This window comes from Rattus norvegicus, chromosome 6, assembly GCF_036323735.1.
Source record: "Rattus norvegicus strain BN/NHsdMcwi chromosome 6, GRCr8, whole genome shotgun sequence".
NCBI lineage: Eukaryota > Metazoa > Chordata > Mammalia > Rodentia > Muridae > Rattus > Rattus norvegicus.
This window is the reverse complement of record NC_086024.1, coordinates 55,328,007-55,472,185: the sequence shown is the minus strand read 5'-3', so window position 1 is coordinate 55,472,185 and position 144,179 is coordinate 55,328,007. Positions and strand designations below refer to the sequence as shown.

At 46.8% G+C, this 144,179-nt stretch overlaps 2 protein-coding genes, 1 long non-coding RNA gene and 1 pseudogene across 55 annotated transcripts in view; all 4 read left to right on the top strand.

The window, feature by feature from the left end:
* LOC102547703 (uncharacterized) overlaps positions 1-15,292 on the top strand; it is a 30,378-nt gene extending 15,086 nt beyond the window's left edge. For 45 of the 50 annotated variants that reach the window (XR_010052619.1, XR_010052599.1, XR_010052625.1 and 42 more), the window contains one exon: positions 1-436. This exon is cut by the window's left edge. The gene's annotated coding sequence lies outside the window, so the exon portion shown is untranslated. Of the gene's footprint in view, positions 437-9,313 lie in introns of those variants that run through there. The other 5 variants (XR_010052624.1, XR_010052629.1, XR_010052635.1 and 2 more) reach the window with 2 other exon arrangements.
* A 14,380-nt stretch (positions 15,293-29,672) lies between these two features.
* On the top strand, positions 29,673-33,002 carry LOC134479364 (uncharacterized). Of its 2 annotated transcripts, none has more exons than XR_010052596.1 (2): positions 29,673-30,036; positions 32,886-33,002. It is a non-coding gene; the product is annotated as an uncharacterized LOC134479364 (long non-coding RNA). The 2 variants fall into 2 exon arrangements; XR_010052595.1 differs by having other exon boundaries at positions 29,673-30,040.
* A 9,729-nt stretch (positions 33,003-42,731) lies between these two features.
* Positions 42,732-102,971, top strand: Cdhr3 (cadherin-related family member 3). Of its 3 annotated transcripts, XM_063262750.1 has the most exons (20): positions 42,732-42,888; positions 48,135-48,334; positions 51,822-51,987; positions 54,145-54,242; positions 67,295-67,389; positions 68,188-68,292; positions 73,599-73,747; positions 76,601-76,790; positions 83,736-83,907; positions 85,076-85,178; positions 86,157-86,255; positions 88,158-88,384; positions 90,779-90,950; positions 92,372-92,616; positions 94,543-94,724; positions 97,971-97,983; positions 98,112-98,144; positions 100,638-100,686; positions 102,184-102,335; positions 102,581-102,971. In XM_063262750.1, the coding sequence occupies exons 1-19, from the start codon at positions 42,843-42,845 to the stop codon at positions 102,330-102,332; spliced, it is 2,493 nt and encodes an 830-aa protein (XP_063118820.1). In that variant the 5' UTR covers positions 42,732-42,842; the 3' UTR covers positions 102,333-102,335; positions 102,581-102,971. The 3 variants fall into 3 exon arrangements, 2 of the variants coding, with proteins under 2 accessions (XP_063118820.1, XP_038969088.1); XR_010052594.1 differs by lacking the exon at positions 92,372-92,616 and having other exon boundaries at positions 94,543-98,144; XM_039113160.2 differs by lacking the exons at positions 88,158-88,384; positions 92,372-92,616; positions 94,543-94,724; ... (3 more) ...; positions 102,184-102,335; positions 102,581-102,971 and having other exon boundaries at positions 90,779-90,944.
* Positions 102,972-139,437: 36,466 nt separating this feature from the next.
* Positions 139,438-139,556, top strand: LOC120093480 (U6atac minor spliceosomal RNA; annotated as a pseudogene).
* Positions 139,557-144,179: the final 4,623 nt, after the last annotated feature.

The following is a 144,179-nucleotide window of genomic DNA, read 5'->3' as shown; positions in this document are numbered from 1 at the left end:
AACTGTGGAAAACAGTCTTTTCCTACCATCTTTCCTCAGCTCGTGGGTATGAAGTTAGCATGTCTTGGACTGCTTTACCTTAGAAAGTTTGACTTTCAGAACTGTTGTTTGAGTTTCGTAGAAATCATTCAATGAATCATGGTGTGGGATTAGTACAGAATCTGTAATAATTCTGAGGTGGCCCCAGTCATCCTCCCAACATTTTGTACTATGCGTTTGTGAGAGGCAGCATTGTTGGTATTGACAGTCATAGGAATCACAATATTGACCAACTCTGGAAGACATTGGAAGTGTTGTAGATCCTACAATATCAAGTATTCAGCCAAGATTTGGTCCAACAAGCATGGTGTCCAATTAATGTGCAAATTTACTTTAATCATTAATAAATATATGGCATAGAATTGCTTTAAAATAAATTCCTTTATGATTTATTATCCGCAAATGTTTCGTTTGTATACAGATTTCATAGACCTATATACTCTGAGTCATACACAAATTTCCTGGGCAAACAGGGACTGTGAAAGTGGAAACTTGAAAAAAACTTGGCTCTAATTGATGCTGGGACGCAGAACTCCAGTGGGGGTGGCCAGGGCATCCCAGGCAAGGCAGAGAGTGTGTGCAAAGGCCCTGTGGGAAAGACAGCCTACACTGCTGCAGGACTGAGTGAGAGGACAGCAAGACAGGGGTGGGAGTGAGGAGGACTATGCTCCCCAGGGTCTTTGGAGTTTTATCCCTTGGAAAGGGGAAGCATGGTGCAGGTTATACACAATCTGACCTAGCAGGCTGGCCTTTAACAAACCCTCTTGGGGCAAGGAAGAAGGGAGGGTGGATTCAGAAGCATCTCAGGCAGTGAACTTGGAGGGTCTGAGAGAGAGAGATGGGGATAGATAGACCAGAGTGAGACCTGCCGTGAGAGAAGGGGAAAGAGTTATTTAGGCTTCCTGCCCATATGCTTGAGTGAGCTTGGCAAGAAGTGAGGAGATGGCAGAAAGTGCAAAGACAAGAGCTACCACCGGCTGGAGAAGCTGGGGAGCCACTGACCGAAGGCAGATCTCCGGGAGGGGCCCTGCTTTAAGGTCAGTACTCAGCCCTTGTGCTTACAGCCCCCATCCAAAGGGCTCTGGCCTTGCTGCAGCTGCTCACACAGAACAGCACCTGAGCCTTGATGTGGGGTGTGTGATCTGGAAGTCTGCTTGTGGAAGGGACAGTGCCTCACACAACTGTTCTGTGGGGTTGGAAGGAGAGCTCTAGAGGGTGACATTTGGAGCTGGGGATCTTAGCTGTTGCTTCAGTGGGAAGCAGGAAACAAACTTAAGAGAAAGCCAAAGATTCAGGAAGAAGGAAGAGGTAGAGAGGCTTCCCGGGGTGCTCTGATTGGCCTGAGAGCACTGGGAAAAGCAGTCCTGAGTGCAGCAGAGTAGGAAGAGCTCAGCTCTGAGTATGGGTGTGTTCCCTAAGTCCGATGCTCCTTAGAGGGGACCTGGCCTCTCTGATGCCATATTGGTAACATTTACTTCTTAGAATCATTGTGAGAATCAAGGAGTTGCAAGAAAATGGAAGAAAATATCTGCGATACAAAATCATTTTAGAGAACATGTGTCTAGAATGAAAACCAAGAGGAGCAGGAAGTAAAAGACCAAATGCAAAAGGATGGAGAAGAAAACCTGATTTCTGATGGGAGAGGCACAGACACAGCAGTGTGTGTGTGTGTGTGTGTGTGTGTGTGTGTGTGTGTGTGTGTGTGTGTTGGGCATGTGCGTGTGTGTCTGTGTTGTGTGGGTGTGGGTGTGTGCATGTGTGTCTATGTTGTGTTTTTATGAATGTGTGCATGTCTGTGCTGTGTGTGTGCATGTGCATGTGTGTCTGTCTCTGGGGGGGTGGGCAGCCTCATCAATGAAGGAAAATACAGAGCAATTCACCTGTGTAACACCCAGCAAAAGAGGCAAAAGAGAGATGAATGCATGAAATGTAACTCATTGATATTAATAACAATAACATATTGATCAATAACTTACTAATAACTGGCAAGGGTTTTTAAAAATTAGTTTAATCACCATTGAAGCTATAGCAAAATAGGATCCGTGTTCGTCAGGTTTATAAAATCTGATGATCCCAATTGGAAGGCGGGTAATGGGGAAGTCGGTGCTGCTGATGGAGGGAGATCTATGAAAACACTGGGCAAGGCATCTGGCCATCATCTGATAACACCAACAAGTGCACATTCCGTGTTCTTAGCGCTGGGTGTCTGTGAGGAACTTCTCACGCATGACAGGATAAGCAGAACGTCTATCCCTTTACTGCTGCTGGTGGCCTCAAGCTGGAAACAAGGCAAATAGCCATTGACTATAGAAGGAATAAATGAGCACTGATATAGTACACACCCCATGGAGTACTACACAGCACTGAACTATGAGAAGGAAACTGTGCAGTTCAGTGAGGAGTGCTTGCCTGGAATGTTCTAAGGCTCTGGGTGCAATCTCCAGCAACCCCCACGAAGACATAGCATCTGAAAACAAAACTAAGCTACAAACAGCTTGCATTTTCTATCACATGTTGAGAAAAGTCCAAAGGCAAGAAGGGATTGGCGTGAAACCACAGCAGGGCCTCTCAGAGAGGGGAGGGTAGGAGGCCACAGGGCCATTCTCCAGTGCTGGGGATGTTCTATCTTGACCCTGGAGGTAATTACACACGTTTGCCTTGTGATTGTTCCTCATACCATACATTTGTTTTGAACACTTTAATCCAGGAGTATTTTATTCCACAATTTAAGCAGGTTTGAAAAGGAGATAGCTAACACTTGTAAAATGCTTGGCACAGTGCCTGGCCCATATTAAGAACTCAACAGATGGCAATTTTATTTACTGTTCTAACTCGGTTGTTAGAGCCGCCTTGTCTCCTAAGCAACCTTCCAGCATCTCCCGGGTGAGTGTTGTCTCCATAAAGCCTGGCTTCAAGGCTTAGAATCCGGACTCTTGTTTCCCAGGGCGACCCCCTATGAGACCTGCTACTGAAGGCAGGGCTTTCCCAGTGGAAGGCGTGGTATATTTAACTGCCTCACACACTCCTCATGTGTGCTGCCAGGGTTTGGCAACGTGCAAAACTAAAATTAAAGAAAAAATAAAAAATTAAAGAAAAGAGAAGGTTTTCTGTTGTTATGCAATTCCTGAAAACTAGACTGCTAAAACGGACACTGTGCATTCTGGGGACTGAGCCAGAGTTCTGCCTGCTGGAGTCTGGAGGTCAGGATTGAACTCAGTGGCAAGGTAAATGGCAAGGGCTAAAGGAAAGGGAGCACAATTGGCTGGGCAGGGCGGCACCCACTTGTAATCCCAGCCCTCTGGAAGTAGAGGCAGGAGGATCACAAATTTAAGGTCGTCCTCATCCACCCTCAACTGGCTACATGAGACCCTGTCTGAAACAAAACAGAACAACAACAAAACAAAAAACAAACAACAACAAAATAAATAAATAAACAAACAAACAAAAAACAAGCAACAAACCCAAAAGAAGAAACAATGGGGGTTTAAACAATGGAGCATGGGGAGAGGGGGAAGGAGAGAAGGGTACCTGTGAGTCCAAAAGACACCTTTGAAAAGCAAGTGAGGCATGAGTCAGAGGAGCCCTGGGGTAGCTGTTATTCTTGCTGTATATGGAACCCTAAGTCTTCCGTTCCACAGATAGGCTAACAACCATTATCTTAAGGGTATCTAGAAATGTCTGTCTTCCTTCCAGGCCTAACACATCAATCCCACTCCACAACCACTAAAGAGCTGGGTATCATATTATCTGATTAGTGTTGTTCACCACAAGCAGGGTGGATGCTGATGCTCGTAGAGAGCTGCAGCCTTCTTTTGCAGGACGGCAGCCAGAAGAGACACAGGTATGCAGGAATATGCTGAAGGTCACACAGCCCGCAAGCACCAGACCAAGAAGGATCTTCCTTGGTATTGGTTCAGGGAGGTGAGTGTGTCAGCAGGGGTGGCCTAGGGGCTTGGAGTTAGATGGATGTCTGGTTTGCTAACAATTCAGAAACTACCTAAGCTGACCTAGGGTAGATATGGTACTGTGGGTGTGGTCAAGGAGACAGAAGCACTCCTGGCATTTGAATGGCTAGAGAGAGCTTCCTGCCCACAGAGTGAGTTGGAAGAAATGGCTTTCAAAATCCTGAAGGAAGCCATCATGGCAAGTCCGGATCTCTGCAGAACTTCCGATGAGGGCTTGCTTTTAGCTTTTGTTTTAAAACTCAAAATCTTAAGGCATGACGCCATGCTTATGCTGTGAAATCACGGCTCTGCCCAGTAATCATGGTGCCCAGCAATCACGGGGCCTCTAGAGCAGGGCACGCTCGCTGTGGGGCTGCTTGCAGGTAGATGACAGTTGCACAGAGCCTCTGGTTGGCAATTTAAACAAACAAACAAACACCCTCTGACACACACACACACACACACACACACACACTCACACACACAGAATTTTCAAACCCCCCTCACACTTCTTTAACCCCACACCAGCGACACCGATCTTTCTGCTGCAACCTTCCTGCCACCGGAGGGTGAACAGCTTGTGTGCGTGCCGTGTGCAGTGTGTGCAGCCTGGCATTGGCAGTTGGCTGTGTTTGGACACTTTACAATCTGTACTCTGTGCTTTTGTTTCCAGGGTCCCGTAAGCCACTTCAGTGTATCCGTGACTCTCTGGAGGAAACATCTTGCCTCCTTGGTTCAGAGTCCCTGTATGTCAGGAATGATGGACGTGCTAGCCTGGAACAGGCTCCCAATAAACCTTTGCCATGATTTGGCAAAACTGCCTTGGCTGTGGCTGGTCGTCTGTGACCCAGGAATGGAAACAGACCCTGGCATCTCTCTGTGGCAAGAATAATACAGCCGGGTTGTATGTTGTGGTTCTTACAGTCTCTTATACTATTTTAGCTAAATGTATGGAGGCTTACAAATTGCCCCATGTTCAGTTTAATTTGGTATCGTATATACATGTAGCAAGTTAAACAAAACATGTTAACTGGATTATTTATTAATCTTTTTTAGGCAAAATATCTCTGTCTCTCTGGCTAGCTTGGACTCACTTATTTAGACCAGGCTGGCCTTGAACTCATGGAGATTTGCCTGCCTCAGTGTCCTAAGTGCTGTGATTAAAGATTCCTGCTATTATTCCTGGTTCACACATGCTATTTTAATGGACTTTTTTTTTTTTTTTAGCAGTTTTTGGTTCACGGCAAAACTGAGCAGTAAGTACAGTTTTCAACACATGTCACTTCCTCCTCTATGAACATTTCCAAGCCAAGTGACACAAGTGTCACAAATGAGTGTCTGACATTGACATCACCGTCACCCCATCTATCCACCACTGTAGTACTTTCCCTGCCCTAAGAAAATCTATGCCTGACTTATTTATCTCCATTCTCTGCTAACCCCAAAGCCCCCCTAAAGCCACAGCTTTGTCTTACCCATCCTGGTGCGTGTTCTTTTCTGATCTGCTCTTTTTCTTGCACCTAAGATTCTTCCATGTCGTTCCTCTGCTTGGCAGCTCACTTCTTTTCAGTGCTGAGTAGTACTCCACTTGTCTGGATATACCACAGTGCTTCTTTTCTTCCGTGCTCCCACTGAAGGACATCTTGGCTGCTTCTTAGTTTTAGCAAGTCTGAGTAAAGCTGCGATAAACATCCACGCACAGGTTTTGTGTGGACATAACTTTTCAATCTTTTGGGTAAATCCCCAAGGAGCACGATTACCGGATCATATGGTAAGAATATATTTAGTTTTGTGACTCTGCCAAGCTGTCTTCCAACCTGGCAGTTCCACCAGGCGCATAGGAAAGTCCCTGCCTCTCGTCTTGGCAGCGTTTGGTGCTGCCAGCGTTTTTTAGATGTTAGCCACGCTAATGATCGTACATGTCATCTTCCTGTTGCTCTCATTTCCGTCCCCCTCCCCAGTGCTGGATGCTTCTCCCATCTCTACATCTTCTTTGATGAGGCATCTGTTCAGATATTTTGCCCACTTTAAAGTTATGCTGCTCATATCCCTGTAGGGTTTGAAGAGGGCCTTGTGGAGTTTGGATAACGGTCCTTCGTCTGCTATGTCTTTTGCCAGTACAGTCTCCCAGCCTTGGCTTGCCCCGTTTTCCTGAACACACACAGTGTGCTGTTGGATGTGGTAGGGTTATAAATGCATTTAGGAGAAGTCCTTCCATCAGGTTGCGTATTCTCATTGGGGAGAAGCCTACGTCCTGGGTGCAGAAGTCCTCCAGTGCTTTCATGTTGGCTCTGCATGAAGCTGTTAAGAGATCGTGGATGTTCCAAACGGTCCAGAGACCAGTGCTACCGCAAAGTTGTCTTACTCAGAAAGGGTTTAAGTCAAATTGTCCTGGCCTGTGTATTCAGACCCTGCCCTGGAAGACAGGATGTCCCTGGTGGTCTAAGACTGATAATTACACAGTCTTTCAGAATCCACACTCACTGGCGTCACCTCCATGGCTTAGTGAAGTAGTGAAGGACTTAACAAATGAGGTGGGCTGTGGCAAGAATCATATATATATCATTTGCCCAGAATGAGCATTTCTAAGTAGCATGAAGCCCTAGGCAGCATGGTTCATGGAACTTCCTGTGAAGTAAGCATTCACTCATGCTGAGTATCACATGGGTGAGTGAACGGGACACTCTGATATCGCCATCCCCCAAGTGATGTGGGCAGGGCTCTTTCAATGTGTAGATGGAAAACAGTGTGCTAGAACCCAGCCCGAGCTCAGAGACCTGCAGTTGCACACGCCCAATCCACTGAACCAGCAGGCGGGGTGCCACTGCAGAGTGTGATTCCGGGCCTCAGGTCTGAGCTGAACAGCAGAGAAGCAACCACTTCTTAAGACAGTATCAGCTTTAGCTGACAAGAGCTGGCTCTGATATCCAGGCTGTGCTCTCAACATCATTCTCCGCTTCATAAGTCATCAAGGTCCCCAGAGATGCCTTTTCCCTAACAGTCAGGACACTCTGAGAGACAGAGAGGGGGATGAGTGTGGCCAAGGGACACAGTTCTGCCTTTAACCAGGAAGAATTGCTTGGCTACCTGACTACAAACACTCTTCTAAATGAGACTGTCACACATGGTCTCCAGAAGCATCTCCCAGTCTTGGTTTCTACATTGGTGACGCAGGAGTAACAATTTCTGTCGGCTCAGCACTGTTACAAGAGGAGTCACAAACCACACTGTCTGGCACACAGTAGGGACTCAACGAATACTAGGAAAGGAAAGCCAAACTTTCATCCTTATCCAGTCTCGCCACAACCAGGAGAGCCTGGGTGTGCTTGAAAGACATGCCTGCCTACATGGCTTCTGCTGGGAGTGGCATTCTGTCTTTCATAAGCAAAATTGCCAATGGAAGCCAGCTTTAAAAACAACAGTGAATGAATCAGTTCATGTCACTGGAAAGTTTTGCCGGTGCCAGCTTTAGCTTGACTTAGAAGCCCTAGAATATGGTAAAAGACCTGGCTCCTCTCCTCCCCTGCTTCTGCCCCCTCTCTTCCTTCCCCTTCTCTTTACCTCATCCACTCGTCTCCCCCCACACACCCCCACACACTCCTTCCTCATTTTCCTCTTCCTCCTCTTTCTCCAGGGTCTGGTTATATCACTCAGGCTAGTTCTGAACTCCTGAAGTTCCTTACTTCAGCCTCTGGGGAAGTGAGACCACAGACAGCATTATGCCATTATGCACCCACCTGGTTTCAACTCTGCTTCTAAGGTGTGAGTTCCTTCCCAAGTCTGGACTCCCTTATCTATACAAGATGTTTGTGAACAGAAGTCTGGGTCCATCTGTTACATTGTTTTAGCCCGTGATGGGAAACTCCTTGTGATAACAGCCACCACAAGACAGAAGTCTGTTTCTTCCTCATAAAATGAGAAGCAGAGAGAGAGAGAGAGAGAGAGAGAGAGAGAGAGAGAGAGAGAGAGAGAGAGAGTGTGTGTCTGGGGCTGGTTCTGTGATGCCACTATTCACGTCTAGCTTGATACTCTACATCCTGGAATCCTGGAGCATGGTCCTTTTTTAAGGGCACTTCAAGGTCCAAATGGAGCTCCAGTCATTATATCCAACACCTGTATTTTAGGGTGAAGGACAGAGCAGAGGAAGTTTTGTTCCTTCATCTTTAGGGGCAGTCATGTAATAGAACATTTTTTTTAGCTACATCTCATTGGCAGGTATGTAGTCACATAGGATATTTACAAGAAAGCCTTGTTGGACTTCAGTGCATATATTTAGGAATTCAGTTATTCTTACTCCTAAGGAGACAAGAAGAACTAATAATTTGCTGCCAGTCAGAACTACATGCTTGGGTTTTTGGGACCAGAGGACAGTGGCTGTCTTCTGAGGAGCGTCACAGAAAGAAAGAAATGTTGCTCCAGGAAAAAAAAATATCTTCCACCTTAGGGTTTTACTGCTGTGAACAGATCCCATGACCAAGTCAACTCTTACAAAGACAACATTTAACTGTGGCTGGCTTACAGGTTCGGAGGTTCAGTCCATTATCATCAAGGCAGGAGCATGGCAGCATCCAAGTAGGAATGGCATAGGAGGAGCTGAGGGTTCTACATCTTTATCTAAAGACACCCAGGAGAAGACTCTCTCTAGCCAGACTTGGGCATACATATGACCTCATATCGCCCTGCCCCTGCAATGACACACTTCTTCCTACATGGCTATATCTCCTCCAATAAGGCAACTAACACCTCTAATAGTACCTCCTCCCATGGGCATAGCATGGTCAAACCACCACACAGGGTTTTGTACTGCACTGCTGGACCCATCATAGTAGGGGGTGTCAGGGATGCTGAAGCTGATTGGATAAGCATACTAGAGACTGCACCTATTTAGACAGAGAAATTGACTCCACTAGCTGTTGCCTAGAAATATTCAGAGAGCTGAGAAGATAATAAAGGGGGACGGCAGTTGTCAACAAAGAGTCCCTCTTTCACTCCAGGACTCTTCAATAAGCTGAACAATCCTAGGTTGTTAAAGTTTTCATGAGAGTCCATGCTAGGTGGTAAGTCATAAGCCAGCACAAGCTCCAGATGCCACCTAGCTTTAGTTTCAGGCTTATTGAAGGTATCTGTTCCTGTGCAAAGATTAAGACAAAGCAGCATGTGCCTGGTGCCGAGCGCTTGAGTAGGGGTGAGTTATTGTCCACACAGCACTTCCCCATCTTTGACTCCTGCCTCTGGTCTTCTTTTACTGTTATGTTTACTTCTTTCCCTGAGCCTTAGAATTGACTTCTTGCTCTGTCAGCTTCAATTTCTGCCTTTTCTTCTCTTTTCAGAAGTTCTGTTTAGTAAATGCCTCCGAGTCAACTTCTGACTTGCTTCTCTCATCTGCCAAGGTAATATTCAGTGCCTGGAGGCATGAGAATAAGAGAAAAAGATTGGGGGAGAGCGAGTAATGGAAGAGGAAATCAAGGGGAATATGGAGGAGGGCAAGGGCATCCTCTCTCATGGTTGGAGCCTCCAGCCTCCCAGTGTCCACGTGAGTTTTTCCGCTGCTCACGTGAACGGACAAGAGAAAGTCTGCCTTCTTCTGTGTGAAGCTTAGAGTTGAGGCCAAACACATTCCGCTGAGAAACTCAAGGTTGTGGCTCTCAGCCATGAAGAGTGAGATGCCTCCCAAGCTGAGCTGGGTCGAGGAAGGCCTGAGTTCACTGTCTGCCTCCTTCCCACATACCCTGCATCAGCAAGATTGAAGAAGCTGTCAGGGTCTGCACTCAGTCTCTCATGCAAAGAGCTACTCATGAGATCCCTTCTGGAAACCCAGGTTCCTCAGGGTGCCCACTCGTCCTGGTAATGGGGTGGGGATAACAGGTCACTTCAATTGCCAGTCACTGTAAGTACCTTGCATGTGTAATGACAGTAACATATCACCCAATGCAGTGAGGACTCTGTTTGAGGCACAGTCAAAATTAGTTGAAACTTAGAAATGTATTTTAATCTCTGATACGCCTCTGAGTATCCACTGTCATTAATAACTACCGTGGTTCACCCTGATTTTGAGATGGAAGTCTAGGCTGGACCTGTTTCACTGACTCATGGCAGCAAGAGCCTGGCTTCAAGTCAGCTTGTGTGATCTTCATTTGGAAAATATGTGTGTGTGTGTGTGTGTGTGTGTGTGTGTGTGTGTGTGTGTGTGTGTGTGTATGATATTATGCATGTGCCTGCCTGTGTGCCTATGTTTTGTTTCCTGTTGCCGTGATAAAATTCCCTGACAAAACAACCTAGGAAGGGTCTGTTTTAGCCCACAGTTCTAGTGGCAGTCCATCATAGTGGGGAAGTCACAGGAGCAATCAGAGGCAGCAAACGGACACACTCTCCTCTTCAGCATGAACAGGTCCTAGCCCTGAAATGGTGCCACCCACATTCAGTGTAGGCCTTCCCACCTTAATTAACCCACTCCAAAAAAAACAAAACAAAACAAAACAAACAAAAAAAACCAAAAAAACCAAAAACAAAACAAAAAAACAAAACGTTCTTTTCCAGGCTTGCCCACAGGTCAAGCCAATCTAGACAGTTTTTCATGGAGACTCTTCCTAGGCGATTCCATATTGTAATAAATGGACAATTGTGACAAACCATCCAAGTCTTCAAGTCTAAGTCTGGCTCTGAGTCACCCAGAACTTGTTCAAATCAGGGTACTCGATGGATCATCCTCCTCCAATTTCTGATTTAGTAGGTCGCAGGACAGGCCTGAAGGTATGACTAACAAGTCTTTGGTTGTGTGGTCAAGGATGCTCCAGACTATATATGGAGTACAGCCTATCTACCCTAGGGTCCCATTCTTGACTCAGACCTCTCCTTCTTAAGTTCTTTCTGGAAAGAGTGAACAGAAATTAAGCGCTCGTGCGCGCGCGCGCACACACACACACACACACACACACACACACACACACACACACCCTATGAATAACAGGCCTAAGTTACCTGTGGGATGGAGAAGAAACACGTGTGACTGCACCTGCAGTGTGGACATGCGTTGCAAACTGCTAAAGCACGCAGCCACGCGGGGCCCACTTTATATGGATCTAATTCCATGTCTCAAGCAGGCCAATTCACAGAGGCAGGAAGCAGATGAATGGCTGTTCAGGACTGGGAGCAAGGAGGAATGGGGAGTACTGCTTACCGGGTTTCCCTTTGGGATGATAAAAATGTCCTAGAGCTAGATATTTGTGATAGCTGCACCACCATTGTAAATGTATTTTATACTGCTAAATCAAATGCCTTCAGGTGACCAAAAAGGTAAGTTTTACGATGCGAGTATTTTACCACGATAAAATATTAAACGTGTGAATGAAGTCCTGATTCAACTCAATTTAGGTGGCCAGTTGAAATGTTTACAGGATTACGGCCGAGAATGCAAAGGACCTACAGGACTCACATAAAAGAGTCACCAGGGGTGTCATACCATAAGTCTACCTTAGGCACCGTCTGGAGTGCGGAGTCTAGAGGTGAAGCACCTATGGGTTTAAAGCACACCTCCAAAGACTCCCCTGTGCAGCCAGGACAGGGGCTCGTGGCCACTGGCACCAACCCTTGTTTGGGAACACGGTGAGGAGTTCTTGGGATCAGCCCAGCTCTCAGGCCTTGGAGATCAGCTTTGCTACCTCAGACAAATCCTGAAGAGAACAGCATTTCACAGAGTTTGTGAGATATACACGGAGGGACGGGACCATGTCTGATCTCTGCCACTGCCTGGAAGGGAAGCACAGTGCCCTGGGCACGTGGAAGTCCCACACTGCAGCGGCTTCACCCTCAGTCCAGCTTGCTCCCTTCCATAGGGAGAGAGCGTGGTGAGGTAGAGTTAGTATCAAGAGGCTAAGGCCCATAGAAATTCATTCTGTCCCAAATTCAAATCTTCTTTTGTCTGTCAAAACCCAAATAAAGATAAAATTCACTCATAATTTCTAATAAAAGTATTGTTTGAACTTTTCCAAGGGTTAGTTCAGTTTATACACATAGGTGATATTGGGAATATATATGTATATGTATATGTGTATGTATGTATGTATGTATTCAACCATGTTGTGGTACAGATACAGTAATATACTCTGTATTCTTTCTCTTGGCTCTGTGTCTTCAGCACTGTTTGGTTTCAGTAGTTTGTTCCTGACATTTTGTTCTTGTTTCTGAGACAGGAACTCACTATTTCGTTCCTGGAACTCACTATGTAAGCCAGGTTATTCTTGAATGCACAGAGATCCAGCGGCCTCTGCTTCCCGAGTGCTGGAATTAAAGGTGTGTGCCACGATGCCTGGCCATTACTGACATTTTAACAGTGACATCGTATTTCATGGTGGTTTTACCACAGCTTCCTTTGATAATCTGTCATTAAGCCTTAGCCTGCTTCCGAGTTTCCAGTGTTTGGAACCATGCCAGGTAGAAGCATTCCGTGGTGGCTTTTCACTTTCTTTGACTTTTTTTGTTTCCTTAGGATAAATGTCCCCTAAGTCCCTGGGTCAAGGATGTGAACTCTGTAGGTTTGACCGCACTGTTCAACAGCCTCACTTGCGCTCGGATTATCGCCTGCCAGTACAGCCGCCATTTTCAACAATACTGAATGCTAATACTGAATTCCAGAGTTTGAGAAAGCTCTGCAAACTGCACAGATTCTAACTGGACATAGACCATGACTCTTTCCCCTTCAGGACACAAACACCACCCCTTTCCTCATCTCTCTTTTGGTGCAAGCCCCTGATATTTGTAAGCCGCTTGAGGGAACATCAAGAAATCAATAATTACGGTTTTTTTTCTTTGAAACAATGAGTTATCCAAGCAATCCTACTTCCCAATATGTTTTGTGTTTTTCTAATAGCAGAAGGTTTTGTTTTGCTTGTTTGTTTCCAAAGTAAACCAAATAATACTTTGTTTCAGGTTTGCTGGCTGCCTCAGGGGTTGTTGTGTACAGGGGAGATGTATGAAGTTTTTTTCACTGAGCGAAAAGACATTTCCCCACATTTGCTCAGTCATCACTGTTCTCCTCCAGTGTCTCTCTGCACCCCCATTTTGTTTCCTGTCTATGCCAAGATCTCGGGAAAAGCTATTTGTAGAGTGCATTTGAAGACAAAAAGCTCTTGTAATTGAAACCAAAAACTAGTGGAGAGCTGAAGAGACAGCTCAGCAGGTAAAAACACTGCTTTTCCAGAGGACCAAAGTTTGGGTCCTACAATGGGTGGGTAGGTCACAAGCTCCTGTGACTTCAGGGAATCTTCTTCTTCTGGTCTCTACAGCAGAAAGGCACACACACACACACACACACACACACACACACACACACACACACACACACAAGCTAGACATATGCATTGGTAACCACTGACGGGGACAGGAGGAGAGTTGGATGTGCCCATGTGATAGACATGCACACTGGTACCCACTGACCTGGCAGTGTGTGATAGCAAAAAAGATGCTGTGAATCCAGTAATGTTTTTAAAACAACTCTGCATCTCATTAATTTTAATAGGACCTAGGTAAATTTCAAAAACATTAGTAAAAAAAAATAATAAACATAAGATGAAGGCATCTGGCTACCCCTATCTGGCGTATGCTTGTGCTCTCAGATTCCTTGTTTTCTTTTTTACAGAGCAAGGGAAATGCTGCTCTCAGAACAAGCCAGTGTCTTATGACCGACAGGGACTTAGCCAATGAACGAGACTAGGGGAGCACTGTAACCACTGCTTCACTAGTAATTTTTAAATTACTTTTTAAAGTGTGTGTCTGTCTGTCTGTCTCTGTCTGTCTGTCTGTGGAGACCAGAAGATTATTCCCTGAAGTCACAGAAAGGTTGTGACCCACCCATTGTAGGAACCAAACTTTGGTCCTCTGGAAAAACCGTGTTCTTACCTGCTGAGCTGTCTCTCCAGAGCTCCCCTAGTTTTGTTTGTTTAGGTTTGGTTTGGACTTTATTAATTACAAAATCTCAGCACTCGGGTGGGGAAGGTGGGCAGGACGTCCCAAGCTTAGCTGAGGAGCTACTGGCCTTTGATACCTGCTGTGTTTGCTGAGGGGTAAAGTGCAGTCCCGAGCAAATGTGTATTCCTGACACAGGCTTGACCATGGCAAGGACCGCAGTGCCTCAGCTGCCGCCTGGCAGTGGCAAAGGTGGGGCTCGGCAGGATGGCAAAGCCTTCCTTGGGCAGAATGGAAACTCTAACAGTGGGCGTGGAAAATGTCCACCACAGCTGTCTTCCTCAGAATATTTACCATCTGCAGACTGCTCCCCTACAGAGACTGTTCCTACTGAGATTAGCTAAGCCTGCCTTCCTAATCCACTGCATACCATAAGCCCTGCTTCCTTGTTTTATCTGCATGCAGTAACCCTGCCTCTCTCTTCAACAGTGCCCAATAAACACTGCTTCTGAGGTACCGCACCTTCTCTGTGGGTCAGAGTTTTGCCTCCCAGCTGGGCTAATACTGCTTGGGGAGGAGAGACACAGGGACGCTAGGCTATGTTCCTTCCTTGCCACCATGGGGAGGTAAAATATAGCCTAAGATAGGGGTCCCAGCCCATGTTTCTTCGGGTGATAAGCCATTAGGACTGGGGCAGAACCTGTTGTTCTCTAACTCCGGGGCACTCAGATGCCTGGAAACCTTGAAGAGGAGAAAGACTTCTTCTCCCCACAGCAGCCCTTGAGGACGAAGACAGTCCTTGCTTGTCCAAACTGTGTACTAATGGTAGATGAGAACACACGTGACTTACTCAAGAGGACCAGAAATTAAATGCCCAAGAAGGGAGCTTATCAGCTAAACCCTCAGGTCCCATTTAGTTACCTCATTAGCATGGAGAACTCTAGGCTCTATGCTGTGAGATCCATTATCATGGTCCTCTTATTGGGGGTGTCATGATCGTGTACTCCGGAATAGGAATCTGGTTGGGACCAGATTAAGATGTCTATCATTCTCAATTATGAGAACTGCGGGGTTCCTTAATCTGCTTAACCTTACCAGTTTCTCTGTCTGGTGACACAGTTCCCCTTGTTCCACACTTCTCCGTCAAAGAGACCTGGTTATCCATCCCAGCATTTCTCTGCTCATGTGTCTGCCATTTCTTTGTTCCCTCATTGTCCCTAATCAGAGGTTTGGATCCCCAACCATGCAAGGACAAAACAGTTGTGGTCTCTGGTAGATTGACGGTGTGGGGCTCACACCCAAGACTACTTGGGCGACACAAATTGGACTCAAAGTATTTGTAAGATAGAGACAGCACACAGAATTGGACGGATCTGGGGGGAGTTGGGAGGTAAATATGATCACAATACATTTTATGAAATGTTCAAAGAATTAATAAAATATCATTAAACTTTTAACTTATGTTTGTTCATTTGTATATGTATGGGTGGGTGGGTGGCTTACGAGTGTCACAGTGCGTGTGGAGGGCAGAGTATGACCTGAGGGCGTTGGTTCATTGGTTGCATCCTTTGGGTCCTAGGGATAGAATTCAGGTCATCTGGCTGTTGGTGACCGCCTTTTCCACTGAGCCACCTCACAGGCCTGCGAGGACCTAGTACTGAACGCTATCCTGCCTCTTATTCTCGGCCCTTGGGACTCATCTTTAATTTTCAACACTGGCTGATTTCAAGCAGGCTTCCTGCATGTTCACCTCTTATCACTGACAGCAACAAACAATTAATGGCATTACTTAAATGTCTCACTGCCTGAAATAACGACCTCTTCCAATTACAAAGTAGCAAAAGCCGAGCAGAGCCTCTGTTCCTTTCACTGGCTGCAACATCTTGACATCTGCCTCCCTCTTTTGCTTTGCCTGAGACAGAGTTTATCTCAAATGCAGTAGGTCATCCGTTTCTATTAGGGACGTATTATTTGTGACTTCAAGGACACTTTAGACTGGTGCTTTGCAGACGCTGGCATTCTCAAAACTACCATTCTTCAGGATCCCCAGAGTCTACACAGTCTTTGGACTCTGGTCATGTGGACATAGCTCTAGGATGTTATCATCCAAATATTTCCGTACACTCTTACCACATCTTCCCTACAAAATTACTCTAGCTCAGTACCCCATCTTTGCTTCTTATTTGGTTTTGGTTTGGGTTTTGGTTTGGGTTTTGAGGCAGGGTTGCTCTGTATAGCCCCGACTGTCCTGGAACTCACTCTGTAGACCAGGCTGGCCTTGAACTCAGATATCTGCCTGCCTCTGTCTTCCAAGTGCTGGGACTAAAGGTATGTACCACCTCTGCTTGGACCAACCTTTTCTTTTTTAAACTCCAATTAGCATATGTTCATAGGTGCTTAAACTAAGGGAGCAGAGAGGTCACAGGGTATCTTCCAAGCCTCCCTTGCAGCAGAATATCTTTGAGAATTTTACAAAGTCGGTATTTTTTTTTTAATTAAAGTTCAGAAGGATGGTTTGTGACCATGAAATGTACATTGTGTGTTCCTATGCACATATATGTGAGCCTACATGCATGATTTTTAAAAAAGCAAACAACAAAAAAATTCAACCAAGATCTTATTAATTAGCCACACCCTTCCTCAGAGTTGCTATTCATTGGCCTCTGCCGCTGGGTTCTGGGATTGGAAGTATGAACTACATACCTGACATGAAGCTGGACTCTACAGCACTTTTCTGGTTTCAGAGGATCAGCCCGGTTTCTGAAACATTTGCAAGCCAGGCTCCTTGATGCCATCTTTGAGAGGCCATTGTGAGACCTCCCTCCGGTGGCATCTACCATGACAGTGTCCACTGACTGCTCTCAATTGTGTGTTTTAGAGCCAAGCTCTCTTCTCTCCATGACTTCTGAAACACTCAAAGACACTTAGTACTTAGTGTTCTTTCCTGGGATGTTTCTTCAGTTACAAGATCCTTCATCAGATCGTCTTTCTCCGAACATGTGTAGATTGGATTTTCATTTTCACAATGTCTTTTTAAAAAAGATTTATTTATTTGTTTATATTTATTTATTTATTTAATGAATGTATGTGAGTACACTGCTGCTGTCTTCAGACGCACCAGAAAAGGGCACCGGATCTCATTACAGAGGGTTGTGAGCCACCATGTGGTTGCTGGGATTTGAACTCAGGACCTGTGGAAGAGCAGTCAGTGCCATCTCTCCAGCCCCCTCACAATGTCTTTTGATGTACAAAGCTTTTAAATGATCATACAAGTGTTTATTCATAGTTTTCTTTCCCCAGTGCCATATGCTAGGTTCACAATCCCAGCACTCAGAGGCAGAGATGGGAGCGGGGGCTGTTGTTTGGGACCAGCCTGGGCTGTACATCTGGGCCCTGCCTAGGGACTGGGGCTGTTCATGCTTACTATGTATGAGGGCCTGGGCTCAATGTCCAGCACTACACACACGTACATGGCAAGACTGAGAGTTCCTCCATAATTCCCACCACATGCATGACCTCTCCTGCTGCTGAAATCCCACGCCAAACCAGTGCATTTGCTACATAGGCTAAGCCTAGTTTAACACATAGGCAGCCAGAGCCCAGTTTACTCTGGGATTCCATCTTGATTTCTATGAGTCCCATGGGGTCTAACATCATCCACCGCTCTAGTCCCACACATACAGCTTCACTGCTATACATGGCTGTGTTCTGCCTACGCATCCCCTTTCACCTTCTTATCATCCATTGAGCTTCCTCTTTCAGGATATCTTCTGCTTGGAACCCACTTCTGCTAGTGTGGCTGGCTTTTGTAGTAGTGTTCAAGCTTTCTCCGTGTGTCTTATGGCTTGGCAGCTCCCTCTCTTTAGCCTCGACTAATAATCCACTGTTGGGGGTGTACCACACATAATCACCCTCTCATCGCTTACTTACCTGTCAGTGCAGTGCTTTTGAAACTGGGGTTTTGGGTCTCCGAGCTGAGCACGAATTCCTGAAGGCTCAGGAGTTTAGAATTTTGCCTGGAGGGACAGCTTGGTGAGTAAGTGTCTGTTCTGCAAGAATGAGGACTGGCCTTTAAGTCCCTGGAAGCATGTGAGAGCCATCCTAATACAGGCCTCAAATCCCAGTGCTGAAGAAGTGGGGATAGTTAGGCCCACCAAGCTCACTGACTTCAGCTGAGTTAGTGGACCCCAGGTTCCAGGGAGAGGCCTGGTCTCAAAATAATGAGGTTCATTGGCCAACAAAATGGCTTACCAGTCAAGGTGCTCGCTGTCAAACCTGATAACCTGAGTTTAATCCCCAGAACCCATATACTAGGAAGAGAGAACAGACTCCCTCTGCTCGTCTTCTGACCTCTACACAGGTTCCGTGGCACATACTCATGTGCAAATACATACACATATGGTCATACCATATACGTACACACAAAGAGACACTTAGTAAATAAAGGTTCAAAAAGTACATTGGTGAAGTGACTCGGGAAAACATTCAACCTTGATCTCTGACCTCTGCATGCACATACACACTTGCACAATCACACATACAGAGTTAAAGTCTTTTAAAGGGATTTTTAGAATAAAGAGCATCCTAGCAGATAATAGGTGCTCAATAAATGTGTCAATTAGTGACAAAATTATGCTAATGAAAGAGAAGCTAATAATCCAGTAAAGTCAGCTGGGCGAGACCTGTCCCTGTTGGATTATCATAGACAGGACCATCTTGTCAACTGGGTCTGCTAGCCAAGCTGCCTTCAGCATGTAGGACAGATCCATGCTTCCTAGGTAGCTACCTGGGCTGTGCCCTGGGCCAGGGGCTGCCCACTGCTGTGCCCTGACAATCTCTCACAGCCCTGCTTCAAGCGTGGACCGGTTTGTCATTCCCCAGAACCACTCCCTTGCTCTGGAAGGTTGCAAAGATTTACATGGTCCCCCAGGTGCCTCTGTGAGGTTCTTCTTCCCTGGGCTGTAATTCATGGGGCCTAGAAACACATTTAGAGTCGCATGGGGCACCCTAGCTACTACCACATCTGCCATCAGCTTCAGTTCCTTCTCAGCATGTGTTCTGCTGTCAGTGTTCAACAGGTTTCTGCCAGATGGCCAGGGCAGGGGGAAATCTCACCCAGCCAGGCAGCACCATCACCCACCCCCAACCTCTGCCTTTACTGGGTCATCGTCTCTTGTTCCAAGCAGGACTTCCCAGGTCTGTGTGTGTGCAATGTTAGCTCTGCTCAGGCTGGTCCCCAGCTGCCCTTCTCTTGCCTATGAGTAAAAGTGTTCTCTGTGGACAGAAGTGGGTTCCGGGTACTTTTTTTGTGTTCATCAAGATTGTGCCTTTTTTTGTAATTTCAGACATTCATATTCTTGGGCCCTCTAGTTTTGGAGTCTAATTTCCTGAAATGTGTGTGTGTGTGTGTGTGTGTGTGTGTGTGTGTGTGTGTGTTTCCAGTCTTGCCTATATATTAGGATGATTAAGGTAGCCACATTGGTGGGGAAGGGTTCCACAAATAGCAATAGAAAGAAAGAAAGAAAGAAAGAAAGAAAGAAAGAAAGAAAGAAAGAAAGAAAGAAAGGATGAAAGGAAGGAAGGAGGGAGAGAGGGAGGGGGAGGAGAGAGAGAGAGAGAAAGAGAGAGAGAGAGAGAGGACATCATAAAAATCAAAAGCTTCTCCTTCCCTCCCCTCTCCTCTTCCCCCTCTCCCTCCTCCTTCACTCCTCCTATCCCTGTATACCTCCTGTTCTTGGTCCTCCTGCTTAATGGTGGTGGTGGGGTCAAAGCCAGGTCACATGCACGGTTAAGTCTGTGCTCTACACTGGAGCCACTTGCAGCTAAAGTTACAGACTTCTGCTCATCAAAGGCCACTCACAGAAAGGTATTTGCTCCGTCCCTCTCTGAGAGGGGACTCACAGCATCTTAGCAACCCACAGGGCTCAGTAATAAAGTGACAGTTAGCCTCGCTAACAAATTGACCACGAAACTTGGCTAAGCACTGAGCAAGGGAAATACTGGCCGATGAATACACGAAAAGTGGTTTTTTGGTTTTGTCTTTGTTTGTTTGTTTTCTCTCAGCCCTGGCTGTCCTGGAACTCTCTCTGTAGACCAGGCTAGCCTCGAACTCACAGAGACTCACCTGCTGCTGCGTCCAGAGTGCTGGGGTTAAAGGTATGCTCCACACTGCCCCTGTGTGAGAAGGTGCTTTAATAATCGTACTTAAAAAGGAAACTGAAATGGAAACCAAAGTGAGGTCCCTGCCAAGTGGCCCAAGACAAGATGGCCAGCACTGACAGTGACAGTGACAGAGACTCGGGCTCCAGACAGCAGCAGGGAATGGCACTGACTGCTTTAGAAACTGGCCTGAGAACGTTCCAGAACCATGGATCTTTCCCCTCTTTGTTGTGGTGTGGATTACAAACTATACGTGCTCATCAAGGATAGTTTTTTAAAGTGGGTCAGTAAAGACTGCACATTTAAACTCCATGCATTCAATGTATATGAGTTCTAAAGGAACAAGGAAGACCGAATTTGAAAAAGTTCTGCAGCTGGTGTTGCTGAACAGGAAGGGTTGTCTTTACCTTGAAGTTTGAAACACCCTGACCCTACCCACCACCACCTCACCGGCCCTGTCTGTCAGCATTCTGCCATTTGATCACTGAGTAGGAGAATTCCAGTTACCTGAGATGTCTCTCATTCCCAGCACAGCTAACAAACCTCTGTACTTCACGACAAAGCAGAAAAACACTGTATCTTCTCTCCCAGCAAGGAGGGCCCTCTGCTCTTCCTGTGGGAGAGGAGGCCCAAGCACCATGGGGAAGCCTCAGCCTCTGTCCGGATCTGTCTGTTGGGCTGATGTTTCTGAGGGAAACACCTTCCGTGCACTTCGTCATTTGTCTCTGCACGTCCTGGTTTTGATGCAGTCAAGTATGCTTTATTTTAAAATGAAATTCTTTTCATTAGACACACCGAGATCACAGGCATTGGATTCACCTAATAGTCCCCCTCAGGTCATATGATATAGACCTGCTGCGTTCTAGTGTTTATAGTATGATTTGAGTATCCATTTTCTAACTGGGGGACATTGGGATTTTTTAAAATTAAGACCTGATTTTAAAAGTAGCCATTTAGGTGGATGGGACTGCTCACACCTGTGATCTCAGCCTTTGGGAGGCTGAGGCAGGAGAATCACTGAGAAGTCAAGGCCAAGGTCAAGGGACAGGTTGAGTCCCAATATAGTCTGGGCCACTAAGACAAAAACAGACTAAAACAAATTCCCCACAGAAACAAGTGGTTAAATAAGAGAATAAATGCACAAGTAAATTAATAAATAAACACTATTTTTCCACTCTAAACTCTCTCCTGCTAAGACTCAGAGGTATCTAGTAGAATGTTTAGCTATGAGGTGTTTGTGTTTTCAGACAGCATAGTGCCCACTTATTTTACAGTCTATGGGAGATGCTAAGGTCCAATTTGCCACCTGCTGCCCAGTGTTCGTTATGGTGCAGACTTGTCGAAATCTGAAGTTCAACATTGAGGCATCAAGGTCATTCTGAGGTCAGGACAGAAATCAAGACAAAAGGGGCCTTTTACCTGTGAAGACTCCTGACCCCAGGCTCGAGGTCCTGTCCAGATTCAACCCTCCAGTCAGAATGTCAGAGAAAAGAGAGGCAGAGGCTGGGCCCACACGAATTCTGCACATGTACGGATGTGATTCTATAAGACCTTGGCTCTCTCTGATGAGAATTTATGTTCCTTCTTTTCTATTGGTTCAACTCTTCTCCCATTTCCCCCTCCCTCCCTACTTTGCTTCTTCTTCCTTTTCTCTTTAAAATGTCCACTATTAAACTATATGAACTTGTAATAAGCTGAGACAAAAAAACTTCAGAGAATTACAAAGATTACCATCCAAGGATAGGAGAAATATACATGTTAATTAGAGTAAGTTTCATCATAATCAAAACATAATTTTATTACGGACAATTTTAAACACAGATCTATCTGACCAGTATGAAGAACCTTCGTCCTAAACTTATACAGGTGTTCACACGTGCCCAGCCCTCTCCCTTTCCCTGCAAACAATGCCAACAGTGGCATTCTTTCCTTCATAAACAACCCAAGAGCAATAGCGCTCTCTCTCTCTCTCTCTCTCTCTCTCTCTTTCTCTCTCTCTCTCTCCTTATTTCCCTTTAAAATTACACTGGTGTCAAACCTATGGGTTTGTGGAGATTAAGCAAGCACTCGGTTTACTGAGCTGCTCTCCCACCCCTTCTAAGTAGTACCTTTAGGAAAAATTGTCCTTCCTTCCTTCCTTCCTTCCTTCCTTCCTTCCTTCCTCCCTCCCTCCTTTAGTATATTAAGATAACTCCTAGCCAGTTGTGGTGGCAAACACCTGTAATCTCTGCATTTAAGAGGCTGAGGCAGGAGGATCTGGAATTCAAGGCTAAACTTGGCTATTTAGCAAGTTCAAGGATAGCCTCAAGACCTTATTTCAAAAAACACAACAAACAACAAAGACATGGAAAAAAGAAGAGGAGAGAGGGGTGGAGGAGAGCCCAGAAAATCACCCTCTCTCCTCTCTTTCTACTTTCTCTGGTCTGTTTTGTGGCAAGTGACAGATGGGACTCAGTCCCACGTGCACACACTCTAGCCTGGAGCCACAGCACTAGACCAAGGTCTGTCTTTTTCTCTTTAGACACGATCGATAGATCTTCGTCATATATAACAAACACTCATTTGTTAACAATACATCTTGCAGTCTGTGCTCCGATTTCCTGTTTATCTCACAATTTCTTTGTTCCGTTGGTTTCTCCAAACAAAGATCCAAGTGACATCTGTGCACTGCCCTTGCTGGAAACGACTCTTACTTGCTCTCTGTCATCTCTAGGGTTCCCAGCTTTTATTTTTCCTTGCCATTTATCTGCTGAAGAAGCTGGGCTCTTTGAATCACACGCACTAATCACTGGAGTGTGCCTCTTTCTTACCTGTAGTTCTGCTTGATTGTCGTGAGAACACTTGTTCCCAAACCGACAGCTTCCGCATCTGACATCTGATTACACCGAGGAAGACCTGGCCCTAAACACTTCTGAGGCAACAGTACCACAGAAAGATTAACCCTCGTGCTGTGCTGTCTAGTCCAGTCAGGTCACTTAAAACAAGCGGAACAGAAAACTGCCTGTCACCCTTAGCCTCACAGTGACCATGAATTAGAATATGCATCCCCGCCCCCTCTGTGTTTATGTTCAAGTAGGGCCAATAGGAGAGAACACAACCTAGGAGCCAGATGCTCTGATTTGGATTCCAAGCCTGAGTCTGGTAGGTACACACTTTTTCTCAGAATCTGTGTCTGATTCCTTACAGAAGAGGATAATGTCTCTTCTGACAGGCTGCTGAGATGCACCTGCCAAGCACGGTGAATTCAATAACTGTTTCTTTCTTTTCTGGCTTAGGTTAAAAATGGGGATTTAAAAAAAAATCCTCTCAGAACCACAGCTTGTTTAGATCCAAACACAAATGTGACATTTACCAGCTTCATAAACAAACAATGGCAAAGGTTTTCAAACACGCTCAAGAAAGGAGAAGGAATGTGGGAACAGGAAATACCAGGCTCTTTCTGGCCTTGTAATTAGGAAGTTCAAAAAAATTCTTCCCAAAGCTAGCATCTTCTATTTCAGTTCGAAAACATGCTATGCTCTGGATTCCGTGACTTGAGAACACATTTCTCCTAGCAGAACACAAGTTTGCTGTAAAATGCCTCAGAAACATATGGATGAAATTTCCCTGAAGCCACTCTAGGGATTAGGAATTAGGAAAAGAGTGCTTGGCAGAACACATTTGGGGTTTCGCCAGGCCAAAACCGACTGAGAAAGTTAGGACACAAGGCAGATCTTCAACGCTGCCAAGTTTACTCACAAGGATTTATAATTAGAGTTCCTTTGAAAAGCACTGCCTCACAAGTGGCAGAAGACAAAAAAAAAGCCTTTGTTCTCAACATTTCAACGAGGTCGCTAGTCCCCAGATGGACCGTTATACCCTCTCAGCCGTCAGTGTTCCCAGAGCCACGGCATTGACCATCTATGGTGAGTGCCTGGTGTCCTCTGGGGTCTCTTGTTTCCGGTGAGGAGTCCCTCTGAATTCCCGGATGAAGGGAACAAATCTCATTGGGTATTATTGAGTTACAGTGGAGAACAGCTGTGGGACAACAAGCAACTTCCCTCTCCGATGTCAACTTCCTCCTCCCCATTTATCTTTATCTCCCACAACACTACCGTCTACGCATTTTTTTTCTCTGTTACAATCAGCCCAGGAGAAGGTGGCTATGTGTGAGAATGTTGAGAATGGAGTGCTTTAAAATGTAGAAGGTTGCCAACACAAGATTTCAAGGGGACTGAGCTTTAGGGTTGGGCAGTTTCAAAACCCCAGGAGTCTGGATGAAGGAAGTCTCCTAGCACCTGAGATGTCTATTGACGTACTGTCTTCTTGTCCATTCCCTAAACCAAGTTTTCCCAAAGCCGTGCACCAGTTTTTCTCTGATAATCATCAGAGGGTACCTGGTGCCAGGGCCTCTGCTCAGCTCCTGGGATACAGCAGTGGACAGAATAGATGTAGACCTTGCCTTGCCCAATGGAGTCGGGAAGATTGGCATGAAACCCATGGACGTGTAAATCCAAATTGTGATCCAAGCACCATGAAAAACAGGATTAGGCTGAAGGTCGGCCAAGCTGACTTGGAGACACTGCAATGGTTTCTGGTCCAGAACATCTCCCCTCCAGTCTGGCTAGCCCCGTGTCCTCTAAGGAACACAGCCATTAGAGACCTGCTTTAACAATGCCCCCTTTGCTGGCAGGGCATCAGAAACCTGGAATACCAGTTACCCATTGTGTTTATCTAGCTGTTTCCCCAGAAAGCACGGGATGGCTGGAGAGAGGCTGGCTACACAGACCAGTGTGAGGAGTTTTACAGTTCAGTGTGCTGAGGAGTAACTTCAGGAAGGACACCTGGCCCGGCGCAAAAGGTCCCAGAGAACAAGAAAAGGCCAGGCCAGTGTCTCTCCACTTCCTTCACTTTCATATTGTTAGTGACTTTTAATTCCCTTTCTCTGCCTTGCCCAGTTTACGATTCAGTCACATAGTAAATGTTACTAAATAGCAGAGGAAATAGTAACTCGTGGCTAAATCTTCATCCTGGGTCTTTCCCTTTCTATCTGTTTCAAAGTGAGAAAAAAACTGAAACCAAAACAACCCATGGGGATGTTTCGCTGGTTGCTGTGTGGAAGTGATGCTGGCCTAGGAAGGGTATGCTGGCTTCTGACCTGGGAGAGAGGGAGGAGGGAGGTAGTGGGAGGCTGGCTGCCTGGTCTGCTTAGAGAGTTAAGACTCCTGTGGGGCACTAGATGGCAACATTTCCCTAAATGTAAACACAGCAGAGGCAAGGCCCTGTGAGCAGGTCAACCCTACCCAGCTCCTAGTCCCAGCACACACATAGTATGACACCCAAGGCTGTGGACCGAAGACTGAAGCTAAAGCAGATGGAAAGAAGAGCCTAGGAGCTCATCACTGGAGTCCTGTTAATTGTCAGCAGCTAGCACTATGACACCAGTACACTATCACACCATCACAACGATCAGCATCATCCCCGACACCATCACTGTTACCACCATCGGCATCACCATCAATCACCACTATCGTTATCACTGTTGCCGTGATCACCACTACCACATCAGTACCATGGCCAACCCATCATCACCGCCACCATCACTTATTATTTCCACTACCATCCTACTACTGTTCCAGTCAGCATCACAGACATCACCGTTATCACCACCACTACCAACACCGCCACTATATCCACCACCAACCACAATTACCATCATTGACATTTTTATCACACCACCATAACACTCTTACTACCAAGTCTCTCATGCTCTGTTCATTTTTGTTTGTTTGTTTGTTTGTTTATACTTAAAGGGGGGACCTCAGTGTCTAAGAACACATGCCACTCTTGCAGAAGAGCCAAATTCAATCCCAGAGCCCCCACACATCAGGCAGCTGACAGATGCCTGTAACTTCAGTTACAGGTAATCTGATGCCCCTCTGGCCTCCTTCTTTTCCTCCAGCACACACGCACATAAAATAAGTAACAATTAAAACAAAAATTGAAATTGTTTTTAAAAAAAATAAAGGGAACTTTGTTCGGAGAGAACTAATTAGAAATAAACACGTCCTTAGATTTTTGGTTTTAACCGCTATAACTACGATTATATTGAAATGCTTCTGTCTGGTATACAAACTTTGGGGAATTGTTTTAATGAATCGATAACAATGGTTTCTCTTTGCAATGTTTGTTAGGTATTCAGTTGCATTTGTCTTTGTTAGGGTTTCTATTGCCGTGATGAAACACTATGACCAAAAGCCAATAAAGGGGAAAAGGGTTCACTTGGCTTACACTTCTACATTTTAGTCCACCATTGAAGGAAGCCAGTACAGGAACTCAAACAGGATTGGAACCTGGAGGCAGGAGTTGATACATAGGCCATGAAGGGGTGCTGCTTCCTAGCTTTCTCCTCATGACTTGTTCAGCCAGTTTTCTTACAGAACCCAGGACCACCAGCTCAGGAATGGGCCCTCCCATATCAATCACTAATTAGTCACAGGATTGCCTACAGCCAGAGCTTATGGAAGCATTTTCTCAGTTGAGGTTCTTCCATATCAGATAATGATGGTAGTTTGTGTCAAGTTGACATAAAACTAGCCAGTATAACAATATTTGAAAGCAGTATTCTGTGTGGACTGAAACACCTCCCTGCAATTGTGTTTGTAATAGCAATGTATTCAGCACAATGTCTGCTTAGCAACCATGTCTACTTCCTAATTCCTATACCTTCCGCTAGTTACCTGAGGAGGTAGACCAGCTGACCCATGGAGAGGAGTGTGCAAGCATAGCATTGGACACAGACAAATATTCGCTAAACTTCCACTTTAATTGGATTGATCAGGTAAAGTGTTTCTTGTGGACCAGAACTTAAGCGAAAGAATAGCAATGAGGGTGGTGGTGACAATGCCAAGGGAGAATTACTGGCAGAAGTTGACTGATGGCTGCCTATCTTAGACTGCCTTTTTCTCCTCTTAAAGCTATATGCTCCACAGCTGCCACTTGACAGAAGTAGATTTTTCAACCACACTTCTACTCATGCATCCAAACCAACAAGCAGATTTCCAGCGTTTCTCAATGCATTCTCAGTCTCTAGGGAGACGGTAGTAAGCATCTGTCCTAACGATACTTACACACTGGCGAAGAAGAAAAGTGGATGAAGAATTACTAAGTATAATCCAGGTTTGATACATGCCAGCACAAAAGTGAAGCAGGATTCAGACCCAGTGAGAGGTAAGACTGAGCATGTGTTTGGTGTGTATGTGTTTATGTATGTGTGTGTATGTGTGTGTGTGTGCATGTGTATCCTTTCATTAGATTATTCAGATTCACCAACAGAGGCTACTTGAAAAGATTTGAACACAGAGAGCTTACTAAAAAGAGGTGGCAAGTCACATGAGTGTCCTCAAACTAAGATACATACATCACCACTATGGACTGACCAGTCTGGTGAGAGCAGAACCCAGGCTTCCTGCAGCTGAGCACCTATGTACGAGTGAGCTACATGCCTGCTTTGCTTGTTTTCTTTCTGATTGGCCCTAGTTACACAGAGAAGGTTTGAGGTGACAAAGTGCTAGGTTTGAATGGATGTGCCCTTCCAAAGTCCAAATGGGAAACTGAACCTCCAGGTGGCAGTGCTTAAGTTAGAGGGATCATCATGATCAGAATTAATGCCCTGATAAAGGAGACTTCTGAAAGCTGTCTGTGCCTTCCTTCTGTCCCTTCAGCCTTGCGAGGCTACAGAAATGTCACACTCTCAAAAGCAGGATGACCCTCACTAGATACTGAGTCTCCCAGGGCCTTGGTCTCGCTTGGCGTGCACAGCCAGTTCTCTGAGGGCAGGTACTGAGGCAGAATTTCCAGGTTTTCTTTTTAAGTTTATCAAACCCTGTGATTGGAAGGGGAAAGAAACATTATCAGAAACGAACGCAAATGGCACGAAAGCAGTTAATATGCATGGCCAGCTGGCTCCACTAAAAACTTGCTAAAAATAATTGCTACTCCATAGAGATGATCAGCAGACCTCTCTCGTGCTCACTGTATGCTTTTTTTTCCTTGCTAGGGTACCCAGAGCATCGTACAGCTTGTAGCTCATTTTCTTATTAACGGAGCTTTAAAATCTATAAACTGAAGGTTATTCTTAATGGTAAATAATTGATACATTTGAATCTGCTCTTGCTGGAAGTATTTAAGTTCAATGAAATTTAAGGCAAACTTGAGAGGAAGGGAAGGCGTTGATAATGGGCAGAGGAAAGAGTGAATTATTACACACAACTGACAAAGGCCTCAGTCAAGGCAATGCTGAGGGGAACTTTGCCCTTTAGGTGAGATTGCATGGGGTAAACATGGATGGCTCTTTATCCTTCACCTGTTTCAGTCTCTGGATAAAGGCTATAGCCAAGTGACTCCTTTCAGAAGATACAATGGATGTGGCCCTGTCCATGCACAGGGCCCACTGGGTTAGAGAACACAAAGTAACCGCGGTGAGGGGTGTGATATGAGTAAATGAGGCTGTGGCTTGGGAGACCAAGTCCCTTAGAAGCTATAGATGGGCAAGGTCTGAATGGAATCACATCCTGGCTTCTTTACTGACAGCACAGCATTTTTGAGAAAACTCGTCTAAGTCTGTGTATGTGTTTGTATGCATGCATATGTGTACATGTACATACGGGTACAAAGATGCATGCCACACATTAAGTATTAAGACAATCCCAGAGCTATTGATAAAGCTACACGATTAGAAGTGATGGTCGAATGATTTATACAATGTTCCTAAATAAATAAAACCAGGGTATCAACTTCACCAATCTGGGCACCACCTGGCAGCTAGGAGACCCAGCATACTGTGGAAGGGGCCCAGTTAGCTCGAGACTGGACATACTGTACAGTGACCCCTCCAACGCTACTCTCTGCCCCAGCTCACAGCCAGGCTGCAGTATAAAGCCATCAGGATCCGAGTTGTGACAGCAAGGCTGTCCTCCAGCTCAAGGACACAGAGGGCTCAATCTGTTCTCAGCGCTTCCTTTCACACTTGCTTGCTTCGCTTAGGATTTCCCAGGGACATGAGTCTGTCAACAGATCTCTCGGCAGCACATTCTTAAGAAGACATGACAAAGAAATCAATAGCCCTGCTGGAGCTGCCAACCACTGCCCAGGGCAGAGGCAGGACAGCTTTGCCCAGGCCTGGTGAGGGGCTCTGAGTTTCCAGAGTCTTTTCCTCTGCCTGTCTTTCCCAGGGCAGAGCCTTGGTCTTCAGTCAGAAGGAAATGCAGTGAACACACCACAGGCAGGGGATGTGACCAGATGGACAACCTCAGAAATGCATACAGAAAGAAGACCACGGCTCATCGTCAAGGCCCCATGTAAGGGGTGGGAAAGGGTAGGAAGATCCGAGTAATAAGCTAGGCTTCCCTGACTCCCCTCATTCCTCCCCTGTCAAGTTCATGTGCTTAGAGGACTCATGGCATCAGTGAATAATAACATGTGAGCTTGCATACCCTCCCAAGAGCCTACCGGGGAAGCGTCTAGAACTGAAGCCCAGAATACAAATGTCCTTGTTTCAGTTTCCCTCCCTCTCACCACCTGGCAAGAATTCTTCAGGCCAACGGTCCCTCCCTGGCCTTGTGCTGGCCTGAACCCTGAGTGTGAACACCAACAGTGCTTCCAAGGCCACCTTGCTCAGCTCCCACTTTTGTTTACCTCACAGACCTCTGATTGCCCCAGGGACAGCCAGTCATTTGTCATTTTCAGCCACCTCACAGAGGCACTGGGCTCTTAGCTATGCCCCCTCCCTTCCACCCCACACTCTCCTGTCCTGCCTGGCTCCTTTTACTCATCACCCAACCTGAGGCTCCACCAGTGGACCCTCACTCCTGAGCACCCGAGGGAAATGCAGATTTACCTGTAGGAGTTCTGAAGCAAGGGAAAGCAAGCTGGAGTGGGAACCCCATACTTGGGCCCAGTAACAAAGAGAAATTGATTTCGACTTACCTGAGCTACTGGATCCAAGCTCCTTTAGGTCGGTGAGTCAGGAAAATGACCCCTGGCTGTGTTTGTTTTTCACAGGAGATACAAAGCTAGCCCAGAGGAGACCTTGTGTGTTGATGGCTTCTGGAGGCAAGAGAGCCAGAAAATGGCCAGCATACCAAGGCTGAGTATCTCACAGATACTAAGGGTCCTAGAATTGGCTTGCGCCAATTCCTCCTAGGCTGAGGGCCATCCACACTCCTGCTGCTCCTTAGCCTGACTTCTTTCAAGGATTCTGGGATGCTACAGAGCCAAGGAAGAGGGAAGGAGTCTCGTAGAGGATAAGTCTAGGGGCTTCCAGGTACCAACCTCACCAGTGAGCTCCCCACATATGAGAGGGCACCAGGCTCTAACCAGCCATCTCTCTCTGGAGTCACCTAGGAAGGGTTGGGTCAGCACCTACTTTTACCATCCTCTCCTTTCCTGAGGGCTCACTGGGCACCAGGGCTCTTTTCTCTCCCTAAACATTTTTCCCTTCTGTCCCATTTTGCATCATGTTGGGTGGTTCACCAGCAATCACTGAGTGGCCTGTTGTGGGAACTGTCCTTGAACTCAAAACACCATCGAGGCCAGGCCCCTTATTCTGAGATTCAGGAGTACCTGGACCCCAGAGACAACCCTCAACTCCTTCCTGAGGACAATGTCCCCCTTTCTACCCAAGCTGTGACCGACACCCCAACAAAGCGAAATATCAACAAAACCTAACACAAGTCTGGTCAAGTGGATCCTTTAGGCTACAGATCTTTTCACTTCAGCCCACACTGCTGGGGACTGAGCAGGGGTTGGAGCCTCAGAGAGCACAGAGTCTCTGGCACAGCCAGACTGAGAAGCCAGACTGCTTGTATCTAAAGCCCTGGCACTGCCAGTTCCCACACTAGTCATGTTAGACAAGTTATTCCACGACTCTGTGCGTCAGTTTCCCCATCTGTAAAATGGACGCTAACAGATAAAATTACTGCAATGATCTCATACTGCCATTATGGGGATTAAACAGTCAGTCCTAGTAAGCATGCACAGTGACTTGGGTGTGGAAAGCATCAAGTGGACACCTGCTTTTATTCGCCATGCCTGAGGCACTGTTGCTATCAGTGTGTGCCTGGTTTTATAGCATGGGAGACTATGTAAGGCATGAGTATAATTTATAGTTTATGTATAACGAATCCTCAGGTACTTCCAAGGGAGATTTAAAATGAATGAATGAAGACAGAACCAGGAAAATCATCAGTTAGCCTTCTTTGTAGTTCTTTTGAAATGATCATGAATTTTAATGCTAAGGGAAAGCTGCCTTTTTCCTGTGTTTATTTCCACTTACAGTCAAAAGGCCTAAGCTTTAAACAGGGAGATCTTGACTGTTCTGGTCTTGGCAACTCTATGTAGCCTGCAATCGCTGTTTGGAACATCTGTCACACAGAGAACTTACACAAAGGATTCTTTGGTACCCCCCATCAGTTCTTCAATGGAAACACACTGTTTCCCCATTTTGTTCAGATGGGGAACAGTTAAGCAATCTGCTTTGAGTCACAAAGCAAGTGCTGGGAGGAGAAAGGTCAAGGACAGACCCAACTACAAAGCATATGCTTCCTGCTCTCCCTGCACAAACCTTGGGACCTTCTCCACTTCTTCAGAGAACAAGGAGATCAACTGGAATCTTCCGGCTTTTCGAATCTGGGCAGGAAGTCAGGCTCTTTGCTGGGTTACTAAGACTCTAACCCACTTATCATGCTGTTTAAGCTGTGGGCTTTGTATCAATTTTTAACAAGCCACAGACACTGTAAACAATGAAGCTGAGCTTAATTCAAACCCTAAGCGATGATGTTTGACAAAGGAATGTAAATACCGGGCTGATGCATGGCTCCTGATTGGTGGCTCATTTGTTAATGTCTCCACTGCCTTGGGCTCCATCTGGGCCCAGCTGGGTGGCTACACAGCTCTGGGGGCTAGCATTCCTCCACCAAGTGTTTCATTCACTTAGCAAGGTAACACTGCTGACACACAGGGCTCCACAAGACATACGTGAGTGAACCCATGAACCTGGCCTTCACTGTGTTCAGTGGGGGGACTGAAAACAAGGTGCTCCACAAAGCAAGCTGTGTGGCAAGAGTCTAGAGTGGAGAGTGGAGGGAAGAAGGATACTGTACCTGAGAGTGTTCAGGAGTGGGAAGGAAGGCTAGTCTGAAGAAGGGGAAGATAAAGAGGAGTCACAAGGACCTGTGTGTGTGTGTGTGTGTGTGTGTGTGTGTGTGTGTGTGTGTGTGTGTGTGTGTGTTAAGGGCAGAGTGAAGGAGAGAAAGAATGAAGATGGCCCAGACCATGGGACAGTGATTCAAAGGAACTAGGAAGATCTTAGAATTTTTGAAGAGATTACAGGTCGTAGGGGCAGGAGGAGGGTGTTTGGAGTAGATGCAAAATGTAGACTATGAGAAAATAATCAGTGTAACAAAATATAATACTTGACAGGTGATAAACAGAGAGAGAAGCTGCCATGGGAATTGAGAAGTCATCCCGAGTGTGTGGAGGAATAGGAGCCCTCATGCATTGTGATAGCAATGTAAAATGGTGCTGCTTGGCCCTGTCAGCATTACGAGACAAATGTGCTCTGCTAACAGGCATGGATTCTCCAGACATACCAAGTCCCCCCACATCATCCATGTGTGCCCTAAGTCATTGAAATGTCTCCTACCTGCGTGTTTGATGGCCGAATCTCCAACTATTAGCACTGTTTTTAGAGGCTCTGAGTATTTGGGACCTGGGGCATAGCTAGCAGACTAGGGTGAGGAGGTGAAAATTGAGGTTTATGAAGCCAACTCTGCTTCCTGCCTGAACTCTCTCCTTTCCTGTCAGCTGCTGAGATGTAAGGAAATCATGCTGCCACGTCCTGTTGCTCTAGACCAAGACAGCTCCAGCCATCATGCCTTCCCATCAGTGAACCATGAGCCAAGTAAAATTTCCCTCCTTTAAGATGTCCTTGTCAGGGTGATTTTTATAAAAGTACTCAATGTGGCTTCTCTGGTGGGCTAGGCTGTATCTCCTAAAAAGAGACATTAAAATCCTAACCCACCTTAAAATATGACTATAATAGTTGGGGCCTTCAGATAAATAGAACAAACAGAAGATTAAGTTCCAGATAGACAGATACATAGCTATCCAGGTATAAAAGAAGAGATATAAAGATAGATGGAAGGGTAGATAGAGGTTGATAGATGACAGACAGATAGATATAAAGGATATATAGAGATGGATACACAGAAATGATATATAAGTAGGCAGCTTGATACATGAAAGGAAAGAAGATAGATATCTAGATGGATGGATGATGGATGGTTAAGTAGGTAGATGATAGATAGATAGATAGATAGATAGATAGATAGATAGATAGATAGATAGATAGATAGTTTTAAGAAACCATTGGCAGATAGACAGACAGACAGATGATAGACAATTTTAAGAAACTAGCCAGTGGCTTTGAAGTTTGTGGGGTGGCTAGTGGTCTGGAGACCAGTGGAGAGCCGCTGTTTTAGCTCACATTTAAAGGCATCCATCCTCTGGTACAATTCTTTCTTGTTTGAGAAAGAATTATAGTTGAGACTTTAAATGCAGGATTTAGAGGAAACACATAAACAGAGGGCTGTTGAGACTCTGATACTTGAGTCAAAACTTAATTTTTAAAGTGGCCACTAACCATAGAAACATATACAAAGAATCTCATATTAAATGATATTATGCTTCTGAAAAGATTGTCGCTCATACTTTTTATGAGCTGTGATGGTTTGTATATGCTTGACCCAGGGAGTGGTACTGTTGGGAGGTGTGGCCTTGTTAGACTAAGTGTGGCCTTGTGGGTGTGGGCCTTAAGACCCTCACACTAACTGCCTAGAAGTCAGTCTTCCACTAGCAGCCTTCAGATGAAGAAGTAGAACTCTCAGCTCCTCCTGCACCATGCCTGCCTGCCTGGATGCTCCCACCTTGATGATAATGGACTGAACCTCTGAACCTGTAAGGCAGCCCCAATTAAATGTTGCCCTTATAAGAGTTGCCTTGGTCATGGTGTCTGTTCACATCAGTAAAACCCTAATGAAGACATGGGCTCGAGTTATTTTAATCAGACAAAGGAAGGACTCCAGTTACTTTTTTTTTATTGTTAGTGCTTTGACAATTTTCTATATGTATCTATCTAATTCATTCTAATTGCTTTCTACTTCTACCCTTCCTTATCTTCCTCCCACCCCTATCAATATTCTTCCCTTCCTACCTAATCCTTTCAAAGATTTATGACCTTTGGTTTAATTTTGTGACCTTTTCAGTTCAATAAGCATGACCTCTGGATTGAGACTTGTTTATTGGTTTGGTGGGGTCACCAATGGCTACAGCATAGAATTGAAGGCAATGAATGTAGGCTTTGATTTTTCAAAACCTACCTTTAGTAAGGATTCTTAAATGCCCTAACCTTCCTTCTAGTCCACCACCCACTAGAAGTAATGCAAAGGAATGGTTATTAGGATATGGGGGAGGTGAACCTGTTTAGAAATGCTTCTTTGGAGCAAATCTAGTCTGCGTTATCAGGATATTAGCAGTTCCGTTCACACTCAGCAGCAACAGATCAATCTACTCACAAACGCCATTCATGAATGAGCAATAGTGAGTTGATCCAGAAGCCGGAGGCTCTGCTGTGCACTGTTTAGAAGTTTGGGGCAATTTCGATCTCCAACCATCAGGATACCAGCAGTCCAGTTCTGGTAGTGTCACAATGCCAAACAATCAGCAACTATGGCACAAACCAGAAAAAACATCCAGGCTTCCACTGAATCAGCACAAGTTGGTGGGAGTGACCAGAACCAGCAGGGACATCAGGAAAAGTTCTCTTCTGTCTGTCTGTCTGTCTGTCTGTCTGTCTGTCTGACTGCCTGTCTGTCTGTGTGTTAAAGATCAAATCCAGGGTCTCCTATATATTAGAAAGCAGTTTCATTTTTCCAAGGAAATGCAAATGGTAATGAGATATTTCTTTACCTAAAATATTTGATAATTGTAACAGTCTAGAGTAAGGTCTAGGGGTGCTTTCCAAGTTAATTCATGCCTTTAATAGGAACCCTTTGATAGTATGTGTGATGGTTTGAATATGGTTGGCCCAGGGAGTGACATTATTAGGAGGTATGGCTTTGTTGGAGGAGGTGTGTCATTGTGGATATGGGATTTAAAACTCTTATCCTAGCTCCCTGGAAGTCAGACTTCTATCAGCCTTCAGATGAAGATGTAGAACTCTCAGCTCCTCCTGCACCATGCCTGCCTGGATGCTGCCATGCTTTGCCTTGTTGGCAATGGACTGAACCTCTGAATCCCAATTAAATGTTGTCTGTATAAGAGTTGCCTTGGTCATGGCACCTTGGTTCATAGCAGTAAAACCTTAACTAAGCATGCATCAAAAAAGTTAAAGGCACATTTTCTTCTATTCAGAAAATTCATATTTAGAAATTTCATCTGCATACATATTCTCAAATGTTCATTATCTCGCATTACATATATTCAAGGATAGTTATTGCTGTATCATTTGTAACATAAAGGCTGGAAACAGTAAACACCATAGGGACCTGTATACATGATATGGGACACTGCTATACAGTTTCCATCCTGTATTTTGAAAGATACAAAGTTCTGTTCTAGCTTTTTAAAAAACAAGTATCTCTAATGCATTGAGTATTAAAACATCTGTCAAAATCAGGGTTTCTCTTGCAATGATGAAACACCATGACCAGAAGCCTTGACAAAGAAAGGGTTCGTTTGACTTCCATGTCTCTGTCATGATCACAGTCCATCATGAAGGAAGTCAGGGTAGGAACTCAAGCAGGGCAGGAACCTTAATGTAGGAACTGAAGCAGAGTCTGTGGAAGAATGCTGCTTACTGGCTTGCTCAGCCTGCTTTCTTAAATAACCCTGGGCCATTTGCATAGGGATGGTACCGCCCACAGTGGGCTAGACCCTCCCATATCAACTATTAGTAAAGAAAGTGCCCCACAGACTTGTCTCCAGGCAATCTGAGGAAGTCACTTTTTCAGTTGAGGTTGCCTCTTCCCAGATGTCCCAAGCTTGTATCAAGTTCTAAGCTTCCATAAATGTAATGGCTGTGTAAATGAGCGTGTGTTGGGTTCGTTCTAGGAGGACCACAAGTCCATAACAATGGCTGCCTCCACAAGTCAGTAACAATGGCTGCCTCCAAGGGAACAGGTGAAGACTTTCTTCCCGTTTATTCTTTTGAATACTTGGAATTTTATATTGTGTGCATATATTAGCTAGGGGAAAATAATTTATTTCTTAAAGAGTATCGCCCCTAGAGGTAAGTTGATTGGCAGAGAATCACAAAACTCTCCAGGTCTCTCTGCTGTCTTTTCCCTACCTTCAGTGGCCTTTACTTTGCATTTCTCCTGCTTGCGTGGGCATCTGGAAGCTCTCTCTCTCTCTCTCTCTCTCTCTCTCTCTCTCTCTCTCTCTCTCTCAGGCTTAGTTTCCATCTTAGTTTGATGTTTTGGTACCATTTAGTCATGTTGTCATAGCCTCTTGAACACTCACTGTGATTGAGGGCTTAGGATGGCTTCGTTTCCAGACTAGGTTTAAGGACCTTGGTGGGGCACTTGTGTCACAATAGGGTTAGGTCTAAATGTCCTCTATTAGCTGACGTTGTGACACTTAGTCTCCAGCTAGTTGTGCTGTTCTGCAGGCTGCAGAGTCTTTAGGAGGTGGGGCCTGGCAGAAGGAGCTAGGTTCCTGGGCCCAGGCTTTGAGACCCACCCCTGCTGCTGCTTCTGACCACTTTTCTTGTTTCCTGGTCTGCGCCATTGAGCAAGTTTCCCTTGCATGCTCCCACAGAAGCTGAGATCCCCCTCCACGTCTTCACTGTTTTAAAAGACTGAAAGCACTCTGAAGAGGAACTGAAATAAACCATCTTTTTAAAGCATGTTTTTTCAGGTTTTTGTTTGCTTGTTTGTTTTGTTTTGTTTTTGCTACAGTGATTTGAAAGTAACTAATAACAGCCCTAGTACCCAGCTCAGTTGATTATATGCAGTGCGTTCTATGGCATGCTGATTGGATGGCTGGATGGGTGCATGGATACATGGATGCATGGATGGATGCATGGAGGAATAGATGGATGCATGAATGCATGGATGCATGGATGAATAGATGGATGCATGATTGCATGGATGCATGGATGCATGGATGGATAGATGGATGAATAGATGGATGCATGAATGCATGGATGCATGGATGGATGCATGGATGGATGAATGGATGCATGGATGGATGAATGGAGGGATGGATAGATGCATGGATGGATGGATGGATGGATAGATGGATGCACGGATGCATGAATGCATGGATGGATGCATGGATGAATAGATGGATGCATGAATGCATGGATGCATGAATGGATGCATGGATGAATAGATGGATGCATGAATGCATGGATGCATGGATGGATGCATGGATGGATGAATGGATGAATGGATGCATGGATGGATGAATGGATGAATGGAGGGATGGATGGATGGATGGAGGCATGGATGCATGGATGCATGGATGCATGGATGGATGATAGATGGATGCATGGATGCATGGATGCATGGATGGATGGATTGGAAGAGGAGTGCTTCCAGAGTGTTGTTGATTGGACTGGCCAAGGAATTTTTATCTTTTTCACTTTTATCTTATCATGTACAAAGCATGCACTGTAGATAATCAACTTTTATGGAATGAACAACTGAATGTCACAAAGAGGACAAGATAAGAAGTGATTAGCTGCTATAAAGATATTTGAAAAGGATGACAGAGGGGTTATGTATGTGGAGGCCCACAGCTCAGAACAGGGGATGCTATGCTAGCAAAGCACAGTAGAGGCAGAGCTGCTCCAAAGCAAGTTAGATATCTGTGCTCAAGATTGCTCCCTAGGCTGCTGTGTGACCTGACACTCATGCTCCTGTTTCCCCAACAGAAACGCAAGCACATTTCCCTGTAAAACCTGTGTGTGAGTGCTTATGGCCGTTTTCAAGAAGCAGAAATAAGCCAAGTGCCTTTCTGTGGATGGGTGAGCAATCTCAAAGTGGCTGAACAGACTAAATGTAGCTCATCCACATAGCAGAATAATATCATTTGGCGGGAAAAAAAAGTTAAGTACCGGGCAGGCTGCAAGCCGGGTAGCTCCAGAAGATATTATGCTAAGTGCGAGAAGCCAATCACAGAACCTTACATGCCATATGATCCCGTGTGAAATGTACAGAATCAGGAAGTCCATAGAAACCAGAATAGATAGATGGTTGCAGGTTTGGGGGATGGAAGAACCTGGAAGACAATGAGTATCTGCTAAGGGGGGTGGTGGTGGTGGTGGTGGTGGTGGTGGTGGTGGTGGTGGTGGTGGTGGTGGTGGTGGCGGTGGTGGAAGGTTTGTTTCTAAGGCAATGGAATATTTTAAGGTCGGTTGTGATGATGGCTGCACACAATAAATATAATAAAAACCAGAGTGTTTTACAGTTGAACTGGGTGCATTTAATTGTTTGTGAAATGTATCTTCATCAAACTGTTCTTAAAAAAACAAATGCAAATGACGTGGGCTTCCTGGACCTAAGAGGCACAGCATTCTAGAAGCCCCTAGGTTCCCTGTGGTCAGTGGTACTGAGGCTCTGGAAAGCCAGTCTCCCCACTCTCCACACTGAGCCAGGCGGGGACCCTGCCAGGGTCTGTCCAGGGCATTGACTTCATCCCCACTCTCCACACTGAGCCGGGCAGGGACCCTGCCAGGGTCTGTCCAGGGCATTGATTTCATAGAAACCCCAGCTGCAGTCCTCCAGGCTGGTATGGAGGGGAGCTGTTCTTGGGTTTGGAAGGGAGAAATACTTCTAACTCCACAAGACCTCACAGAATGCCCCTGTACCTATGCATGGGGTGGGCAGAAGGAGAGAAAGATACAAAGCAGGAAACTACAAAGTGAATGATTAATTCCACAGTTGTCTGAAAACTAACTATGCATCTGGTATGATGTTAAATGGGAAAAAAATGTGGGGTGCAAAGAAACGCCAAGTTCCATGTGGGTTCTGGGAGTTGAACACGGATCTTCTGGAAGAGGAACCCTTGATCTTAACTGCTGAGTCATATCTCCAGTTCCAGGGTTTCTGACACCCTCTCACAGACACACATGTAGGCAAAACACCAGTGAACAGAAAATAAAAATAAATTACGTGTATAAAAATAAAGTAGATTAAAATTTCTAAAAAAAAGAAAAGAAAAATGTCAGGCTCCTCTTGCCTGGAAATTTAGGGAGCCTGACTGGAGGCTGGTGTGTAAGTGCTGTTAGCTATGTGCCATGTGTAGGCTGGCCCCATTTGGGTGTGGCCTTGGGAGGACAGGGGATGCTAGAACAGCAAATCCCACATGTCCTGTCCTAGGGACTACATTACTGGAAGCCAGAGTTCTAGGCTAGGATAGGCACACGGACTTTCACTTCCTGCCCTGACCTCATGTCCTCAAAACTGTTAAAGGGGCAGAAGAATTGAGCGTTCACTGCACAACTTCAGTGTCTCGTCTGTCTATTTCTTTCGATTATATAGAGATTACAAGAGAAAAATGTGTTCCAAGTTCGAAGCCAGCAAACATCAGAAGGCAAGGTCACTAACACACCAGACACTGGAGCTGCTCCCAAGGAAGTCTCTTGAAGTACTTCAAGGCCTGACCAGGCTGCTGGGCTAGCCTGGTCTTTGCAGAAGGCTCCCTCACCTCCAAAGTTCTGGCCCAAGACTATGAGGTCCCTCACTCATCTTCCTGTGGAGATAGATGCTAGTAAGTGGAACAGCTTAGCATCCTGGAATCCAAACAAGAGGTCAAAGTCCTCGGTCCCTTTGTAGCCTCTGTGGCTTGTGAGAGGGTGGGCTGCTCCATCCAAACCTTGTGCTTTTAGAAGGAGCAGCACGCACTGGCGAGAGCATCGGCTCTGGGGCTGGAAACAGAAACTGTTTACAAGAGAAAACAAGCGCACATGCAACCCCTTCCAAATGTGGCCCCTAAGCACAAGGGAAGCTGGGTGGGGGACGATGAAGTGAGGTCGACCCAAGCCCAGCGCAAACAGGACAACATTGAAACACTGTGTAGTCAGGCTGAAAATTAAACAGATGTGAGTTTCTTTAATTCAAAGCCTTAATTATTCTGACGTTTTCCATAACTTAATCCGAGTCATCTCTTCTCCTTTATTATGCATAATGAAATGGATTATTTACAGTAACTAATATGACAGGGAAAACCGAGCAGTGAGAATTGGTAACTTGGCAACTGTTGTGTATTCCTCCTTTCATCCAGCCAGGGAATACTGCGCACCTACTGTGTGTCCCTTGCCTGCCTTGCAGATGTCTCTCTGGGGTGAACAGTATGTTAGAAGATACACGTGAGTTGTTTGCTTCACTTCCTGGTCTCATTCGCAATAATGCAATAATACTGGACAGCAGCTCTTACTTCCCCTGGCTGATGGGTAGCCGTAAAGATTCAGATCTGAAAGGTTAGGTGACTTACTTAAGGTCACACAGCAAAGCCTATTTTTTTCAACCCCTTTAGCTGCTTCAAACAGAAGCCTCTAGACTAGTATTCCAAATCTTTCTGCTTTATTCAGGAAAAGCTAGCTAAAGGGCAAAATGCTTTGTTACTTTAGCTGCAAAGTAAAGGCTCAGAATCATGTTTTGGTGATGTGAGCCTGAAGGTTTCCTGTAGGATGCACACTGGCTGTGAGGAGAAGCTCTCAGAAGCAATGGTCTCAGGCTGGAGTGGAAAAGCAAGCATCTTGGAGGAGACTGGTCAGACGAGCCAGCCTTGCTGTCCTGGGTTTCTGAAGAGAGCACTGACTGTCAATGTCACCCATCTCTGAATCCGGGTTTTCCCCAGCTTAGGAGGAACTGGGAGCGTGAACTCTGAAATGCTTTGCTCGGCTCTCCTGGCTGTTTTCAACAAATTTGTTACATTGTTCTTCTTTCCTCTTTCCCTCCAGGTCCTCCTCTTTCTCTTCTGGTTTTGGGGCTGTATCTTCCTCTGTCACTCATGCTAGCCCCACATTCAGTCTGTAGTCCATGCTGGCAATCTTCCTGTCTTTGCCTCCTGAGTGTGGGGATGGCAAATGTGAGGCTTGAATCTCCCCATCTTGTCCCTTAAAGCACCCTACTTTCTGGTCACCTGCAGTCAGTCATACCGGGCACCATTCAAGCTCCTACAAACAGAATCTAAGCCTCCTCTCCTTCCTCTCTTCCACTTCCAGACTCCGGTAGCTGGCATGGGGACTCTGAGCATTTCACATGGCTTCGACCACCTCCTCTCTGCCAGACAGGTTTTGAGGAAAGGCTGGGCAGAGAGAGAGGACACAGGGTCAGACCACCTCTCTAATCTTTCTGCACAACCTTTCCCAAAACCTGGATAGCAAAGAAAGGATCAGAGTCTTCAATTATTCATAGCGTGTGTCATTCAAGCTCCTACAAATACCAATCTGAGTCTCATCTCCTGGCTGACCCAGTGTGCATGCAGGGTGCAATTACCTGGGATTCCCCCAGCCATTTCCATCCTGACCCAACGGGTTCCACATCCGGGGCTGCTGGGGCATCCATTGCCGGGGAGTGGGTGGAGAAGATGGCTGTTTCCACCCACCCAATTACTCTTCTCCCTGCTCCTCAGCCATCTTCCCTAAGTCTGCCATTACCCATTTTTCTGAGTGAAGGTGGAGCCAAACTGTGATCATTCACTCATCTCTCTGTGCACCCTGGCACAGTGCTGCCACACCGTCTTAGACATGTTGTAAATGGCCACACCACTCCCTAGTGGACAGAAGCCTGACTCCAATATTCTCCAGCCATGGAGGGGCCATGGCAGCGGATGGCATCTGACATGGTTAATATCGTCGTCAGTATTGCGCATGACCAAGAGCCCCCACCTCCAGGCATGTTTGCGAGGTAGTTTCTGAACTGGTTGATTGAGGTGGGGCGATCTACCTTAAATATGGGTGGCACCATTACACAGGCTGGGGCGGCAGACTAAATGTATGGGAGCGAGCCAGCTTAAACCAGCACGCATCCTCCGCTGCCTGACGGCAGATGCAGACAGACCAACAGCTGCCTCCTGCTGTTCCAGCCATGGTGACTACTTAAAACATGACCTAAAACCAGCATCTTGTTCCTCTCCTTCCTTCTTTTTCATTGCCTTTGTCAGGTGTTTTATTACAGCAACAAACAGAGTAACTAATTTACAGAGTCAAAGGGCCACATCAACTGTGTGTCTGCTTTACAGAGCCATTTGGTCCCAGCTCTGAAACATTGTCTTGAGAACAAGTTCCAGTGAGTTCCCATCTGAGCCTTCACTTCAGTTCAGGTCAGTAGGGACCCCTCCCTTGCAGCCCCTGCCTGGACAAATGACAACAGGCTTGGTTACAGGGCGGTGATGACCACCATGTTCATGACAAGGACGTGCAGCTTTGACCAATTTCCTGTCACATTTTGCCCTCTTCACTTCTCATGAGTTCTCTGTGGAAACTTGTGGATAAGGGTTTGGGGGACAGACCTGGGGCTGACTAGGATGGGCTAGCTGGCCCATCGAGTAGCAGGGTATCACACGCGTAAGTCATCAAGGAACAAACAGACAGCAGTGTTTAGAGTCTCCCTTAGTTACCATCAGAGCCTCTGTTTGGTTTCCTGCCTAGCAACAAAGTCAGGAGGGAAGGAATTGTGGCATCTAGAATGCATATGGGCTAGAGCACTGGAGAAGATCCTCAGTGGCCATCTACACAAGGAGCCGTCCAGCATGCAGGGGGCATTCATTGTCCTTGTGCTTCTAGGGATCACCTCAGGTAGGCACCCTGTGCACTGTGAAGCCATGCCTGGCCTGATTGCTTTGCAGAACACCATTTTGTAAGAATTTCCCCAGAGAAGACATGGCCGCTGTAAGGCTGCACTGATGTGAGGGCTTCTCTACAATGGTGACTGAGAGGTGGCTACCCTGGGGAGGCTGCACCCTGGGGTCAGAGGTCCTGGAGCAAACTTGCCTAAAGGACTATATCGTAGAGCCTAGGGTTGTACAGACCACACTCTGCTACGACTGACCTGTGCAAGGAGTCCCTCTGAGAACTAAGGCTGGGAAAGTGCTTCTTAGAGTCTAGCTGCATGCGGATGCCTAGTCAGGCTTTGTGGCAATTAGTCCATCTTGGAGGCATTGAACTTGGCAAGTCATCCTTCACAGAAATAGATATAAGGGAGCAAATGCCAGTCCTTCTGATAAAAGACCCAAGATTCTACCTGACACCCCAGTCAAGAGCTTCAGGAATGTTCCATGGTTTCCAAGAATGCCTTTGGATTGTTGAAATTAAGCTTTTTAAATGAAATGCTATATTTTGACTAGGTGACATATGCATAATATATTCAGTCTTGTTACTCTGCAGGTTAAATTAGGAATAACTTACCTCCTTGAGGAGTTATATAGTAAACTACTTGGAGGCACGCCTAGGAACATTGTGAAGGCAGAAATGGGGATTTATACTGTCCATTCCCCATAGTTCTAGATATTTGCTCAAATCTTCCTCTCTTTCTCCCAACGGTCGTTCAGTTTCCTTCATGTGGGTATTTATATTCAGATCTCATTGTTTGGATGTATTTTCCTTTCTTTACTTTTATAAGTAAAATCTTTTTTTTTCTCTTTTACCTTTTTGTTTACGGTCATACAAGGTATGGACACCTGTTAAGTTACCTCAGCATTTCTAACAGTGTCACCTTTCATTCACATGCACTCTCTAAGACTGAAAAGAACGAACACTGGTATTCCCCTGCACCAGTTGCTATATGAACAGTTTTGTTGTCTTATCTAGTGGCCAGGTCCGTCCTTCCTGACCACTTTTAACTAATAAGAAGAGTGTACAGTCCTGTTTCTCTACCCTGAGGCATGATGCTAGCTTTTGGCGTAAGGTAGAAATGTTTCCTACATTCAGGAGATGGCTTTATCTAGATGATTAGTTCTAAATCAAAATGGACTTTTAAATCAAAATGCTTTTTCAAGATCCATAAAAATAAATATTGGATTTTTCTTCCTTGATCTGCTAATAAAAAAAATAACTGATTTTCTGAATATTGGCCCTCCTTTGCCTGAGGCTTTAGCTGTAGAGGGAAGAAGTCTGCAGAGTGAAAGCAGGCTGTGAACAGTCCACACTCTCATTTGAAACATTTGAAAGTTCCCCCAGAAACATGAGCTTTTGCGCTATAATTGAGTTAAGAGGTGACATTTATTGTCACCAGGGGAAGAGTGAGGTTTGACGGATGCAGTTAGTGTCTTTCACTTGAATACTGTCATTTGGAATGCTGTCTTCAGATGTGTGGAAGAAACAGATTGCACAGGTTTATGAGTGCTTGCGTACTTGGGATTTCCTATAGAAAATTACGCCCCACCCTCTTCTAGCCTAACAGTCACTTTCACTTTGATGGACTTCTGTGAAATAGTTCCTTTTATCCCTCTCATCTTTTGTGAGTCTGAGAACCTAATCATAATGATTGCTCTAGACCCATAGAGGTCTGGGAGTTCTGGGTGTGAGGGCAGACAATGTGCACTGCCTTCAGCGTGAATGACGGCATCCTCAAAGTAAGCAAAGCGACCTCCTCTCTTCTTTCCTTAGGTCTAAAGTTTCTTAAAGGCCCACGCCAGGTGCACTATCCCCCATGTCCTTCCCACTTGCTCTGGTTCATCATGAACCTTCTTCCCACTGCACCCTGGAATGGCCCTCGCCTCTATCCAAACAGCTCAGTACTAGTCCCAAATGCTCGTCAACCTGTCGTGAGCTCTGTATGTCATCTCTAATGTCCTCTCTTCAACTACAATGTCAGCCCAACATTGTCAAGTTTTCTTGTGCTCTGAGGGCCCTCGCTATCATGATAGCATCCAGGATGTATTTGGTTGGGTTGACCATCACCTTTTTTAGAGTCTGGTGCCTATGTGTTTCACATTTACTGGTGAATTTCACCAAATGGCTCCAACCACATGCCAACCCTCAATTACGACCTCCTGCTATGTATAAGCCAAAGAAATTCAGACTGTCTATATTGCCTAGTTGGTGGTATTCTGTTATTGCACCACAAAATAGTTCAAGATAGTATTTGTGCATGCATCAGTGGTTCATAATCCAAGAAAGTACGTTATGCCAGAGCCCTTAGAGAAAAAGTGTCAACAGATCCTGCCTGGCCCTGGCTCTCTTGTTACGATCACCAGCTCTGATGAGTCTCCCTAATGTTTTTGCTCTATAGTATTTTTTCCCTGAAACAAACTAGAGATTTGTAGATTCTGTCATTAGGCTCCTGTGGGTGTTCCTTAGCAACAGAACCCTGACTAGCAGCCATTTGGATGGGTCCAGTGCCACAAGAGAGGTGACATTGAAGTCCCACAGAAGTCCAGCACAGTCACATGTTTAAGCAGCAGTGAAGCTAACGGGTTCCACTTCAAATCTCTGCTTCAAAGCACTGACTTCCTCCCCACTCTTTGACTTAGGGAGAAAATGAAGGACTTCTTGTTTCTTTGTTTGTTGTTAGCGTATGTTAGGGGTTATTCCCCAGTATGCACGTGGACATTAGAGAACTCACTCCACAAAGTTGTCCTCTGACACATGGATAAAGAAAGGCACACAAGATGAAGTAACAGTCAACTCTCAGGTGAGGTTGTTTTGTGTCTCAAAAGCAGGGCTGTAATTTAGAGAAGGCTGTCTGTTACCACTTAGTGTTGGGGGCCCGGAGTGGTCAGCTTTCTGGCAGTAACTGAAGCAGGGGAGGCCTCAAGTGTCTCAACACTGGCTCTCAGGAGGAGGCCCCAGCGGTTCATTCCTAGAAAGACTGTGATTCAGGGGAGACAAGTGCTTCATGCACCGACATGCCACAGCCAGCTCTATGGCTGTTAATCCATTTTCAAGTGCCGTTTCTTTTTTCATGTGTTAGATGCCAGCAGTTCTAATTTGATTCTTAAAGCACACGTGTAAGTCAAATTCCATTAAAGCCTCCTGCCTCCTGCCTCCTCACCAGCCTCGCAAAGAACCTTCTAGAAGACCGGCCTTAAGATGGAAATGAAGTGTCTTAGGAAGGAGAGTTGACCTTGAGCCTCTGACCTCTCTGCTAGAGCTTGGCTGGTCACCTCTAGGTACATCGCTTTCAGCTGGGTGCCTTGAGACATCCCTCAATCTTACCTGTAGAATGAATGGGTTAATGCCCTAATGCACCATGTGAGCATGCAATGTCACTTAGGTTTTGCAATTGCTGGCACTGTCCCCACCTCTTTGTTGGCAGGGCATCTGGAGAATGGGGCATGTAGACTTTACAGTGGCTACTGGTATTGTCAGTATCTCCAGTGACTGCTTTCAAGGTATTTTTTTTCCTTCATTTCCACATCCTGGCACTTGACCTTACCCTGAGAAGAGGTCACCAGAAGGATAGGACATCTCTTGCATGAATGTCACCAGAAAAGGGCATAGCTAAGGCGAGCCTACCTTTATCCGTAAACAGAATGAACACTTCCTGATCCAAACTGCTTGAGGTTACTGGATCTATTGGCTTCTTCCCCAGTATCTCCCTTGCCGTCATTCAAAGCACGACATTTATGAAGGACTGAGGATGCTGATCTTGGAGTCAGTGTGGAATTAATCTCACACTCAGGTCTTCTCAAAGATACGACCAATGCAACAAAGTCAATGTGTCCATCCCAGTGACACTAGGGCTTCCAGTGGCTAATGGAATAGAGTGTCTCTAGCCTTTCAGTACCTTAAAGGAGATGCACCAATGTCGGTGGGCCCAGCAGTCTTCCTACTGGGTGATGGGGCTGTGGAAACCCCGGTGAAGCTTATTAAGAGCTTCAGGCTCCCATCAAGCATACATCCTAGGAGAGTTCTTCGCATGTTAATAGGTGTGTAGTACTAGGGTCTGAACCTGGACGCTATGTATGATAGGAAAGCCCTCATCTCCTGTGCCCTCGGGCTCTTCAACCTCCTCCTTCTCAGGCTTCTACTAAGGAGCTAGGGTAATTGGCTTGTAGCACTATATGCAGCTTCTGGTCCAACTCTGTGTTTATATTTTTGCTGCTGTGGATAGCCATTTATTGATGGCCATGATGACTTCTTTCCAATCTCTTCTTCCTCCACCCCATACCCTTCTTACTTTGTATCCTTACTTAGGTCCTGACTGCTTCTAGGGACACGAGCCACTGGACTCAGTGGATACTCTAATTCAGTATGTACACCTGCAAAGGAGGTATTTCTATATAGGGTTTCATTGAATTTCTGTGGGACACGAATCTTTGGAGGATACGAGTTACCTCAGTCCACTCTAGTTAGCAAGACTGCAAAAGCAGGAGAGAATATGGCCTCTGCAGTGGCTAAATCTGGCATAGTATCATAGGTACCTTGCAATGGTCCCTAGTCTTTCCTGGGAGAAACATTTGGTCACTTTAATAAAATCCTCTGTTTCTAGTGAAGTTCAAAGAAATCCACGTGCCCTCCTGACTCTCATTTTCTCCTCTGTGAAATGAGGATTAGTCATGCAAGAAGTCCCAACTGATCATATAAAGGATGCCCCGAAACAGCCTCCAACAACAGCCCATTCATTGTCTTGACATTGCTAATGGCTGAGGAGAAATCCCCCCCAGGATTCTGGAGTTCTCTAGTCACTCACACTGAGTCTCTGATGACCTCATAGATCCAACAGTGCCTCAAGAAGGAAAATAAACTTCCAGAATCTCCTGGGTCCCTGTAAGAGAGAGGATGCTATTAGCACACTAAGGCCTTTGATTCTTTTCCTGGCTCTTAACAAGGCTGGGAGGGAGGAGGGCAGCAAGGAGGGGGTGAGCACTGGAGGCTTTGTTCTCCAGCGGCAGCAGATTTCATGCCTGTTTGGTCTGACTGTTTCCTTGACTCCCAGAAGACCCCATGTTTTCACTTCCACTGCTTAGTGAAAGCATTCAGTCTTGGGGAATGACCAGTCCCCTTTGTTGTCACGAAATGAAGTCATAGACTAGGCAATGAGCCTGTTTCCAGCCCATGGCTTTGTGTTCATGTCACCTCACCTCTGTTTAAATCTGCAGGAGAAGCTCTACACCTGATCCACCTGCCTGCCACTAGCCATGTGGCCGAGAATGCTCCACCTGCCACTTTGGTGCACACATTTTCTGTGAATTTATCAGTATCACTGTCACCTGTGATCCCAGGATTTCCCATGGTAATCAACCCAAGGCCCTTCACTGAGGCCTTCAGGGTGAACAGACTGTCAGCAACGACCTTTGAGGTAAGCAGCCTCTCACTTCTGCCCCCAGATCTACAAAGAAGATATGCCCAGGATCTTGATCCAGTCTACATGGCACGCCATCTAAAGTGACTCCCAGCAAACCGGTGAGGCAGAACAAAGGACCTGAACCCCGGGTGATGGATACTTCCTCTAACTTCTCGAAAATCCTCCTGGGCGACTGGCACCCCATGCCCCGGATTCATGGACTAGTGAATTAGATTCAGCAGGACAGCGTGTGTAATGCCCTGTTTGGGTCTTGATTACGTAACTGCAACCTAATTGCCTGACACGTTGTATCTACGTTATTGTTCTAAACATAAAAGTTAGATCTCCACCCCATGGTAATCTCCAGAGTCTGAAATCCCAGGCATCCTTTGGGCGCTGTCTCTGCCCACCCCTCCCCTTTGTCCAGGCCCAGTTCTGACAGGCGACTCTGACAATTTGGGTCCTTGACCTTGAATCTAGGAAGTCTACTCTGCTGTTCTTAAATCCACCTCCTCCCTCTACATCCCTAGGAGAGCTTGAAAGATACAGGAAGCTCAGGGTCCTGCGGCTGGCCTGTAGAACCCACGCCCTGTCATCATCCTATGGGAGTTCCCGGGATCCAGACACTGGTTCCAGGACTCAGCTGCCCTGCCTATCTTATTCTTGACATCTGGCCTGCCTTTAGCAGCTGCTGCCAGTCTGTTTCCCTAAGCCCCGCCGACTGCTCACACTTACAGAGTGCTGGACACCACTGAAAATGATTCTCACACCCCTGCACTTGACATCCTCAAGGAACAGCGGTGGTGATTTGCCTCCTATTACCTTCGAGCTGAGGACACGAAGCACGGGAAGACGGTGTGGTTTGTCCAAGCTCTCACAGTTTGTAGCTGAGCTGTGGCTGGATAGCCCCGGACCTCTCATTTTCAGCATCTTTATTGAGCTGTTAATTCACAAGTAGACCCCATTTCTGCCAAGCAGAGGGTCTCCACAGCTCCACAGGGACAGTCATGGGCCAGGACTCTTCTCCTGGATTATTGTCTTTATAAGGAAAGCTCTGAGCCATCCAGGCAGGGGAGGGACAGCAGGTGGGACCCAGCAGCAACAGAGGAACTCTCCAAGGTCCTGTGAAGGCCAGTGGCTTCCTCTCTTTCCTCCTCCCACGGCTTAGTCTGAGCACCTCACTAACTGCTCCGAGTACTGTGGACCCAAACAATTTGTTCAGCTTTGTTCAGGATGATGTCAAAGACCACATTTATAAAGCCAAACTTATGGTTAACCCCAGAATTCTACAGCCAGATTTCTTGCAGCCAAATTGAAGCTCCCTATTCCCCTCTGGTGCCTCAGGGGAGCCCTTTCTCTCCACTCCCCTCCCCTGACTCAGTTTCCCCATATATGAAGTGGAGAGGCACTCTCCAACTTAGAGTTGTTGTGATAAATAAAATACCATGACTGGCTTGGCAAGAGGCAGCCACATAAACATTTGATAGTCGCTGGTGAGAGCAGAGACAGGTTTTCCCATTCGCGTTGGTAGGAGTGCAATCCCTTTGGTTTGAAGATATAAAATCTGGGCACTTGAGAGAATCCTACTTGCTTCCTGTAGGGTGTCCAAGCTGGTTCCTGAGTGTGATGTGGAAGGGAAGGATTACTACCTAGGGACACAGAGGAGGACTCAGCCTGAGCAGGAAGCTGGTGTACTTTACATGAGGAGGCACTGAGTGTCTCTGCAGGAGCCTGGTCAGGTGGATGTGAACTCCTCAGGTGGGAAAGCAGCCCTTGCAGGGAGTGTTTAACACTGGAGCACAGCACTTAGGCCAGCTCATTCAAACCTCACAAAAAACTTATGAAGCTGGTGTTATTGTTATTCTCATGTCACAGACAGGGAAACCAAGGCATGGGGAAACTAGGTTAGCAGAATTCAGGCTCTGAAGTTTGTTGCAGAGTCTCTGCCTCACCTTGCATAGAACGGATAGCCCAGCTCTGGATGAGGCTGTGAGGCTTATCCACAGACAGGCTGTCTGCTGACGCCAGCCCACCTCGTCCCTCTCTCAGCTCTCATCTTGTCCTCCACCACTGTACACACTCCTTGGTGGCTACCACCTCTTCCTGTAACCAGTCTAGATCTCGCAAGGTCACACCTGATACCCACCACCTCCTCCATGCTGCCCTCTCTAAGTAGAGAGGCGTCAGAGCACTCTCCTGCCTCCCGCCCCTCACCTCTGCTGTAAAGTGGGAGTTGCTCACTTAGCACAGGAATGGTTTCCCGAGTTATAATCACATGGGGGGAAAAAAGCTAAAGGGACAGGAATTCCCCTGGGCTTGCACAGAAGTTAGAAGTTCAGCAGAGGGATGGGACCAGAGCCAAGTGCTTTATCACACCACGAGGAGTGTCCTGGCCCTCGGTGTAGCAAGCAGCCAAAGTTCTAGAAGAAATCCAGTGCTAGAGGTCGTAGTGCAGCGGTAGAGGAGTGTCTAGTGTGTAGTCAAGTACTCTACTGCTAGTAGTTGTCTAGTAGGCTCTGGGTTCAATCCACACTAGAGGGGGAGAGAGAGAGAGAGAGAGAGAGAGAGAGAGAGAGAGAGAGAGACAGAGACAGAGACAGAGACAGAGACAGAGACAGAGACAGAGAGACAGAGAGAGACAGAGACAGAGAGACAGAGACAAAGAGAGGCAAAGAGACAGAGAGAGACAGAGAGGAAAGGAAACATGAAGAGAGGAGGGATTTAGTCCCAGCTGTCTGCCTCAATCTGACTTTACTACTGTAACAACATAGCATAGACTGGGCTTTATTTATTCATTTTTTTTTAATGAAGAAAAGGCAGTGATTTTTTCCTGTTTCTGGAGGCTGGCGAGTCCAATGTTACGGTGTTGATATTTGGCCTGGGCCTTCTTGCTGCACAAGATTCTGACCAAAGCACTGTGGTGAGGGGACAGGGAAGAGAGTAAGAGAGTCCCACCAGGAAACCCTAGGAAGCTGGCCTGCGTCTGTATCGGCTCGCTCTCAAGACAAAGCATTGGTTCACTTAGAGAGGCTCGCACTCACCACCCACCAACATAGATACTGGTTAGCTCACACCAGCCAGCACCGTGACGCTGCTCCCTCCTTCCCAACACACCCATTTTAGAGGACAGTTAAACCATAAGTCCCTGGGCTTGTAGGACTTGTGTCCAGGACAGCTGAGGGGCCTGTCTGGGGGTCAGGTGCTGAGTACACCAGGTTTTAAAATCTGGGTCTTTCCATCCCCGGTTAGTTACAACAGAATGTCTCCAGAATAGTTTTCTTTCCTATGAAAAGCAGCATCACCCATGGGAGGGGCTTCTGAGACGAGTCCACGGGGCTTCTGTTGGAATGACTAAGGCAGAGGAGTGACTGCCTCTGACACTGAGTGAAGAGTGGCCACCCGGGGTGGGATGCTTCCTTCTCCATAAAAGCCCCTTGCGAAATGCTTGCCTGCACAGCCGGCCTTCCCCGTGGATGCTGAGAATCTTATGTTTCATTTCTAGGTTGTCACCACTGGGAAAGAACAACTAGATTTTGAAACAGGACCAAAAGCATTTGATTTGCAGATTTATGTTAAGGATGATGTTGGTGTCACAGACGTGCAAGTCCTGACTGTTCAGGTGACAGATGTGAATGAGCCACCTCAGTTCCAAGGCAGTTTGGCACAAGGTGAGACAGACCCAGGCGGTGGCATCAGGGAGGGCCCTGCGGGACAGAGCCAAACAGAAAAAGTAAACGAACAAGCAGCTGCTTCTGCAGAAAAGACAGCTGCTTAAGGAGCAGGGAGAAATGGAATGTCTTCCTCTCAGCATGCACGGCCCTGACACCCAGCAGCTTTTAGAGCTTTGCATCTGTGCCCCTCTCTGTCCCTCTCAGTCCCAGAAGAATTCTGGAAGAATATAGGGACCTCGAAATGGAGCCCTTTAGAAGGACCTGGGCTCAGCCCACCATAGGTTTGTCACTGTATTCTGCACTCATTGACCAGCTCACTTATTCTCTGTCCTTCATGGACTCCCTGGGCACTGTGTGCCCTGGGCCTGCCTGAGAGACAGGCCAGGGATGTTCTAAGGAGACGGAAAGCTGGGAAAAGTAGCTTGGTAGTGGGATGCTTGTATCGCATGCCGTGGGTTCACTCCCCAATATCACACACACATAACACACACACACTACACACACAACACACACACCACACACACAGACATACACCACACACCACACACACATACACACACACACCACACACACACATACACACACACACCGACACACACACACACACACCGACACACACACACACATACACACACACATACACACACACAGACATACACCACACACCACACACACACACACATACACACACACCGACACACCCACACACACACACACACACCGACACACACACACATACACACACACATACACACACACAGACATACACCACACACCACACACACACACATACACACACACACACCGACACACACACACACACACCGACACACACACACACACACACCGACACACACACACACACACACACCGACACACACACACACACACACACACATACACAAATGGGGGTGAGGAATGTCTCAGCATGGACAACTTCTTCTTATGCGAGCCTGGTAACCTGAGTTCAATACCCAGCACCAACATGAAATCGGAACGAGCGGGCTGCCCCACAAGCTGTTCTTTGATCTTGTGGCATGTACACCCACGTACGTCATGCACACAGGTGTGCGTATGTGTTCACATGCAGAGAGAGACGTTATGATAAATAAACTAAAAGAAAATAATGCCGATGGCAGATCCTGGTGGCAGTCCCCTTCAGATTTCGCCAAGCTCCTCACTCTGTGTGTGCTCTCTGTACAGTGAGACCCCCAAGTCCATTGCTCCTCTTGGGCTCTCTCGGAATCACCACTCAGACATCCTTCTGTTTTATCAGATGTCTCCTGGGTCTCCAAAAGGCTTCTCAAACTTATCAAGAGTCTCAAACCAAACTCTTTATGTCCTGCCTCACCCTATTCCCTCCCCCAACCTCCTCTAGTCTCTTTCCTATTTTAGTGGCTAACACATCCAAGTTTACCCGGAGGCTGCATCTGAATTCTGACCCTATCACTTACTACATGAGACAGCTCTGTAGTCTTTCCCACAGTCCCTCCACTGTAAAATCCCAGTTACATTATCAGAATGATTAAAATGCCTTCCTTATTACGGATCTGTTATGAGAACAAAGGAAGGGTGGATATGACATCTTCAACATGGTACACGCAAGGAACGTCCTTTCAACATCCTTGGCCACTTCTCGGAAAGCAATGTGGATCCTTGCCACCCTTATCACTAGGAGCGCCGTAGCAGGTGGAATTAGCTCTGGTCTCTTCCCTGAGCGTCTGAGACCTCTGTAGGTCCCTCCATCTCTTTCCTGCTCCTCTATATGGCCACTCATTACAAACATTCCGCTGGGAGTCCAAGTGGTTCACAGGGTCGCTTTAACATAAGGAGGTGGATCTGAATGTGAGTGCCATCACACTGGAGGCACTAGGGTGGCCTCCCAACTTCTCTCTCATCCTGGTCCTCTTTCCAAGCTAACAACAGTCCATTTCACCTCCCAGTGGAGGAGGTGACTGAAGACGTGACACCCAGTGTTGTAGAGCTCTCCATAGACAACTTGGTTCAAGTGGATTTTTCAGTCTTATCCTTGCTGCTCTCTGTCCCATGATGCCAGGAAGCCTAGCTGGTTCCCTTTAGTTGCAGCATCTGGATGGCTGGTGTTGGAGCTCCCCATCTGATGAGACACTTTTATTCTTCTTTGATTCGGAACAGGTTTAAACCTCTATATCACAGAAAGAACAAACCCTGGTTTCATTTACCAGGTGGAGGCATTTGACCCAGAAGACACAAGCCGGAACATACCCCTCAGGGTAAGTATCCTAGGCTACTGCTGTTCATAAGAGCTTTGGGGCAGAAACCTGATGGCCATGCCTAGCAGGTGGGTATTAGGGGCAGCAGGTTTAACAAGGTCTCTAGGTGCACAGTACTTTGTGATCTTGTTGAGCTCCTGTGCCCGTGACAGCTGACACAGGCATGCCTTGCTCATGTGAGAGGCTGCAGGAGAAGCTTCCCAGGCCTGGCCAAGTCAAGCTGGCAGCATTTGCTTTCAACCTGATAGAAAGCCACCTCTGTTATTTTAAACATACGTAGTAAAGTACACCCCAAACAGGAACTAGCATTCTTTCTAAGAGATGGAGTCAAGCTTGTAGCCAAGACATTTTTCTTTTTAAGGGAAAGTTAAGTCTCAAGGGGTTTTGGTGCAGAGCAGGGACTGGTCCCAGGGAGTTGAGAGACAGCTGAGATGACCTCTCTCTCCCATTTGAAATCAGATTCCTTCTTGGCGCTGGGGCTCTTAGACCCAGCAACCCCAAGTGAAGCCTCTCAGCTATGCTTCGGAGGGTGCTTCTCTTTGCTTTGTTGAGGCTGAACTTACCCTTCAGCAAGTTTGGTCCCTGCCTGGACCAAACTGGAAGAAAACACAATGGGAGGAAAACATTTACCAAAGGAGCAGGCACACAGCTGCCAAGCCTACCCTCTAGAGAGGACTACTCTCCAACAGGAAGGTTGGCCATTGGTAGCACCACAGCCTGCTGTTCCCATTCACTGTGGATTTGCAGCTCCAATGGGACCAGTTTTTCTAACAGGAAAAAGTGATCCAGGGGAATCATCTCCAGCATCAGTGTAGGCAGCCATAAGGTCTGAAACAGCTGCTGGGAGGTTATGGCAGCCATCTCTATAATAACAGATAGCTGTTCTTAGAAGACATCCTTCTGTTCAAAAACATCCATCCATCCATCCATCCATCCATCCATCCATCCATCCATCTGTCTGTTCGTTCAAGATACATGCATGTCCGCATTTACATAAAGAAGAGAACATGGAATGGGTGGGCAGTGTCCACTCTAGTGAAAGCAACAAGGCTGTGTGATAAAACTTTTCCTGAGGAGATGCTACACCTACATCTACTCGCCCCACGACAGACCAAAGCATGGATAACGCTGAAATACAATACGGTGAACCAATGAGTTCTACTGGGCCTGCTTACAGTAAGTAATATGGGTGATACTTGTAGCAGCAGGAATGACTCAAAGACAGGGACATCACCAAAGCACACCTCAGCATGGATGACAGCTCACAACCTGGGAGCCTGGGGCACACCGCACAGCCTGTGGGCAGCTCAACAGGTTGGAGCATGTCCTTTCCTGGGAGGTGCCTCAGTTGGTCTACCCTCTTCCAGGCTGCCAATGGGCTCTCAGTCTTCCTTATTGCTTACTCTGGCAGGGAACCTAGTCAATTTCAGGGACTTCCTGAAGCTATTCTGAGTTGTTTACCTTCCTGCTTAAGGAGCTTCCCTACACGGTAGGATATTTCAACCTCTGAACAAACTGTTAAACGACAAACAGTAAGTGCTTTAAGTGAGTGTTTACTAAGAGCATACTTGTTATGGAGGGCAAGTACAACAGAAAATATAACCACAGTGGAGGATAGGAGGGGTGTGTGTGTGTGTGTGTGTGTGTGTGTGTGTGTGTGTGCATGCATGCACATGCACATGTATGCATGCACTCATGGAGGCCAGACCCCTCAGCCAGGGTCTCTAACAGAACCTGGAGATAAGTAGAGACCAGCAAGCCTCAGTGAGGCTCTCATAGCTGAGCCCCACACTGTTAGGATCATAGCCACTTTCAACCTCTCCTGTTTTTTGTTTGGTTCGTTTGTGTTTGTTTGTGCCAGAGTCTGAACTCAGATCCTCATGTTGTATACCAAGCGCTCTTACCCATTGGGCCGTCTCTCCAGCCACAGTTATGTGGTTTATAATCATGTTCCATGAAAAAGTAGAAAATTTTCTATGTAAACTAAGTCTTTCTACGTAGAACTATAATTTGATAAAAACAACAGCAACAACAACGAGACAGGGTCCTCCAGTGAGGTCTGCCTATTCAGACTTCTCTAAGCCTTGGTGTATAAGACAGGAGGCCCCTGAGACGAATGTTATCATGAACTACCAGAGGGACAGCACTAAAGAAAGTAGGGACAAGGTTAGAGGGACCCGCATGTCCCTGTTTTTCTCAACTTCCACGGTGCCATGTCTGGGTACCGCTGTGTTCTGTGTGTGATGTGTGTGTACACCCAGTGATGCTCACTTGGCGGACCGATGACTGTGAAGTTAGCCTAGGCTGCACTGAGGCCTGTACCAGCCCCTTTCCTGTTGCTGTGATAAAATACTATGAACAGCTGGGTGCTGGCAGTGGTGGTGCGCACCTTTTAATCCCAGCACGTCAGAGGCAGAGGCAGCAAGATCTCTGAGTTTGAGGCCAGCCTGGTCTACAGCGTGAGTTCCAGGACAGCTAGGGCTGAACACAGAAACCCTGTCATGAAAAACCACCGTCCCCAAAAAACAACCATAAAAAACAAACAAAAACAAAAAAACCTAACCAACCAACAACAACAACAACAACAACAACAACAACAACAACAATGACAGCAAGGAAAAAGTAAAAAAAACAAAGATAGAAAATAAAATAAAATAAATACTACTTAGAGGATGACATAAACTCCATTTCAGGAGCACGTCAAAAGGAAAGTCATCAGTTCCGGGAACTGACCACCATAGGCCATCAGTCCCAGGAACTAAGCTGTAAGTCACCGACCCAGGGGACAAGGCCATAAACCCCCCATCTGTGGAGGAGCCTGGAGAGAAGCATAGGATGAGGAATACCTTATCTCAGGATGGCCGCCTGTGCTGGGCAGCCTTATACAGATTGGGTACCTCATCCTAAGCATTCATGACATAGGAATGCAGACCACAGGCCACCTGACTGGCAGAAGCCAATCAGAAACCACCCACGTAGCTTTCCCAGCCTCCACCAATGAAATTTTAGATTACCTAACCCACTTTCTAAGGTCTCACTAAATATAGAACTAACATCAAAATCGTACTAATGCCATTGCTTTGATTCTACCAATCGCATTAGAGATTACCTAATCCTTCTGGAAAATTCCTCTAGCCCTGCATAAAAAGAGACCTGGGAGCTCCCCCGAGGGTTGCCATTTTATGAATGGTTGACCCCTACGTGCTGGTTGTTTCTGCAGAATGAAGGCTCTTTGCCTTTGCATACTGAGTCTGGGCTCTTCCTTCAGCAGTTCTCAGACCCTAACACTATGACCAAAGAAACTTAAGTAAGAGTTTATCTTGGCTTATGGTTCCAGAGGGATAAGAAGATTCCCTCATGACTGGGAGATGTGGCAGCCAGCTGCAACTGCTGACACACATGTTATACTGCAGGCACAAAGCAGCAAGTAAGCCACAAACCACAAGCAGGTGAGGCTTTGTGCTCTCAAAGCACACCCATAGTGCTATACACCAGCTCAACTTCCCAAAACATTACCACAAATTGTTCAAATTCCCAAGACTATGGGGAGCATCTATCATTCAAACTATCACAGGGTGTGTGTGTGTGTGTGTGTGTGTGTGTGTGTGTGTGTGTGTGTGTGCAGACTGCCTTCAAACTCAGAAAGATCTGCCCAGCCCCACCTTCAGAGTGCTTGGATTAAAGACATGCGCCATGGCACCTGGCTATCGCTTTATTTTTGGTGTCTTCAGGCAGTGTCTCATAGCCCGGGGTGGCCTCAACCTTGCAATCCCCTGCCTCAACTTCCCAGGTGCTAGGACTACAGGTATACTAACTATCCCTAGCTGGATTTCTATTTTTAAATTTCCCTTTTAAAACATCTCCAAGTTATACAGTTGGCAAAGGGGTCCATTCTGTCAGAAACCCATTCCAGGTGCAGTTGTCCTTGAAGGGAGGCAGCTCTCTGTGACCATAAGCCAAGATAGACTCTTACTTACGTTTCTTGTCACCAGTGTGACAAAGTAGCTCCCTTTAAACTATGCAGCTATGTCAAAGTGGTTTGGAGGAAAACGTAAATCTAGGCATGTACAGACTGTGGGGTTATTTGAAGAGAGGTACTTTTGGCTTGTCAGAGAAAGCGTTAATGATGTGTTTAACTCATGTGTAGGACTGTACGGCTCTATGGACAGCTAGCACTGTCTAGAAGGATCAAATACTAGAGAAAGAGTAAAAATGGTTTAGGCAGTGCTAACTTCTTCCTAGCCCTTGTACTTAGATGGTTGTTTTGGGGCACAGGGGTAGGGGTAGGGTCAGGGAAGGGTCCCAAGAGGTATAGTTTGCTCTGCAAAGTAGAAAGGATACGGTTAACTCTCAATTGATTAAGTCTATGCTGATCACCTTTGGCTTGAAATTGCAACCTCAGGGGAACTTCAAACCCTCACGGGTGTCCTGACTCCTCAAGTCACCAAGAGTTTGGGGTTATGAGGTCTAGATGTAGTGGGGAGGGTGCACAGTGGCCAATTGTTAGATCAGAAAGTCTAGCACACTGGTTTTGAATGCTTTCTCCTGTCTGGCATATACTGAGAACAGATGAGGCTGCATAGAGAATGCAGATTCCTGCACTCAGCAGGCAAACACTGAATTAGCATGCAAACTTCAGCCTGTTTGTAGTACAATGCTCAGAACTGACCGGCGCTGAGCTCAGCGAGAACAGACTTGGGCAAGCACTGAAGCACACCCGGAAAGCCACCTGGGCTAGGTCCGAGGCTGTTGCCTTTGCTGATGGGCTCCATAGGATTCCATCCCCTGAATGAAGGGTAGATTCCACAAAGATCTGGCACACACACTGAATCCCTGACTCTGCCAAGTGAAGAGCATTCCAGTCTGTACCCAGTTTAAGGAAGTGACATCACATCACAGATCGTGTAAAATGGGGGTGCATGCAGAAGTCACTGCCTTTCTCCTTCATTGGATCCTTTTAAAAAACCTGATAAGCATGCAGTTGCATTTTTTTTTTGACCACCCTTTTTACTGCCTGGACCTGTGCAACCAGAGATAAGTACTGTGTATTTTTTTAATGTTTCAGTGGCTACATTAAAAGTACAAGAAACCAGGTACCATTAATTGCTGTTAGAGTACAGACACTCTAGATGCTCTTCTCTCCATCCCAAAAATCAGGCCACACAGCCCTGCAGTCTGTCCCTTAGGACAAAGAACTGACAGGTGCCTGCAGTGACTCAGCCCAGCCTCCGTCACTCCCTCTGCTGCCCGGTCTGAGCTAGTACCTGCCTCCTGGAATGTAGGCTAACTCACAGGCTCTGGAAATACCATCACTCATCAAAAACCTATGAGTCAGAAAGTCCGCTTTGTTCTGGAAATCTGAAGGTTCTTTCCTCCAGGACTCCTGTCATGCTAAACATGGCACTTGTCTTTCCTACAGAAGCTATTCTTTGGGACTTGAAGGGAAGACTTCCTTTCCTTTAGGACCCCCATCATGCTGACTATGGGCATGATGACACACACATACACACACACACCACACACACACACCACACACACACACACCACACACATACACACACACATACACACACACCACACACATACACACACACATACACACACACGTACACACCACACACACCACACACCACACACACACACACACCACACACACACATACACACCACACACACATACACACACACATACACACACACACACCACACACACATACACACACATACACACACACCACACACATACACACACACGTACACACCACACACACACACACACCACACACCACACACACACACCACACACACACACATACACACCACACACACATACACACACACATACACACACAGACCACACACATACACACACACATACACACACACCACACACATACACACACACACACACACACACACACACACACACACAAGGGTTGAAATCTCTTTCCTAATATAATACATCTGAAGGATGATCTCATGTCAATTTCTTTCTACAGACCCGTCCCTCTGTCCTTTCTTTCTACGTTATGTTATAATAGTTACATTTTAGCCTAATTCAATATGTATAACATACCATCAAATGACAAATGAGATATTTGACATTCGTTTTTCATATGTTCTGAAAACGTGGTGTACACTTTACTCCTAGACTCACTTCCTTTAGACCAGCCACACTGAAGGTGCTATTGGAGCCAAGCACATGGGCTGATGTGGGTGCTCAGGTCACATCTTGATACAGTTATGTCCTCTGGGGTCCTTCTGTGTCCTGATGCAGGTACAGGTAGAGCTGGGATCCAGAGTCTGCACACAAAGGAAAAGACACTGTGCTTGTGAATGCTCAGATTTCTAGCTTTCTTCTGGCACCCACACAGTATTTTCCTACCTGGTGAAGGGGGCTTGCACTCCCACCCTCCCTGCGTCTGTCTCATTGTCAATGGCCTCCTTGGAGACTCTGGGGAAACTAATAGGTTTTGCAGCCGGAGGCAGAGCAGTCTAGTGCACAGTCCTTTCATTAAGGGGCTTTCTCAGACCCTTCCATTAAGGAAGGCCTTTTGGATGAAACGAAGTGTGCTTTGTCTTCACCGGGGCAGACAAAAGATTAAATTAAAAGGGCAATGACCTCACTGTCAGTAGAGCAACAGAACACTCTCTTACGTCTTCTTGCTCGTGGCTCTGAGGGGCGCCCAGCCATTCCTTCTTCCCATGAGTACTCTCTGCTGAACGGACCCATGGAGTTCATGAGTAGATGGCATATTTACCTATCTATTAACTGTTGTTGTGTAGGGAGTGTGCATGTGAAGGTCAGAGAACTGCTTGGAGGAATTGTGCTCAGGGAGTTCAGGGATTGGTGGGTTTGGGTAGGTTTTCAAGTCTGGAAGGGGGCTCAGAGCTTTTACCCTACACGGCCATGATGCCTCCCCCTTTCCTTCCTGATAGCTTTCCCAGCGCATGCCTCCCACAATATGTCCTGCCTGGGAACACTGAAGTCACCCCTTGATGTCACAGTAAAAGTCACTGTACTCTAGGTCTTCATATGAGGCTCACAGAGGAAAAGCCCTTGGTCTCAGACGATTCCATCCCCAGACCCACAGCTGCTGGTGACTGTGCATGCTTCTGGGGAGACCCTCTGGTCAATGGAAATTGTTGCCCTTAAGACTGGCAGAGCCTGGGTCATGGAGACAGGACTCAAGACTCCTCAGGGCTTTCTTCCCAAAGAAGGGACAGCTTTATCAGTAAGGCTTAATAGACATTAGTAAGTCAGCTTTGGGCACTGAAGACATAGCTCAATCCTCAGAGTGCTTGCCTAACATGCACAAAGCCCCGGGTTGAGTCCTTAGGATGCCATAAAATCTGTTATATAGCAAGTTGGAGGCCAGCCTGGGACACATGAAATGCTGTCTCAAAAACAACAAATAAGCGAGCGCTATAAAATTCCCAGTGCACAAATTTGTCAACGTCTCTTAAAAACACTTCAGTGGCTGCCATCCCCACTTAGCTTCTCCGCACAGACAGATGCCAGGGTATGCCACAGTGGGGCAGCTTTACCTCGGTGTTGTCTTCTTCAGTAAAGTCTTCCTTCCTCCTCCCCTCATCTGCCACTCCAGAGCTGGAATGGGAATAGCGTAGAAGAAAAGAGAAAGGGGAATGGATGGGGTTTTTGTTCATTTTGTTTACTTGCTTCACAATATTCAGCTTACATCGAGAAGTCTAACAGACACGTGGCACTGTATTTGTAACCCTCCCGGGCTGATTGAAAGACCCCATTCGGTGAGGATGGGTTTGTGTGTAAGGAACTCCCAAGAGCAAGTTCTCAGCAGAAAGGAGATTTATTTGCCCCAAAGGGACAGAGGACAGGGAATAAGAGACAAAGACAGGAGACAGAGGATGAGGGGGAAAGGGAAGGGAGAGGACTGTTTCTGGATAGAGAGGAGACAGATGCGGCCCATAGACAAATGACAGTTTATGAAGGTAAAAAAGGAAACCCCATGTTAGGAGGAGGTGTTTAATTTTAATTGGACATGCTAATTAGGGTGGTCAAAGAGGTCTTTTGACTGCTGGACTTCTATACTTTGATAGCTGGACCTTGGTTGTCAGCCCCAGGAGGAGGAAGTAGCCAAAGGGAATAGACTTTGGTGGCTTTAGGAGTATAATCTAATGGTTTCAGCAAGGCAGGGGCTGGGGGAGAGATGGAGAGAACAAGGCCTTCCAAAGCCGCGTACTCCAATGAGCTAATGTACCTGGTGCAGGGGTAGGGTAGGAGGGTACCGAATTCAGTGTCTTGAAGTATCATTGTTATATCCTGGACAAGGACTCTTGCTTCCATCTGGAAACTGGCTCAACGTGGCATGGATACCCTGTTCCTAGGAGACAAGGCTGAATTCATGTTGATCTTTGCACTGAAGGGCTGACAGCCAGGGATGGCTGGGCAAGACACCCCTCGTTATATCGCCAGCTGCTCCCACACTGTAGCAAGGAGCGAGAGAAGAGGTTGCTGGCCCCCTGGGAGCTGACATTTCTGGAAACTGGGCCACCTCACCTTCCCTCTGGCTAAACCGAAAGCACTCTGCAGAGAGAATAGGGCAGGAAGGATGGCCTGTGTCTTCCAAGAGGAAGTTTTTGTGACCAAGGGCAACAAGGAGTCACCAAGAGCCTACAAACAGAACAGTGGGAGGCAGGCAGGGATAGTCCCAGAGGAAAGCAGAGAGCTTGTCTAACAAGCATTTGTTCGCTGAATTGATCTGATTACTCAGGACTTTTCTCAGCCAGGACTGGGGCAGAGAGGGGCTGCAGTTGTTTTTCATTCTATTTAATTTCTGTTTTCCAAGAATGAATATCAAGGGAGAGCTTTGATTAAACAAGCCTTTAAAAAGGAGGCAAGAATGCCAGGTTTTACAGAAAGCCTTACTGAGTTGCTGGCAGGGGGCCACATGACACAATATTTCTAGTCTACAGTATTATCTTCTTTCTGAGCACTGCGTGGCCTGTGAACAAAGCGTGGAGACTGAGGGAATCAAGAATTAGCCTAGCACTGATTATACATATATACATAAACACATACATACATACATGCATGCATGTATACATACATACATACATGCATGCATACATACATAAACACATACATACGTGCATGCATACATGCATGCATGCATGCGTACATACATACATAAACACATACATACACACATGCATGCATACAGACATACATACATTCACACATGTAAAGATTATCGAGATTCCAGGGAATCAGCATAATGGAAATGAAGAGGAAACCCTCAGGCTCCCAGTCTCTGCTCACCAATGCCAGTTCTACCTGTTGCTGTTTCTTTGACGCTTGTTCAGCAGTTGTTGAGACTATAGGCTAGACTCATGGTTTCATAGCCACATATAGCATTACCACACTTAAACAAAATGGAGGGCATGATAATTGCTTTAAGATTTTTGATGCTGCTATGGTTGGCTCTGAGATACCAAAGGATCTCGCTTTGAAATGCAGGCTGACCTGGACTCCAAGGCAATGGTCCCAGCTCTGTCCTGCTGGCATTACAGATGCACAAGAGCTTACTCTGCTTTTTAAGAGAGTTTTCAGAGATGGGAATGTCGGTCTCTCATCAGTGAGAAATTACAAGGAAGAAAACCCCATTTTTGAATCTCTAACAAAACCCCACTGAGCATCTGTGTGGGAGCAGCTTCTGTTACACGATGGGACTATGGACACAAAGGACACCTTTTCCTTTGGGACCTTACTCTAATTTTTAAGGTGCTGGGGTCGGGGAGAGGGATTGAACTTGGGGCCTTATATATGTGAGGCAAAAACTATACCCCTGAGCTGCACCTTCATAACAGGATCTTACATTTTGGCTGAACAGTAGAAGCTACCACCCAGTATGGGTCCAGCATGTTCGAAGCATTGTCATAGCACTGTGGCGGTTTGAAAAAGAATGGCCCCCAAAGGCCCATATATGTGAATGTTTAGTCACTAGGGAGTGCAAGTATTTGAAAGGATTAGAAGGATTGGGAGCTGTGGTCTTGTTGGAGTAAGTGTGGGCCTGTTGGGGGAAGTGTGCTACTGGGGGTGGACTTTAAGATTCCAAAAGCCTGGGGCTGGGGATTTAGCTCAGTGGTAGAGCGCTTACCTAGGAAGCACAAGGCCCTGGGTTCGGTCCCCAGCTCCAAAAAAAAAAGAACCAAAAAAAAAAAAAAGATTCCAAAAGCCTACACTAGGCCCAGTGCCTCCCCCTCTGTAAGATGTAGCTCTCAGCTACTGCTCCAAAGCCAGAGCTGCCTCCTGCTCTCTGCCGTGATAATCATGGACTAAGCCTCTGAAACTGCAAGCCACTCCCAAATGAATGCTTCTTTCTTTTATGAGTTTCCTTGGTCATGGTGTCCAAGGTCAGCAATAGAACAGTGGCTAAGACAAGCAGGTTGTAGATTCCTCCAGGGCTAGGCTTTGCTGTTATCATCCTACACAAACTCAGAGATCTAGAAATGGTGGAACCAAGAGTCAATTCTTGAGGCCTTTCTCCAGAATCACATACATACTTTACTATCCCAGTTTGTGACATCATATCTCAAATGTGTCTAAGAGGTTTTGGTTCCTATAATTGCCTATATTGATTCCCCTTGCAGTGCCTCACCAGTAGTATTCTGTTCCCTTAGTTTGCCATAAGTGTTTAAAGGCAAAGCATATTTGCTGTCTCTGTATCCCAACGTCCCCACTGCTTAGAACCCAATAGATAGATTTGTCCCCCAGAATTTTATAGTGTACACATAATGATTCTGATTCTGATGCATGTAGTAAATGTCCCCATCACACTCAGCATGGGCCTCTGATGGTTGACATGTGAGGATTTCCTACAGGGAAGACTCAGCCCAAAGACACAGGACTCCTCTACATGTAGGTAGCTTATGGCCAATCTACTGCTGTTCAGGCAAAGAACCACAGAAATGATAAGGCTTGCAAAGTTGAACCTACAATGGAGAGGGGGGACTAGTCCTGAGAGAAAGTCCCAGAAGAGTACTTCCTGGCATTGCCCACCTGTCCCCTCTTGAAACTGGGCAAAAACCCCTAAATGAACACCAAGAGGATTTTGTTAAATAAATCCACATTTAAAATGCTGTGCTGTCATGAGCTAACTATGAGGAACAGTCAGATTTAAGGAACGAGTCTTAGAGCATCACATCCAGATCACACTTGGTCTCTTCCTATTTCAGAAGTTGATCCAGGTTGATAGGAGACAGAAGGCTATGAGGAAACACTCAAGACAGAAATAAAAAGAACACAATATTGCCATTTGATTATCACATCATCTTGAGATTTTAGACGGTGTGTATTTGCACAGAAAGAGCAGGAGGTAATCCATCAAAATGATTAGATTTCACACATGAATTTCAGCTAGTGACTTTTTAATATTTCTTCTGTCTTCTCCCATTTTGTGTAAATGTATGCTCATTACAACTAGAAAAATATCATTATATAACAAACAGAAAATAAATAGTTCTCAAACATGGTTTAAAGACCCTTTATTGGCCCAAGATGAAGCCTTTAATCTATTTTCTGGCCACTCTTTTTTGGTCATAGGAACTCCACATTGATCACACACCGCATCGTTGGTTGGAGACCTTGGCTATATGTTTTTGATCCTAGACTTTGGGGCCCATAGTTCTGGTTTCAAACCTTCAACTGTTTATTGAACTCATCATCTAAGGCCTTGGGGATAGATCACCTCTCATCTTAGCCATAGTTAATAAGGCCTCCTAACCTCAGAGCCCTTTGCAATAAAAGGTTATAAAGTATGTTCTTATTGCCCCTCATAGTTAACAGTGTGAATTCTCTTTCAGATTTTCCAATGGAAAGTGTAGCCTTTGTTTGCCTTTGTTTGTGGGTTCTTTTTTCTTCCATGCTTCTCCACCCTTCCAACCCCCTAACACTAGATAAGAGAGAAAAAAGGATAAAGGGGAGAGGGGGATGTTCTTATCATTGGACTACTTCTTGATGACTAGGGTATCAAGTTCCTTGGGGGTAAGTTTGATCTTTGTCATCAGGATATCTAATTTCTTCTTTGTGCACTACAATTACTTAACAAACCTCGACCAACAGTAACCAATAGCAACCAACCAACAGCCAACAGCCAACAGTCAACAGCAGAAAGGAGTGGAGCCATTGGTATTGTCCCTAAGTGACAAGGCAAGAGAAGGATCAGATCATGTACTCAGCCCATCTGATGCAAGCCCTTCTCCCACTTCCTTGACTCCATATCCCAGGCAAGGAAGCCATCTTGATGAACACCTGTAGAGGAACACAGCCATGGTCCTCCTGTGGCCTGGACCTTAGTGGGTTCTATGCATGAGCCTATGTGTTTCTATTAGATTTCATGGGTGTGACAGACAGTTGTTAAGTGAGTAGCACTGGTATCAAGACAACAAAAGTCTTCAACTACCCACATATGTGAAGACTAGGTTTATTAGTGGCCCTTTAGCCGGATAAAATTTGGGAGCAGTGTATCCTCAACTCTAAGTCCTGCTGTCTCCCACATTCTCAAGTCATGACTGTCTCTTCTCTAACTTTTTATCATTTCAATGAATGATGCTTGGGTACGTGTTTGTACTTTCTAATTGACAACTCTTTCAAGAATAAACACAAGGTCTCATTCATGCTGGGCATGGTCCTAATATCTAACATGGCATAGGCGTGCGTAAGCACCTAAGTGTTGATTAAAGTCAAGGGCTGGTGTTAGAGCCTGGTAAGCAAAAGTCAGAAGACAGGGGCATGAAGAGGAAGACTAGCAGCAGAACTTACCTGGGCAGGGACCCTTTGGTAAGTTTTCAGTAGTTGGAATAGCACTTTAGAGAGTCTTCATCAGAGGCAGGCATTCAGACCAACCACATCTAAAGGTCTTTCTCCTCAGCAGCCATGAAGTCTCAGAACTGCTTATCTAGGCACTGTCTGAAATCATTCAAAATGTTGTACATACCAAGAGTACCAAACAGGACAGAAGCAAACACACCTAAGGCTATGCTGACCTAATATAACTTTCCCTTGTTGTGCAGTACTTCCTCATTTCTCCCTCGAAGAACTTCAGAATGTCTGCTAATGGCACCCTCTTCTCCACCACAGAACTGGACTTTGAAGCAGGGCACAAAAGGTAACCTTACCAATGACCTTCCCTGATGTATAGCTATCCAAAACTCAAGAAAGGACTAGCCAGATTCCAACAGGGTGTTGGGTCCCTGAGCAACCTGGGCTATGGCTAGTTCAGATTCAGCAGGCTGAAAACTCTGGTCAGACACAGGCAGAGCAATAGATCATGGTGTAGGGGAGGGCATTCCCAGAACTGGGGACCAGGAGAGAGAGGACAGGGCCTGGGGCATCAAAGGATGCAAGTATGACAAGAAAGCATCTGAAGAGAGGCCAGGCTTTGGGAAGGAAGCCATAGGCCTTGGGAAAGCCAGGTGAGGCCTTTGGCTCTGTCCTAGTCAAGAGAAGTAGAGTAGTTATTGATGACAGAGTATAGGTCCATGGTGGAGTGCTTACCTAATGTACAGGAGGTTCTGGCTTCCATAACCAGCATCTCAAATGAATGAATGAATGAATGAATGAATGAATGAATGAATGAATGAATGAAATGGGAGCCTTGTGTTCTTGAGAGTGCAGCAGGCCCATTGCAGGGACATTGTAAAGGCAAAGGCTTGGCTGACTTGAGTAGGCATTTGTCCAGGGAGGTAGTAGCCATGAAAAAAACACTCCAGACTGAGAAATGAGCAAGTAGGCCTCGTGGCTAGAGAGGAGCAGAGGCCACATTTGACCCTTGGAAGCTGTATAAGCAGCAGGCAGCTGGAAAGGGGGCCGCCCACTTCACGTCATCCACTGTGGTCTTTCCCATTCCTCTTTGTACTGGGGTCAGCAAAGCTTGTTTCTCTAACTTGGAATTTTCCCCTGGCAGCTTCCACCTCCTTGTGGGAGTAAGAGACAGTAGGGACCTTGAAGCTTCCACAGCACTTCAGGTGACTATTGTGAACATCAATGATGAGATCCCACTCTTTACCAGGTAAGCCTAAGAGCAAGCCGACCTCACGTGGTCGACTTCCACAGCCCTCTTGGACACACTCATGACTAAACACAGAGATGTGCTTTGCCATGGCCTAAACAAGCGATGGGAAGGAGAGCTCTCTAGTGTCCTTCATGCCTCTCAGCCCCATGTTCCCCTTCACTCCCCACACATCCTGACCCACCACATTCACATACACCACGGCACTGTGGACATGGTAGAGAGAGGGGTGGAGTTGAGCACAATACTCCTGTGTGTCACTGTACACACAGAGGAAGTAAAGGCAAGACAGGCACTTGTTTACCAAAGTGCCCCATATTAATAGAACCCTAATACCATAATGGTGACCTAAGGTCACTGGCATACCAAAGTTTCTTCTTGGCTTGTGGATCCAGAAAGACACCTGGCTGTATCTGCTGCTTCCACATAGAGGTGAGATGAGGGAAAGGCTGTATGTGTATTAGGAAAGAGGGTGGATCTGTCCTCAACCTGGGCCCAAAAGAAGGCCGTGGCCTACTGCACACAGGGATTCAGGAAGATACCTTGGGATTCATAGCCAACAGATGACCTAAGCAGCCTGACTTCCTGCTACCCTGAGTAGGTACCTGTCCCAACCACAGGGAAACAGCACCATCTTGTGCTTGGGGGTCAGCAGCATTCATGGCTGTGGATGAATAGAGCACAAGCTACTCGAGCAAACGTAAAGGCAGGAGGCAGCTATTATCTGAGAATGAAAAGTAAACCTAGAGCCGGAAAGATGGCAGAGCAGTAAAGAGTGCTTGTGGCCTCTTATGGAGGACCACAGTCCAGTGTGTCAGATTCCAGAACCTACAGTAGGCAGCTCACAATAGCTTATAACGTCAGCCCCAGGGGATCCAATACTCTCTTTTAGCCTCCTCAAGAACCTGTACTCGTGTGCACACACACACACTTACACACACACACACACACACACACACACATACACACATAAACACACAGAGATAAATAAAATAAATCTTTAAACATATTAAAAATAAATGAAAACATTTGAAAAAGCCACAAGCATGAGAGCAAGGTCAAGTGCTTGCAAAAAACATTTTAAGAGTACTGGAGGGAAGGTTCAGTGGGTAGAGTATGTTCCATCCCAAGAGTCCATGCCCAAAAGCTGGGTGTGCTTGCACACTTATAAATCCCTGTGCTGGGGAGACAGACACAGACAAACCTGGGGCTCACCAGGCAGACAAGTGTACTTGGCGAAAAGCACTGTTTCTAAAAAAGGAAAACGGGTGGACAGCTCTGAGAAGTGGCATCCAAGGAAGTTCTCGGCTTCCAAATGCATATGTGCCCGCACAGCACACATAACAACCTGCAATCACATATGAAAAGAAACATGCTTTAAGACTGGGAGCTATTAAGCCTGTTGAATCCCCCAGACTAACCTCATGTCACTTTGCAGGCAAGCCACAGTTGAAAAGTTTCTGGTCATTTGCACTAGTCCCAGACCAATCCTAGTATTGTAAGTAATCTTCCCCCAGGGTCTTTCCCTCCGTGCCCAGTACTGGGTTCCAGAGAGCCTGGGCATTTCTACAGATGGCGTAGCCTAGAAACACAGCAGTAGGTTGAGAAACCATTGTGATATACAGAGTTCAGACTCGGGCTGAGTCATTGGCCCACACAGCTCTGTGTATTCACCCAAAAAATCTAGGAAGGTGATAGCTATGGGGTTGGCAATCAAAGAGCCTGAGACAGTCTCCACAGCACAGATAAAAAAACAAACTGATAGGATAGCTAAGAGAATCAAGTTCTCCTCTGGGCACCAACCTGCTCTGTACTGTGTCTTCTTTTTTTTTTTTTTTTTTTTTTTTTTGGTTCTTTTTTTTCGGAGCTGGGGACCGAACTGTACTGTGTCTTCTAAAATGCAGCCGTTAGCAATCTGGCAGAGAAGGGAAATGACCACCCAGAGGACAGCTTCAAACTCCGTGGTTCTCACTTGTAATTTTAGAGATGGACCTTTTAGGCTCTGAGTCAGCTTTGCTCCAGCGTTCACGGACGCCATCGCTGTGTGTCTACAGGAGCTTAGGCTCTAGAGAGGGCCGGACACCACTCATTTTGCTCAGGGTGTTCACTTACAAGCAACCCCATCCCTCAACAGTTGAAAGGATGCAGTTGGGGTTACACTGGGTGCTGAATCGAGAGCTCGCCCGACCCCTTGCATTCCTTGTCTCTCAAAACCTCTGCCAGTACAAACCATAAACTCTCTGATCGTGGATTACGAGATTGAATCTTCAAGCTGACTCGGGTATTACCCAGTCTGAGTGTGCGGCAGCCACGGCAGATGTGGAATCAGCCCTTCCTCTTTACGTCTGGCTAAGGCCGCCGCTGTGAGTGCTGTTTCTGTTGTTGAGACTGTCTCCCCATCTCGCCCCTGAGCGGAGATGTCTGACGGTCTGCTTCGTGGGTGTGATGTGTATGCTGGGAGGCTGAAACCACCGGCAGATTTGCTCTTTCCCTGCATGTGGCGCTGACTGAAGATCATTTTATTTCAGATGCCAGCAAGTAGCTCTTCCCCACTCTGCCTGGTGTCTTTGTACTCGCTGGAAGTCCTGTTGTAAGGGTGCCTGGCAGTGCCTTCCTGCATACTCACCCACCGTGAGGAAATGGCCCCCCTTCGCACAGAGAACGTGGTCACCGGCCCCACCTGCTGTGGCCCTGAGTTCTGGCAGCCAGGTGTAGTAAGGAGCTGAGTGTGAGATATGAATAATAATCATATTTATTCTCTCTGTTCTGGTAGACCTGAAATTCGGCCATTTTGTTAGATAGATGTAGGTATAAGTTGAGATATATTTTTTGACAGACATGAATCTTAGATTCCCCAAATCAAATACTAAAACTTTTTATCTTCTGCCACTCTTGCTACCAGAGCAACCCAGGAAAGATTGGCATGAGAGCTTGAGGCAGTGTCCCCAACAGTCAGCCCTGTTCCTTTCATGGGGACTTGGCACACCCGGCATGTACTATAGAGGCTTCAGAGCAGGGTTTAAGCTGCACGTCTGGACTTGGACCAGATACTTCTCTGTGACAGGGCTATCCTGTGTGAAGGAGTGTGGTTAGCAGCATCTCCCCCAATGTGGGAGAGCAACTCCATCCCCAGGTCATGACAATCAAAAAACTGTGTCCAAGTATACTCATCTCCCCGCTTGGAACTACTGCCTAGAAGGAGTCTAAGATGGGGTTAGGGACATATTCTTCCTATGTTGTCTTCGTGCTGCCCTAGGAAACTCAAGTCACCTCAGACACTGGAGACTGAATGCACATCCCTGGGTCTTCAGAGGGCGTTCAGGTCTCCAGTAACTGCTCAGCAATCTACATCCCCTTGAGCTCACTGATGCTGGCATCGCTGCTCCGGGGAGTAACGTTGAAAGCCAGGACCGGCCTGTGCAGGTCTTCTCTTCTCGTGATAAAACATTACAGCCGAGGCAACTTACACAAAGAGGGGTTTTATCAGAGCTTATGGTTCTAGAGAATAAGAGTCCATCACCATCCCAGCAGGAAAACATGACAGGAAAACATGACAGCAGACAGGCACAGCAGCTAGAGTAACAGTGGAACGTTCACACCTCTAACTTCAAACTGGAAGCAGAGATCAAACTGGGAAGGGGGGAGTCTTTGGAAACCTCAAAGCCTGCCCCTAGTGACTTCCTCCAATGAGGCCACACCCTCTAAGCCCTCCCCCATCTGAAAAGCACCAAACTGCTGTGGGGAAGATTTTATCATTCAGACCACCAAGCATCCTTGTGACGCTGGCTGGGAAGTTACTAGACCCAGTCTAGTAGATGGAAGAAAAACCATCCTGCATTAGAAACAAGGTTCTGTTGGTTGTAGAAGACAAGATTACCTCTCTCCTCTGACTCTGTGTCTGGTTCCTGCTGTCCCTGACTTTGCTGGGTTAGCCCACCAAAGTCATGGACTCTTCAGGACACTGGGCAAGGAGGCCCAAGCACTGGAGCTACCTTTTGAACAAAATAAGCTTGCTCCTCCCCAACAATGAGACATATGGTGAAAGAGCACTCCTTGTGCGTGATCTTGGGCCTAGGTTTCAGGGCGGGGCACATGGGGTAGGCTAGTGTGAGGTCCTGGCTTCAGATGGTCTCTGCTTCTGAGTCCAGCCTGTAGCTCTCTCTTCTATTTCCTCTGGCACTCCCTGCGGGATAGCTGTGGTGAGCCGGGCAGCAGCCAAGTGATTTGAGCCCCCAACATGAAGGCAGCCATTTAGAGCAGAGATGAAGATTGCCTCTCTTCAAGGAGGGACCACATGGGGAAGTGGCACCTTAAGAAAGGGAAATTAAAGGTGACTCTGCCCCTCTGCTGGCCTTTTACAAAAGCATGGAGGTCTGAGAAAGGTCAGTAAATGGGCATGTGGAGTTACATTATGCACAGTGCCTCTTGGAGAACAATACGGTGACTTCTGACTGACAGGGGCTTAGAGAGCTGGCCTTGTGGTGAGTGCCACCTGGAAAGATGCCCAGGTTCCATGTGGAAAAGTTGTTTCCTCCGGGGGAGGAGGATGAAGAGGAGAGAAGAGGAGGAGGAGTGGGATGAGGAGGAAGAGAAGGAGGAGGGGGAAGAGGAGGAGGAAGAGGAAGAGGAGGAGGAAGAAGAGGAAGAGGAGGAGGAAGAAGAAGAGGAGGAGGGGGAGGGGGGGGAGGAGGAGGAGGAGGAGGAGGAGGAGGAGGAGGAGAAGAAGAAGAAGAAGAAGAAGAAGAAGAAGAAGAAGAAGAAGAAGAAGAAGAAGAAGAAGAAGAAGAAGAAGAAGAAGAAGAAGAAGAAGAAATAAACAAAGACCAGAGATTCTAGTGTAGACAGTACTGGGCTTCTGGCATCACCCACAGGGTGGGAGTCAAGCACAAATTAATAAGCCTGGGGCTCTGAACATCTTGTCCAGATGGGTTTTTAAAAACAATCCAGACACCTTTTGAACAGAAACTGGGAGGAGAAAAGCTGACTGGGTAGAGGACGAATCTTTATGGGAGGGGATGTTAGGGGAGGAAAGGCCTCAGGCAGGCAGGCAGGCAGGCAGCGGCTGTGACCATCTAAATTGCTACAGTAATAGCCTGGCATTCTTCGTATCTGCAAGGATGTGATCTTTGGAAATGCAGACAGCAGCACCCCCACCCCCCAGCCCTCAGCGGCTGTGTTCTCTCTGCATGTTGATGCAGCTCAAGCAACGTGGCGCTATATTTAGTACACACCAAAATACCTACCACCCAGTCTGCACCCTCCCCTGCCCCTGCAAATTAGCCACCGCTGCAGTGTTTCTGTTTCAGCCCAAGGAGAGTGTACTCCATCCCAGAGGAAGCGCCTCTGGGAACCATGGTGGCGAACATCACAGCAGTGGATCCTGATGACGAGGGCTTTCCTGGCCACCTCCTCTACAGCATCGCTACCACCAGCAGCTACTTCATGGTAGACCAGTGTGAGTCGTGGGCAGTGCCCTCTCTGGCATCCTCGAATGACGCCGTTCAGTGGTTTTACGATGCTTTCCCTTCCCTCTGGCCCTTGGTCTGCCTATCTGTCTAGGTTCATCGTTAGTTGTCAGGGGAAGGGTGTGTTAAAGGCACCAGACACCAACCAAGATGGTGGAGTCTGAGCAGGGCTGAGTGTGAGCAGATGGGTGACCTTTCACCTTTAGGGGGACATGAAACTTTTTCTCAACTGCCATGAAGATTAAGGTTGAAACCCTATAAATAGAACTCACGCATCTCCCTCCATCTGTGCAGACACGAAGACTTAAGGACATGAGAAAATTAGATTTCGTGGTGGGTTTCTGTCTGTCTGTCTGTTTAGTTGGTTGGGCTGGTTTGGTTTAGGTTTTTTGAGACAGGGTTTTTCTATATAACACTGGCTGACCTTGGCCTGCTCTGTAACCCAGGCTGGCCTCAAACTCAGACAGCTACCTAAGTGCTGGGATTAAAGGCATGTACCACCACTACCCAGAGATAGAGATAGAGATAGAGATAGAGATAGAGATAGAGATAGAGATAGAGATAGAGATAGAGATAGAGATAGAGATAGAGATAGAGATAGAGATAGATGTAGATATAGATGTAGATATAGATATAGATATATTTATTTTTTCAAGACAGGGTCTTGCTACGTAGTTCTGGCTGGTCTGGAACTTGTAGCTATGAGTTTTAGCAACTCATAGCAATTCTCCTGCTTCAGCTTCTTGAGTACTAGAGTTACAGGCATTTACCACCACCCATGTCCGGAAAATTGCAATTTTTATACTGAGTTTGATGAGGAGGTAGAAGGACGGTAAATTGTGCAAGGCCCAGTGCTCCGGTGTCTCTGTCCTCCTAGATGATGATGCTGTCGTCTCTGGGAAAATCTCTCCAATGAAAGCCTTCTGATCACTCAGAGGTGACCAGAGTAAGGGCAGAGAGGTCCTGCCACTTCGGCGACTGTCTGAGATATCAGGGCGCCATGTTGTCGGGTGGCCTGCCTCAGCCCCATCACTCTGGGGAAGGTGGGCCTGTGAAGATGCATGAGCCGCCTGTTCCGTCCACACTTTCCTAAGGATCCAGAAGACAGGAATGGTATCGACACTGAAATAGAATGAAGGCAGGTGTGTAATTTCAGTGTCTTCAATAATCTCGCTTTAAAAAATGAAATTGAGCAGGACAGTGGTGGTGCACGCCCTTAATCACAGCACTTGATAGGGAGAGGCAGGCAGATCTCTTGGAGTTCTAGGCCGGCCTGCTCTATGACTGAGTTCCAGGACAGCTAGGGCTACACAGAGAAACCCTGTCTCAAAAACAAACAAAAGAAGACAAAAGTAAAGAACAAAATTACTCTTAGGATCCAAAATATTGTCATTGCAATATAATTGATATTTAAAAGTAATTGAAATATATATAGTACTTTGTTTGGAAGCTTGCTGTGTATTTTATACTTAAAGCATAACTCAATTCAGACTGGGCCCGTTTCAGAGGCTACATAGCTACCTGTAACTAATGGTGATGCCCAGCTCAGTGTCTCTCCATATCAGCTTGCTAGATTGTTGCCAGTTATGTTCCGGGATGAATAGCCAAGTGCGGAGAGTGAGCTTTTTCTCCTCCTAAGTAGCCACCTTAGTGGAGACTACATATTTACCAAACATTCTGTAGAGGGGCTACACGCATTCCACCCCAAGTACTTGCACAACCCAGTGGACTAACACACCCATAGTTTACAAAGGAAAACCAAGGGCTAGAGAGATACCCAGACACGTTCAGTGGTTGCCCAAGAGCCCCAGCTCATTGGGGGCACCTTGATGTCCAAGATGGATGACTCTACAGCCTCTTCTCTTAGCCACCATACTGTCCCTTCACCATAAACCCAGGTCGTGTCAGCCCAGTGGACTTCACTTTACATAATGCTTTTGTGGAAGCCAACATCCGACAACCCCAGACGATGTGTCACTGGTCCCACACACTCTTGAGCAAAGTATACCTATTCCGGGCCTAAGGAAATGATTGACATGCAAAGCTAGCAGCTGGGATCTGCCTCTGGAAACTTGTAAGGGCTTTGCAAAGACGAACTCACATGGCTAAGAATGTAGAAATAGTTCTGTTCACTCTGATGTTGCAAAAACGAACTTTACACACACACACACACACACACACACACACACACACACACACTACACAGTAGTGCTAGGGGTTGAACCTAGGACCACATCCATGTCAGGCAAGCACTACCTCTGAACCTCCCACACTTTTTTTGAGTGTTTAAACCAAGACTCTGGTTCCAAATAATACAAAGGACAGCAAATCTAGCTAAGCATAAGACGATAGAAAGGAAGAGAAGAAAGGAGAGGAGAGAAGGGGAGCGAAGGAAGGAGAGGAGGCACAGCGCCATTCTTTCTGAGAGCCAGGTGATCAGGGCAGGGAAGGGTGTGAACCAGCACTGCTCCAAGGATCTCAGCAGCTCAAGTTCTGGGTTTTGCCTGCAGCTCCTGCTGTAGCTCGCTCACTCTCCAATGTGTGTTTCTTAGCAACAGATTCTCCAAGAGAGAATCCAGTGGATCAAATTAGAGTCAGCTACCGACCATTTCTGTCCGCTGTGGACAGTGCTGCACCCAGGGCCCAACGCTGCAGTCTAAGGCATGGCTTTAGAGAAAGATCAGGTCAGGTGTTCCAATAAACATCAAACCCAGAAGCACGTGCGGTTGTACAGGACGTGTCTGTAGAGGGGCTCACTCAGGGCAAGCTGGTCATCCTTCTGACATAGCCTTCTCCCGGGTTCTTCATGGTCTCCGTTTGTCTTCTAACCTTTGCCTTCTTAGTGACAGGGACAATCCAAGTGGCCCAGAGGCTAGATCGAGATGCAGGTGAACTGAGACAGAATCCCATCATTTCTCTGGAAGTTCTGGTGAAGGACAGACCCTCTGGGGGTCAGGAGAACCGCATGCAGATAACCTTCATCGTGGAAGATATCAATGACAATCCTGCAACATGCAGAAAGCGCACCTTCAGGTAGTCATGAGTCGGAATGTGTTCCCCCGTGGCTGGTCCTTGACCCCTGGCTTCTTTCATATGGCATGGCATCAGGGAATGACTCTATAGCGGATTGGAGGTGGCCCATTTCATTCAAACACCGTTTTGTCATTCCTTTTCCTTGCCCATTCACTCCCCTCCTCATTATTTCTCTTCTGCTTTCTACGTGTGTATACAGCTATTTTTTTTTTTAATTTTGTTCCATTCGTACCACAGGCCCTCTCTGGACTGTGTCTTTTCTTTACTTATTGCCACCAAGGGTGATGCCCTGCTGTTAGCTGCTGTAATAGATGCTGCAGAGTCAGGATTAGTAGCCAGGCGCTCCGAAAGAAATCTCGGTAAATAACAGGAATAAATCAAAACAAAACATCTAATTCACCTGACGAGACTTAATTGTGAATACGCGAAGGGGAGATACAGCTGCGTGTGGGACATGATTATTATGTTTCTATTTGTTCTCTGACTCGCAATTAAGTCACAGTAAGTTTCAAGTAAAGCCATTTAATAGTTCATTTCTACTTTAAGTGTGTTAGTGTTTTGCCTGCATATATGGCTGCGCACTACATGCCTGTCTGGTTCCCTACAGAGATGAGAAGAGAGTATCAGACCCTCTGGAAATGGAGTTATACACAATGAGCTGTGAGGCTCCATGGAGACCTTGGTCCTCTGGAACAGCAGAAGTGCTCTTAAACACTGAGCTCTCACTCCAGCCCCATAAAGCTCTTTTTTGATTCTGGATTACTGCACCACCCCCCTCCTAAACTGTAGCTTGTCTTTCTGCTATTTTGTCAAAAAGCCACGCAATTGGGAATTCTTCCATAATAGCTTAAGCTTGATGGTTTCCACGCTAGCCAGTTTCTGGAAGTTTGAATGGAGTCAGTTTGGGGGTGGGGTGCATCTCAGCAATGACTCTTTGAGGGCAGAGTGCCCTGCACCTGAAGTGAGACTGAGTATCAGAACTGGCCTGTTTTGATGACCCTATCAGCAGAATCTCTTGGGGTATCTTTGGCTGCTTTTTCAGGTTTGTTTCAGGTGACTTTGGGCAGTTTTGATACATAGAATGGCCACACAAAAGACAAATAGCCCCAGACAAAGGCCATCTGGGATTATCAAAAGCTATTACGGTCATTTCACCAGCTCCCCATTTTTCACAACTTTCCTGCTCTACTCAGTGCTAGAGGATCTGTATTGTGGCTAGCAGTCTGTCGGGACACACACCTCAGGTCCACCCTGTGCCTCGCCCCACGCCCTGGAAGGCTGCCTACTATCTTCTTTGCAGACTATCTTCTGCCTGACCAGTGGGGAAGTGTCCAAAAACGCGGGGTAAGAGTGAGGCCAGGAGTGGTTTATCAACTGCCTCCCTTTCTAACCTGCCCCCTCCATACTCTAAAGGGCTCAGTTCCCATAAGGCATCCCTTTACACACAACACTCCCAGTCCCTGGGTTCCAGTTTTAGAGACTTCTCCCTCCACTGGTACTTCCCAGTCTCTGAGTACCAAGGATGTCCCAGGCTTATTAGACCCGAGAGATATGCCAGTCCTTAAAATTTCTACACATACCCATACACCCCTCTGCAATCATTTCTTCACTAAATCTCCTAGAAGTATCTTAATTTGCTAGCTACTTCTGGCTGAGGCCCTGGCTCACCCAGTCACAAGCTGAACCATGTTCTACCAGCTTGAGCATTCAAGATTCAGTCTCCAAGATGGGCAGCAATGTCAGCCACAGATAATTAGGGTGTGGTTTACACAACATCACACACACAAACTAAGCCTATACTCTGCTAAAGGAAGTCTGAACACTAGAGATGGAATAGAACTTTGCAGGCTCACCCACCTCCCTGGAAAACTCTACATCTATGCTAGCCCTTGGCATCCTGGAAGTCTTCTCTTGCAATCTTAAGCCCTTGGGCTCTTCTTTGTTCCCCTGCACCAAGGGTATCAGTGCCTGGAGCAGACTGTGCCATCTCAGGCCCCTTTGTTTGTTTTCTCTTTTTCTCAAATCAGTTTATTGAATATTCTGTCTTCCTGTGTTCCAGAGTCCCCTGAGGTGGTAGGACAGTATGCAGACAGCATTCCATACTACCTGGTGAAATCACATTTTAAATATTGTAGGTCCTCCAGGTGAGCCCGCCCAGTCCTGATCTTCTCTCCAAAATAGCCCTGAAGCCCATCACACTAAATCAGTAACTATGCTAATTATATCCATTACTGAAAATAATTCCAAACAGTGAGGCCATCACCTCCAGGCTTTTCCAATGAGAGTAACTCCCAGCTGGGCTGTTGAAGGCTTAGAAGTGAGGCGGGTCCGTGGAATGGCTTGTTTCTTTGAGCTGGAAAGTGGAAATCTTCACTTCAAGAATTCAGCCTGCGCGTTCCACACCCCACCCCACCCCACCCCACCCCACCCCTGGAACACACCAGACCATGGGACTAAGAAGCTCTGCCCAGTGAATCCACCACCATCCTATCTTTAATCCCCTCTCCTTCCCAGCCATTACAATGCCAAGCACGAAAGCAAAACAAAACCACAGGACAAAGAAAATGGAGCTCCACCGCCTCTGACATTTATTCTAGAATACTGTGACTTTGGAAGTCTCTGCAGATAGGCTGGGAAGTGGGTGGGCTGGGTGCCAGCATTCATTAGTGGCAGCTACGGGATAGCCTGAGGCTCAGAGTCTGTGGGTGGGTAGGGTAGGTCCTTACAGGCTCCCACCTCCTTGCACGAAGGGCCTGTGGCTTTTCCAGGTTGATGGTGAATGAGCCCAGGGCTCCAGTGGAGGCATCAAAGGCAGCTGGATGGCCTCCGCTCAGGTTGTAAATTGTCCAACACTTGGCTAAAAGTGCTTTGCAAGCTGCTCATGAACAGGAGGTGGATGCAGAAAACTGCTGGGCTCAGTCACCTTTGCCCAGGGACCCATCCCCCCACCCCACCCATGGTCTGATAGCTGTGAGGGAGAGCAGCAGCACAGCAGCTCCCCTTAGAGGAAGGAAGGGATTGATGGATGAGGGGGAGTGACTTTCCAAGAGAAATGTTTGTGGGGGAAAAATAACAAGTGTTGAGAAAAATGAAAGAACATGTCAAAACTGCTGATGTAGTTTTAGTGTGTGCCTAGCATACAACAGGCAGAGGCAGGGATGGGGGGAGGAAGGGGAAGAAAGAGAATGGGGGCTTGGGGGGTGGAATCTGGCACCAGGATCCTGAATTCTCTAGATGAGGCACTCTTTCAGTTCTGAAGATCCACAAACATCTATGGCCTAGATACAATTGATGGTGTTATGGGGAACTCACCACAGATGACCACTTAGACATAGTGTGTAGCCAATTAAAATTAATTGATTCAAACTGGATGGGACCTAGGTATACTCAAGTATCCAGAACAAGGAGTGTTTTAAGGCAGAAACCATGGCCTGCATCTCTCTCAGCAGCTGCAGGGACCTTCGCAGAAGTAAACCCTTTGAAGCAGGCTTCTCGGAAGCAAAGATATGTGATTGGCTAGAAGGGTTCCACAGAAACGGGCAGTTTACAGAAGCTGAAATAACTTAGCTAGGACAGCCTGACCTTTGGTGCCTAGAATAGAGTTGGGGAGTTTTCCATTCGGACTTTCCATCCAGGAGATCAAATTCTAGTTCAACCTGACATGGCCTCAGTAAGCATACAAGATGGAGGCCTTACCCTATCACAATGGAACTTAAAGTTTGCAATGATCCTAACAGACAATGGAGACTCTTGTCCAGAGACTTTGACTTTCTTAGACACGCCTTGAACCCCCAACTCCAACTCTTCTTTGCTTCCCTGTAAGATGAGGACAGGAGTACAAAGCTCTTGGAGACAATGGAATTAGAGATACTTCTTAAAACACACAGTTAGTATTTAATAAGTGGTCTGTATTCAAAGAATCAATGATTAAAACCATGGCATTGCACAGTGATGGCAGGAACAAAATGGCAGATGTGTTTTCTGCCAGTGTGGCCTTGTGAAGACACGGGGACACCTGTGCTCTCTCTAGCAAGAGGACGCTGTTAACAATCACAGTCTAACACTATCCTTGCTCCACAGTTGCTGAGCTGTCTCAAGAAGAGGTAGAGTGGGAGGAGTATAATTGGTTGTAGAGAATACCGGGAATCAGAGGACTTTATGCACTGTCGTGGTTTTGAGTGCTCTGAGAACCGGATGTCATCCTTTTCCACCCATAGTCCTGTGAACAGGACCACCCTAGACACCAGCTCTAATCCAGCATCCAGCGACCGCAGAGACCAACCATGTCCAACCAGAAACCAAAGAGCTACCAGATGACCCAAAGGATGGGGAGCAGCAGTAAATGCTGTCATTTCAGGTCACTAGGATTGAAGCCAGTGGGTCATGTAGCAAAAGCTAATGTCTGTTTTGAATATGGAAAAGGAGAAACTGGAAATGTGAGCACAGCCTTCTATGAACTGAAGCCTTCAGGAGTTAGTCTTCCTCCGTTTTATTCACCAAGCTTGGCTAGACCAGAGGCTGAGGCTAGGGCTTCAGAGTTGACCCTTAATATATGACTTTTGGAAAAGAGAGAAAGAGGAAAAAAGAAAGAAAGGAAAAAAACAGACAGAAGAAAGGGAGGGAGGAAGGGAGGGAGGAAAAGCTAAGCCTGGATTAGAGAATCTATGATACCAAATGGTAGAAGTTCATAATTATGGAGGGTTAAAATGTTGCAAGCCAGAGCCAAATTATCTTGGGCTACATTTAGTCCCTTTGAAAGTCATTTATTGCCTGCCTGTGTTTGACCTAACATCCTTGTGACCATCAAAACTTTAAACTGTATTCCTAGTGGGACACTGGCTTCCACCAATCTGAGACTAAGAATGTCATCAGATAGCATCTGAGACTTATTGCAGTTTCCCCTTCTTTGCTGTGGTCTGCCCTCCCCCCGTGGTTCCCACCAGTGTATTTGACAAATACTTTGATTCATGACTTTTTGTTCCATAAGTGACTCTCATAGAGCCACTTCCACAGCATTCCATGATATCTGGAGAACCCCAAGTTTGTGCCATTGAGCTGTGGCCACTCACATCTGGCCCCAGATAAGTTCTCTCTTACTCTCTCTGAACTGAGAACAATGGGTTTGCCTTAACAATGCTAAGGAATTGAGATGCCCCTGTATGACACTGAGGCCTCCAGGACAAACATCAAGGAATTTTCAACCTTCCAAGAATGGGAACTGAGGGATCTTCTCTCAACAAGTGAAAACTCCAGCAGTCAGGATTAGGATTTAGTGGCAGAGGACCTCGGTTTGTCAGAGCTAAGGAATGTTGAAGCAGAGATCACACCATGCAACAGATCTCACACAAGAGGTTTATTGGAGAAGGGGCTGTTCAGAGGCTGCCTCTGAGCAAGGGTGTGAGGGAAGAAAAGAAGCTCCGAAGAGAAAGTACTGGCTTTTTATAATGGGGTATAGCTCATGTGGATAGGGCAACTGTGGAAACGTGTCACATTTTGGTGGCTGATGATGATGTGGGCACTGTTGCTGGGTCACTGGAGGTGGGGCTTAGGGGTAGGGTTTTCTAATAGTCTGAGTGTGGAAATCTCATTTCTCTTGTATTCTTCACAACTATGCTCTTATATGCTACCATTCACTCATTCCACAGATATTTATTGACAGGGCTAAGAGCAAAGCAGACGATGATCCCTGCCCTCGAATAGAGTACATTCTAGGTGGAAGCAGACAGTATACGGGCTGAATAAGTAAAATGGGTAGCACGTTGGATAATGTTAAGTTCTAAGAATTGCAAATAAAGAGGCAAACAACAGGTGAAACAGTGGATAGGAGTCATTAATATTTTAAAGAAAGTGACATTAGGTTAGAAACTCGAGGAAATGAAAGAAGGAGGGTATCAGTCCATTTCCCAGCTCTATTAGAAAACACCCAAGAAAGATTAGTTCATCTCACAATTTTGGAGATTTCAGACGGTAATAGGTTGGCCCCATTGCTTTGGACCTATAGCAAGATAGCAAATTATGGTCGGAGCCTACAGTAGGGTAAAAGCACTCCCCTCATGACTGAGGATTGAAAGAGAGTGAGAAAAGGGTAGAATCCCACAGTCCAATTTGAAGACATGCCCTCATATGCAGACTTACTCTCAGATGACTCCACTTTTTAGAAATTCCACCGTGGTTGGGGATTTAGCTCAGTGGTAAAGCGCTTGCCTAGCAAGTGCAAGGCCCTGGGTTAGGTCCCCAGATCCGGGGAAAAAAAAAGGAAAAGAAAAAAAAATTTAGAAATTCCTCCAACTCCCAAGAGCACCACCCTAGGGACTGAGCCTTTGCTATGTGGGACTCTGAGATCCACTCTGGAGACCTGCTGGAAGAGGAGGAGGAGGAGGAAGAGGAGGAGGAAGAAGAGGAGGAGGAAGAGGAAGAAGAGGAGGAGGAAGAGGAAGAAGAGGAGGAGGAAGAGGAGGAGGAGGAGGAGGAGGAGGAGGACGGAAAGAGGGAGGGCGAGGGGAGGGGGAAGAGGAGGAAGAGGAATGCTCTAAAAGTAGGAGTAATGACCCTGGGGCTAGAGCCTTGATGGCTAGTGAAAGGAGCAACAGGAGGCCAGTGTGGTGGTGGTGGGGGAAGCATGAATAAGGAGGAGCTGAGATCAGAGAGATAAAGTAGAAGCCTGTGAGGAGAGTCCTATGGCCCAAAGTTAAGGTGGTGACTGAATGGAGGAGCTTGTTAGATCGTCATGACCTTGCACTAACAAGATACCTCTAGCTGCTATTGTTAAAGGCACTCAGAAAGGACTCGGGGGCAGGACTGGTGAGGCAGTGAGGAGGATACTATGACAGCCAGGAACTTGTAGAATTGAAAATGGAGTAGAGGTATCTAGCCTCCACCTAGGTTAGAAGGCCCACTCAGTGGCCATTTGTTAGGGGAAAATATTGAATTATGTCTTTTTGCCAGCATTATGTTGCCCGAGAGAGCAGCCAACGGGACATTGCTTTTGGACTTGAACAAGTTCTGCTTTGATGATGACAGCGAAGCTCCGAACAACAAATTCAACTTTACCACGCCATCTGGAGCGGGGAGCAGCCGCCGATTCTCACAGCGTCCAGCTGGCTCTGGGAGAATTGTGGTCAGTTTACGGTCATTGCATTGTTAAAAGGACACAGGAAAGCTGGTCCGACAGGCATGGTGCTTTTGCTACCCCGCAGAGAGAAATTTGCAAGGCAGCCTCCTCTCAGAGCCATGGTAGCAGGGAGACTCAATAGTGGCTGTGTGTTCCTGTGAGGTCCGTATTTTCCCCAGGCTTCAGCATCGTTTATTCTGCAGAGCTGTGCTGGGGTGCTCAGGTCTTTGCGTGGCTTGTGTTTGCATTCGGTTTAGTGAGCCGGTGTAGACCTGGCAGTGTCCGCTGCACACAAGCTCCTCTGTTATTTGAGTGCCTGCTCCTCGAATGAGGTACAAGGGAGAGAAAGCAGGGCCTGTGCTGTCTTGATGGATTCTGCATCCCAGAACCAACAGAGACCCTACAGAGGATCAAACAGGGAACAGGTGGGAAGTATGCACGGGAGCGAAGGCAGATCGGATGGACAGGCATGAGAGGCAGGGTTCAGCAAGCTTGTGAGCCTCTGCTCACACCGGGCTCTTGCCATAGTATGTGTGGAAAAGAGCAAACAGGGAGGACATGGCAAGTGGATGGGTCTTGAGGGGTGTTTCCAGTGGACCTTGGGGATAAGAGCAAGCTGCCCGCCACCTTCCTCCTCAGACTGCCTCCTTTCTTACCTCCAACCTCAATCCCCTAGAGAGCAATGGTGTCATAAAAATACCAATTTCTATTTGGGGGAAATTCATATTTTTCTTAGGTTCTTAATCCATATCCACTGTTTAAAAACATAGGGAGCACTGAAGAGCATCACCGTGTCCACAGTTTGATGTATTTTTCCTGTTTCATTTCTCTGTGGTTTCGTGTATATTTGTATAATTGTGTTAAATAACGGAGCTATTCCTGTATAAAAGGTTCAGTACTGGCTTTTCTTCCACTGACCTGAAAGTATGAACCTTATTTGTTGGGCAAAAGTGCTAGGTAAATGGGTATCCTTGGAGACATGTTTCTGGGCTGGTAAATCAGTTCTCTAGCGGTGGGTGTTACAGCATGGTCTCACAGCTCCTTGAGCACCCTGGCAAATGCTTTCCCAAAGGATGCTGGCAATTAACGTGGCCACTAACTGTATGAAAACAGATCTGTCAGTTCAACAATAGGGCTGTTTATCCCGTTTAATCTGTTGTCTGTCTTGACCTAGTTGATTGGTGATCTAGATTATGAAAATCCGAGCAACCTCGCAGCTGGCAATAAATACAGTGTGATGATCCAGGTGCAAGATGTGGCTCCTCCATACTATAAAAGCAAGTACCTTTTTACTTACTCCGTATGGCATCCCCATGGGCATCGACGATTAAACTGTACTCAGCACTTCCAGGTTTAGGACAGAGTCTCCCTGCTACACCAGTCGGTCCTCAATAGCTACTTCCTCTTGGCTGAGTTAGAGCACCTGAGTGTTCTAAGGGTCTCTCTGCCTCCAGTCTTGCTCCTTTCCCACACAGCTTCACCAGTTCTGCCAGTGATTTTGTTTTTTAGAAATGCCAATGTACCACTACCTGTCAAGTTCATGGCTGAACTCTTGGGTTTGGCACACCAGCACTTCTATGATCTAGCTGCTGCCTAACTCAATGGCTGCACCTCCCCACTCCTGCCAATGTCCCTTTCCTTCAGCTGCACCAAATCACTTATAGCTGCCCTGACAGACTCAAGGTGCTTTATATCAAGGTTGTTTTGTACATGCCTAGAACTCTTCCTCCCATTCCATACCCCTTCCCTTTCTGTACTATTCCAATTTTGCACTATCCTAATTCAACACTGTCCCTCTCTCCATACTATCCCCATATCTCATTGTCCACCATTAGACACTATCCCCCACTGCACACTATCCCACCCCACACTAGCCCACTGTCTCCTCATTCCATACCATCCCCCATCCCATACCACCCCCTACTGCATACCATCCCCCATCCCACACTATCCCCCTTTCCAAACCATCCCTGATCCCGCACTCTCCCCATCCCGCACTCTCCCCTGCTCCACACTGCCCCTGTCTTCATACTGGCCCACTCGCCCTTCTTAATTGCTGTCCGGCTCATCTCAGACTTTCTCCTCCAGGTTCCACAGTGCTTGTGCTTGTATCAGAGAACCTACAACTTGGTGTCTTGAAACCAGGTTCCCACCTGTATCCCAGAGCCCACGCACATCACAAGGAACTTTCAAAGTGCTCACAGAACAAATGAGTACAGGTTGTGATTTGGATTTGTTTCTATTTCCATTTTTAGAAAGCATCTACATTTCTATCCTAACACGCCCAGAAAATGAATTTCCTCTCATCTTCGAGAGGTCCTCCTACATGTTTGACGTGCCAGAGACAAGACCAGGTAGGTAGGGACCAAGTCCCAGGTCACAGACTCTTGCCAGGCATGGCTTCTCCTCTCCTTCTCCCCGACCCTCTCTCCACTCCCGTTACCCCTTTCTTTCTCTCCACACCACTCTTGAGTTGCTCTTGCCACTGTAGAGACCTCCAGGTGAAACACAGGTTTTGAAATCTTGATTAAACTGCGTTTTTCTGAATGCCCCGATTGCTTCCTTCTCTGTCTGCTTAGTTCTGTTAATCCTACAGTGTTTGGTGTTGTCAACTGAGTTTTTTCCTTGGGTCTCTTTCTTCTGTGGTTTTTAACCAGCTCACTGTCCACCAGTTGAAACGATTTCCCACTTCTCTAGTTTCTTTATCTAAAGTCAAAGTAAGAGTATTTCCTCCTTTTTCTTTACTTCACCGGCAGTCTTATTTTCTGCCTTTCTAATGGTACTTTGATTTTTATGGGCTATTGTCCCATTGAGACAAGATTCTCATGACTGACATAGTGGCACATGCCTGTAAGCCTAGAAATTGGGAGGTAAAGACAAGAGGAACAGGAATTTAGGGCCATCTGATCTTACATAGCAAGTTCAAAGTCAGCATGGACTATGTGAGACCCTGTGAGAAAACACACACACACACACACACACACTCACACACACACAGGGTGGGGAGACAGAGATGATAGATAGATAGATAGATAGATAAGCAGACAGATAATAGATGATAGATACATAGATACAGAGACAGATGATAGATAGATAGATAGATAGATAGATACATACATACATACATATATACATACATACATAGATGATTGATAGATAGATAGATGGACAGACAGACAGATAGATAGATGAGAGATAGAAAACAAGAACACACACATGAGGGACAGAGGAAGACTCAGAGACAGAAACAGAAAATCCTTGCTCCCAGCTTCACTTTCTCTCCATCTTCCCTGACTTGAAGATAGTAAGTGTTAGCTTTCTATGTTATCTGGTATATTCTGTCAAATATAACAGCTCCTCCCTAGCCATGTACCTTGGGCTCACGGGTATTCCTTCTCTAATGAAAAACAGAGCCAAATCAAAGGCAGAGCATCCTGCTAGTATTCCGGTTCACCTCATTCTCCTTATGGAAGTCTCTAGTTTCTGACATGACGTTTCAAAACAAAACAGAAAAAGATGATCCAGGGAGCACATCAGCTCCTCACCCTTTGCCCAGTGTTCTACATATTCAACAGGACCAAACCTTTAATGAATCCACTGATCCCACTACTGGGACGTTAGCCTTCTGTTACAGGTCACGCACTTGATGCTAGCCTGTAGGAGTGAATAGCAGGGTCTCCCCCGGACAAGAATGTAAGAATGAACTTCTACAAAACAAGAACTTCAGCAGCCATACCAACTCTTGTAAAATAAACAGGAAGAGCAGAACTTAAACATCTACCCTGGGCAGTCCTCAGTTGCTATGTTATTTTTCTAAAGACTTAAGTATTTTTATTTTATGTGTACAAACGTTTTGCCTGCAGGTATGTTAGTGCATTGTGTGAATGTCTGGTGCCTGCAGAGGCCAGAAGAGGGAGTCAGATCTCCCCAAACTGTTGTTACATATTGTTGCAAGCTGCCATGCAGGTGCTGACAATCAGATCTGGGTCCTTTGAAAGAGGGACAGGTGTTCTTACCCACTGAGCCACCTCTCGCTCCCCAGTAGCTCATTATAGAAAATCTGAAAACTCAAGAGACTTTTAGACAGCACTACTACCGAAAGTTGGGAGTGGGGATGGCATGTTCATTCATATCGTTCGAATATAATATAGTAAACATATGGACTTGTGACAACTAGGACGCTTCTAAAAGTCTACCAATGACAGTGAGATACCTCCCCCCAAGTCAGTACTAATGGTTGTACTCTATTCCTGCAGCTAGAACCCAGGTTGGGCAGGTGCGAGCGACTGATAGAGACTTCCCTCAGAGACCAGTGGTGTATTCTATATCCAGAGGAGGGGCCAGCCTCCAGTACCCAAACATATTTTGGATTAATCCCAAGACAGGAGAACTCCAACTAATTACTAAGGCAGACCATGAAACCACTCCTGTCTACATCCTCACGGTCGAGGCCACCAACGGCGAGGACAGGAGCTCAGTCACTGTGAGTGGGGCTGTTGGGTCTCCTATAGTTCACCCAGCTGATTGACTTGGGGTCCCCTCCATGCCTTCAGCATATGGCTATAGCAGAATGGGTAGATGAGGAGAAGAGGAAGAAGCAGTTCCCAGGACATAGAGATCCACAACTATCAGAGGTTCACAGTTGTGAGCAACTGAGAGAAGCCCTAAGACCTATGGCAAGACACTGGCATATCTACTGAAGCCACAAAGCCACTGTGTAGAGCCAAGTTCCTGCTAGGGCACTTGAAGTCTTGCTTTTCTTCTATGAGCTGGTGGTGAGTGGCAAGCTGCCAGAGCGGTTGGATTTGTCGTTCTTAATCTCCTCCTGAAGCAGCCGTGCCTGTTTCTGCCTCATGCCATGCACGCCTGATGGAGTAGATATTACTGCAATACTGTGACCCAAGATTGTATTGTGATGATAAAAATCATGTAGTGGCTATGGCTGAAGGAAAAAGAGGTACTCTTTGGCTCCTGGTTCTGAAAATTCAAGCCCATCTGTTTGTGCCGTTGGTGACAGTGGCATGTAGTGGGAATATACGTTTTAGATAATGCTCACATTTCAAGAGTCAGGAAGCAAGGAGAGAATGGGACAGGGTCTCACAATCCCATCGAGGGTGTCCCCTCAATGACCCGTGGACCTCCCACAAGCCCCACCTGCCATAGTTCTCACATTCCACAGCAGTAGCAGATTGGGCACAAGCCTTACCCACATCCAAACCACCACAGAAGCTGCTGAGGCACTGCTTCTCAGAGGTCCACGTTGAGGCCCCGTTGAACGCAGATTCTCAGTGCACAAGTGTGTGGGTCCTGAGTTCACATGCCACACCAGACATGCTTTCCGATGGGTGCTGGTGTCCCACACAAGCATCCCATGAGACCCTGGTGGGCCTGTGGGGTGATGGTTAGGATGATCTAAGGGCCACGTGACGCCCATAAATATCCATTAGTGAAGGGAAAAAGCATGGGGGAAGCGACTGGCAGCCCTGTGGGGAGGGACAGCAACTGATTTGCAATGAGGAGAATGAATTCATTTCTTAGTCGTGCTCCCAATCTTCCGAGAGGGTATGGACAAAGTTTATCTCTGTGACCCTGTTTCTGTGGAACGTCGAGTGATTAACCAATGCGGGATAGTTCAGTTCCTCTGGCGACCTGCTTTGAGCTAATGGGATGGTGTGCTCAGGGATTCAGGAGGCTCAACGCTGCTCTCCAGGGAAAGTTGGAGATAATTGCTGTATTTGTTAGGGTGTCCTTTTTCTTTATTATTTTCTTAAGACAGAAATGAATGGACTCCTGTCTGGAAGCTTGCTAGAGGGAATATTTCAATTTATTCCCCGTATTAGAAATAGCTGAAATCCCTACATTTCAAAAGTAGAATGAATAGGACTCGAAATTCATAAGCCTTTAAATAACGTGATGGGCCAAAATGGTCACATAAGTCCCTTTCAGGACTGATAATATGGGGTCCTCTGCTGGCAGGTGTCCCAGTCAGTTTGCCAGGCCTGACACTCAGCAATGACAGATCTACCTGCCGGCTTGTGGCAGACTCAGTGCAGGTCTAACAGCCCAGGACACGGGGAGACAGTGCCAAAGCAGGGCTTTGCTCTAACCACTTGCTTCCTAGGCCAGGCCGTATGGTACAGCCAGCTGAAGAACATAACAGAAACTGTCTGGGCCACATCCTCCAGGGACTTCAAGTGGTCTCAGGAAAATGGATCCAGGGTTGAGAACCACTGTGATGCACACCAAAGTTAGCAATTGAGTGCAGGTTCACAAGGGACAGTGCACGTGTGCAAGCACACACACACACACACACACACACACACACACACAGAGAGAGAGAGAGAGAGAGAGAGAGAGAGAGAGAGAGAGAGAGAGTGCTACACATACATACACACAGCAGAGAAGCTAACAGCCAGGGAATTGGAGCAAGACAAAACCACACTAAAATCTTAGCTCAGCCTCTCACTATCTGAATGGTTTTATGTCAATTACTTGCTGTCTCTGAGTTCCCTTTTCTCTCATCTGTAGATGGGAGTTATCATGTTCTCTCTCACACATGACATTAAATCAGCGAATTCATGCAAATTGCATATCCCACGCATTGAGTGCTCGCTAGGTGCGTTTTAGCTCCTAAGGATTGGGCTGATGAAACAGCTCAGCAAATAAAGGAGATAGCTGCCAAACCTGAAAACTTGAGTTTGTTCACTGGGATCCACATGGCGATAGGAAGGGAGGTCCAACCACAAATTGTCCTCTGACTTATGCCCCCAACACTCCCCCTACACACACACACACACACACACACACACACACACACACACACACACACCCCGACTTGCATGCAATAGTATTCTAAACCATTTTCTTGCTGTTCTAGGTTACTGTGAACATTGTTGGAGAAAATGACGAAAAGCCAATATGTACTCCAAATTTTTACTTCATGTCCATCCCAGTGGACCTAAAAGTTGGTACCAACATTCAGAATTTCAAGTTGACGTGCACTGACCTTGATTCTAGCCCCAGATCTTTTCGATACTCCATTGGCTCAGGTATTAGTATGAACAAAGCTGGGCCATCCGGGGAAGAACCAGGCAGTGGGTCTCTGCTCATACACTGCGGCCGGCACAGTGTTGGGCTGGGAAGGTATATTTTACATGAAGAATCCAAGGGTCCCTGTGCTTCCCAGTGCTGTCAGCTTCTCTGTCTCATCCAGTTCTCTCCAGGAACTTCCCACAACCAGACTCACCCCCACAGGGCTGTTGCAAAGCTCTAGGAAGGATGAATCCTTTTAATGGAATACTCTCCCCCAAATTCCCAGAATACAATGAATATATTTTTTTTTCTATTTCATCTCTTCAACTACCTCTTTTCTTGGAAAGAAAAAAAAGTGCCGTGGGGGAAGGGACTTCCAGGCCTCTCTCGGGATAGAAATAGATTAAATAGATTGAATGCTTTCTGAAACATGTCCTCAGCAATACTCCTCTGCTCCATTCATTTTCTCTCTTTAAAAATATGCCATTGCGGGAAGGAGGGGGAAAAAGAGCACCCCTCAATGGAAATGAGACCGAAATAGTTCATCTAATGAAGTGCCGGGGCCAGAGATTTAAACCCAAATAAGCAGAACAATTCCACATGAAAGGCTAAAGATCCGTCTCTGCCGCCCGCTGAGCCTAGCAGAGCAGTGGGAAATTTCTGAGCCACTGTGCCACAAAACCCAGGGGCAGACCGTGCCTGGAGACCGCAGCTGCTGTGGATGGAGCTAATCCACACTGAGTGTCCCTAGGACTTAACCGAGCATTTCGCTGCTAAGGAGTAAAAATGGCATCATCTGCTCCATTTCCTGGTTTTTCAGTCAGTATTGAGTCTGGAGACACTGGAGGATGAACAAGAGCCATGATCGGGCTGGAGTTCTCCCTGCCCTAGGCACCATCAGATTGTGGGCCCCAACAGAATTTTGTGCGTGCGTGCGTGCGTGCGTGCGTGCGTGCGTGGGTGCGTGCGTGCGTGCGTGCCTGTTTATGTTTGTGCACCCACTCAGCGCAGGCAGTGTGTGCGTGGGTTAGGAGGCAGGTGGGGTGAATTCACAAGGACCTGGGCCTGAAGTCCTTGTGATATCAGAAGGTTCCTTCCTTTAGAGGACTTTCGACCCTTGACACCAGGATAGCCAGACAGGCTCCACAAAAGGCATAAAGGGAACATGGTCCATGATTACGGCATGGCTCACTCTGCGGTCTTGCTGTCCACATACCAGGACAATTAACTCTCCCCCTGGTGGCCCTAAGAGAGGGGCACTGTGGCTCTGTATCCAGTGCATCCTCACTTGCAAGATATCACAAACGAAACCCTATTACATAAAAAACAAAGTGCAGAAATTTGAGGGAATTAAAAACAAGTGCAGTTTTCTTCTGAGTCTTTATTTTACCCTCTTTTAAATTCTTTTACCCACATTCTTGCGTCAAATCTCCTTTAGGCAACATCAACAATCATTTTGCCTTCTCTCCCAATGCTGGCTCCAACATCACACGCCTGCTGCTGGCATCCCGCTTTGACTATAGCATCCTTGATACAGTCAGGGACTACAAATTGCTTGTCTACGTCACCGATGACAACTTGCTGTCTGGCAGAACAAAAGCCAAGGCTCTTGTTGAAACAGGGACAGTGACTCTGAGTGTTAAAGTCATTCCTCACCCGGTCACAACCATCACAACTCCCAGGGTAAGAATCTGAGACCTGTAATCTCCAGCCATAAGTCCTTAGAATTTATAGCAATAGACCCAGAAGTGTGAGGCAGACAGGGAAAAAAAAGTTGAGACCTTTGTTTGGAAGGGCCATTGATTAGCAGATGGAAATATGTGTAAGGGCGTGGACACAGATTAATGGTATGCACCTTTAATCCCAGCAGGCAGAAGCAGGTAAATCTCTGAGTTTGAGGCTACCCTGGTCTACAGATTGAGTTCCAAAACAGCTAGGGCTACACAGAGAAAACATGTCACAAAACATGCACTTGCACACACACACCACACACAAAACCAAACAAACAGAAGGCAAAAGAAAAAAAAAGGGCAAGAAAAATAGACCCCGGAGCGTAGAGATCAGAGGAATCCCACTGGCTTTCTTTTGTATAGTAGTGAACAGCCTGGCAGGAGCTGGGAAGGAGGAAAGATTTACTTTGGTTCATAATTTAGCAGGCAGGAGTGTGTGGTCGAGGAGCCCCCTCATCTCATGACTTACAAGAAGCAGAGAGCTGGAAGGGGCCAGAAGGCAGGTATAGCCTTTGAAGGCACACTTTCAGCCAGGGTACCTGTAGCAAGGCCCTGCCTCCTAAACTTGGAGGGGAAGGGCTTTCATTTTTAATGTATTCAATGGCAGATTCCTTTATGCTTAAATTATGCTCGTGTGTGTGTATGCTTGCATGTGTGTATATGCAACACCTACATGTAGATGCCCATGGAGGCCAGAAGAAGGCACTGGGTTTCATGGAACTGGAGTCACCTAATGTGGACAATAGGTACTCTTAACTGTTTAAACATCTCCCCCAGCTACTCCTTTTGAGATTTTTTATGGCATTTATTTATTTATTTATTTATTCATTCATTCATTCAGTGTTTGTGCATATATATGTATTTGTGTGTATATGTGTGTATATGTGTATATGTGTGTATACATGTACATGTATGTATATGTGCGTATGTATGTATATATGTGCATATGTGTATTTGTGTGTATATGCGTGTATATGTGTGTATATGTGTACATGTGTATGTGCACATGTGTACATGTGTGTATGTGTATGTGTGCATGTATGTATATATGTGTTTATGTGTGTGTGCATGTGTGTACGTGTGTGTACATGTATGTGTGTGTGCGTGTGTATACTCCCCCACACATGTGGAAGTAAGAGGATAACCTGTAGTAGTCAGTGCTCTTTGCATACCAGGTGGACTCTAGAAATCAAATCTAAGCCATGGGGATTGGCAGCAAGCTCCCTTACCTACTAAGCCTGTGGGGGTTTCATACTCAAACCACAACAAACATGGAGGACCTTTACTGTGCGGAAAGCTGGCAGGCTTTCCTTAGGAAGAAATTGCCAAGTCTCTTAGGTTTACAGCAAACGGACCTCGACATTTCCAATTCCGAAATCTCCATGACTTGTTGGTTATCTGTCTTCCACTCTAGGAAGCAGATTCCGAACTTGAAGTCTCACTGTGATCACAGCCCCACTCATCTGGCAGTGGCAGCTGGATCGAGTGAACACTGAAAAGCTTACAAGGTATAAAAACAAGAACAAAAACAGCTTTCATGGCTCCTGCCTTCCCAGTGAGAGACAGTGGCTAAATTAGTCCCTGGATTATGCTGCGTTGCAACAGAGAACTAGCTTGTAGACCCTGTAGATGTAAGGGAGGGGAAGAGAGACAGACAGTGTACTTAAGCTAGGAGCTGATACACACTTCCCCAGTTTTTCTGGGTTCGGATCTAACGGATAGAAAATAAAGAGGTCAGAGCTGGAAGCACCAACTATAAGCTCACAGATGTGGAATCTGCAGAACAGGAGGGAAGAGTGCCGAGACACTTCACACACTGCAAGACTGAATGTCAAAGGCGCTTCCACCCCTCTCACGCTCCCTTTCTCTGTCCTTCAAGCCCAGGATTACCTACCAGATCCGCAGGGAAAACATATTCTCTCCATCTGCATGGTATGTGCCATTCATCATCACTCTGGGCTCCATAGTTCTTGTCGGTCTTCTGGGGTCCCTGATGGTCCTGCTGGCCAAAGCAGTCTACAGACATTGCTCCTCCATGACCAGGAAGGACAAGAAACCTCTGTGAGTTCTGGGGGGGGGGGCTGAGACTTCCCTTGTTTTTGCTTGTTTGTTGCCTTTGTTTTGTACAGGGCAGGGTACGCAGCTTGAAGGGGAGAATAGAAGATGAAGGGATAGAATTCTAGCTGCCCTTGGGCCTTGTCACCTGTGAGGCCAGGACCATGGCCTTTGGCTTTCTCTGGCAGCTTACTCCAGCCCTGATGGGATTTAGTAAGTAGGCTTCCAGTGACCTTGCCCTGGACAAGCGCTCCTGAAAAGCCCCGTTGTGAGTAGCAGTAGAATATAATGTGCTCTTCTCTGCAGAGTATTTCTAGAAAGGGATGGGACTAAAGGAAGCAAACTCTACCAACAACAATGCAACAGATTAGAAAATTAAACTTTGAGTGCCGCTTAGGCCTTTATGTCATTAGACAATCTCCGTTCTCTTGCGTGTGACTCTCATCTCTCGCCATCTGGGAAACACACAGTAGTTGCATGCCAGGTTTCCCTCCTCCCTACTCTCACTTGCTCAGACATGTGATTCCTAAGAGAACCTGTGCGTGTCACACACTTCTCCCGGGGCCAGATATATCCTCAGTAACTCTTACAGCCAGAGCACAATGGCTGTGAGCCAGGATTTTTAGAGTTGGTCAAGTTCCAGGTTCAAATCTAAGCTCTCTCATTTCCTGGGCACCTGACGTTGGGCACATGAAACTCTCTCTGGAAAACTACCTGAGCAAATGCAGAGAGAGCCCTGGGTAGAGTTCCTGACACCAAGCTAACACTTGCATGAGCAATGGTTTTGAAGTGGCTGCAGTTTTAACTTCATAGCCAAGACCCAGTGAGCTCATGATTCTAGACCCCAAATTTAACCAAATGCCCAAATGTCCTGGGAGCTGGGTGCCCTGGCGTTCAGGGTCTCTCAGTGGCAAAGAAGAAGTGAGTGATAAGACTCAGATGCCTCTTAAGAGTATTTGAAGATTAACCATGACTACCAAGGGATTTTACGTATCTGGATGTCAGATGGTTTAAAGGACATTAGCTTAAAGCTGTGTGTTGCTTTCCACCGTATTTATCAGGGGAAGTTTGCACTGTTGGAAACCTTGACTTCGGGTAAGAAATCCTTGAGCATCTACTGAAATTTTAAAAAGACATTTTTTGTCTGCAGTCTGTTTACAAATGACTAAGAGAAAGACAGAAAAAGAGTACCTTGTTTCTAAAAGGGTCGCATCTGTGCATGTGAGGATGATGATGTCTCATGTGAGTAGGCCTTTTAAAAAGATGTATAGTGACCCAAAAGGCATTGCAACTTACATGCAAATTACAGCTATGTGGTAAATATGCATCTTGAACCTGGCTGTTCCTATTTGCATTCTAAGTACAGTTTTCATCATGGCCCAATTCAAAAGAGAAAAATAGCTAAAAATTCAGACTCACACTTGTGCTCTCAGAAAGTTAGCTGTACCATGTGGCAGTCAACACTTGTCAAAGAGTGAGGAATAAAATTAGAAATTTTGAACCCAAGACTTGTATGAGAAGGGCATTAACACCCAGTCTAGCTCCTTCATGTTATAGGAAACTGAAGCTGTCAGCCCTCTAGCCTCCCTGCTGTGAGACAACATCTCTGCTCTGATGGCTACTGGGGAGAAAATGGGCAAAGAAGAATGGGTCGGTTGTGTCAATGGAATGGTTTTGCCTTCACCAAAGTCACTGTATTCCTGGAGTTGTAAGAAGCAATAGTTTCAGCTTCTAGACCCTCTGTAGTTCCAGGCTATCAACTGCCAAACTGCTTGGTTTAACACAGCTAATAGCCAGAACTTTTTGATCCCCATCCCTAGCCCATTTTCAGACTAGTCCCCAAATTCCAAGAAAGCGGTTGCCTGGAGGCCCTGCATTAACATGTGTGCATATCTACGTGGAATACTGTCTGGTCAACTAATGCCTATCCTTCCCCCGCAGGATAAAGAAAGGAGGTATGTATGTACAGTGCATGCTCTTATGGTCCGCTTGCGATCTTTTGCTTGCTCTTTTATACTGCGCTAAAAGGCTCAAACTTGGGCTCAATCGGGGAATATCCATGTCTTTAATGGGGAAGCAAAAAGCATCTATTGCTGGATCAAAGAAGGGCAGGGTGCAAAGATACACAGTGCAGGATGCAGGGTGCAGGGTGCAGGGTGCAAGGTGCAGGGTGCAGAGTGCAGGGTGCAGGGTGCAGGGTGCAGAGTGCAGGGTGCCTTTGGCTTACTTGGTCCACTCACTTGGGCCTTGCCTACTTTCTACCCATGTTCATCTCTAGCAGACTCAGTTTAATCATCTAGGCCTCTCCCAGGGAACCTAGCTCATCCTTAGTAGGGATATGCACTACACACGGCCAGCATTTCCTGACTGCTGCCCGTGGAGGGGGTGGCTGCTCCCAATGACAGTGAGTGCTCAGTCTTGAACAAGTGCCTCTTCTGTAGGAACACTGACACGCTCTTCTCAGATTGCAATGGATTTGATCATTGCTCACATGGTTCATTAGGTCAGACTAATTAATTGGTCAATTGAGCAAGATCTACTGAGAGTCCCAGGCCCAAGGAGATATCTCATCGGAACCTGGGCAAAGAGTTGTCACCTCAAGGCTGCTCCAAGCTATGGGGAGAGACAGGACATAGAATGTACAGTACTATAATTTTAAAAAAATGTTTGCTTAAGTCATTGTATCCATGGGGCATGCAGATACGCACAAAGTGCATAAATGCAGGGTTCAGACTTTGATTATAATGGTTATTGATCACATAGAGAAAGTGTGTCTTAATAACAGAAATGTCATAGACTAGCTTGATTCTTAGTTTTTTAACTAGATTTACTCATTTCATTTTTGTGTATATGTGCATATAAGCATGCTTGATGCCCTCAGAGGTCAGAAGACAACATTAGAGCCCTTGGAGTGGAGTAATGGATGGTTGTGAGCCACCATGTGGGTGCTGGGAGTCAAACCTGGGTCCTTTGCATGAGCAGTAAGTGCTCTTTACCACTGAGCCATCTCTCCATCCCCAAACTCAGTTACTTTTAATCTGGATATCGGGAATGGATGTCAAAAATCACTTGTTATGAACAGGTAGTCTTTTTTTCCATTTGAGAGCTAACTTTCTAAGACCAGTATAAATAATCCAGAAAGAGTTTTGGTATTTTAATCATGTGCTGCCCATACACATGTATGTTTTCTAAGAAACCTGAAGGCTGTCAAGTAACAGGTGTGCAGCCAAACAAACAAAACACCAGCAATAGAACAAAAACAAGAGCTTTGCTCTGCCTGTGAGACTGAAGTCCGTCTGCTCAGGGAAATTCCACCGTGAGCAGAATGTTAAGGTCAGTTTAGCATCTAGGAAGCTTCAACGCTGCCTTGTTCTTTCCCCTGCAGACACAAAGAGTACGAAGAGTACGAAGAGAGAGGCCATGGTGGTAAGTGTGGTCAGTCACAGGAACCCTGCCTGGGAGCTGGGTAGTGTCACCCGGCCTCTGTCTGCACACGTAGAGAACCAGGCTCTGGCAGAGCATTTGTGCATTCTGGGAGGTTCATGCATTTGGCCACTGACATAGCTTCATGACAAGATCCTGATAGGATTCTTTCCCTCACTGGACATGTCTGCTCATATATTTGCTCTGGGTTTCATAAGTATTGAGTTGTGGTATTTATTATCCACACCAGCTCTCCAACAGGGTACGCTGGGGAAGCAGACAGAGCTTAAAGACCAGAACAAGTGTTGCAATGTTCCACAGGATTTAATTTTTTTCTCAACCCTTCCACAACCTTGCAAGAAAGTAACAAAGAAAGTCCACAGCTTGGGTCTGGTCTTGGCTTCACCTACCCCTTAGCCACATGAGCCTGTGGACCCCCAAGCCTTTGGAAGCTGTAGATTCCTCACCATGAAATGGGAGGAAGGACAGCCACTCCAAGACAATACCTGGGAAAAAATCTCATAAAAACAGACAGATGTCTCACTATGTGCTGCACACAGGCTGGCTAGAGTCACACCTTCATTGTCTTACTTTTCTATTGCTGGGATAAAACACTAAAGCAACTTAAGTGATATATGTGGGGCCCACAGTTCCAAAGGATTTGAGTCCATGACCATCAGTGCAGGAAGCATGGCAGCAGGCAGGCAGGCATGGCACTGGGACAGTAGCTAAGGGTTACATCTTGAGACACAGCCATGGGGGAGAGGGAGAGGGGATTTAGGGGGGATGGGAGTGGCTTGGGCTTCTGAAACCTGAAAGCCCATCCCCAGTGACACATCTCACTTAACAAGACCACACATCCTAATCCTTCCCAAACAGTTCTACCAGTTGAGGACCAAGTAATCAAACATATGAGGCTATGGAGGCCATTCTCATTCAAACCAGCCCTCTAACCCTCCTCCGCTGTCTCTTACTGAGCCTGATAGACTCATCAGGAAGAGATAAAACTTAATAACTGCCCTTATCTCCTCCCTGCTTCCCCCAGGACAAACCTTGCTGTGATCTAATGTTTATCACGGGGAGGGATGGCAGTCAGTACTGCTGAAGGGAGATTTTTGCTTTACACTCAGTATCTTACTGCTTCTCCTTTCAGGTTAGTCTACTAATGGGAGCAAGGACAGCTTTTGGCCTCCAAGGTCTTACCATCTAAAAGAAGCACCCTAGGGAACCTGGGCAATGCCATGCATAGATGGCCTTAAAACTGTGCCATGTTGATCTATTAAATAAATAAACCTTCATGACATAAAATGTGGGGCTTCTTAGAGATGATCTAGTAGTTGAAACACATGAGATTCTTACTTCTCTTCAGCACCCAAAAGCTATGGGGAAGTGGATAGATGGTAGCTGTCGGGAAAAGCCACATTGAAAAGACTGCCACTCCCTAAGTAGCTTCTTACTAGCCTGCTGGAGACCTTGTTTTTGCCATTTTGGGGGGTCGGTATCATAGAGTGAAAGGCTATCCATGGATTGGGGACAGGCACCTAGACAAAGCTCAGAGTTGAGGGATGCCATACAATACTGTCTTAGTTAGGGTCTTATTATTGTGAACAGACACCATGACCAATGTAAGTTTTATAAGGGACAACATTTAATTGGGGCTGGCTTACAGGTTCTGAGGTTCAGTCCATTATAATCAAGGCAGAAACATGGCAGCATCCAGGCAGGCATGGTGCAGAAGGAGCTTGAGCTCTACATCTTCACCGGAAGGAAGCCAGGAACAAACTGAGCATCCTCAGGCAGCTAGGAGGAGGGTCTCCGAGCCCACCCTACAGTGACACACTTTCTCTAACAAGGCCACACCTTCTAATAGTGCCACTCCCTGTGCCAAGAGAAGGCAAACCATCACAAATAACAATCATGGAGGGTGGGGCTTAGGGAAGGCCTAGCTGTGGTTCTGTTGGCTTTTGTGAGGGCCATCAGTAAGGCAAGGTAGGTAGCTGCAGGGCAGAGTACCTGGCTGGGATGCCAAGGCCTAAGGTAAGTGCTCCTGTGACGTGCTTCCAGCTCTGCCTGGCAGTGATGCCCTGAGGTAATGTGAATCTTAGTCCTCGATGCTTGCGTCCCATAGCATCTGACGCGTCTCTTATCATAGCCATGTGTCTTCATTGTGGCCCCTGTTGCTCAGTGGCAAGTTAAGTAGACAGACATTCCTGCTTGGTTCACCATGGTGTCCCTAACCTATGGCCCAATGGCTGTTGAATAAATTAATATCTCAAAGCTTGTTTTGAGCAAGGAAAGCCAGGCGTGGTGGTAAAAACCTGTAATTTCAGCATTTGGGAGGTAGAATCAAGAAGGGCAGACCTGGCCACATGTCAAGTTCAAGACTAGTCTGGGCTTAGCATTGTTTACAAAAAAGAAGAGCTCAGCCTGTGAGGATGGGTAGCCTTGGTTGGGGAGAACCTTGGGATTGTGCTTGAAACTGTCTCTTTGCCTTAGGAATCTATCCAGATGAACTCTGTCTTTGATGGAGAAGCCGTAGACCCAGGTAACCAAAAGGACACCACTTATGGGAATGCTTCGTGTGTTCTGGGCTCGAAGAGTTGGGAAGAGTGTCTAGTATCCTTCTCTTAAGTACTGGTCAGCACCTTGGCCCCTCATCCATAATGTGAGGCTGACCATTTTAGGCTATAACTTGGCTGAGAAGGGTGCAGAGTGGCGCTGGGACAGACCTGTGGGCGTGGCTTGCCTCCCTCGCCCCTCCCCTTATGCCTCCGCCGCTTCCCACCTGCAGGCTTGCTCTCTAGGGTGTTATTTCCTCCCCCACCGCCTATTTACAAACTAGTAAAGGAAAGCAGTGAACTCAAGAAGTCATAGTCTTTTTCCCTGCTCACTGATCCTCTCTCACCTACCCGGCCCTTCCTGCACGCATCTAGTGCCCTCTTAATAGTAGCAGAAGTGGCAAGTTTGGCTCCCCCACCCCCAGACCGGGGCCAAGAACTTGGTTGACACGATGAACATAAGGTAAAGCTGGCCTCCAGAGCTCTCATTGCCCCCTGAAATCAGCTCCAAATTTAGCTCCTTTACACACATCCCTCCGCTTACAAAGGCTCAATTATAGACGCGAATAAAGGGAAGGAAACCAAATTCAGGAGGCGAGTGTGCTGGCTCCCTGCCACCCTCATATGCAAACGGCTTCAGTCCTCAGAAGGAGGATGGCTCTTCTCCAGTGAGAAGCCGCTGCTGTTGGAATTAAATTTCCCTCTATTATTAGGTACTTGTTACCATAATGTGCCCACATTAGCATAAGTGCTGGTGGGATCCTGAGCCGAGAGAGGCCACTTGTGCTGCTTTGCAGTGGCAGGAGCCCGGCTTGCCTCAAACCCAAGCGCACAAAGAGAAAGCCAGGGAGGACTTCTGCGGTTCTTATGTGCCTGAGAGAAGAAAAGGGGGCAAGAAATGAGCCAACTGGCCTAATGTGAACAAACACATCAATTAGCGTCTGCTGGCTCTGACACAAGAAAAATGGCTGCCCCTCCTCATCCCCAGATCAGTTTGTCTGTGTCTACACTCTCTGCCAGCCCGGTGGAATCAAAGGCTCCAGCACTTACTTAATGAATTCCTTTTTATGGAGGATACAAGGATCTTTTAAAACAAAAATAAATCAGATCCTATTGGGTAACCCCACTAGAAATTGAACCTAATTTAAGTGATGGTCACAAGGAACTCAAAATTTACATGGCCCCCTCATCCAGCTGAGCCTGCAAACCTTCCTATCTAGAGAAGTCTCGTGTGTGTGTGTGTGTGTGTGTGTGTGTGTCTGTCTGTCTGTCTGTCTGTCTGTCTGTCTGAGCTGCACAGCTTGGGGGAAAGGCAGACATTGAAAGACTGACTGGGCTCCTCACAAACTGCTTTCCACCCCAGGGGTGGGTGGGGGTCATACCTTTCCTCATCCTTCCTGATCATCAGAACAGGGGGGAAGTAGGTAAAAGCAGAATTGTTCAGTTTTTTGTTTCGTATGATTTCTTTATTATCTGCCCTCTAGTTACCGGGGAAATATATGAATTCAACTCAAAAACTGGTGCCAGAAAGTGGAAAGGCCCGTTAACCCAGCTGCCCAGTTGGCCTGAGCCCAGCACCCAGCCCAGAGGCACAGCTGGAGAAGCCTCAGTCCCTAAACACACAGGGAAATAACAGGTGTGTATTTGCCAGCCCCTCACGAGGGCTGGGGCGAGCCTGTGTGTGTGACGAGGCGGGGGTGTGCCTCCTTAAATTTCACAGGGACAGTAGCAGTGTTTGGTACAGGGGCACAGATGTGGGTTGAAGGCATTCAGGTAACCAGGGTCCCAAATCTGCCAAAACATTTAAAAATAGTTCTGAAATGGGGTTTTAGAACATAACGGTCCTTTTCCGAAAAGGCATAGAGATTTTTTTCTCTCTAGGCTCACAGCTACCCGGGTTCATGATGAGAGAGTGCCTACATTTGAATGCCAAGTCGCCCCCTTACGGTCTTCTGTTCTTCTCCTCCGTTCTTCACAGTGGCATCCAGGCAGCCCTTTCAGCCCAGCTTCCCAGCTCGTATCCTCTAATATGTCTGTCCTTGTGTTCACTTATAAACACAGCTCAAGGGCTGGAGAGATGGCTCAGTGGAAAGAGAGAGCACTGATTGCTCTTCCAGAGGTCCTGAGTTCAATTCCCAGCAACCACATGGTGGTTCACGACCGTCTGTAATGGAATTTGATGGCCTCTTGTGGTGTGTCTGAGACAGTGACAGTGTAAATAAATAAATAAATAAATAAATAAATAAATAAATAAATACAGCTCAACACCATACACCTTTGCAAAAGACCATGAGTCGTTTTTTAAAGACATAGACAGTACACTGTGAGACATTCATTTGGGAAGAAGAAATACGATGTTATTATTTTATTTTACTTCGTTTTATTTGGAGGTGTCTTGCATTTGGCAAAGCAAGCCGATGTGAGATGTTTACCCTGTTAGTATGCAGGCGTCTCCCAGAGACAACCACTCTTCTCTTCCTCATCATAGATGAGTTTTGCCTTTTAAAAACCCATCGAAGTGGGAGACCATCATGCTGAGCTCACAACAGTGATCTATCCGATGCCGTGATGCGCTTCTACGGCTTTGCCCCAGTTGGAGGAGGCAGAGCGACAGCTGGACGCTGCCTCCGAACTCTAAGGTGGTGGCTCCCGTGTATACCAGCGTCAGGGACTGAGAGGTCCAGTTGCCCTGCTTCCTTGCTGACTCTTGGGATTGTCGGTCCTTTGCGTTTTACCTATTCGAATGAAGATGACTCATGGGATGAAATACAGTTTTTCAAAGCTGAAATAATACCGGTCTGAAATAATATAACCCCTGCCTGCTTCTTCCCATTTCCTGCCATCAGGTCTAAGTGTATACACACAAGGAAGCTCTACCCAGTGGTAGACCCCCAACTTCCTGTGGGCCTGAACACTGAGCTGAAAGTGTCGCAATAGAACTGAACAGGAGCTTTGCAGCAGAGCCTTAGAAATGCTGCACAGGCCTCAGCTGCTCTCAGTGTCTTGTTCCCCAACTTGCGGAGGCCTTAGTGCAATAAATACCAGCAAGAGTCCGTGAGGATCCATCTCTACAGCAACCCACTTCCCCACTGTGGAGGGTCCACAGCAGAAACCCTCCAGCAGACGAAGACCTCAGGCAGAGAGCACAGTGGCAGGTTTTCTCTGTGTGCCTGAGCTGGCGTGGCCTCTTAGGAAAAGCAGACGTTTGTAAAACTGACCTAGCTGGAGACATGATTTATTAATAACACTGGGCTGCCAGGGAACTCCCTTGAATGGGTATAAATCTTGCAAAAGAAGGTTGAGCCATTCCCTCGTGGGGGTTAAAGTGGGTGAAGTGATGGCTTTTTTTTTTTTTTTTTTTTTTTAAGTCTGCAGAGTCCTGACTCAAACACTTTCTTCGGAAATTCTCGGCATTCATGCAAGTCAAATGAAGCTCTCTGACAGCATGCAGGCTGCTGGGGCTTCATAGCAGTTTACCAGACCATTAAGGATGTAGAAAGTTGGATGTGGGGAGCTCTCTGCTCTCTGCGAGACCAGCAGGAGACCAGGCTTTAAGAGACCCCAGGTTTGAGTGAAGAACAGAGCTGAGTGTCCTCAGCTGAGACCAGAGGAGCCCAAGGAATGGGGCAAGGACAGCTGGAGGCGTCAGAGGAGAGCGCAGCTATCCCCACCTCCTGCTGCGTATTTGGCCTCATGAGTTTGAGGTCCACGGCTGAGAACCCAAAGACTAGCTGCCTGCCCTTCGTCTGCCACGACAGACTGTAGGCTGTGGGTGAACTGTCTCATTTCATTTTTCTAAAAACTATTTCCTTCAGTGTCTATCTGAAAGGCAAATTGACCCAAGCATTGAATCTCCTTTGTAGAGTAATAGGTAGCTCAGAATTGTGTGTGCGGGTGCGTGTGTGTGCATGTGTGTGTGCGTGTGTGTGCATGTGTGTGTGCTTGTGTGTGTGTGTGTGTAGTGTGTGCGTGTATACATGTGTGCGTGCCTATGTATATGTGTTTACTTACTGAGGAGACTGTCAAAAAGTACCTGAGATGCCCAAGTGGAGGACAGCCTCAGATGATGTAACCGTACACCCATGTGTTGATAAATCCTGTGGCCAAATGGGGCTTTTAAATCTGGATCCCATGAAAAAGTCAAGTGAGGAGGGAAGGGAGACCCAGATCACCCAGACTTTCCTATGTGTCGCCCATCTCAGGACAAACTGTGGCACTTGCTCTGTGGTAATAACCCAAGACAAGTTGACCAGCTCACAGAGGAGACCAGGGATCTTGGTGCAGTGGTGAGCATCTGTGTCAACCCCATCACTCCTTCCCCTCAAACAGCCCCCTCTGCTCTCCTTTCTTACCTCACGCGTACATCTTAAGAACTGAATGAGGGCTGGAGGAAAGTAGACGCGGGCCAGCACAGTGTCTGAAATAAGACCTTGAACCTGGGAGGGTGTTAAAGATGGGAAGAAATCGAAGTTGAGGATTAGTTTTGAGCATATATCGAAGCACTAAACTGCCGTTTGATGTGTTCTCAGGTTATACTTGTGTTATGCAGCCTTGAGTGGTCACCACAGTATGTAGCAAGCATTCAGCAAACGTTTGAAGGACTGGGCTGAAATCAGGTAGAGTTGAGGTGTGCTTTCTACCAACATATGGTGGCCCCAGCTTCTAGATCTAAATAAACAGACCCATAATCAGCTAGCTGCTACCAAGTGTTACAAAGTAAGAGGACACCATTCTGAGCTGCGAGGACATAGCTCAGACATAGTGGTGAACATAGCAGTGTTTATGTTCTAATGAGGGGTGAGAGCCATGAAGTAAATTGTGGCTGGGCCATATATAAAAATAGATCTGACCCACAACCTTCCCAGTGAAGTACCTTGCTTACCCACAGTTCTCAGCCCAGGAAGCTGCCTGCTGAGTATCAGTGGGGGCAAGATGACTGTTGCCACCACAGTCTAGGCTGCTAAATGTCAAAATAGGCCACAAGTGGGTGGGCCTTGGTTCTAACTGAGGACCAATCAGAGAAAAGCAAAGACACACCAATCCCACCCACAGCTTCTCCAGACCAGCAGCCTCGAACAGAGCATACCTGAAGAACCCCACCTCCACCACCATTACAGTGTGTCTGACTCCATTAACAGTCTTTGCTTTTCCCTTGAGACTTCATCTATAATTCTATTGAGAGAAGGAAACTGTACACATTTATAGATGATATATTAATGGTATTTACTACCTTGAGAAAAAGCAGGTGTTCCAGTGGACCAGGAGCCCTACCCTAAAGAGAAGCTCAGGGAAGGCTCACACAGTGAAGGGGAGACTCTGTCAGTGTGGAGGGGACCATTCAGATACCTGAGAAGAACCTTCCAGACAGAGAGCTATGGGGTGTTGGGGACATGACGTCATAGGTGTTTGGAGAGGAGTTTGCACATTCCGAGGGCCTTGTGGGTTGTTACCATGGCTTTTTCTCCCAAAGCGATGGGGAGCCATTACAGCCCCTGAGGGGCTGAAAGCGTCACTGATTGCTGACGTGAGACCAGATGTGAAGAGAGCAAGGACCCACATCGAAGGAGAAGACCAATGAGTAGTTATTGGATTAATCTAGACAGGAGACAGTGGTGGCTTGGGCCAGGCAGCAGAGATGGGGACCGTGGAAATCTTACAGCTCTGTTTTAGAAGTAGGGTCTCAGATAAGAAGTAAGTGCTGGGTTCTCTCGGGGGCTGTTCCTGTATCAGGTAAAAGGTCCTTTGTGGACTCTCCCCAAGTAGTATATTACACGAAGACTTCCCCTGAGGGCGACACCTGGTATCTAGCCCACCATAGCCATTGCCCTGGAGATGTACTGGCAGGGTAGAGAACCCTCTGTGCTTCTGCAGCACTGAATTTCCTGCCAAGATTCTAAGCAATGCTACCAAGACACAGAGAGACAAGTTTGGTCAGGGCTTCTTAGTCAGAATTCCTCACCCGACTCCACGAAAGGCTAAAGGCTTCTTGCTCAACCCAAATAAGCAGTATGTTGGATCAGCTCAGTGCAGAAAAGGACAGTTCTGCTTGCCTGCTTCCTACTGGGGACCTGAGCTACAAGGAGACAAGCTCGCTTTTGCGCATGACTCCACATACGTTCTTTGGAAGCCAGCACTCAGGGCTTGAAATGGTGCAACCTTCTGTGGCTGTAGGTGCAGATCAGAATTTTCCAGACTCCTAGTCTTGGGTCTGGAAAACCAACCCAGAATTTCTCTTCTAGAAGTCTCCTAACCACAGGGGGGCAGGCACGCTTAGAAACCTTGTCATCTTTCTGCATAGAGTCTAGAGGAGAAGCAGCCCAAACATGGAGTGAGCAAGTCCGAGTTCTAGACCTCAGCACGCTCAGAAACGTTAACGTTCTCACGAAGCAGCCTGTTCTGGTTGTGGCTTCCTGGGAGCTGGCACAGCCGAGGTTGGTTAATCTGATTTATAGGCAAAGCTCACAAGAGCTCCACGCCGGCACTGCCCGTCTCATCTGTTCATCCAGTCAGGGCGCACGCACTCACTCCAGCTGGCGTGCCAAGGGGCTTTTCAAAAGTAACCGTTTCATTGGGATTCAATTCACACGCCATAGGATCCAGTGGGGTTGACTGTATTCACAAAGCAATGCCATTAGCACCCCAATTTAATCTCCAAATGTTTTCCCCGTGCTCGTGAACAGTCATCTACCAGGCATTACCACCTGCTAATCATCTTTCTGTCTTACGGATTTGCCTATTAAGATATTTCATATAAATGGGCCCCTTAACTATTTATCCATCTCTGTTCTTCATGCTTCACTTAACACAACGTTTCCAAGGTCCAGGCACATCTTAGGGGTATTAGTACGTCATTCGTTTCCTAGCTACGTAAGTCAGAGTTCATTGCATGCATGCACCATGTATTCCTTCATTCATTAGTGGCTGTTTATTTTGGTTGTTTCCTTCTTTTTGATACAGGGAATATTGCTGCAATGAACACTATCCTACAGGCTTTTGCATGGATGCTGTTCTTATTTATTTGGGGCATGTGTCTCAGAAAGGGATTAACAGGTCACATGGTAACAGCTTTTATGAGATGCTGCCAAATTGCATCTCACAGTAGCTGCTCTGTTGCACGTTCAGCCCAGAAGTGCATGAGGGTCTTGCAAGGATCTTGAACAGATAGGTGACAGTTTGTCAGTATGGCCTCACAGTGTGGCATTTGACCTTTCCAAGATCCCATCCAGTTGGCTTGAGGGGCCAGGCCTGGTCTGGAGTACCACCCACACCAGCACACACACACACACACACACACACACACACACACACCACCCACAGCAGTCTGCAATCTGCTGGACAAGCCTCTGGGTTACCATGGTCTAATAAGTGAGACCTCGCCCCACCTGATTGCTAGCTCTCACAGCATTTTCTGAGTAGGGTCCGAGTTTCATCTCCTTAGTACAGATGAGAAAGTGAAGTTTGGAGAATATACTTAGGAGCCAAGAGCCAGGAAGTCAGCTGAGCGGTGTGTCCTCTGCCTATATGGGGAAGGCTCAACTGTGAAGGCCTTTGATTTGTGTTCTGAAGGTGTTAGATGATCAGACCCTAAATGAATCTTTTGACTGAAGAGCCTCACACAGCCCTGCCCAACCCAGGACTTTGCTTTGGATGGTGTAAAAAGGAAAAGTGTCTGCAAAGGGTGGGACCAGCTCTCCTGTTCTCACCGCCTTACAGCTGGCTCTCCTGACTCCTCACCAGAGCCCGTTGTACTGTGCTGCCCAGGAGAGGTGCAGCATGCTCTCCCAGAGTGCCCGAGCAGGTGAGGGGCGGGGCCAGCTCGAGGCAGCCCTTGGACATCAACATGGCCCCAGGCAGCAGCCCAGACCAGGGACATCTGCATGGTCTTTGGTGGTAACATGGGCCACAAACATTGACTCAAACCTCCACTGGGGCATGACCACAGGCTCAGACATGGCACTCAGCAGCAGCACCGGCATGGACATCACCGTGGCCTCAGATGGGAGCACAGGCCTCTTATATCAGCCTGTTCCTCACATCCTCGAGTGTCTCCAGTTCCTCTTTTTTCACAGTGCACAAATCCGTCTGCTTCTCCTTAGCTCTCCCACATACTTATACATCATAGTGGCACCCAAGATGAGAGGACCACATGGCATACATGCAACTCAGCAAACGCAGGTTCTTCTTGACTCAGGCGCCTCTCAAGGCAGAGGAGAGCCAGGAGACTTTCTCTCCTAGGCTGAAGGGAAACAGTTACTTATGTCTGCCAGCAGAGGCACTGCCCCTCTTTTGCTCCTTTCCTTCACCTGTCTGATCCAGATCTGCTTCTGGGAAAGTCTTTCCAGGTTGGTCACTCTCCAATTTTGTGCAGGAGCTTCCAGGGCCTGTGGTCTCAACACTTTCAGAGGCAGCCTCAGACACCCAAGGTCAGAACCTGGCTTGTTGCCATCTCCCCCAAACCACAGCAGAAATTTGGTTATTGGAAACCAGGAGATGCTGCCCAAACCTGGAGGGGAGACAGCAGCCGGCTACCCACAAGTGGTCTTTTCCAGGAAGGCTCCAGGACAGTTAGCATGGCCCTCTGCCAAGCAAACTATAGCTATTGACCAAAGCAGCACCCCCCAAGCTGGTCTTTTCGCAAATTAATCAGTACTGTGACACAGTAAAGGAGGTTGTAGTAAGTCACAGTGTGGGCATCTCTAAGGACACTCCTGGATTCTGTTCTTTTAATGACATCTTTCTGCAGATTCAAGAGAATGAAGGTCCCAAATTCTGTCATGGCTGTCACCATGTTTATATGAATGTCCCTGTGGTAATTCAAAGCACTTTCCACCTATGTCTGCTACATGCTGGGTTACCTGAAAGCTTTCGGATCAATCTTTCTGCTTGGTGTGTGCCCTTGAAGGCACTACCTAGCAGAGAACAGAAGCTCGGAAAGAGCTAGCAATGGTTCTTAACCTGGCTGGGAGTCAGCACAACACTACAGTGGTAGGAAGGTTCAGAACCTTAGTGCCGCCAAAGGCTTCATAGCCGGTCCTGTGGCAGAAGATTTCAAAGGGCAGGGTTGGGGTTGAGTCAGATGCGAAGAGAACACTCTGCTCTGGGTGTCTTGAACATCCTGAGGGTTAAAGGAGGCCTCCAGGATGGGGACTTTGATAGGGAATAGGTCATAGTGTCACTGACAGGAGATAGAAATAAAAGGGGAAGAAAGAGGAAGAAAAATGGGGACAAGAAGAGAGACCTGAGGTAGGGGCTATAGCTGGTGGCTCTCCTGCTGGGAAGTCCCATGCCTGGAGTGGGGCTGCCAGAAGCAAGGATGATTTCATTCTCTCAAGCAGGACCGACAAAGGGCAACTGAATCACACAGGATTTCTTAAGAAATAAAAATTCCTAGCACACCCCTGGGGCCTCGGGGAGAAAAACCGACAACGTGTTGATTGAAAACAGACCTAGCCATGCCTGCCCTTCTCAGAGGAAGGCCTGGCTCTCCCAGGTTCACAGCGACACCTAGTGGTCTCCTGGGGCACCTGCCGCCTCCTTAGGAATGGTGAAGCTGGAGGGTCGCAAGGAGAAAGGTGTCCTGTCAAAGCCCAGATTCTGCTCACGTCCACAGGGTAGTGGAACATATCACACTCCAACACTGCTCTCCCGGGCACTTCCCGGGAGCTGTGCATTCCTGGCGCGCTTGAGATGTTCTGCAGCGGTCGTCATTCCCTCTGGCCTTATTCTTTACATTTATTAAATATAACCACGTGTTGGTGATGACCCCAATGTTTTCCACCAGGAGATGCTTTATGGTTGGGTTACATGTTCACAAGATAGAACGGCTATGCTCCTGTGTTAGGTCGGAGACCTCTGCTTAAAGGGGAAAGCTGCATATCTTTCAAAGCCATAGCACATAAACGAGTCTGTCCCGTGCCTCTCCTCCCCTTCACTTACGCTCTGGCTAATCTGAGGGTTTCATGGGTGGGGGGGTCGGGAGGGGTGGCTCCTTAGAGCAGTTCACAGACATAAGCAGAAAGTCAAGCTTGTCCTCTGGAGCATCCTTGAGTCCTTCAGAAATTGTCAACCCGGGAGACTTTGGCAGGTTTCCATTCATGGCTGGGGAGACGTTTTGTTGGTTGTAGCAGCTCAGAGAGGCATCTGTACATGGCTACAACAGGCTGAACTTGTAGGAGTTCCAAGGTGATTAGGGGTATAGCCATGCTCAAGACCCGCTTGGATATCTTCTTCATAAGGAAAGGGTGAGCTTCCAGTCAGCCAGTCTCATTGAGAAGAAATGTCTTCAAGGCACATTTTCATTCGAGTATTAAGGGCCAATATTCCTTTTGTTATGATAGACATAGGTTCATGGTATGACTGGGAGGGCTCATGTACAAAGAGCCTTGATTCGATTTCTCAGTTTCACCAAAGGCAGGAAGAGACAAGCAGCCTGAGCTTTTAGGGAAGTGTAGTGGGACGGTCTTACGGATGCCAGCTTAGCGTTTTAATACTTTCCCAAACCTGGGACACGGGACACTGCTTTGGAAATGACTCACCCAAAGGTCCGAGGTAAAGGCGTGCGCCTGCTCCAGGGTGGCACAGTTAGCAGTGGAACCATTAGGAAGTGGGACCTGGTAGGAGGGGTTTAGGGTGCTGGGAATTAGTCCTTGAAGGGAATTTTGGACAGCCTCTTTCTATCCCCCTGCCCCTGGGGGTAAATACTTTTTTCTGCCTATGCTCCCTGTCTTTGACATCTCACACCCCCACCAGAAGCCCAAAGAAGTAGATCTTTCCAGTCTTGGGCTGGACCTTCTAGGACAATAAGCCAAGGGAAGCATTTTATTTTTATAAGGTAACTGCTTCAGGCGTTTTATTATAGTAACAGCAAAGCTGCCATGTTCTGGATGCTACCTCACTGTGGCAGGTATCAGAGCTCTGTTATAGACTCGTCCCAGCTGGGCCTCAGGCATGCACTAGGCTGTGCCATCGGTGAGGCATCGTGAGTCTGGAAGAGATTGTCTTGGTGATGGGGGTAGGGTGTGGCAGAGGGACAGAGATGCTCATGGCAACACCGTAACAAAGGCCTGGTGCTGAACAGGTGGAAACTCAGTACTGTTCACTGAGTCGGAGCACAACTTACTTTTCTACCCTGAGCCATGTGGAGACTCTTTGAGCCGTTAAGTAAGTTTCACGTCTGTAGGAACTCCAACTGATAAATTCACCAGGAAATTATAATGACCGAGATTAGGGAGCCATGCTTGTCATACAGAAAGCTCTGGCTTTGAATTCTAGCACTGTGTGCACACAAGCACACATAGACACATGCATGTGCACATGCACATGCACGCACACACACACACACACACACACACACACACACGCACAGTTAAAAACCATTTGGTTTGGTTGGTAGTTAAAGAGGTTAAAGACAGTTTGAGAATTTTTGCTCAACTGCCTTCTTGGGGTGGAAGCTATGATTGCCACCTGCTCGATATCTCTCAGGCAACAACCATTTTCTATGTTAGGCTCTGTGTTCTGGTGGACTCACAAAATTTGCTGGATCTATAACTAAGCACATGACCTACACCAGGCCATTCAGACGGCTGCTGCCCCCAAGTTCTGTGACATGGGTACATTTACCACGGTGGACCAACAAGACTAGAACTGTAGGTACTGGTTGCCAATCTGGAAAGTCAGAATTGGCTAATTGATGGGCTGAGGAGAGGGCCTGCCAGCCAGAGGATGGCTGCAACTGGAATGGAGCTGTGATGAATGCTGTTTCGTCACGTCAAGCACATGTGTCCACCACTACCGCGGTTGGTCCTGGCCTCAGATCATTTCCTCTTGTGGGAATCGCCAAGTGCCTTTGTCAGTTCGTTGAGTTGGGTTTTGTTATGTTTAAACCATAGGGTTCTGAGGGAAATGATGGCCCATGTTCAAATACTAGATATTCTTGGCAACCCTTTAAAGGGATTGAATTACCCTACTTACGGTAATAGTCACTTGGCTGCTCTTCCGGCCTATGCCTTCATTGGAAAATAACAGATATGGAACTGCTCCAGGTTGAATAGGGTTTGTCCCCTTTGAAACGTATCCAGGGAGGCATCCAGGGAGGGGTTTGGTGGTAGAGAGCAGAAACCTCATGAAGAGAGTGATGCTTTGACTCCTGAGCTTGGTCCATGCTTTCTGCATACACCCACTGGCCCCTCTGCTTTCTGCCATGAAGTGAAACTTGAGGCCCTCCCCAGAAGCCACACAGATGCCAGCCTGTACCTTATTTTTTTGTCTCTAGAACACTGAGCTACATAAATTTCTTCTCATCAGCAATGGCCTATCCTCAATATCCTGTCACAAAGGCAGCAAACGAATGGAGACAGCCCTGGCCGTGCTCACTTCTGTATTAGCATCCTGGGAAACACAGTTGTGTTAGCCTACACTTGTCTCTGTGAGTCTGCCTCCTGCCCACAATGTAAATGTTTGCCAATGTAAAAGTCTGCCATTCTCCACGAAGCAACTCCTCTCAACACTCTCTCTGACAAACACTGTTGTAACAATATATACCTCTGTGGCAGCAACAGGTCCATGTTTCCCCTTAAGCACAGAGTGGAACCCACCTGGGATAGGTAGGCTGCCAGCCACTGCACACAGGCACTTGGGTTTGGAACTGTGGCATCGGCATGCCTGAGTGTCTGCATTTTTCACTTAGCTCTTCTGTATGTATCCGTGACTCCTCTCTGCTTCCAGTGGACTTGTTTTCTTTTTTGTTCTTAAATTCACTTTCCTGCATTATCTATCCATGAAGTCTCTCATTTGGGCAGAATTGACTGAGTTGAAGGGGGGGAGGCATCAGACAATGCCAGGCAGTTTCTGCATAGGCTCACATGGTGAGAGCACAGGACACTGGATGAGGAAAGTTTGGGGACAGTTCCCTTCTTGGGGACAATGACAATTTTCCTCAGGTGGGAGGTGAGAATGGCAATGTGTCAGCTTCTGTGAGCGGCAGGTCCAGAACACTCCCTGGTGTATTAATAAGGGAAGATGGGCGGGAAGAAGTGTCTCTTCTTCTTGCGGTACACTTATTGACCCTCTGAATGGTGTCAGAGTCTATCATCTCAGAAGTTGGCTTGTGATCCCCTGGTGACTTTTGTGCTGTGGGTTTCTGGAGTAATGTTGAGGGGCAAGGAGTGTTAGACATCCATGGACCCCAATATTCCCTTGAAACACAGAGCATGCATCATGGTCCTCACTGTGGGACTGGTGGTCTCTAGATGGGGCATGGCCGTGACAGTTGAGAGGTCTCCACTCCTTTCGAAGGTCTGGGTAAGGGAATAGTTGCCCTGTGTTTGTCCTCAGTGATTGGGGGAAGGGCTGTGGATAACCACCTGCTGCCCTCTGTCTTGACCTGTGTAAACTCTGTAGTGTTTTACTGTCAAAACCTCAAGCCAAAGTCCTGTAAAGTTACCCAGGGGCTCCATTTAGAAACCTGCCTGTGCCCATCACTACGGAGGTATAGAAAATGCCACTGTTAACTTAGTGTGTGAGCTTTTAATGAACTGGAAGACATGCTAATCCCCCTTTTGTGACAAAATAAAACCCTTAACCACCAGGGGTGGCAGTAAGAGGAAATCCGATTGGAGGATAGGCTGTCCCAAAAGTCCCCTTTGCATGTCATGTCCCTCAATGGACAGAGTATTAAGGTTGCCAGTTATTTCATCTCCTGGGGGAATGTTAATCATGGAAGTTAATTTCTTCTGAGCCTAAAGGATCCTATACAGCCAGAGTTATAACCTGGCAAGCCTGTGGCAGATCTCACCAGAGCTGTGTCTTAATTTGGAGTTGTTTCCCCATGAAAGGAGTATCACAGGGGCTAAAGAGATGGCCCAGAGGTTAAAAGCACATGTTGCTCTTGTAAAGGAACAGGTATGGTTCCCAGCACCCACACAAACACTTGTAACTTTAGCTCCTGATGCCCATTTCTGGCCTCCACAGGCATGTGTGTGGTGCACATATGTACATGCAAGAAACACATCCAAAGCATATACCTGAATAAAATAAATCTTCAAAGGAGTGTTGCCAAAGAGGAGTCTCTCTCTCTCTCTCTCTCTCTCTCTCTCTCTCTCTCTCTCTCTCTCTCTCTCTGTGTGTGTGTGTGTGTGTGTGTATGTGTGTATGTGTGCTTGTTGGGTATATGTTCATGTGTGGTTGTGTGTACACATTTGTATGCAAGTGTATGTGAACACTAGAGGATGCATTTGTGTGTTTTTCCCTCAGGTAACAAACACCTTGTTGTTTTTTGTTATTGTTGTTGTTTGTTTGTTTGTTTTTTGAGACAGGGTTTTTTTTGAAGACTGGGAATTGCTGAGTAAGCTCGTGTGTCTGCCCAGCAAACCAGGCACCCATCTGTTGCCCCCCCTCCCACCCAACCCAGAGCATATACTACCAAGTCTGGCTTTTTATGTGGGCTTGGGGAATTGCACTCGGTCCTTAGTGTTTGCAAGGCAAGCATTTTACTGACTTATCTCCCTAGCCCAAATTACATTTTTTTAATCTGGGTAGCCCCAAGATAACCTGTCTCCACGCTGGAGAAGACATGGCTGATTAAAGGAATGGGCTCTGTTATTGCCTGATGCCCTTGATTAAGAAGCCATACATCCCATGAGAAGCTGTGCATAAGATGTACGTAGGAATTACTCCCTGTTTGCCTCTGCCTGGGGGTATTTCCCTGGGAAGCTCTAACCTTCCTGGAGACCTTTGGGGCCGCCTGCACTCTGAAACCCTTCTAGCAGAGGATGGCAGAAAGACCACGTCTTGGTACCTAGGACTCATCCTCCAGCTCCATTTTTCTTCCAATAGACACTTCAGGTCGAGCATCAACTGGTTCCAAAGAAAGCAACCGAAGAGACAACTGGCTTCACATGAACAACCTGAGCATGGGCCAGTAACAGAGTACGAAATGCATTAAGCAAGGATCAGCAGTGGCAAGCTTTTCTGCTTGATGTCGCTTGAAGTCACCATACTTTCAATCCATGGAATGACATGGAGAGCTCCCACCCCCGCCTCGGCCTGGTTACATTGCTCTAAGACAGTGACTCATCGAAAGAGGCTGTACCTCCAAGGCCCTAGGAGAACTAACCCACGAATCAGTCGGTTAGCTCGGTGATCCAAGAGGCTGGCCAATGTGTTAAGATCAGTATCTGGAAGGTGACAGCCTGGCAGATCCCGGGCTTGGGGACGTCCCTGTGAACATCGATGTGAACGTGTTTTGCAGGCTGCCCGACTGCACAGAGCCCGCCTAACACTGTAGCTTGAGCAGAATTTGGAGAGAAAACTCTCCATGGAATGCTCAACCCATGGTGGAACTTAAGGTCATCGGCCTCACTCCCTGTTTCATAGACAAGGAAAGTTAGAGAAGATCCTGTCACCCCACTAATTATAAACAGTTCCAGGGCCAAGGTCTGAGACTGTCTGTCTTAGTCGGGGTTTCCATTGCTATGATGGAACACCATGAGCAAAAGCATCTTGGGGAGGAAAAGGGTCCATTGACGTCCACTTCTATCACTTCCATATCGTCATCGAAGGACGTCAGGAGAGGAACACAAGCAGGGCAGGAATCTGGAGCCTGGAGCTGATGCAGAGGCCATGGATGGGTGCTGCCTGCTGGCTTGCTCCTCATGGCTTGCTCGGTTTGTTGTGTTATAGAACTCAGAACCTTCACAGCAGCACACACAGTGGGCTAGGCCCTCCCTCATCATCATTAATTAAGAAAATGCCCTGCAAGCCTGCCTGCAGCCTAATCTTATGGAGGAATTTTCTCAACTGAGGCTTCCTCTTTTCTGATGATGCTAGCCTGTGTCATGCTCGCAGGAAACTAGACAGCCTTTGCTTTCCCTGCCTCACTAACCACTTCTGAAGCAGTGGAAACTATGAACTTGCTTGGGATGTATCATACCGAAAGCCCCATGAACAGATTTTGCTTGCTTCATGCCTTAACTGGTGTCCTCGCTACCCATACGCAGCTTCAGGAATAGTATTTGTCTGAGAAAGGGGACAAAGCCAGGCTGGGTGACTTTCCTTGTGGTCAGTTTCCATAAAGAACCTGTTGGAATCTATGCAAGTCTAGATTCAAGACTCTCTGAGCTTGGATGTAATGAACTCTTCAGAACCCTGGGATGAGTCAACATAGGCTCAGCTCAGCTGAGTGTTTCTTGGCTTGACCCATCTGCCCCATATGCCGATGTGCTGAGTCATGACTGGGATGGAACTTCAAAGCCTCTGGTTTTAATCTACTAGAATGGCTGAGTGGTACATGCTCCAGCATTGGAGTGTTCCTTGTGCCACATGATGTGCAGGGCGGTTGTCTGTCCCTTGTCCTTAGCCCAATGCCTGGCCAGGGTCCCTAAGAAAAGGAGGGGAGCACTTTATGTGGAAACAGTTCCTAAAGGGAAACAGGGGTCTCACTGAAAGAATGGCTGCCCTGTGCCCACCCCCGAGACATTAAGCCAGCTGCCTGTGCCTAGGGCTTTCTCTTGGGGTTCCTCTAGGTAGGGCGCTGCCAAGACTTCCATTTAAGGAGACATTGCTCACACACTCATTTCTCAGAAACACATCTGTTCAGTCAACTACAAAAGCTTCTTGTTGACTTACTTAGCGTCTGTGACGTTCATATTCCAATTAACAGGATGGGAGAGAGGAGGGGCTATAACCCTGAAGGGGTTAGCAGGGCATGAAAAGCCTGCATGGAGATCTGGGTACCACATGTTTGTCTTACCTACATAAAATAAGTAAGACAAAGTGATGAGACAAAAGGCTAAACCCAAAATTCTGTCACTGAGAGCACGAAGGGACCCTGGCATCTCTCATTTCTTTCTGGACCTCCACTTGGCAGAAGTAGGCTGATGCTGTGGAGTTCCTTTAAGTCAGCACGGGCCAAGGCAATTAATGTGTGGACAACGTGGACCCTGACTGACTTGGGGACCTCACACCAGAGGACTTCCAGAGCTAGGTCAGAGGCAGTGCTGGGAGACGGATGGCCCTCCTGGGACTACCCAGCAGAAACAGGCATTTCAGAGCCCTTGGGAGCTTTCTGCAGCGCCTGAATGGTGGGCCACTAGGGTTCGGGTTGCTTCAGGCAGAAAAGGCTGTTTACAACTTCAACTTCTTACAGGACTGCAGGTTGTCTTTGCCCAGACATCCCAGGACCTAGAGCTTCTGTAGCCCCTCTGCTTGCAACCAAGTATCCTACCTGTTCCCCATGTGCAGGAGAAGTGTCCTCCACACTGTGAGCCCAGCTCACCGAAATCCTGGAAATGGAGGTAGAACAGGAGGCAAATGTCAGCTTTTTCCCTTATTCTCTTTTAGTCTTGTGATTTGCCAAACACTTGCATCCCACACGACCCAAGTCCAACCTGTAACCCATGTGATATAATATTATAGAATGTTCGACATCTAGGAGGAAACTCAAAAGGACCCTAACTGAAACATGCCCACACCCCCAGATCAGAAGTAGTTCTGAAGCCTCCCTGTCTGAGCCAGGAATCCTGACACGGCATAGTCACTGCGTCGTTGGGTCCAGAGACTCAAGGCCAAGGGAAGCATAGGCATCTTGAAAGAGTTCTGGCAGCATTCCTTGGAAGCTGACTTCCAAGGGCTAGAGATCTGCTTCTGTCATGCCCCTGTCTCAGTCCTCATTTGTCCCTTCAAACCATAGGCTCCAGCAAAGGTCACCCCATGTGACCTCAGCACACATGCCACCACTACCACCTTACTTAGAAGGCGATCTCCGTGCTGCCTTTCCCTAAAGCGTGTTCACGTCTCCCAGAAGCTGGGGACTATGGAGAATAGCTGCCACTTTCATGGCCCGCCATAAGCGTGCCTCTGTGCACACCAAGTGAATGCTTCTGGGTGTTGGTGTGTAGCTTATATTCTTGGGAAAATCTTCATCACCTGACCAAGTGCACAGGAGAATTCATCTCCAAAAGTCGTCCCAGGCCCTCACTGCATATCATACGTAAGATTAAAATGGCTGACATGGTTAGGGAGCAACACACACGCCTCTCACTGAACTTCATCCAGTCCCACCGTTGTGTTTTACTTCCTCACATTGCAGGGCCTTTGTCCCTGAAACCTTAATGTCTGGAACTCCGTCCTTTACTCATTCATTACATATGTTTCTTAGCATTAGCTATGTATCAGAGACCTCATTACAAGATGCTGGGTAGACAATAAGACAGGGGTAGAGGGAAAAAAATCTATTTTCAATAAAAAGATATGTATTTTTTAAATGAAAACAATATTTCAAGTCACTTTGAAAGAAAAAATAATTTTTTTAAAATAACAAGGCACTGCTTCTGAAATCTATAAATAGCACTCGTTGCTTCAACATAAACTTTGCCCAACTAGGGAGATGGTTCAATGGTTAAGATCACTGGCTGTTCTTTCAGAGGACCCGGGTACAATTCCCAGAATCTACATGGCAGCTCACAACTGTCTGTAATTCCAGGGAATCTGAAGTCTCTTTTGACCTCCAGGAGCAATAGGCAAGCACGCAGGGAAAACACCCACATACACAAAATTAAAACTTTGAAAACTATGCCCAACTGTGTTCTAGGCACAAAGCTACAGACTTCATAAAGTTAAAGCACTTAACAGAAATAAACCTCCAGGTTGTTTTTCTCAAGGATCACACCTCTACCCATGTCTGCTTTTATCCTAATAATTAACATTATTTACTCGATGACATAGGCTCATGTTGCCAACCTGAACACAAGAGAAAGCATAACCCATGTGAAGTCTAGAAGGTGATGGTTGAGGAATGCCCACAGTTGCTGTATCATCTAGCCAGTGTGGTCTGCTTGATTTCCACCCGTTCTGCAAAGAGTAGAACATCACTCATGACTCTCCCTCAAAGTCTGAGAGCTCTCCCCATGTCTGAATCCGCATGTCACCGTCATGCTGGGGAAGCATGCACACACACACACACACACACACACAGAGACACACAAACACATACACACACAGACAGACACAAACATACACACACAGACACACAAACACGTACACACACAGACAGACACAAACATACACATAGACATGTACATACAGACAGACACAAACAGACACACAGACACACACACATACACACACACAAACACACACACACAGACACACACACACAAACACGTACACACACAGACAGACACAAACATACACACACAGACACACACACAAACATGTATGTACAGACAGACACAAACATACACATACAGACACACAGACACACACACATACAAACACACACACAAACACGTACACACACAGACAGACAAACAGACACACACAGACACACACACACAAACACAAACATACACACACAGACACACAGACACACACAGACACACACAAACACGTACACACACAGACAGACACAAACATAGACACACAGACACACACAAATACAAACATACACACACAGACACACACAAATACAAACACACACACACAGACACACACAAATACAAACACACACACACACAAATACAAACACACACACACACATACAAACACACACACACACACACACACACACACACACACACACACACACTTGGGGTCCTTTTCTGTTGGTAAGTGTTGCACTTTAGAAAGCCGATAGCTTTGTCTGCATTCAAAGACCTTCAGTTCACACCTCCAGAGTCGACTCTTTCCTAAGTCCATCTGCTCCCACCTACCTTTAAGAAGATCCACCCTCTGCTTTAGAATTGACTTAAAGCAGAGACCAATGTGCTGTTCTGGTTCACTTTGTTTCGTTTGCTTTGTTTTGTGCCCTAGGAACTAAGAATGATTTTAAATGAAAACCATCTGAAGAGGAATAATTTTTTTTTATTAACTTGAGTATTTCTTATATACATTTCAAGTGTTATTCCCTTTCCCGGTTTCCGGGCAAACATCAAGAGGAATAATTTTACAGCAAAGGAAAGTGAGACAAAATGTACATTTTGTGACTCCTCCTACTGACTCACAGCCACACTTCCTCATTTGCATATTGTAGTGGCTATCACCCCATGGCTGAGCTGACTTACAGCGTTTGAGGAGGGTGGTCCACAAATCTGAAGTCCTGTGTCTCAATGAGATGACCTGAAAAGAAATGGTGTGGCCAAGAAGTGGCCTTATTAAAGATTGGATGGAAGGAGAAAATCCTAGTTTTTCAGAGCCTTCTGTTTGGCCAGCAGGAGCATCCACTGAACTCCTGCCATCTCAGGCATCTGTAAACTGATCTCCAAGCTGCCCTGCAATCAGGCACCATTGGCCTGGTCCAGGGTGCTAGTGGGCGAGGGCTCATGGGGTGTAGTCTTGGAAAAACTCACCAGCACCAGAGCTGGAGAGGTACCTCAGTAGTTCACAGCACTCTCTGCTCTTCCAGAGGACCTAGGTTCAATTTCCAACACCTACATGATGGCTTACAAATGTCTGTAACTACAGTTTCACGGCATGAGACTCTTTTAGCCTTCTTGGGCACCAGGTACATGCTTACTGCATAGACATATATTCAGGCAAAACACTCACCCAGACCCACACACACATGCACACATACACACATGCACACATACACACATACACACATGCACACATACATGCACACGCACACACACATACATACATGCACACCCATATACACATGCACGCATACACACACATACACACCCATACAAACACACACACACACACACACACCACACAGAGTTTGACCATTCAGTCAGTCTTTTTCTCCTTTTCTGTCTTGCTACCAACTTTTCCCTCATCTCCTCCCCACCATCACCATGGTTTGGTTGGTTTATATAAGATAGGTCATTATTTTCTAGTAAAGCGTAAGGACAAGAGCATGTTTGAAATATTGATGAACGCACTCCTTCTGGTCTTTTCTTTTTCCTCTCTCATGTCTCCTCAAATTCCCTTCCACCCCAAGGAAGTAGCTAGACTGTTTTGATTTTTGTTTCATGGAGCAAGGTAGTGGGAGTCAGGAGGAGAGACTCCTTTTGGCTTTAGCATCAGGTACGGGGAGAGATGGGTGCCCTGAGGACTCACAACAGAAACTGCTTCCAGAGAACTTGAATGCACAGCCCGAGGCTTCCCTGACCTGCATCTCTGCCAAGGAAGTGGGAGGGGGTGGAGCATGGATGCTAAAGGTGAGAGAATCACATGGGAGGGATTTGATTCACAGCAGGAGATGGTTCTTGGGGAAGGCATTCTGTGATGGCCAGGGTAATGAAATACAATGCGGCAGTGGTGGGAGTAAGGAGGTACCTGGCAGGTTCTTAGAAATCATGCTGTGTGACAAATCTAGTATAAGGAAAATTTATTGTGGGGGAAGGGAGGGACCCAGGAAACCTGGAAAAAAGGTAGAGGTAGAGAAAGGGAGGGACAAAGAAGGGCAGAACGAAAGAGAGGCTCAGCAGAAACTCATGAGGAAAGGAAAGTGGGAGAGAGGAAGAGAGGAGGTGAGAGGCTGCGGTAGTGAGCGGTCAGTGTTGGGGTAGAAATCTCGGCTCGCACCGGACAAACCACACAGGCCAACATGGTTCCACATGGAAAGGTTTAATGTAAGGATGAGACAAGGGAAAGGGACAAGACAGAGAGAGAGAGAGAGAGAGAGAGACAGGCAGACAGACAGACAGACAGACAGACAGACAGACAGACAGACAGAGAGGATGAAGAAGAAGAGGGGGGAGGAGGGGGGAGAAGGAGGAAGGAGAAGAGGAAGAGGAAGAGGAGCAGGAGGAGAGGAGAGGGAGAGGAGAGGAGAGGAGAGGAGAGGAGAGGAGAGGAGGAGAGGAGAGGAGGAGAGGCCAGCCATGAGCACGTGGAGGGAAGTGGGGAGGGGAATGGGGAGAGAAGGGACAAAGGGGAAGAGGGGGAAGAACAAGAGAATACAAGAGCAAGAGAAGATATCGAGGAGGGGGCAAGCAGCCCCTTTTATACTGTCAGGCATACCCGGCTATTGCCAGGTAACTGTGGGGGTGGAACTTAGAATGCTAACAGTCAGTCCTCATATGCTACCAGGCCACCCACACTTGGCACACAGGTGATGACGAAAGCTGTTGCTAGGTCTTGCTAGGTTGCTATTGGGATAAGCCTACCAGAATTGTCTGTAAGCCAATAAGCAGCACGTTCAATGCCACATCCTTCACTAAACCTAGCTCATCTCTGGTAATAGGCCCACAGTCAGCACTTGCCTAGGTGACTTCCTACAGAACGAGGTACACCCTAGCTTCCAGCCTTGACTCTGCGCCCATCTGGCCTGCCCTTGCAGTCTCTGAATCAGACCAGAAACTAGGGAAAGCAGTGATGCTCTGTAAACATGGTGAGTGGCGTGCTAGAATGACATCACTGGATTGCCAACGGGCAGCCAGACGGTGGCAACTCCCAGCGAGGATGTTCCTGGGAGCTCACTTAGGTTTGATGAGATCTGGGGTTTGATGGAGGATGAGAATTATGGGATGGGAAGCTAATGCAAGCAGAGGGCAAGCAGGGTGGGGTGGGGCAGAAATGATCCCCATCACAGGAGTCTGGTCATATCCCAGGTGCGTGGTCAACTCTCCTTGGGCTCCTGGAAGAGGCCATACTTGAGGCTGGCTTCCCATTGTTTGCTCTCCTGCTGATGTGTCAACTCTGGTGTAGAGAGTTCCTTGCCTGTTCTGCAGTATTCCCAGCTCGGCTTCTGCCTAAGAAGACTGAATAAGGGAAGGAGGGCTGGGAGAGAGCCCAGTGGCCTCTTTTTAGGCTTTTCAGGCCACTGGCCTCAGACCCTCAGGACGTAGGAGTCTACAGAAAGCTTCCCTCTTACTAGGGGATAAGGGCCAGCTCCTTCCCTTTCTGAGCTAGCTAGGGCTTAAAGGTCAGCTCTATCTGCCATTCATCCTTTCTGCTCAATTACAGTAGATTGCTTGATCTCATTTATTTTCTCCTATATGTTTGAAGTTAGGCAGCTTTCATTTGAAATGGAAATTCATGCAAATACTATGTAAATTAGGTCACTCCCAGATTAACTAAGGTGGAGGGGAATCTGGTCGTTTTAGCAAGTACCATCTGTCCCCTCTTTATTTTTTTCCATATTGACCCCCACCCTTCCCTTTCTCAATCAACTTCGAAATTTGTTTCTCGGGGCTAAGAGATCTTTCAAGGAAGGGAAGGAATCGCCTGTAATTCTCAGCTGGACTGTTCTTGTCCTGTGAGGAAAAGAAGCTCTGGTGAGAGGCTGGCAAAGAAGGTTCAGAGTCAACTCGGTGTGAACAGTTCCAACAGAGCTGCCACACCCCACCTGCAGGCCACGGGTTCCTCCTGCTTTTCTGTCCTGAGATCCCTAGTCTTCTTTTTGACATCAGCTGAAGTCTTCTTGTGAGCCCAGAATCCCTCCTGCCTCATCTTGTGGCAGATGGACTAGGAAGGCTTGGAAGTGAAGTGGTTGGTTCCTCGAGTTTGAGACAGCTTTGGGTTTCCTGTGTGTGTGTGTGTGTGTGTGTGTGTGTGTGTGTGTGTGTGTGTGTGTGTGTGTTGGCTGAAGACTCAATCCGATGGCCTGTCTCCTCCCTCTGGGGACACTTATTGCCTAGGACCTCTTCAGCCTGAGGAAGAATCTCCTGCAGCCTGTAGCTTCCTTTTGCCCACCAAGGTTCTCTGTGTGGTGGGTGGGGAACATCCTGGCTCTTTTCTTTCAGGGCTGCTCTACTCTTTAAGGGAAGGAAGAAGACTTCCTGGAAATTCATTAGTCTTGCAGTGGAAGCAGAGCCACCACTGACTACGCCAGTAACTAACCTGAGGGACAGGCCTTTCGGACTCTTCGTTATTGAGATGTTGAGGCCACTTGTTGTTGCAACCAAACTTAATGAGACCCGACACATACATGCTCTGTAACCCACAAACTCACCCCCAAAGTTGCCTCAAATTAAAAAGAAATGCTTAAGGTGATACTTTTTAAATATTATGCCAAGTAAAACAAAACTATCTTCATTAAAATTTGCTTCTATTGACCCCCATCCTTCCCAGAAGCCACAGCCGTTGTGTTTTATAAAATGGTGGTGTGAGGCCAGGATGTTAACATTTCCTCTAGGCTTTGCCCAACAGTTACCTAAGAAATGACCAGGAGCCAGGCATAAGCCAGGCACATAAGGACTGTCCTGTCCTGTCCTGTCCAGTTTCCTCCTCTCCCGTTCCTTTTCCCTCCCCTCCTCTCCACTCCCCTCTCCATGTGTTCTCAGCTGGTCTGTTCCCTTCTTTTTCTCTCCCCTTTCTATCCTTCTCTGTACCCTTTCTTTTTCTGCCTCTACTACCTTCTCCAGACCCCCTTCCCAGGTCCCAGATAAACTTCCTGTTATACTAGGCCTGTCATACAGCTGATAAATGCTCTCTAAAGCACCCCCTCCTGGTACATAATACTAGGTGTTCCCTGTGAGGTATCAGACATAGGACAGTCTTAGTACAAAAGGGAATTTGGGACCTGGAGAATCAGGTGGATGTGGAGAAAGGGGGACAAAGGAGGATAGAAAGAGAGACCAAGAGAAAAATATTAAAACTCCACCTATCTAACAAAGATAAACTAAAAAAAAAAATCAGTACCTACACCTACAATAACTTCAAAACCCAGATGACTAGAGGTCACCATAAGAACATAATCAAGAACATCTGGGGAAATACAGTGCCATCAGATCCCAGCTATCCTATTATAGCAAGCCCTGGACATTCCAACACTGCTGTATCACAAGAAAATGACCTTAAATCCAATCTTACCGAAATGACAGGGGCCTTTAAAGAGGAAATGAATAAAGTCTTTAAAAATACAGGAAAATACAATCAAACAGGTGAAGGAAATTAATAAAACCATTCAAGACTTGAGAATAAATATAGAATCAATAAAGAAAACATAAACTGAGGAACTTCTGGAGATGGACAACCCAGGTACATGAACAGGAACTACAAACTCAAGCTTCACCAACAAAATACAAGAGCTGGAAGAGAGAATCTCTGTCATAGAAGATATGATACAAGAAATAAACACATCAAAAATGTAAATCTAAAGATTCCTGGCACAAAACATCCAGGAAATCTGAGACACTATGAAAAGACCAAATCTGAGAATAATAGGAAGAAAAGAAGGGAAAGATTCCCAGCTCAAAGCCCCAGACAATATTTTCAACAAATTAATAAAAGAAAATGTCCCTAACCTAAAGAAAGAAATGTCTATAAATGTACAAGAAACTTAGAAAACACCAGATAGTTGGGACCAGAAAAGAAAATCCTCTCACCACACAATAAACACCAAATGTACAGAACAAAGAAAGAATATTTAAAGCTGTAAGAGGAAAAGGCCAAGTAACCTATAAAGGAGGACCTATGAGAATTGCACCTGACGTTTCAACAGAGAAACTAAAAACCAGAAGATCCTAGGCAGATGTCTTATAGACCCAGGAAGTCACAGATGTGAGCCCAGACTACTATACCCAGCAAGACTTTCAATGATCATGAATGGAGAAAGCAAGACACTCCATGACAAATACTCATTGAGGAAAAATCCACCAAACATCACGATTCTTAACATCTATGCCCCAAATGCAAGGCACCCACATTTGTTAAAAAAAAAATTACTAAAGCTTAGATCACACATTGAAACCCACACATTCATAGTGGGAGACTTCAATATCCCACACTCACCAATGGACAGGTCATCCAGACAGAAACTAAACAGAGAAATGATGGATCTAACAGTTGTTATAATTCAAATGGATCTAACAGATACCTACAGAACATTTCATCCAAACACAGAAGAATATATACCTTCTTCTCAGCGCCTCACAGAAACTCCAAAATTAACCAAATACCCTTCTCCAACACTGACTATAGGAGGATCTCAAGAAACAAGACATCAACAAAGCAAATAATCCAATTAAAAAAATGGGACACAGATCTAAGCAGAGAATTCTCAACAGAGAAATCTCAAATGGCCGAGAAGCACTTAAAGAAATACTCAACATCCTTAGCCAGCAGGGAAATGCAAATCAAATGATTCTGAAATTCCATTTCACACCCATCAGAATGGCTAAGATCAAAAACTCAAGTGACAGGTCATGCTGGTGAGAATGTGGAGCGAGGGGTGCACTCCTTCATTGCTGGCGGGAGTGCCACCTTGTTCATTCACTTTGGAAATCAAGTTGGTGGTTTCTCAGAAAATTGGGAATAAGCCTACATCAAGACACAGCTATACCACTCCTTGGCAATATACCCAAAGGATACCCCACTATATCACAAGGACACTTGCTCAACTATGTTCATAGCAGCTTTGTTTGTAATAGCCAGAAACTGGAAAAACCTAGATGGCCCTCACCTGAAAATGGGTGAAGAAAATGTGGTCCGTTTACACAGTGGAGTGCTACTTGGCCATTAAAAACAGTGACATCATGAAATTTGAAGGCAAATGGATGGAACTAGAAATGATCACCCTGACCTGGGTCTGGGTCTGTGGTAACCCAGACCCAGAAAGACAAACAAGGTGTGTGCCCACTTATAAGTGGGTATTAGCTATAAAGGACAACCAGGCTACAGTCCACAGACCCACAGAAGCGAAGTAAAAAGGAGGACCCAAGGGGGAGATTTGTGAATCTCACGGAGAAGAAGAAAGAGTAAAACAGTGCAGGTGGATGGGGGTTGGGCGTAGGGTGGAGTCTGGACTGGAGGGTGGGAATGGGAACAGGAGGGGGGTATCAGGTAAGACGGTGGGAATCAGGTAGGGAAGGATGGAGGGAGAAAGTACTGGGAGAGACAACTGGTATCAGTCCAGGGTGGGGGGCCACCTCTGGGACAAGCTAGAAACCTAAGGCAAGGGAACCTCCCAGAAACCTATGAAGGTGACTCTAGTTAAGACTCCTAGTAATGCAAGATAAGGAGCCTAAAATGGTGACCTCCTGTAACCAGGCAAGATTTCCAATGGAGGGACTGAGACATCAACGCAGGAACAAAACCCTTGGCCTACAATTTGTTCTGCTTATAAGATGTGCTAGGGTGAAGATGAAACAGAAAATGAGGTAATGGCCTGCTGTGCTAAATAATAGAAACGTCACGCTACAGAAGCAAGTCGGGCGGGGCTGATTTTCGAGCTCTAGGTCAGAGTCTGCTGAGATGAGAACAGGCCAGGCCCATAGGTTTGTCCGCCGCACTAGCATGGTGGCCTTTTTATTATTTAACACAATGGCCAACCAACAACTTTTCCAGCTTGAGACCCATGCCGTGAGAGGGGCCCACCCCAGGTATTCTACTGTACTTGCAGACGGGGGCCTGGTATAATTGTCTGCAGACAGGCTTTGCTCACCAACTGATGCAAACAGACGCAGAGACCCACAGCCAAACTTCAAGGGGAGCATGGGGAATCCTAAGGAATATGGGGAGGGAGGATTGGAGGAATCAGAGGGATGAGGGACACCACACGAAAACCGACAAAATCAACTAACCCGGGCCAATAGGGGCTCGCAGAGACTGACCCGCCAACGGAAAGCATGCGTGGGCTGGAACTGAGCTGGAACTTCTTCACCTGTGGAGCAGTTGTGTAGCTTGGTCTTCGTGTGGGACTCCTAACGGCAGAAGAAGGGGCTGTCTCTGACTACGGTGCCTACCTTTGGGATCTTTTCCTCCCCCTGGGCTGCCTTGTCTGTCCCCAATAGAAGAGGCACCTGGTCTGACTGACACTGGACATGCCAAAGCTGACCAACATCCGTTTTCTGAAGAGAAAGGGGAAGGAGTAGATAGGAGGCGGGGAGAGACTGAGCAGAGAAGGAAAAAGGGGAAACATGTCAGGATGTAGAGTTAATTAATTAATTAAAATAAAAATGTTCTCATTGACTCATAATATGACTGTACAAAACACACTCCTACAGATAGTTTTGAAACTAGACCTCCAAGAAAAGAAACAGGCCAAACAACCTCCCTGAATGTGAAGACTGGGGCTGGGAAGTCATGGCAGGAAGCGGACCCATGGACGTGAGTCCGTGAAGGTGCAGTTGCAAGACTGAAGCAGAAGGTGGCACCATGACACCCTTCAGGGGCATTGTGGCCCACACATGCCGGTGGTGAAGACACATTCACTCAAGTCCGTATTGCCTCTGTTGAGAAATCGGTCCAATCAACCTGAAGCAAACCCTGAGTCAGAACTGGCCTTGTGGGGTCATAGTGCCCGGGTCTCACCTCCAGGACTCTTAAACACACCCATTAGGGGAACCTCCTCGCTTTCTCTTTGTGGGGCTTGTTTCCCTCCACCTACAAATGGTGAAGAACCTTCTGACTTCCAGCAGTGTTCCTATTCTGATGGGTCTTGATTTTGCTCAGTAGCAGGAAGCCTGGGCTACGTCCACACCAGTACAACAGGGTTCTAGAACCAGAAGCCCTGAGTTGGCTCCGTGGGAAACCCCAGAGAAAGCAGCACACTGCTGGGCCTGAGACGACCATTGTACTCCTCAAGAAGAGTGTGTGCAGCCAGCACTCACCCACACACTCTCTCCGCTGCCTAGAGATGTTAACCATGCTTTTGGCATCTGCGATCTAGTGGCTTCCAAAGGCCTCTAGCTGCACGCATGTAAGACACAGCTGCATTTAATATGGTTCCCAAATTCATGGTTACTTCCCTCACTGGCAAGTTTCTACCCACCGGGTCATCTATGAGACTCTGCTAGGTAATTAGTTCACTGTAAATCCAATATATGTTAGAGTCTATAGTAAGTCTAATAGAATGGGTGGGAAGGGGGTCTGTTAATATTTTGACCTAAATGGGAGTTTATAGTTAAAATGGCTAGACTCACTGCCACTGTGGGGAAAGAGGCAGAGAACGGGGTGAGAAGTTTGGCAGTCTCTAGGGGAGGGAGAGTCGCAGGAAGCTGAGGTGGGCCACAACACAACCGGAAGGCAGAAGTGAGAGTGTGAGGCTGGCCAAGTGGAACCCAGAAGGAGACCAAGGCTGGCTCCTTTGATGAGGGGAGATGCAAATTTATATTTCAGTATCTTCTAGGTGAAAAAAAAAGAAAACCCAAAACCCCAAACCAAAACCAAAATCCCATCCCCCAACAGCCATTCTTGCTATTGGTGTTTGAAAATATTCATTAAATGCAACGTTTGTCAATAAATCCCTTCAATCCCCCATACCTCAGCCCCACCCCTACTCTTGCCACACACACCAGAGACCTGGATTTAGAACCTAAGCACCACTCAGCCTCCAGCTCAAGTGTGCACGCCTCAAGTGGGCCGCCCTCCACCCCTTCCTCTCAGGCTCCTTAAATACCAGACTGCCAGGGGAAATGGACAGAAGTACAAATTTCCTTTAAAGGCCTTCGGACTTCTCTTCAGTTCAATGATTAAGAATGTCCCCCAGCCCTGACTCAAAGGCCAAAGTGCTGGCATATTTGTCAAGTGTCTTCTAACAGCCTTGACAAGCAGAACAAGAAAATCAGGCCAGGGCGGGTGTCTGCGAGCTTCCTGGAAGCAGACCTGGCATCAGTAGCTCAGGGCCGCCTACTTTACACTGCTGCCCTGTTCTGGCCCCATCCTGGGAGGTGGGTGTGGACCTGTTGGCTGGAAGGAGTGGGCTTTCATTCTCTAAGCTGCTTCCCTTTCAAGCCCAGCTCCGACTATGGCTCCTTTGTCCACAATGTTCTGGGATGATCTCCGTCTGAAGATCTACCCTGGGAAGACACAGGCTAACACAGTGTTACAATGCCCTGCTTTGTGGTCTTGGCAGGAGGGTTTGTCATGAGCTAGGAGATTGGTCCCTGGCAGATCCTGGCATGTGGTGAACAGCTGTGTGACAGCCACTATATTCAGAGGACGTTCAAAGCTGGGCTTTGAGATTTCTCCAAGATGGGCCGCCTCCACCTACCTATGGGTGCTTCTCTTCAGAGGCACCTTGTATGCAGAGCCCAAGTTGGGGATGTTTGTAGTGGTTGCTTGGAGCTGTGGCTTGAAGCTAGACTACAGTGGACGCTTATTCCAGCTTACAGGAACAGGGTCCCCACGGTCCTCCTAGCACCAGGGACAACAACATGGTATGTGTAGGGTCTGCCCATCCCTGTCTTGGAACAGTAACCAGCAGCAGCAGCTCTGTGGGTGGGACATTCATCCAGAGAAAATGAAATCAAAGCGCGTCTTTGCTTGTGGGGTTAGAAGTTTCTTCCCTCTTCATGTAACTTTAATTAATTGATCATTTTCACAGATGTAATAACACATTTCCATCCCACTCCGCACCCCCATTACTTTCTTCCTGCTTCTCCCACTATACAACTTCTTCTTAGTGATGGGTTCTCTACTTTCACGGCTCTGCATGTGTGGGGGGGAGGAGACAGACAGACAGACAGACACCCACTGAATTTAACAAGGGGGTCTGTAACAAAGGGTAGACAGCTAACCAGCAGCTATAGCCTTGAGGAAAATGTCTCTACTCCTCCGGAGACCACAGCAGTCCTCCCGAGTCCGGGCCAGAGTATTGATGGGTGAGTTTTGCTCAGAGCTCATGCAGGTGAGCACGGATTTCACAAGCATCATGTCATGCCTGATAAATAGCATCCCACAATGTTTTTCCCCAGCCTCCAGCTCTTACTCATGCTGCCTCCTCCGGGCCCAAAGTTTATTTCTTTTTTAAAGATTATTTTATTTTTAACTATGAGTATGTGTTGGTGGTTATATGTGTAGTTGAGTGCCCTTGGAGTCTAGAATCATCAGATTCCCTAGAACTGGAGTTTCAGGTGATTATGAACTGAAGTGAATGCTGAGAACTGAACTGGGGTCCTCTGCAAGACCAAGAGTGATGTCTCCAACCATTGGAATTTCATAAGAAACGCACACACACATACATGCACACACACATGCACGTGTGCACACATACGCGCGCGCGTGCGCGCACACACACACACACACACACACACACACACACACACACACCATAGATCACAAATCAAGCCAAGTGTGGTGATGCAGGCAAAGATCTGTGAGTCTAAGGCCAGCCTGGTCTACAGAGTGAATTCCAGGCCAGTCAGGACTACATAGTAAGACCCTATCTCATTAAAACAAAACAAACCCAAAACAAAACAACAGCAAATCTCAACTCATTGAATACTTATAATTTCACTTTCATTACAATGAAGACTCTTGCTTTATTGCAGTTACTGTAACGAAACCTAAAAGATAAGCCATAAACTAGAAAAAATATGTATGTATAGCACAGAAACACAAAAAGGCCTAGAATCAAGAATTGCATGGAGTTATGTAATCCTAGTGGAGCAGAAAGAATTGGGGAGGGAGTGTGAATGGGCATTTTACACTCAGGAGAGCACATGGGGCAGTGAATTCGGTGAGACGCATATCCTGAGTCCAGGCCCAATGCCGTGGTAGGCTGAAGCCCATCTACCCCAGAGTGGACCTTTGTCTGTGAAGCCTGGACTCTGCAGTCCCCCTCTAGATTCTTCCCAAAGCAGCCTTTTTCTCCTGTCCAGGCACACACACACACACACACACACACACACACACACACACACAATATTCCTCTTCCAGTCCCAGCCAGTGAGCAGAGCTGTAAGGATCACATTTCAAATTCTCCTTCCCCTCACTGCTCCAGACTGAGCTCCATGGGGCCCATGGGGACCTCGGGTGGGAAAAGACGGCTGGCAATCAACATCTTTTACATCAAAGTCAAGTAATAATGTCAGGTAAGAAATGGCTTCCCTAAGCCAACAAAGCTACCCTTTCCCTGTGGGCAACCCGCACACAAGGCACGGTGTAAACAGGGGTGGCCTCAGTGGCAGTAGGCACTTTTCCTCTTGAGCTTATGAGGTCGAGATGCCTATCCTGATTTGTCTTGGAGCACTTACATGTGCAGTAAAAAGCATATTTGAGGTAAGGAAAGCCATTCTGGAATAACCAGAAACTTCTGTGCTGCTCTATGTCCAAGAGAGGATGAGTGCTGGACAGAAACAGGGCTTGGGAGTCACTTTCTGACATGACTCACTTAGGAACCCGTGAACCCTGTGGTCAGGATGGAGACTGATGGACCACCTAGCCACAATCTGTGTCCTCACTGCAGTGCCTTCCTGCTTTGAGTTTACTCTCTCTACTTCCTGTCCCAACCCGTTCTACAACCGAGGCTGCTATTGTTTTTCGTGACCTTCAAACAGGTTGGCTAGACAAGTCTCCGCACAGCTCCAACCAACTGCACAGGGAGATTTTACTTCTTGGGTTCTGAGTCCTTCACCCTTTGGTTTCTCTCTGCAAACCCAGCTCTTACAAGGCACTAGGCAGCCTTGCAGGAGTGGGGGATACATTGGTGAGGAAGGCAGCCTTACAGTCCCGTCCATCGAGACTGAATTGCAGCTGAAACAAGAAACAAAAGGAATGAAGAGCTGCACGTGAAGAGCAATATGTAGTCTTGAGAAGAACTAAGTGAGTGGCCACACCTGTGAATATAGCACCGTTTATTGACCACTCACTAATCATGGACACTGATGGAGCAACCATGTGGTAACTCGCTCGCTGGGCTGTCGTTATGAGGTTACAGGAGACTTCCCACCATCACCCATAGCCATTTGTTTGTTTGCTTGCTTGTTTCTTTATTGTATATGAGTATACTGTAGCTGTCTTCAGACACACCAGAAGAGGGCATCAGATCCCACTACAGACAGTTGTGAGCCACCATATAGTTACTGGGAATTGAACTCAGGACCTCTGGAAGAGCAGTCAGTGCTCTTAACCACTGACCCATCTCCCCAGCCTGTAGTCGCCCATATCCTAAGAAATTGGATTGGATTGAATGCAAATCCAGAAGACTCTGGAATCTTCATGCTATGGTTTGAACGTCCTCTCCGAAATGCATACTAAAGTTTAATCACCATTTTAGAGTTTTGGCCCCCTATGTGAAGTCATCGAGGAGTACTACACTACTTGAATGGATTGAAAGGATTAGGTGGTGTGTCTTGTTAGAAGGGATGGAATTTGAAGTTTCAAAAGCCCATGCCAAGCCCTGTCTCTCTCCCTGCTGCCTGTAGATCCCAATGTAGAATTCCAGCTACTTCTCCAGCACCATGTTACTTGCAGGCTGTCATGTTCCCTGCCATGATGACAATGAACTAAACCCTGAAACTGTAAGTCAGCCCCAATCAAATGCTTTCATTGGTGAGAGTTGCCATGGTCATAGTGTCTCTTCACAGCAATAGAACAGTGACCGAGGCAAAAGGTAATATGACTCCTCCATAAAGGCGATGTAGTGACCTTTTGTGAGTCAGAACTGGCCATTGTCCTCATTCTCTCCAGAGGTTTTGTCTGTTCTGCATATGACCATCTGACTTGACCTGTCAAGATGACCTGCCTGGTAGTGGCCTTTTAGACCTGTTATGCCCCTGTTATGTGTGAGGTTTGCAGGGACACAGGGCTGCTCTGGACAGAGTATTGCCTAGCCTGACATAGAGCACAGGGTCAGAGGGGCATCTAGAAGCTTCTGGTGCAGGACTCTCAGAACAGGGCTCAGGGCAAACTCTTTGAGTTTGCTGATGCAATGGGCATGTACTAAGAGAGACTAAATGTCTTAGAATAAAGAGGCCAGTCATCCCAATAACCCATGTATATTGCCTCCCCAAAGTAGAGTCTACAGCATGGTCCAAGGGTAATATTTCTTTTTTTTTTTTTTTTTTGGTTCTTTTTTCCGGAGCTGGGGACTGAACCCAGGGCCTTGTGCTTCCTAGGCAAGCGCTCTACCACTGAGCTAAATCCCCAGCCCCAAGGGTAATATTTCTATGTCCCTTCTGTACCAATAGTAACAGGATGCTAGACCCAAGAGAGAAGTGGATTGCTTACATGTATGCAGAATGCATTGCTAAAGCTCTACAAGACAAACTATTGTGCTTGCTTCTTCCTGATTTGCAGTGGGAGAACAGCAAGACACCAGTAAACTATGTGACTTCTGGCAAGTTCTCTCAGACTTGATGTCTTTGCCTAAAAATCAAGCCAAGAGCCCCTTTCCTGCCTCTGGGGTTTAACAGACATCCCAAGAAGTAATGTCCCTAAGCATGTCCTGTAGCAACTCCAAGGTGTGTAGAGGTGTGTAGTGACTTTGCAGTGATCAAATGCTCAAATCCCATCAGAGTAGGACACTGTGAGAGCGAGCTGAGGGTGAAACTGCAGCTCATCAGAACAAGTCAAATCCAGTAAGCGTCTTTCTGCTTTGATACAGAAACACTCTTAAGATTAACGTAAGGCTTGTAAAATGGCTTCATGGGCAAAGGTGTTGGCTGTAGAAACATAGGGGGATCTGAGTTCACTCATAGAAGTGACAGGAGAGAACTGATTCTACAACATTGTTGTGTCATCAACACACACACACACACACACACACACACACACACACACACACTTGGCATGCATACCTGCCCCCCAACAATGGGCTCTCATGCACGGTAATCATATTCAAATAACTTTTAAAGACTGATATGTTTCCTTTAAAGGCTTCTGCATTGACTATCCCACCAAATCCTTCCCTTCCTCCTCTGGCTGAGAGGCTGTGGGTCCAGGAGGAGCTGGAAAGCTGGTGTGGAGAAAACAGGTGTCATCAGGACTGGGCTGTAGATTCAAGGATCGTGCCACGCTGTGCTGAAAGAGAGCCGCAACGCAAACATCACCCCGTGGGATGCTGTGGCAACAGCTGCAGTATAAGGCCTCTCCCTAGGATAAACGTGGGACCCAGCAGATGTGTCATTCACCCTCCACAGTGACAGATGTGACCCAGAAAGCCAACAGGGTCCCTCCCCTGACAGGTTCCACTGGCTTCCCTTCCTCTGCTGGAGGAGTGATCAGGCAGTTGGTTGCGTAGAAAAAGGAAACTCATTTGTTGGGCCCCCTCCTGCTTGCCATATGCTTCTGTGTTTAATCCTCCTATCAGCTCCATGAAGAATTAGCCATACTTTATATACAAGAAAGCTGAGCCTTAGAGAGACTTAGCATCTATCTCAGACTCACAGACAGCAGGCAGCAGTGCGGCTTGCATTGGAACTCGGATTCGTTGAACCCCAGCTCATAGTCTCTGAGAAGGCTCATTGCTAAGCCTGCCATCAATACTCCCTAAGTACATGTCCCAGCTGTGGACTGCTGGAGGAATGAGAGAATGAGAAGCTCAGGAGGCAAGGCACTGGGTTTGCGGAATTGGGGCAAATTCAGAGAATATATGACCAGGAAAGCCCGCAGCTTCAGTTCTCCTGTCGTACTCCAAGGTCAGTGAAGAGCCTGGATTAAAAGTCATGGGCATTTTGGTGGTCTGGCAGCCACTCTGGCTGAAAAGGTTGCTAGTTAGACCAAAAGGGTGTGAGTCACTGCATCTCAACTCCTTGGTGGTCAGAGGGTCCCGTGTCAATGATTCACGCTCGTGTTGAAGAGGGTATTTAGTTCAGTTGAGCCTTGAATGGTGGGGCTTGTGGTTCTGCCCAGCTAAGGGACAGACCTCAGGGCACAGAGCCTAGGCTGCTCCTCTTCCTCCAGTCTGTGTGCCTCACCCATGCCACGCCCCCTGGGCCAACCAGCCTCTGCCTTCATTCTCCCTGAAGCTTCGACGCTATGTAGCAGGTTAGTACTCTAAGCCCTTTCCCTTTTGGGAAAGAGAACACTGCTCAGTGCTCCCAGAGCTGGCATCTTATCACACATGTCCCCACTGTCCACAGGACTGGAAGGTATCTCCTCCTGGGCCCCTGACACTGTGGGCATCCATGCTGACCCTCCCAGTCTGGCTCTCCTGCACTCTTTCCCTGCAGTTGCCGTCTACTAGGACTCTGATCCCCACCACAGCAACTTCTTGTCTGTCTGACAGAACAGTAAGGAAAACTGGTTCGTTCTACTGGAGAGGATGAAATCTCTGGCCTTGGTAGAGACCCAACATTCTAAGCTACTCAAGACAGGAAAAAAATGTGAATTCAGTGAGTTAGGTCAATCATCTGGCTAAGGGGCTGCCCCTAGAAAAGCAGGCTTACTTTAAGCCTTCCTAAATTTATAGGTGGAGTAGTTAATGAGATGCTGCCCTTTCTATCCCAGAATTCCCTGCCACTAGTACAGCCATGAGTTTTGGCTGGATCTGTCCGTCTTTCTAGCAACCTATTCTTTTTCTTTACTGTCTCCTGGTTTTTGACTGTTTGCTTGCTTGCTTTTAATATTGGCCTTTCTGGTACCTTGGGCTCCCTTATTCTACAGTCTTCCTCCCTGGGAGGCTGGTGTCCTGTGTGTCCATTGTGTCACAGCTGGGTGGCTGTGTGTCCACTGTGTCTGGCCTCCATGCCAGTGTAACTGGAATAGTATGGCCTTTCCCTTCTCTTCTCCATTCTCCTCCTCTGGGAAGCTACATTCATTCACTGCCTGCATGCTCTGGGGGCTTGCTTTTAAGCACTATTGACATTGTTTGAGTCTGATCATGAGACTGAGAATCCCCAAAGAGGATTCTGATGTCCAGGTATCAGCTGGCACCCCAGCAGGACTCCTTTGGACTCCATCCCCTCCTTTCACAAGGGTTGGCTTCTGCACTTGTAACTTCGCTCTGAACAGACTTTGGCTTTGTTTGACATTCAAACTCTTCCCCACCTTCTAATTCTTTAGTTGGTGGAGAAAGTAAATTGGGTTCCTGCACCTTAAATGGTCTCACAGCTAACAGCTAACAAGGATTCAGAGTCTAATATTTGGGGTTCTAGAAAAGGGTTCCACTGGCCAATGTACCTTCAAGTTGAGAGCACCAATGTCTGAAACATGGCTTCACCTTGGGTGCCCCAAGGTATGTCTGAATGCTGGTTTTGACACCAGCAGAGAGACACCTTCTTTTACCTTTGTCTCCTGACCCTTTCCTTGCCTCTAAAGCTTTCTGTTAATACTTGAAATCCTGTGTTCAGGATGAGTGGGGTTTCCTTCTGGAGTGACCTGTAGAGTGTCTGTTTGTTCCCCTGATCTGCTTCTCCCAACCTCATACTGCCCCATGCTGACTGCAGATTGTTTCATGTAATACAGAAAATCTTCATTTATACCCTTTCTGTTTTCTTTTTCTTTCTCTGAGATAAGGATTCTCTGCATAGACCAGGTGGGTCTCAAACTCAGGTTCCTCCTGCTTTAGCCTCTTGAGTGCTGGGATTCTTGGAATAGCTACCATTCTTGGCTAAGGCACTTGCTCTCCTAAATGATTCTTTGTGGCTCTTTCTTTGGAGAATTTTCTTTCAATGAGCTCCTCTCATTACAGGGCTGACCGGCTGTCCTCTGAAGTTAGAACATAGGAAGTAATGTTGACTGTGCCATCAGAGGCCAGGTATGTAACTGCTTGAGGAGGAGGGGTGTAGGCACAATAGAGCGTGCGGGAGGTGAAGGATGTGGTTGCTGTCTCCAAACCCTCGTGCTCTGACCAGCCTGGGGCTATGCTCCTTAGCCCTCCCTATAAGCAGCAGGTCAGACTGAGTTAGGCCACAGGGCCAGAAGTATATGAGATCATACCGTAGCTCTGCTGTGTGTCTTTGGGTGGGTTATCCACCTCTCTGCATTTCCATGTCTTTGTTTGTTAAAGAGGAAAATTAAGAGCTGTGTCTCTGTGTACAGGTTAAGTTAAAATTAGTATGAGCCACCTCATGTGGTACCCACTGATTTCTTAATCAGTGACCATCCAGTCATCTGAAGCCTGCAATGCCTGAGGAGGCTAGCATTAGGAAACTGGGTATTTACTAGTGGTGTTGCCATGGAGACGAGAGTCACTTGGGAAACACAAAATAGAAGTTCTTTGCAGAAATTAGCAAGAGTCCCTCTTTCATCTCAGTTCTGGGAAATGATGCTTTACAGCGTGAGTGATGATCTCATGGAGGTTAGGACATCCTCCATGTATGATGTAGGAAAGCCACTTCCTTCACGTGCTGCAGGTGGCTTAATGTCACTTCCCAAGGGCATCGTTGGTTTCCTTGATTCGTATCCTGTCTCATCGTTCTCCTAGTCCTTGTCAAGAACGCAAACTCTTGAGCTGTAGAGTCAGAGACCAGCCTGGTGTACCCAGTGAGTTCCAGGATAGCCAGGGCCACGTGGAGAGACCCTCTCCCCCCACCCCATGAACGCAAACTCCTTTGTAAGCACATAAAAATGATGCCTTGAAGCTGTGGGTGGTGGCACCCACCCATCATCCCAGCACTTGATTGTTATGAGTTTGAGGCCAGCCTAGGTTACAGTGTAAGACTGTACCTTTTCTTTTCCCTTTCTCAAAAGGGAAAGAAAGTGTTGAAAGAAAACAGAGAAGTTCAGAAGACAGCTGTATCAGACTCCTGTTAGCATGAAAGGCTCTGCCAGAGCCTGACAAATATAGAGGTGGATGCTCACAGCCAACCATTGGACTGAGAACAGGGTCCCAATGGAGAAGAACAACAGTGCCAACCATCCAGCCCCCCCCCCAACTCCAGAGCTCCCAGGGTCTAAACCACCATCCAAAGAAGACCCATAGCTCCAGCTGCATCTGTAGCAGAGGACAGCCTTGTTGGGCATCAGTGGGAGGAGAGGCCTGTGGTCCTGTCAAGGCTTGATGCCCCAGTGTAGAGGAATGCCAGGATGGGGAGGTGGAAGGGATTATGTGGGTAGGGGAGCACCCTAATAGAAGTAGGAGGAGGAGAGATGGGATAGGAGGTTTCTGGAAACTGGGAAATGGGATAACATCTCAAATGTAAATAAAGAAAATATCCAATAAAAGAAAAGGAAAAAGAAAAAGAAAAAGAAAAGAAAACAAAGAAGCTTAGCACTCCCCTTGACAAAGATAGAAGAGGCCCTTGGGCCTAACAACACCCACATGCTTAAGGCAGCGCCTTAAGAGGCAGAGTCAGAGTCAAGAGAGGCAGAGAGGCAGAGAGGCAGAGGCAGAGAGGCAGAGAGGCAGAGGCAGAGGCAGAGAGGCAGAGAGAGAGAGGCGGGGGGAGGGAGAGAGGGAGACAGAGACAGAGACAGAGACAGAGACAGAGACAGAGAGGCAGAGGCAGGCAAATTACTGTAAGTTTGAGTCTACTTACTTTGGTCTACAAGTGAGTTACAGGACAGCCAGGGTATTCAGAGAAACCCTGTCTAGAAAAACAAACTAACAACAACAAAAGAGAGGTGGGAGAAAAAAACAAAATGATCCTTTAAAATCCTTTTTTCTCCAATAAAACATTAAGTGGCAGAGTAATATGACATCATCTAGGACAGTGGCGACTGAGTTCCTATACGGTGCTCCTCAAGGCTACTGCAGGGCAAGACCAGTTACCATACTGGGGCTTTGTCAGGTCTTCCCCTTAATAACCTTCCCCAGGGCCAGCAAGATGACTCAAGGAGTAAAGGTGCACGGTGACCCCAGTTCAACCCCTGGAACCCACATAAAGTGAGAAGCAGAGGACTGACTCCTACAAAGTCACCCTCTGACCTCCACAAGTGCTCTGTGGCACATGTAACACACACACACACACACACACACACACACACACACACACACGCACGCACGCGCGCACGCACGCATGAGCGTGCGATGATGATGATGATGATGATGAAGATGATAAACTTTAAAATAAAATTTAAAAACCACACACACACACACACAAATGCAGCCTCCACGCCATGGTCAAAAGTGAGAAGCAGGAACTGGAGAAACAACAGCTCACTCTGTAAAGTCTGACCCTCAGCATCTGTGTAAAATGTCAGGTGGGTGGTGTGCTCTCATAATGGCAATGGGAAGTAGGTGAGGACAGCCTAATGGGCAAGCCCTGGATCCAGGAGAGATCCAGGATCAAGAAAGAAGGCGACAGCACCTGAGAAGGAGCAACACCTGAGGTTGTCTTCTCCTCCTCTTGCCTCATATGTGTGTGAACCTGCACATGCGTGTATGAGTGTGTGGATACACACACACACACACTATATGCATGCAAACACCCCCAACACACACACCACACATGCACCCACACCATGAACACATGCATGCAAAGTAAGTAGACACAAAAAGACTTGTGGAGAAAGTCTAGTGCAATTTTAGACCAAACAACCCACATGCCCATTAACAGGAAATGGTAGACAAATTTTGGTGTGTTTATACAAAGGAAGATTACAGCTTTTATGGAAAGCAAATCCCTTCGTGAACCTCGCAGTAATTATGCGGAGAGACGGAGGAAGCATACAAAAACGCAAGACAACAACCAACCATGTGTGTGGTCCTGTTTACAGGAAGCTCAACAGGAATGAACTAGATGAAGATACTCAGTAGTAGTTACCTTGGATAAGAACTTGCAAGGGGTATGGTACATTCTGGGACCGGTGCTCAGTATCTTGATCTGGACAGTGTTCATGTGGCTGTCTGTCTGAGCATCCACAGAGATGAGCTCAAAGAGGTCAACCTCTGCCTGAAAGTTTAAACTGTAAAAATATTTTAAAAGGAGGCTGTGTGTGTAGTAAAGCGTGCCTTTAACCCTGGCATTCAGGAGGCAGAGGCAGGCAGAGCTCTATGAGTTTGAGGCCAGCCAGGACTACATAAGCCAATAGGAACAAAAAAGAAGAAGGGGTTGGGGATTTAGCTCAGTGGTAGAGCGCTTGCCTAGCAAGCGCAAGGCCCTGGGTTCGGTCCCCAGCTCCAAAAAAAAAAAAAAGAAAAAAGAAAAGAAAAAGAAGTAGAAAAATATTTTAAAAGAGAAATGTGAAAAAGCTGAGTGACTGGAGCCTCTCTGACCTGCAGTTGACCACAGAAATTACAGCCAGAGCCCCCATCACTGTCTCTTTGGGGTTCTGTGAGGTACACACTTCTGGCAGTGCACACTCGGGCCCTGGCACCAGTAGCAGATCACTTTTCTTTGGATTTCTGTCAAGCAATGCTTATAAGAGAATGGCCTCTGTGCTTTTACAGGAAGTAGTGAGCCTATTTAATCACCCTGGTTCCAATCATGTTCCCAGTTTCTGCTGGTCAACCAAACAGCCATCTATGACCCCCTTTCAGTGTGTTCCGTACCTAATCAATTATCAGGTCCTGCCAGGAAGCAACCTTTTATATACATACATAGTTACACATACACTTTAAAATATACACTTAAATGTACTTATAATACATATGTATACAATGTATAACCTTAAATATTTAATATATAAGTATACTTTTAATATATAAGTATATACAATGTATCTATATATTATATGCTTTTACAGGTAGTATATACTTATGCATGTAATTTATATTTGCATGTGTGGATGTCAGAGTCAGTCATAGAAATCAGTTCTTCTCTTTAACCTATGGATTTCCAGGGAATGAACTCAAATTTTCAGACTTGGCACAAAGCCCACTTGTCTGATGAGCCATCTTGCCAGCTCTCACCTAACATTATTAATAGCTTTAATGTGAGTTCGATTCTGCTCTAATGACCTCCGTAGATTACTTTTTTCCGATACCCCAGTGACCTCCCTGAATGCCACCCTGTCATGCTCCACTCACCCGCCATTAACATGACTGAAATGTTGGGGCCTAAAAGGACCTCCATACTTTCTAGGAGTGGTCCAAGAACCAGCGAGGGTTGACATGCAGGTGCATGGTGCAAACACACCTGGTTGTCCTTACGGCCTGTTCTGATGTGTTGGCTTCTGGTCTATGTGGAGAACTGCATTGATCTCTGATAGAATTAGCCATGATGTGGGGGAAATACAGAGAAAGGACACACACATGAAATCATGTGCTGTCAGTGGAAAGCACAAAAGTAGTATATGTTACATGGGATGGTTAAGGAGACCAATATAAAGAGTGTAAGATTTCTTACTACATCCTAGACCAAGCATGTGCTACAGCCATTCAGCCTTCCTGGCAGTTCTAGAGCAGGAGCCATCCCTCTGGGCCATGCACTCTGTCCTCTGCCTGTGGTATGTGTACCCTGTCATGCTGGGAAGGGTCTGAGTTTACCTGACAGCAGGCTATAAGTCAGTGAGTTGTCTTATGGGTGCTTCCAGGAGACGGAGAATCCCGAGTGAGAACAAATCATAGCAGCTGGAGTAATAGCAGTTTGATACTGTTTTCTGCGCCCAGGTTACATAACACTACAATTCTAGAAGACAGATGAAATCTAAGTAAGATGTTCGAAGCCACATACCTTTAATCTCAGAACTCCCAAGACAGAGGCCGGCAGATCTCTGTGATTTTTGAAGACAGCTAGTAATCTAGTCTACCCAGGATTACAAGGTAAGACCCAGTCTCCAAAAATAACAAAAGATAGATAGATAGAGATAGACAGACAGACAGACAGATTAGATTAGATTGACAGGCAGATGATAGACAGGAAGCTTAAGACCACAGAGATTAAAGATGGTTAAGAAGAAAGAATAACAAAAGATAGATAGATAGAGATAGACAGACAGACAGACAGATTAGATTAGATTGACAGGCAGATGATAGACAGGAAGCTTAAGACCACAGAGATTAAAGATGGTTAAGAAGAAAGTTGAATGACATTTACAGTCAGTGTTGGCTGAGTCCTTCATATCAGCAGAAGGAAGCTCCGCCCAGTGGAATCTGCTCAGGGCCTGCTGGGGAGGCTCAGAAGTCCACAGATAGAGTACATGGCTGAGTTCTTAAGCTGTGGCAGAGGGCAAAAGGCTGTGGGAGCCCAGGAAGGAGGAGGCCAGTGAGCAAGTTTTCATCAGAAAAACAAACATTGGTTTTGGAGTGAATACAGCATATGGTGAAGCACAAAGAAATCCGAGAGGCGAAGTCTCTTCAGATTCGAACTTCACACAACAGCACCTCATTGTGTGGGAGAGGAAGAAGTGATGCCCTTCTGAGGAGCCAGGCGAGCTTCGGGAAGAGGGAATATTCTGTAGGACATTATGTAGCAAAGAATGAGAAGAGAGTGTCAAGGAGGGATACCGAGGGACACCTCCTGAGATGAAGCTGAGCAGGGTGCCCCCCCCCCCCCATCCCAGGAAAAGCCCAAGAAACAACAACCAGAATTCATTCTGGGTCTCTGCTAAGAATATGCCTGGAATTCCACCTGGCCCGCCCGCCACACCCGTTAGGCAGGATTCCAGATCATAGGCTGCCAACAACATACTGCTCAGCTCTTCTGGCACACAAAGCAATGTCTGCAGACCGGTGACCAGTGGTATCTGTGTGGAGTTCCTGGAGTCAAGAAGAGCATGACATCACTCAATCCCACCGCAGGGCATGCCCCAAGGCTGAGCTCTGACTTGTAAGCCATCAGGTTCAGGAAGGAGATAGTGACTGCAGACCCAGACACAGAACACCGGCTTGGCACCATCTCTCTAAATCTTGTATCTGGCAAGGAAGCAGTGGTAACTGGAAGCTGGGCAGGTAGGACCATAGCCAGGTCACACAGCGGCCCAGAGAATGAGTACCGTCCTTACCTAGTTCACTGCACTCAACCTCTCACCAGCTCCCCCAACCAGCTCAGAGATCTTTTCTCAGTGGTCCCCCAGCAGCGCCTGATGAGCCTGTCACGCCAAA

Excerpts from the sequence above, each read along its gene's own strand:
- Cdhr3 (XM_063262750.1), top strand. The coding sequence starts at position 42,843 with ATGCAGGGGGCATTCATTGTCCTTGTGCTTCTAGGGATCACCTCAG. Across the intron at positions 88,385-90,778 it reads AGGACAGGAGCTCAGTCACT|GTTACTGTGAACATTGTTGG; the intron begins GTGAGTGGGGCT and ends TTGCTGTTCTAG. Across the intron at positions 90,951-92,371 it reads TCGATACTCCATTGGCTCAG|GCAACATCAACAATCATTTT; the intron begins GTATTAGTATGA and ends AATCTCCTTTAG.